The following is a 121896-nucleotide window of genomic DNA, read 5'->3' on the forward strand; positions in this document are numbered from 1 at the left end:
AATAGCATTGGCTCCTTTTTACATACCTGAGCCACCGATCAAAACACACACAGAATATGAAACATTATGATCATGACAATGATATCAACAACTTCAATGACGATGAAATATATTATAACTTAATCATTTTCCTATATTCACTAATTACCTAGCTACACTCACCCATCCATGTCATCACACAGTCGCATTAAATCATAATAAACATTTAATATCTATATTTTGGCATGCCAGCAACAAATATACATGAACCTGTGCTGAATTATTTGACTTGTTCACTTTTAGTATGTAAATTGGTTTACTGAACATATCTATTTTAATTTTGAATTCTTAGGCCGAAGGAAAGAAAAGTGTCGACGAGGAGACTTACTACATACTTGCAATGTTGAGAGGCTCTAAATACATGTTACACTTAGGTTATCATTGTGGTTCAAGCACAGATCGAAAAGATTGTATAGAAAGAGAATCTAAGTTTATCCCGATCGACGAAAATTTGACGTTTAGTAGTGATTTAAGTTTCACTCACAAATCATGTTCCAAAATTTTTCACTTGTCACGAATTGAAACTGCAATAATTAGTTTGGAAATTCAGCACTAGCTGATTAGTCACTTAGAATTTATTATCTGTTACATGCTCTGGAACAGGGCAGTCTACATTGGCAAATACACTTAAAATATTTCAGGGATTTCCACTGCAATCTTCTTATCACAACTCTTCGGATATTGTATCGAACTACGGTCGTGTGGGTAACACTACGCGATGCCCCAGTCATCCCACAATAATCCTACTTCGACTTTAGTTTTCACTGCAATAATTTCTCATTAAACCACCAAAATCATATTTAATTATTTAATTTAAGTAATTTAGAATACTATAATATCAATTTTCAGTGAAAATAGTTTTAGTCACAAATTATCTATCATTATAACATACATTTAAAACCCGTATGTTGTGTATACTCCTACGCTATTTCAAGCACGGCGCTCTGACTAACGCTATTCCAATTTTACTCACAAGATGTCAATCCGCTTCGCAATGCTGTAAACTGAAATAATTTTTATCCGGTTTCCAAAAGATAGCAAAATAATCTAGTATATATATATATATATATATATATTAAAACTTATTTCAAACATTTTCGCACTTTTCTTCATAATTCAAATTTGTTTAATAAAATCTTCAACGAATTTAGTTTTGACCTTGGTACTAGATTCCTTCCGTACTGATGTAAAGAAACATCATCCATCTTTATGAACTATTGAAAATGAATCGATTTTCTCCCTTTGCTAGCTAAAGAAATAAGTGCTTCCCCAGCTCGCAAAGGTTTCAAATAATTACCACATAATGCCTGAAGCTTGTACTTCAAACTGATATAGTGTCGTTGCTAATTTCTCTGTGGCTTATTTAAAATTCGTACTAAATATTACTGCTATAAGTACTCGCGCCGAGTCGTGAAGCTTGGGCTGTAAACCAATCATAGAACTATTTTGCTTGAGCTCCAACACATCGGAAAACTTCGGTACAATTCGTGGAGCCGCTTCCCGAGCGCACACTTGGGGAAACGTCGAACAGCGGAAATTCACCAACTATATTGCCAAACTTTGAAGACATAGTAAACGAGTATATAAAAAAGCATTTAAAAATTACCAATACTAACACTGCACAACAATAAGAACAGTAACAATTATCCTAAAACGGTAACAAAAACACGAATAGTAACATGAGAATATAATGCAACAAAAACAATTAACAAAATGGAACTTGGCGCCAATCCGACAACATTGTACTCTCGGGAGATGTTTTCCATGTAGCGCGAGAGAAGACACTGACAAAATTTAATGGGTGGGGGGTTGACGACTGGAACACACCCTCGTGTTCTATTGGGTGGTGAAATCGGTAAATCTAGTTCAAGCTTCACGACTCGGCGCGAATACTATACTGTTCATTGTTTACGTGTTTTTAGTTATAGCTACTCCATATAAGATAGTAATCTAATGCTTGAAACGGAAATTTTTAATTAATATAATTGCTATTGTTATGCCTCTCGTAACTCATAATTTGCATAGCCTCTCTCCTGTCGCGTAAATATATTGTTCTTTGGTAAAATACATAGATTTAGAAAGCAGACACACACACCAATATTCTGGTTTGGAAACGAGGCTTGAAGTCACGGTTACAAAGTCAACAAGCATGGTGCAAAGACAATGAGGAGAAGGATTGTGATGTTCAAATAGTAAAGAGGATAAACATTTCTTCTTAAAAGATCTTGCAAATTTTCAGAAATAAGCGACCTAGGCTCCCCTAACAAAATGTCCTAATTACGCAAATGATCAAAACTCATTGCAATCATTATATCTGTATCTGCGTAAAAATCCGACACAAATGTTCTGAATGACGTTAAATTGCACTTAAATTGCATAGAAAGAAATAAGCATTAAGTAAAATAACTGCCATAGACCCTTGAGAAGATTTCATTCTGAATTGACTATAACTTATGTATGATGTAGACTTTATTTATCCATAGTAAAGATAGGGCTTGACTAGAAGCGGAAAAAAAAGCACATTCCAAAAATATCGCTACTTCCATTTTGCTGGAACACTTCTTGTTGAAGGCTACTCTAGACATCGTCTTCTCAACGATATATCTTAGGTATCTGTACCTGACAAATTACCCTATAACTTAACTTTGAATCATTTTTCCAACTTCCAATAATAATAAATGGCATTGATATATATATATATAAATGTGTTCTTTACTTTCAGGTAATTTTGAAAAAATTGTGAATGTTCAAAGGCTTGATCTTTCAAAGAACAACTTCAAGCAACTTCCTGAAGGCCTCGAGAAACTGAAAAATCTACGAGAACTTAGTTTTTCTGGCAATATGGATCCCACTTTTACTTTCAAGGGAAGTCAGTTTTCAGAGTTTACTAAGATGGAAGTACTTGATTTGAGTCATTTACCAATAGATTCTATTTCCCTTCCTAATATGCTTTCGTTGCGACACTTGAATCTCGGGTTTTGTCGAATATCAAACATAGACAAACACGCTTTTATGAAGTTTCCTAATCTCAAGGTGTTGGTCCTATCAGGAAATCTCTTATCAACGCTTCATCCAGAAATTTTTGCGTCCTTGCAGACTGGAGCGAAATTGTTTGTTGCTCAAAATCGTTTTAAGAATGGTCAGAAACTGGTAATTAATTCTATGGAAGTGTTAGACTTGTCTTCCAACTATTTGTCTTCCCCAAGCGATATTTTATCATCAGGAGAAATTCAATTTCTGAATCTTTCTTTCAACAACATCATAAATTGGACTACTAGGAACTTTTTTCTGAAGGATCCTAACAGGATCTTGGTAGTGAATTTATCACATAACTTGATTGAAAACATATGTTCTGAAATGGTTGAAGATTTCAACAAATTCCAGGCTGTGGACCTGGGAGGAAATCCTTTGGATTGCAAGAACTGCCGGATACCTGAATTTCAGTCGTGGTTGTCGAAAACAAGCAGTACTGTTTTGAATCTTGGAAGAAATACATCATTAGCATGTGCTGTTCCATCTGAATTGAAAGACGTTCCCATTGAGCAAGTGGAGTTTGATAATGAAATTTGTCTTCCAAAACCAATCAACTATTTCGTAGTTGCTGGTATTCCTGGTGCAGTTATTTTGTCTATCTTGCTCATTTCCATTATTTCCTTGTATGTATATAGATTTGAGGCTGCATACGTTCTCCATTTAATCAAAGCTAAACGAAGACAAAACCAGTGCAACGATGAGAATGAGCACCATGTGTATGACGCATTCATCTCTTACAGGTACATATACCACTTCATTTATCACTTTGTAATCAATTCCAAATAATTTTTAAACTGTAGGCATATATGATCTTATTTACTGTATGTTTAAAATGTATCTAACACCAAATATTTAGACTAATTTTGCATACGAGGTTTATTCCAAAAGTATTCGACTTAAATTAATTAAAATGTATATTAAAATACCACAATATCTCTGTCAATTTTTTAAATAGTCCCCTGGGGCTGCCACATACTGCTCCCAACGGTTATCCCAATGTTGGAAGTAGTGCCGGAACGCCTCTTTTGGAATTCCTTGCAACTGACCTATCACATTCTGCATGCTATCTTCTCTGAACTGATAACTGGTTCCTTTCCGAGGCATTTTCCAGTTTAAGGAAAAGCTAGAAATCACATAAAGCCATATTGAGAGTAAGGAGCTTGACAAATCACGGGAATGTTGTGTTTGAATCTTTTGTTCACAATTAATCCGTGAGATGCTAATCGTATCATCCCCGAACGCCGCCTGCTTCATCCTGCGGATCGTTTCTTCCAAAATTATTGAAGCTTGACACAAAATTTAACGTAGTAACGTTAAACAAGTGTTTCAATCATTTTGTGAAAAACGAAATTCCGTCGCCGCTTTCTTAAGTACTCACTCATCGGCAACTGACTGCTTCTGCATGCTGAATTAAATGTAGGAATGCGTAGTATGATCACACAACACCTCCATAACTACATTTGTTTACGCCAGAAAGTAACCCTATTCCGCATGCCGTGCCATATATGGCACACCTCCTTTTTTCACTTTAGCTTGCGTGTGATTTATCAAACGCGCCAAATGACTGTTTCGTCTGCTATTGAGATATTGACGTGTATGAATGAGATTTTGGTGTCATCTGGCATGTTCATAGGCGGTTAAACGTTGATCTGTGACTTTTGTGAAGCAATGGATTTTTGTGAATGAAAATATTTTTTTGGCGAAGCATTGTAGGCACTTTTCCCAAACAACTGAGAGTATAGTATAAATATAGTTGCCCTATAGTACAGTATAGATATTACTGCATGAAGTGATTTATATATGGCAAGATCCATGATCTATTCCCTCCGCACTTCTAGGTAAGTTTACCTTACTACTGTACCATATATGACACGTATTTATTTCAAATCGGAATTAAGTGAAAAATCAAAAATTCAAGTTTTAATTCATTTTTCAAGTTCCCGCATTAGGCCAGTCAATAAGGGATGATTTAGAGTCGAATAAGGAAAAAAAATGGTGGAAAACTGGAACAAGTTTTATTTTCTTTATATAAGTGTCCGTAACAACATACTAATTTTGCACCACTCTACCACCCCTGATTTGACAGCCACCTTGGAAAAATGGTGCCAAAAATGATTTTTTTTCGTAAACATTTCGCATGGAAAGCATTTTAGAGCAAAACACGGTATTATAGAAAATAATCTACATTAAATTCTCTACAAGAAATGTTCTCTTCATTTTTTCTCTAGGATGCACCGTTTAGATCTTTTAGACGTGGCAAATTACGCACTTTTCTCTCAGCATCGCTTTGTAGCAGAACATTAACGAAATTTTTTTGATACTATTTTGTTTTAATAATTTTTTATATAAAATATAAATGAATATATTTTTTATTCATTGCAGGTGTGACTAAGGATAAGTAATCAGGTCTGTTAGATCATCTACGTTCAAGATATCAGCTGAAAAATGTTTTATCGGTGAGAAACTTTTCGGTGATTGTGTTACATGTATCATAAAAGAAAAGGGACTGAAAACATTAGCAGACTGCAGTATTAAAGTGAAAGATGGAAACGAATGTGAACTTAAGAAACTGAGAAATGTTACTCTGCATGAAAAATGTAGAAAAGTTTTCACAAAAACAAGAAGTAGCAAAGCGTTGCTATCACAACGTACTTCATCACCTACGCCGATAACCCTTAGGTCAGAAGGACTAAGATTTAATTTTCAAGAAGCCTGCCTGTTTTGTAGATAATGTACATTAGATGAATTTTTAGAGACAGAGTAAAAAACTTGTGAGTGCGGATGAGAGTGTACATCGCGTCGAAACCATTCAAGTTAAAGATACTATTATGGAAGCAACCGACAGAAGAAATGACGTCTGGAGCAAAGAAGTTAGTATTAGGGTGGCAATGTTCATGATTTAGTTGCTGCTGAAGCCAGATACATGCATGAAAATGTTCTACAAGATTTCTTCTGAAATGAAACGTGGTCATCCGAAAGGTAATGTTGTTTCAGATGTTATGGCTTATGCTTTCAACTACCTTGAAGCTAACAAAAAAGAGCGCCAATTTTCATTCAGTAAAATTTTTCAAGATTATAATGATCCACTTGTAACTGAAAAAAAAAACAATAGGAACTAAACTGAAAGAACATTTCTCAGAAGGTATTATTATACCAACAAACAAAAACATAAAGCACATAGCTTGCGTCCGTGATACAGGGCATCAAATTCTCACGGATGCATGGTATGATCGTCTACAGCGTAAGTATACGGACAAAGAGGTGTTGAGAATCATAATGACAGCCGTGCAAATAATAGCTGAAGATATCAAATCCTAGGTTTACGAAACTGATGAATAGCCATCAGCAGATAATCTTTGAATGACGTTAATTCATTCATTCCTGGGACTTCTCGATACTACTATTTTGGAATACAAGACAGGGAATAGCAAAAAATGGGAAAGAAAAGGTATAACAATTTCTTACGTTATAACTGCAGCAGCTACACCAAAATATCTTTTATTCTCATCGCAAGTAGGACTTGCAGTGCATCTTAATCAAAAGTATGGTAGTGAGCATCTTCTTAATGTTCTCTCTTCGTTAGGACTGTGGGCATCATATGCTGGGGAAGCTTTCTTTCAAGTTTCTGTTCTTCTTGACCCTGCATTCTTTGTTTGTTGATATAATAATATCTTCTAAGTAATTTTCTTTCAGTTTAGGTCTTCTTGCTTTTCCAGTTGGCAGTGTATCTTTAAAATCTTGAAAAATTTTACTGAATGAAAATTAGCACTCTTCCTTATTGGCTTCAAGGTAGTTGAAAGCAGAAGCCACAACATCTGAAACAACATTACCCTTCGGACGACCACGTTTCATTTCAGAAGAAATATTGTAGAACATTTTCATGCATGTATCTGGCTTCAGCAGCAACTAAATCATGAACATTGCCACCCTAATACTAACTTCTTTGCTCCAGACGTCATTTCTTCTGTCGGTTGCTTCCATAATAGTATCTTTAACTTGAATGGTTTCGACGCGATGTACACTCTCATCCGCACTCACAAGTTTTTTACTCTGTCTCTAAAAATTCATCTAATGTACATTATCTACAAAACAGGCAGGCTTCTTGAAAATTAATCCTTCTGACCTAAGGGTTATCGGCGTAGGTGATGAAGTACGTTGTGACAGCAACACTTTGCTACTTCTTGTTTTTGTGAAAACTTTTCTACATTTTTCATGCAGTGTAACATTTCTCAGTTTCTTAAGTTGACATTCGTTTCCATCTTTCACTTTAATACTGCAGTCTGCTAATGTTTTCAGTCCCTTTTCTTTTATGATACATGTAACACAATCACCGAAAAGTTTCTCACAGATAAAACATTTTTCAGCTGACATCTTGAACGTAGATGATCTAATAGACCTGATTACTTATCCTTAGTCACACCTGCAATGAATAAAAAATATATTAATTTATATTTTATATAAAAAATTATTAAAACAAAATAGTATCAAAAAAATTTCGTTAATGTTCTGCTACAAAGCGATGCTGAGAGAAAAGTGCGTAATTTGCCACGTCTAAAAGATCTAAACGGTGCATCCTAGAGAAAAAATGAAGAGAAAATTTCTTGTAGAGAATTTAATGTAGATTATTTTCTGTAATACCGTGTTTTGCTCTAAAATGCTTTCCATGCGAGATGTTTACAAAAAAAAATCATTTTTGGCACCATTTTTCCAAGGTGGCTGTCAAATCCAGGGTGGTAGAGTGGTGCAAAATTAGTATGTTTCATGGACACATTTAAAGAAAAAAATTGTACCACTACTTTTTTTCCTTATTCGAACCTTCATTGACTAGCCTATATGAGGATTTCCAATACTGATTATTATTATTATTATTATTATTATTATTATTATTATTATTATTATTATTATTATTATTATTATTATTTGCTAAAAGAAAAAATCATGCAGAAAGTTGTTAAGGTCGATTACTTTTTAACATGGAGGTGAGTAGTAACGGAGTCACCCTATCGCGTTTATGATTATCCTCAATGAGGGGCCCAAGGCCCGGGGTTAATGATCTTGGGGTACTCACGACCACCTCCTATAGATTTTGGCAGGGATACATTAGCCCACCCCCTAAATTTTGGCAGGGGTACCTAGGATCACTTCCTTAAATTTTGGAAATTGCCAAATCCAAAAATTTGGTATGGTAGCTTAGGACCGTAGTATGTACCTCTAGTAGTATTGGGGGTCTATGTCGTTCCATTTATGGGTAAAAAATTGCCAAAAATTCAAATTTCGGAGGTTTTTGACCTAATTTATCCCCTTTGATGAGGTCTTATTACCCTATATGGTTATATAGGCGTATATAGGGGTCCATTACCTTTCATAAGATATGGGTATATTCATGCACCCCTTTAAAAATTTGGGAGGGGTACCTTGGCCAACCCTTTCAATTTTGGAAATTGTCAAAACTAAACATTTGGTGTTATAGTGTAAGACCCTAATATGTATTATGATAAATTTGGAGGTCCACGTCGTTCCATTTTAGGGGTACAAAATTGTCAAAATATAAATGTAAGCAATACGTTGTACCACGTGTTTGGTTTTTGACCTAATTTATCCCCTCGGATGAGGTCCTATTACCTTATATTATTATATGGTCATGTATAGGGGTCCATTCCCTATCATAAGACATAGGTACATTTGTGCACCCGTTTAAATTTTTGGGAGGGGTACCTTGGCCCACCTCTTTAATTTTGGAAATTGCCCAATTTAAACATTTGGTATTATAGTATAGGACCCTACTATAGATTATTATAAATTTGGGTGGTCCACCTTGTTCCCTTTAGGGGTATAAAATTGCAAAAATATAAACGTAAGCAATATGTTGTACCACGTGTTTGGTTTTTGGCCCAATTTATCCCTTTTGATGCGGCCTTATTACATTATATGGTTATATGGTCATGTATATGGGTTCATTTCCTATCATAAGACATGCATACATTGGTGCACCCCGGGAGGGGTATCTTGGCTTATCCACTCAGTTTTGGAAATAGTTTAATATAAGCATTTAGTATCATAGTACAGGACTTCAATATGTACCACTATAAATTTAGATGGTCCACCTCGTTTCCTTTCATGGGTAAAGAACTACCAAAAATCAAATTTCGGAGGTTATTGAACCCCTTTGATAAGGATTTAGCACCTTATATGGGTATGTACAGAGGTTTGTTACCTTTATATGTTTATGTTCCCTTTTAAATTTGGAAATTATCAAATAACAAAATTCGGTAAACGTTCTGTAGGACCCATTGTAAATGTGGGTGTCCCTTCTATGGCAACTATTCAAATTTTAAAGGTTATTCACCCATTTTATCTTTTTTGATACGGCTTTATTATTGAATGAGTACAGGATTTATTACTTTTTTATAAGACACAGGTGCATTTGTGTACCAATCTTAAATTTTGGGAGGGGTACATTTTTATTGTTAAACTAATAATTGGTAGTTGTTCTTAGAATTGGGTAGTATCTCTTTCTTTGGGTAAATCATTCTCAGATATGAGTATGGTCACGTGATCTGTTATTGATCTATGATGGGATTAGGTGTCCAGGACATTGGTATTTTACATTTAAACTTTGTAGGATAATTCGAGAATTGTGAAAATGAAATTACGTCATTGGTTTTGATTGTTCCCGCCTATGGACCAAATATAAACGTAAGCAACACGATGTACCATGTGATTGACCTTGAGGTAGTGTACAGGGATTAATTTCCTTTTCAAAATTCGTGAAAGTTATCAAATAACACGTTTCTAAACAACAGTTGGTTCTGCTAAGATAAACAATTGACCTAATTGAGACCAACTACAACATGTAATTATATGATTAATTCTAAGAGTTAGGTATATCGAGAGAGGTACGTAGGACCATTCTTTAAATTTGGGAATTGTGATAATCAAAATTTTAGTATGAGGCGCGAAATTTGAAACAATACTTTGAACTTTAGTTAAGCTCATAGTCTAAGATCATTTGTGGTGGTTGAATTAACCTTGAGTTTTCAGAAATCTGATAGGTACCTTATTGAATCTCATGACTTATAGACGAAAGGCAATACATGCTATTGTTGATGCAATTTGATTGGCTGATCACTATCTTTCATGCAATCTGATTGGTTGATCACTATCTTTCGTGCAATCTGATTGGCTGATGATTTTCAAATCTTTGCTGCATTCAGTTTTACGTTTCGTTTAACATTTAAAAATCACGGTTAACATTTTGTACTCACAGATAAATATGAGCAAGACCGTTTATTTGTTAATCGAATAGTTAAAAACCGGATAATGTTTGACGGTTAACCGTGAAACGTGAAATTATTTTAATTGAAATTTTTGGTTTGAAAATATTTTTTCGCTTGAACCTTTTTGTTTCAATTTATTTTATTTCAGAATTTTGTTTGAAAATTATTTGACAATTTTTTCAAAATTTTGTTTGAAAATGGTTTCAAAATTTGCTTGAAAATTTTGTTTCAAAATTTTTGGTTGGAAATGTTTCGTTTGAAATTTTTTAATTTTTAAAATTTTTTCTCAAATTTTTTTGAAAATTTTTGTTTGAAATTTTTGTTGGTAAAATGTTTTGTTTCAAAATTTTTGATTGAATTTTTTTCACAATTTTATAGTTTTTAATTTGTGAAATATTTGTTTGAAAATTTTCGTTTGAAAAATGAAAATTTTCTGTTTGAAATTTTAGTTTTAAAAATTTTGTTCGAATTTTTTTGTTTAAAAGTTTCCTTTCGAAATTTTTGTTAGGAAAATTTTGGTTTCAAATTTTTAAATTTGTGCACTTATTTGGTAAAGAACCGGAACAGTTTACAACAAAAACATCTGGCAACATTGTTTATTATGATGCAATAGTACACGTCAGGACATGGTAATGCAACGTCATCAGTTTTGCATCATCGTTCGAGATAGTATTCATGATAACGTCATCATGGCTACCTGTCTGCAGTTTCTAAACTCACGTGGTGTGATGAACTCATTTACCGTTTTACAACAGAATATACCTTATAGAATCTTAACCAGCCAAATGATCCCATCAAAATTGGGATTAAGAATCGTACTGAAGCTTGGAAGTGATAAGGATATTATTTTACCAGCAAGATATTTACCCATGGAAGCTTCAAAACAAGAAGGACTATTATGTTTTTTAAACACTGGATCTGTATCTTTATGCTATAAAAGACTCGTTGGACGGAGTCATCAATTTGAATTTCGTACACAGCCGGATCTGTGAATTTGGTTTCATCAGCGATGGTGATGGAATCATGAATACAAACATCAGCACATTCGACGTCAGCCGTAGTTGTATGCTGAAATCTTTAATCACAGAATGCGGTGTATGAATTTGGTTTGGTTAGCACATTTCTCTCCAATGACGTCAGCAATAACTATGAAATCAGCAAATATCGTGTCAGTCCATGAAATCATTTGAGGAAGTGCGTTTCTGCAGGAAAGATGTGTACTTCTAACGATAAAGAATTCCTTTTTGCAAGCTATTATTCAATAAATATATTTAAAACAAAACATGTCATGGTTGGTATCTGTGCTACAACGTTTGAACCTGTGATTCGATTGGCCAAAGGAGAACAATTTGGTGTACAACTGAACTTTGAAGAATGGCACGAATCGACCAAATGAATGATGAGGTAAATGTGACCATAGTCAAATCATTAGACTCGAATCATGAAGTGGTGCTGCGTACAGTCCTCGAGAAGAAGATGATGCTGTTACGTAAAAAGAGTACATTGCATGTCCCTCGCAACATGGTGTATCTAACGCAATCGAAATGGAAGAAATTCATCAATGTACTTCAGTGTGTAAAACATGTAGTGGAAGTGTGCAACAAAACAAGTATATTCCTGAAAAACTACTATTTTCAGAATTGTGTCATGCATATTGTACAACATTGTTGTGATGCATATAGATGTTGTGATGGTTGTCAACATCGTTTGTGAATGCATACCTGTATTGATAAACAGTTTATTTGTGATCAAATGGACCTTGAGTTTCCACCAATTGACATTGCAATAAACCTTAAAAGTCTTCAGTTGGAATTAAAATTATACACTAAAGACAAACTAGTGCATGAAGCTCAAATTACATTGTATCGACAATATCCAGATCCTTTATCTGGTATGGATGTATGTGCAGTGTAATAAAATGATCCATTTCAATGATTTGTGTTTTTCATTTTAAGTACAACCCCAGCTTTTGACGTGTACTATTGCATTATGATAACCAATGTTCCCAGATGTTTTTGTTGTAAATAGTTCCGGTTGATTATCAATGAGTGCACAAACTTAAAAACTTGAAATCAAAATTTTCCAAACAAAAATTTCGAAACAAAAAATTTTAAACAAAAAATTCGAACAAAATTTTTTAAACTAGAATTTCAAACAAAAAATTTCGGTTTTCAAACGAAAAATTTAAAACAAAAAATTTCACAAATTACAAATAAAATTTTGAAAAAAATTGAATCAAAAATTTTGAAACAAAATATTTTAGAAACAAAAATTTTAAATAAAAAATTTTCAAAAAAAATTGAAAAAATTTAAAAATTATAAAACTTTCAAACGAAAAATTTTCAAACAAAATTTTCAAACAAATTTTGAAACCCAATTTTCAATCACAATTTTGAAAAAATTGTCAGTTCCTAACAAAATTTTGAAAAATAGAAAAATGAAAGTTTCAAACGAAAAATATTTTCAAACCAAAAATTTCAATTAAAATAATTACACGTTTCACGGTTAACCGTCAAGCATTATCCGGTTTTTAACTATTCGATTACCAAATAAACGGTCTTGCTCATATTTATCTGTGAGTACAAAATATTGAACAGAATGTAACATGCCCGTTACAAGTCACGGAAAAAAGAAGAAATTATAATAAAATAAAAATTGTAAATCTACGATAAAAGAATGGTAAAAATAATATTAATGTATTTAATATTATGTGTGATAGAAGGAGTCATAAGCTTTATATAAAAAATCATCGAATTTTTTTAAAAAATAGGAGAGAAAGATTTGAATGTAAAAATAACGCTTGTGAGAAGATTTCCTTTGCCTTTCGTAACCAAGAACTTCAAGGTCTTGGCTTATGCGCTGGTCTGCGTTTGCGCATGGTCACAAAATTGCGGCCGCAAGCAGCTTGCCTCGGCTAGCTGACTTGGGCTGTGATTTCCGAACGTGCAACATCTGGATGGTTTTGGTTGTTCGAATGGATTACGAATCTAAATGGACGTTTCGTGTTTGGTTCATTTTTCTTGTCTAGAAGTCTTCGTTGTAGAAGAGTGTGTTATTGAAGTGAAATAAGAAGATCCATAGTAAGTGAGGATTATGATTATCGTAATATTACATTTAGTGAAATATTACGTGTATTTGCTTTTCTTGCAAAAATAGTGAAATTAGTGTTGTTTGAAAATTTGATAAAAGTGTTGGAAGGGAGGCTTGGTGTAGCTCTCTCTGTTTCTGTTGGCAAGCAAATTACAGAAAGGTGCGTTAGGAATACTCAGAATCACATAATTATAATTATTTCTGAATTTATTCTAAAATTTGTGAATGTGGGAAATTGTGGATCTACGTCCCATTTTCTCATTCGAATTTCTGATTGAATTGGGATTGTTTAAATTGAATCCTGAGCATAACCTCGCTTTACAGTGGATTATTCTTGTTTTGATAATTGAGTCCAAGGCAGTTGAGGGCAGAAAAACTACAAAGATTGAGGTAAAAAACGTGGATTTTCAAAGGTGAGTGATTTTTCAATTTTCCTATTACATTGTCTGTCTGCGTCCATTCTGTGTTTTCAGTGGGTTGTCTTGTTGGCTTCCATTGGGCTAGATTTTCAGCGGAATATATAAAATTATCGCGAGTAAGCTCGGCAAATCCAGGGGAACAAAGGTGGAGAGATTGTACCCGAAACCTTTGAGGTATACTATTTACCCTACGTTCTTTACAGGTTTGAATTTAATGTTTTTGATTCCAGGAGTAAAATTCGAACATCTTATTAATACTGATTTGAATACTGAAAAACCAAAGAAAATATTTCTCCTTTTCTAAAAAGTAAAAATCGTTTGAATTGTTCGTTCTGTTTGGAGTAATGTTTGATCGGTTTATGTTTGAAATGTTTCGATGTTGCAACGCATTCGATTGGATGTAGTAAAGCCGTTCGCAGTTGCTTGTCGTTGTAAAATTTTTCTTTCTAAGCTAATTTGCGTTAAATTAGTAAAAATTGTATTTTTTTTAATAAGCATCTACGGAAACTTTTTCTTCGGTTTGAAAGAAAAGGAAATCTTCACTCAATATTGATTAAAGGTACGAATTAATTTCTTGCTTTAAAGAAAGGAACATATTATTATTAAACAAGAGAGGTCCTAGATTGGCCTGGAGTATAATACTAGCGTTAAATGAGAGAGGTCCTTGACTGGCCCAGAATATATTTGAGTCAAACTTGAGAGGTTTCTGATTGGACTGGAGAATATAGTTTATTTTTCAAATTAAAAGATTTACGATTCAGCGGATGATTCTTTTTGGAATTATATTATTTTTGTCTTTTCTCAAACTGAGAAATAAAATAATTGGCGAATCCAGATTTTGACTTGGCAGCAAAAATAAAGATTATTGTAATTTATTTATAATAAACCTTTATTCCTGAATTTGTTGTGTTGTTATTTGTTTATATAATTAATGTTAATTTATGAATTGTTACCCCTCTGGATTTCCGAATTGAAATAACAGCCTGAGCTTTCCGGGTTTGTGCGTGTGAAGCCCCTTCTGCGGCCAGGCTGGATTGGTTTTTCCCACCTTGTCCGCTAGGCTACGGATGGGGGCGTTACAAATTGGTCACAGCCCTAGTCCGATATTTTTTGTTGTAAGTATTTCAAGTCCGATATTTTTTGTTGTAAGTATTTCATGTCCGTTATTTGAATTTTGTTGTAATAAGTATTTCAAGTTCGTTTGTTATTACTTTTGATCTAAGTATTACACTCGTTGTTATTTTTGGAATTTCGCATCTTGATTTTGCATTTCAAAATTAAATTCGTGATTGCTAATTGAGACTTATTGTATGTTTGATAAATTGAATTAAGGTAAAGCAAGGAATTATTAGGATTATTTCCATTTGGTCAAAAAATTCTGGGTCGCAGTAGTGTTCGTAGTTAGTATTGTATTTTGTATGTATTATAATTATATTATTTATGTTGTATTTATACTTGTATTGTTCTTTAATATTACTTATGTGTAATCCGATGGAGTGTGTGAGTATTGATATTCCGCAGCAATATTCCGAATTGATAACGGTAGATAGAACTGGTAATCTTGAAACAGATACTAGATCTGATTTTGGACAGTTGAATATGTCACTGACTCCTCCAACTCAAGGGAGTTTTCATATTAGACAACCAGCTATGAGAGCTAATAATTTTGATTGTGGAGGTAGTTCGCAGTCACCTGCGGATGAATACAATTTTAGTAGATTTGTTAATACTGGGAGTTTGAATGAATCGTTACGAGATCAGAGGTAAGTTACTTTTAATAAGCTTTTAATGAGTTCTGGTTCTAATAATGATAGGAATTCGATAAATTTTGGTAATTCAGGTCCTGATAAGAATGAGGTTCCTTCTAGGTATTTGAATCTTAGAGATTATTACCGAAGGGTTTCTCAAATTAGAAATTCAACTCCCATGACTTCATTACATCCGCAGTATGGTGCTCCACCTAAGAGAACTCAAATGGGTGACAATGTGTTAACAGGGCTGCCAACTTTGCCTAGTACTAATGAATCTTCAAATGTTGAGCAAAATCTCCTGATGAAGTATACATTTAAAAGAACTAATGATTTTCTAGAGTCAAAATTTAAGGAATTTAAAACAACAGATGGCAGTAATAGTTTGCTAGTTTTTGAGATATTAGCTAAAATTGAGGAAACTTTAATGGATACTAGCTACTCTTTGAGTATGATTCTTTCTGTTCTTGTCGGGAAATGTGAAGGTTCGTTATTAAAGGAAATTTTGTTAGCATTAAATCATCAAATAGCTTGGAATGAGTTAAAATCTAGGCTTGTTAACAATTTTATTACGCCTGTTGCATTGCATTCACTTATTTCTGATAGAATTTATAGACGTCAACGCCTGTCTGAATCAGTTAATCAGTATGTAAGATCTACAGTAATTGCTATGAATGTATTAAATTTTATGGATAGTGAGTCAGACATGGTAAATATCATAGTAGGTTGCATGAATCCAAAACATAGATATAAAATGTTGAATTGTTACATCCCAGCTACCCGATCCGAGTTAATGGATATTGCTGATAAACATGAATTAAATTTTAGAAATCAATTGGAATATAATAGGGAGATGGGTTCTTCTCGGAAAAAGACTAATCTAGTAATGTTAAACCCTGATCAAGGTTTTAAAAATCGAGAATTTCCAGTGGGTGATAGAAATATTTCTTTGAATAAAGGATTAAATAATTCTTACCCTACTAATGTAAAGAATCGTTTGAAAATAGAACCTCAGGTTCATGGAAAAAACCAGATTCCGAATGAATGGTCTGATCAATTTAGTGCACCTAATGCTTCAGTTAACACTATTCCTAGTGAAATGGATAATACCGTCGCTTCCTTTGTGGTTGGTAAAATACATAATTATTTAACAGATATTTGTGTGGATGGAGGTTCAAGTTTTAACATTGTTCGACTGGACTTAGTACGGATTTGTGGATTAGAAAAACTTATTAAATTGACTCCTGAAAAGGTGGTAAATGCTCCGTCTGGGTTAAATTTTTCAACGAACCGGGAGATAATATTGACTTTGAATCTCTCAGGTTATTTTGAGAGAATATCATTTAAGATTGTGGAACAGTTGCCTTGCATGTGTCTTCTGGGAACGCCTTTCTTACGATCAACAAACTCAGTTATAGATTATGCTAGAAACTGTTTGGTTCTACGCGGTGGAAAGGAACGGGTTAGATTAAATTATAAGAAGATGATTCAACATAACAGTCATCTGAGGGGATTTAAATCTGGTGATGAGTCTGGCCAAAGGGATGAAATGTTAACTGATCATCACTCTAATAAACGTGATAGTTCTTCTGTTTCGAACTTTATGGCATCAATTTTTATTTGTGAAGATGGATTTAATTTTCGGAAAAATGATGCGAGTATTCAGTGTGATTTGGATTATTTAGATCTTGAATCCAAATTATTAGAAATTCCAGCGCCTAGTGCTATCCATCTGAATCATCTGAGATCTATGATTGATTCAGAAGTTGGAGACGTTCGTAAAATCGAAGATTCCATTGAATCCATGTGGAAAGATGAAAGTCGAACGAATTTTGGTAAAACACTGGGTGGTGCGATTGAAGGGTCCGAAGTTACAAATCCAGTTGGGACTCAGTATAATGATTCATCTTCAAAGGGCAGTTGTGTCTCAGTGATTGATCGTTTTCATAGAAATCAGAGTGGTGCAAATGAAATATCCGATATTAACTTGGAGAATTCGGGACAGTGCATTGCGAATTCTCGGTTAATGAATAAATTAGGAAATAAAAATAGTTCAAAAGAAAAGTAGAATCAACCCTTGGTTGTTGATTTAACATCTGCGGTTCTGAATGTTGAACTTGGTCAAAGTGAACATTCGGCGAACAATGCTAGGTTGCCAGAAAAGGATCAAGATAGTGTTGTGAAACCCGAGGCTAAAACTAGTAAAAAGAAAATCAAGCGTAGGAATCGTAGGAGGAAAGGATCAAAGAATAAAACTTTAGTGATAACTCAGGATAATAACTTAGCTGAAGACAAAGTGGAGCTTAGACATAGCAGTGGTCCAGTGAATAACGTGGATAAGCTGAATTCATTAGATGGTAGTAGTGACTCTCAGGTATCGGATATTGATATCGATCAAGCTGAAAACTTTCATAAGTTGATTCAGAGAAATAAAAAGTTTATTTCGGACGAGCCTCGTACATCAGATAGTTTACATGATCAGACTACCATGCAGGTGAAAAACCTGGAATGCACACAGTTGAAAAACCAAAATGATAATCGGGATTCTTGGAGATTCAATGAACCAGAGGTGATCTCTTTCATTGATTCTATAAAGGCTAAATATAAAGACGTGATATCAGATAGAGTAGGGTGTATTAAAAATTTTATTGGTAGATTATATCTTAAGGATAATAAACCATTTAAGGATATACACCATTTCCTATTCCAAAAAATAAAGAAAAAAATTTTATGATCAAATTCAAGAGTTATTGGATCAAGGTATTCTAGAGGAAGTTGATCATTCTAACTTTGCCAGTAGCTGTTTTCTGGTTCGGAATAAGAACAATACTCATCGCATTGTTGGGAACTACATTAAGGCTAACTCTCTTATAGTAAATGACTTATATCCGTCTCGTAATTTGGAAGAATGCCTTACGGGTTTGGCTGATAAGCGCGTGTACACGAAAATAGATTTCCGCCGTGCGTATTTTCAAATCCAGTTAGATAAAGGTTCCCGAGACATTACAACTATTGTACCTCAAAAAGGGTGCTATCAGTATACTCGTCTTCCAGTAGGAATTAAGACTGGAAGTAATATTTTATCTCGAGCAATGGAAAAGGTCTTAGGAGATATGAGAGAAGAGGGTGTTAAATTATTTTTCGATGATGTCCTGATAGCTTCCAATTCCATCGAAGAACATATGAAAACGGTTGAAAGGGTATTCGAAAGATTTAAAGATTATGGTATTACTGTGTCCCCAGACAAATGTATGTTCTTTTACAGACGCATTAACTATTTAGGATATGTGATAGAAGGGTATCAAATGGAAATCGATCCTAGTAGGGTGTCAGCCATTAAAAATATTCCTCCTCCTAGAAATCGACGTGGCCTTATGAAAATACTAGGTTTATTTAACTACTATTCAAGGTTTGCTTCTGAATTTCAAGAATTAATGGGACCTTTGAGTGCTTTGAAGTCACCTAAGGTAAAATTTGAATGGACGAAGAAGCATCAAATGTTGCTAGACAGGTTAAAGAACATTTTAATTGAAAATGTCGTATTAAAAACGCCGGATTTAAACAAGAGGTTCGTTGTAAACGTGGACGGCTCTGGGAAGAGCGTGGCTGGATGCGTCTCACAGGAGAATGAAAATGGCAATCTTCAACCTGTTGCCTACTTTAGTAAAGGCTTTCGGAGGCTGATAAGCACCGCAGCATATATGAAATAGAGTTTATTAGCCTGGTTAAAACTATTTCACGTTATAAACATTATCTGATAAATGAATTTGACGTATTCACCGAAACAAGGCGTTAACTTGGATTTTGAATAATAGCAAGAGACTCCTGAAATATGGTCCATTAGTAGAAATACTTTGTCAGTTTAATTTTAAGATAAAACATGCCAGATCAGCAGACAATACCGTTGCGGACTTTCTGACAAGGATTTATGATCCTTTTGAGTTCGACATTATGGAAGGACCTGTAGGTTTAGCTGCTTTCAAGAAGAACATGGAAATAGCCAATAAGTGGAAACTTCCTTTGGTAGAAGATTCAATCGATAAATTATAGCGAGAAGACATCGAGCTGAAGGAAATAATAGAGAAATTAGAGCGTGGGAAAAGTATTTCAGGATACCTTCTTAATAATAAAATACTCATGAAGAAGACTAAATCTGTTATGAATCCATTTAAGGTAGTAATTCCTAAAAAACTACGGAAGGTTTTGATAGAATATCATCATGACGACAGAATAGTTGGTGGTCATTCTGGTACTTATAAGACATTAAAAAAGCTGATGAGGAAATTTACTTGGGAAAAAATGAAAGAGGATATTAGAGACTATGTTTCTACATGTGATATTTGTCAGAAATCAAAAGAAGTTAATCAGAAGAAGATGGGTCATCTGGTTTCCGAATTCAGCAAAAGAATTAATGCTCATTGGATGTTTGATATAGTGGGTGTTCTCCCTAATTCTCAGGGATATAAGTTTATTTTGATTGGAGTTGATAACGCCAGTCGCTTCGTTGTATTGGAAAAGTTGAGGACAAAATTCAACTGTGGTGGCAAATAGAATGATAGAGATTTTTAGTCGAATAGGTTTTCCGGAGGCCATATCGACTGACAATGCTTCCATATTTGTATCGGAGAAATTTAGAACCTTCTTGTTTGGACTAGGGATCCGTCATATCCGACTCAGTCCCTATCACCCGGGAGGAAATGCAGCGGAGAGATTCATAAAAACCTTAAAGGTGGCGTTACGTGCCTATATATCGAAGAAGCAACATCTATTTAGCAATCTTATTCCTCAATTACAGTTTACAATGAATATTAGCGAGCATGAGGGACTGAAGATGTGTCCTATCGAATTGTTTTACGGACGTCCATATTCTACACCATTAGAGAATCGATGGAACATCGTCAGTTCAGACTATGGTGGTAAGTCATCGGCTGGATTGTGGAATAACGCTATTGAAAACATGGAAAAGAGCTGGAGTAAACGGCGGAAGCTGATGATGAGAAGAAGAAACCCTGTAAATTTCAGTATTAGTGATAGTGTGTTATTAAAAGCTCACGTTAAATCTTCGTTGAAGGATAAAATAGGTAAATCCTTAGCAGATAAGTGGTATGGTCCATTTGTAGTGAGAAGTTTCTTAACTCCAAATACGATACTTGTTTCTGACGAAAATGATAATTCAGATTCTTATCGCCGATCCCATGTTTCAGAGGTAAAGGTATATAGAGATAGAAGAAACCTAGATAGAGTGGGGGACGAAAATTAAAATTCCTTGAAAGACCTTGCTTTATCCTTAAAATTTACCACTAGTTTATGGTTCAATGAATTGGCAATTTCATTAAATATGTTAGTAAATATAAAAATTTATCAGTATATTGTTGCTATTTTTATTAAATTTTAAATTATTTATTATTGTAAATATAGATTTTACTATGGCCATAGTGAAATAAAAAAATTGTAAATATAGTAAAATAACTTTATATATATATTTAAGTAAAATTTTTTGAACCATAGTGAAAAAAAATATTAAATACAGTAAAATAACTTTATATATATATTAAATTAAAAATTATCTTTGAAAAATTGAAAATAGTTTAGAATATTTAACGTTGTTTGTTATTTATATATAATATGGTTATTCAGTTGAGAGATGTTTTAAAGTATATTGTTTATATATATATCTTCGCAACATATATCGACATCTTCGCAAGTTACGAAACACAAAAAGATCATAAGACACAAATTTTAACTATATATATATATATATATATATATATATATATATATATATATATATAGTTAAAATTTGTGTCTTATGATCTTTTTGTGTTTCGTAACTTGCGAAGATGTCGAAAAATTCTTGGTTTGAGAATTTTTCTTTCCAGGGCGGCGAGTTTGTAACGTGCCCGTTACAAGTCACGGAAAAAAAGAAGAAATTATAATAAAATAAAAATTGTAAATCTACGATAAAAGAATGGTAAAAATAATATTAATGTATTTAATATTATGTGTGATAGAAGGAGTCATAAGCTTTATATAAAAAAAACATCATCGAATTTTTTTAAAAATAGGAGAGAAAGATTTGAATGTAAAAATAACGCTTGTGAGAAGATTTCCTTTGCCTTTCGTAACCAAGAACTTCAAGGTCTTGGCTTATGCGCTGGTCTGCGTTTGCGAATGGTCACAAAATTTGCGGCCGCAAGCAGCTTGCCTCGGCTAGCTGACTTGGGCTGTGATTTCCGAACGTGCAACATCTGGATGGTTTTGGTTGTTCGAATGGATTACGAATCTAAATGGACGTTTCGTGTTTGGTTCATTTTTCTTGTCTAGAAGTCTTCGTTGTAGAAGAGTGTGTTATTGAAGTGAAATAAGAAGATCCATAGTAAGTGAGGATTATGATTATCGTAATATTACATTTAGTGAAATATTACGTGTATTTGCTTTTCTTGCAAAAATAGTGAAATTAGTGTTGTTTGAAAATTTGATAAAAGTGTTGGAAGGGAGGCTTGGTGTAGCTCTCTCTGTTTCTGTTGGCAAGCAAATTACAGAAAGGTGCGTTAGGAATACTCAGAATCACATAATTATAATTATTTCTGAATTTATTCTAAAATTTGTGAATGTGGGAAATTGTGGATCTACGTCCCATTTTCTCATTCGAATTTCTGATTGAATTGGGATTGTTTAAATTGAATCCTGAGCATAACCTCGCTTTACAGTGGATTATTCTTGTTTTGATAATTGAGTCCAAGGCAGTTGAGGGCAGAAAAACTACAAAGATTGAGGTAAAAAACGTGGATTTTCAAAGGTGAGTGATTTTTCAATTTTCCTATTACATTGTCTGTCTGCGTCCATTCTGTGTTTTCAGTGGGTTGTCTTGTTGGCTTCCATTGGGCTAGATTTTCAGCGGAATATATAAAATTATCGCGAGTAAGCTCGGCAAATCCAGGGGAACAAAGGTGGAGAGATTGTACCCGAAACCTTTGAGGTATACTATTTACCCTACGTTCTTTACAGGTTTGAATTTAATGTTTTTGATTCCAGGAGTAAAATTCGAACGTCTTATTAATACTGATTTGAATACTGAAAAACCAAAGAAAATATTTCTCCTTTTCTAAAAAGTAAAAATCGTTTGAATTGTTCGTTCTGTTTGGAGTAATGTTTGATCGGTTTATGTTTGAAATGTTTCGATGTTGCAACGCATTCGATTGGATGTAGTAAAGCCGTTCGCAGTTGCTTGTCGTTGTAAAATTTTTCTTTCTAAGCTAATTTGCGTTAAATTAGTAAAAATTGTATTTTTTAAATAAGCATCTACGGAAACTTTTTCTTCGGTTTGAAAGAAAAGGAAATCTTCACTCAATATTGATTAAAGGTACGAATTAATTTCTTGCTTTAAAGAAAGGAACATATTTTTATTAAACAAGAGAGGTCCTAGATTGGCCTGGAGTATAATACTAGCGTTAAATGAGAGAGGTCCTTGACTGGCCCAGAATATATTTGAGTCAAACTTGAGAGGTTTCTGATTGGACTGGAGAATATAGTTTATTTTTCAAATTAAAAGATTTACGATTCAGCGGATGATTCTGTTTGGAATTATATTATTTTTGTCTTTTCTCAAACTGAGAAATAAAATAATTGGCGAATCCAGATTTTGACTTGGCAGCAAAAATAAAGATTATTGTAATTTATTTATAATAAACCTTTATTCCTGAATTTGTTGTGTTGTTATTTGTTTATATAATTAATGTTAATTTATGAATTGTTACCCCTCTGGATTTCCGAATTGAAATAACAGCCTGAGCTTTCCGGGTTTGTGCGTGTGAAGCCCCTTCTGCGGCCAGGCTGGATTGGTTTTTCCCACCTTGTCCGCTAGGCTACGGATGGGGGCGTTACAAGAACCATGATTTTTAAATATTAAACAAAACTTAAAACTGAATGCTGCAAAGATTTGAATATCATCAGCCAATCAGATTGCACGAAAGATAGTGATCAACCAATCAGATTGCATGGAAGATAGTGATCAGCCAATCAAATTGCATCAACAATAACTTTGCCAGTGTCAGATTACATCGCCTTGTGATTAAATTTCAAAGTGTTGTAGCATGTATTGCCTTTCGTCTATAAGTCATGAGATTCAACAAGGTACCTATCAGATTTCTGAAAACTCAAGGTTAATTCAACCACCACAAATGATCTTAGACTATGAGCTTAACTAAAGTTCAAAGTATTGTTTCAAATTTCGCACCTCATACTAAAATTTTGATTATCACAATTCCCAAATTTAAAGAATGGTCCTACGTACCTCTCTCGATATACCTAACTCTTAGAATTAATCATATAATTACATGTTGTAGTTAGGTCTCAATTAGGTCAATTGTTTATCTTAGCAGAACCAACTGTTGTCTAGAAACGTGTTATTTGATAACTTTCACGAATTTTGAAAAGGAAATGAATCCCTGTACACTACCTCATCAAGGTCAATCACATGGTACATCGTGTTGCTTACGGTTATATTTGGCCCATGGGCGGGAATAATCAAAACCAATGACGTAATTTCATTTTCACAATTCTCGAATTATCCTACAAAGTTTAAATGTACCAATGTCCTGGACACCTAATCCCATCATAGATCAATAACAGATCACGTGACCATACTCATATCTGAGAATGATTTACCCAAAGAAAGAGATACTACCCAATTCTAAGAACAACTACCAATTATTAGTTTAACAATAAAAATGTACCCCTCCCAAAATTTAAGATTGGTACACAAATGCACCTGTGTCTTATAAAAAAGTAATAAATCCTGTACTCATTCAATAATAAAGCCGTATCAAAAAAGATAAAATGGGTGAATAACCTTTAAAATTTGAATAGTTGCCATAGAAGGGACACCCACATTTACAATGGGTCCTACAGAACGTTTACCGAATTTTGTTATTTGATAATTTCCAAATAACAATATAAAAGGGAACATAAACATATAAAGGTAACAAACCTCTGTACATACTCATATAAGGTGCTAAATCCTTATCAAAGGGGTTCAATAACTTCCGAAATTTGATTTTTGGTAGTTCCTTACCCATGAAAGGGAACGAGGTGGACCATTCAAATTTATAGTGGTACATATTGAAGCCCTGTACTATGATACCAAATACTTATATTAAACAATTTCTAAAACTGAGTGGATGAGCGAAGATACCTCTCCCAAATTTTTAGAGTGCATCAATGTACCCATGTCTTATGATAGGAAATGAACCCATAAACATGACCATATAACTGTCATGTAACCTTCTTAATAATCTTCTTAATTCGTTAAGTTTCTGCTTCGTACAGCATTACGGGTCTCACTGCAGTTCTTGTATACTCTTTGTTTCACTTTTACAGTTATATTATCAGAAAGAATACTTGAGATCTTTTTTCAGGTCATCCATCCCACATTAATTCCATGCTCTATTTCCGCATCTAAACTCCCATTCTTCTTCCCAGAGGACCCTAGTATTTAATGTATTTACATTTTTATATCTTGTCCTTCTATCTGTATGCTTCTTTTATTAAAAGTGGTGACTAAATATTTGTATATACAGTACAGAGCGTATTCCGTGACCAAATTGTAGTTACGAAATAGTTACAAAAACTCATGGATAAGGTTCTCTGAAATTGTTAACATTACTATTGAAAGACCAAATATTAATACTACATCAGGTGCAGAAATATTATCTCGAGATTCCGAACAATGGTCTGATAACTAGTTTGTGTTGCAAAAGTCTCCACTGGAGAACTACAGGAGTATTCAATGTCCATTCCTCTACATCTTTACAGATTCTACTGTTGTCACCGCCACTTCCCCAAAGCTCTTTCACGTAGTCCAAATCCACGAAAGTCCATTCGACTTGAGTCTGTAGACTTCACAGGTATCTCATTGAAAGGTATGGCTTGTATTTCAGTAGTCTCCTTCATATCCTGGTTGATTATGATGGATGATTTTTTAAGGTGTGTGATAAAGCCCTGTCTTCATGGATGCGGACCTAGTTGATCTTATTTCCAGTAGCTCCTGCTCATGGACCGGCCTCAGGATATCCTGGTTTCAGGCAGTGCAGTTGATTTTGCAGTTCTTCGTGTAACGAATTTTCAGTTGCCTCGGTGACATTTCGGTGGCAACCACTACGAACGTTTTCGTGAAAGTGCATCGTGTCTTTATATCTCTGCGCTTTTGGTTTACCGCAGTTGAAAATTCCTCATCGAATGTAGGGACGTACCGTCATGTTTGCCAAATGCCACCCGCACAGTTCCCAAGTATTTCACTTGCGTTCTCATTTGAGGCATCGGTTACATGATGACCGCTTGCTCTTGGCGTACTTGCAAAATTTAGTTATTGGCTCAAAGTTAGGTTGATACTCCCTAAAGACACATTCGGGGTGATCTCTTGCATGGCCATTCTGCGAAATTTCACCTGCAGATTTGCTTGTGTGTATGGCTATGTTTTTGTCCCTTTTGTTTGAGAACCGAACACTGGGGCCACATAATCCTTATATTTCGTGATCGCATTCTTGTTTAAAGTGAATCGAGTATCAAAACGCTGTCTCTTACACGTCTTCGTCTTATTAAAACACTAAACTTTATCGTAAAAGGCTACGATATAACTCTCCAAAAATCGACTTAGATTTAGGGGCATTTTCGGCCCAGCAAGAAAAACAGAAACATTCGGAAAACATACAACACATTCCCCTGAAAGCAATTCAGTTTGGACGGAATTTTTGGTCCAGCGGAATAAAAAAAAAAAATAAACATTCTCTTATAGCTCACACGTTTCACTGACAGATGCATCTGAAATATGTCAAGCAATTTCATTCTGCGCAAGGAGGAACGAATTGCTTTGGTCCAACATACGCTCAACAGTCTTCTGTATTTTGCACAAAAACTCTGTGAGCTTTCTGCCAAGATTTACTTCACTGCCTTTGTCTATAGCTAATATAACATCATTGAATGCCAGTCTTGAAGTTCGTGCGACTGATTTTTTATTTTATTATTTTAAGAGAAAATTATATTATTTTAGCGTTCTGTATACGAAACGTAAATTGCAGAATACATATATCAAAGAATTAAATAAGATATGTGAAGTTAAATATGTCATGTTAAGGATGTTGGATTTTTTACGGCCTTAATTTTCATGAAACACAAAGAACAACACATGTACGTTGCAGAATAGCTTTTTCCGTGTGTAGAAAAAATGTAGCAATGATGCGACTCACTTCTGTTTTGTACCTAAGGTAAAAGAAAAAAGTATTACAAAGTGGTGTATTTACCAACACGTGTAGGTAATTACGCCAAGTCTAGAATACTACTGCAAACCCGTAATAAATCTTGCAACTGTTTCGTCGTCTGTATTATGCAAACTCAGATATTACTACACAGCATGGCTGAAGCAAAATAAATATAGAATAACCAAAGTGCAAGATGAAGATACAAAGATAAAATGTAAAAACTATAATCTTCAAAGTTGAAATGAAGTACCAAAATGAAAAGTTTTAGTCCGTATTTCGCTCCACCATGCTTGGTATTGATTTAGTAGCCATGGAATAACAAATACTGAAGTTACAGTTACAAAATAAAGTGTTCCTAGACGAACACGAAATAAGGCGTAAATTGCTGTAAACATTCGGCAATATTCTGAGTTAGTATGGTACTAATAACAAATTCTTATCTCCACTGAAATAATAACGTCCCCACAGAACATTACCGAAGCAAACAACACTGCACGACGTGGCAGTCTCAGCGCTGTCTCCCGGAGTATCCGTCAAATCGGACTTGTCCATGCCCGTGGCACATATTCGAGGCACATTCTAGCAGATTTCGTTGGAAATGTCCCAGTACTGAACACTTGGCGTCTTTCGCTGCACTGGCGTATATACCTGCAGTTGCCTTAATCAATTTCAAGCTTACAATTGCAAGCAAGCCAGTTTGACCTACTAAATGCAAGGTTAAAGTGATCATTTATTTCTCTTGCCGATAATGCTGGCTTTCTAGACCACAACTCGCTACTTTATTCTTTTCAGTAATCGATTGCGGTGATTTAATGAGAAACGTTTTGCTGAATTACCTATATAGGCTTATATATACATATCTTATTTATTTATTTTATTTGCCTGTGAAAATAATTAATTAACAAATGCTTAGTATGTAATAAGTTACACTTACAAATATTCCAGTATATTAAATGTATATCTCGCAAAAAAAAAAAAAAAAAATGATTTCAATGTTCATTTTAGTTCCTAAGAATTACATAGTCGATAAAAATGCTAAATGAAATTTATACGTAATTATTACTCATAATATTGATTTTAGATGTAAGAAAAAGATAATTCTGTAAATATTTTCATGTATGTATACTAAATTACAATTAGTACATCGACATGTGATTTTCAACTACCTAGGAATTGCAGGGGAGATAGGGAATTTTTGTTACCAACATATTTTCAATAAACCCCGCAATTTCATTTTTTATGATTTCTAATATTTTGTTCGTACTGTTACTTTGGAACGCATTTGAACATTATTTTCAGTGGCAAAGATCGAGAGTGGGTGATGGGACAACTTACACCAAATCTGGAAAATGCCACTGACAAGTACCAGCTTTGTCTTCATGATAGGAATTTTGCTCTGGGCACTCTTATAATGGAAAATATTATTAATTGTATTGAGAAGAGCAAACGAGTGATTCTGGTGCTCAGCAATAACTTTATTGCAAGTGAGGTAAGTTTAGTTACTCTGTTTTTCTTTGTTTTTCTTTAAAATCAAGATCATACCTGCGTGTGTTCCTGTTTCACAGAAAGGGGTTCAAACTGGTTTTTCATGCTCAGCTTTGCCATGTTTCGAAAAACAGAAAAATAATCCAATACGTATGTTCCTGTTTCGCAGAATGATTTTATTTTTTTAACATAAGTTTGTGTAAAGCCTGTACTGCACCAATATTTGTATTACATGTTGAGAAATTAAATCCGTCTTAATATTGTAATCACATATACAAATTGTAAGTTAAAAACAAATTATTTTATAAATTATTGAGAAAGTCAAGATGGCTGGTATATCAGCACAGCATAAAGTGAAAGGGAATTTCTGTAAAGTGAAATTAAAGAAAAGATAGTGATAGATGGAATATTTAATAATTTGGTATATGGTAAATTGTTACCGGTATATACATTTGCATGGAAAGTATTTTGGATATTTTCTCCATTCCTCTTGTGCTTATTGCAAAGCAAAAGTCAGTCATTGTATACGCGCATGCTTTAGCAAATCAAAAAAAAAAAAAAAAAAAAAAAAAAAAGCTGAAGATTGTTGCTTTCAGTTTCGTGTGCAAGAATTTACGATTGACTTTGAACAAGCGGCAATAAATGCTACAAGAGAAACATTCCAGCAAGCGACATTACGTATTGGTTTAATTTTACCCAATCTATTTGGAGAAAAGTTCAAGATATTGGTTTGGTTCCACTTTACAAGGCTGATAATGATATGAGGAAATAGGTTAGGAGATCAGATGCACTTCCACTCGTTCCTCTTGAAGACGTTCCTGGTACCCGACATCCCAGAGGTACAGGTTTTCGTAGACTACTTGGCAAACACCTTTGTTATAAACTGAATGCAAATTCCACCCGTAAATACATTAATATTTGAAAGTTTACTTCTTTATTATTGTATTGTTATTTGAATTCTTACGTTGTACTAATTATACTTTTATTATTGTTTTAGAGCAATAAGAATCAAATTTGATAACAATAGGGTAAAAAGCAAGAATAATGCATTTCAAATTTAATAGGAAGTAGACATAAAATCATCCTTGTATATACAGATTCATTCTACTTTTGAAGCAAGAACAGTCTGAGAATACGGCTGCTGGAAGCAAGCAATTTAAGTTCGCGGAGAAGATTGTGGAGACGTATAGATAGTCGTAAGCGGATTTTTAAGAGTAGGTTTAGGTTCTGCGTGGTTACCTTTATTCCGTACTTTAATGCAGTATCTCACTGCATTCATTTGGGTAGTTGAAATTACAATCCAATGAAGAGAAGGTGATATTAAGAGTTGAACCGTATACTAAATTTAAGGTTCATTCCATTATTGTTCAATGCAAATGATATTTTTATTATTTATGTGTCTGTGTGTTTGTAATTTGTTCTTGTTAAAGTAAATCACGATTGCACTTGTGCGACAAGACTCTATTGCACAGGATTTAGATTTATGTTGGTGTTATGTGTATTTCCAAATATTTCTAATATTAAGGTGCTACCAAAACTTTTCATACAATTCTGCTAAACTGGAATTGGTAAACTTGGCAACGTTGCGCACTGATAAGACACTCTGCGAAACAGAAGGTAACTCACACTTCAACCCTAATCTTATCATTGTGGCTACACCTGCTGCGAGCTTCATCTAATAAGGGTGCTCATAGGCTGGGTACAGGGTGGAGGTTGCACCCATGAGCTTATTGTGATAACATTTTTTTAAATTGAAAATGGTATAATTGGTCTTGAGTTATATCATAATGATGCAATTTATAACGGCAATAACTTACGAAATTGAATAAAATTTTGTCTAAAAAGCAAGTTGTCATACAACCAACACTGGTCTCCTCCACTCATTTTTCCTTGAGGGAGATAGGGATGCGTCCAAGTACTAGGGGGAATGGGCACCTCTGTATCTAAGCTTTATTTTTAACCAAAATTAAAATTTAGTTCACTCTTGAAGTAACAGAACATAACGTAGTGCATTAAAAAATCGTTTACTTACCTACACTTCGTTAAATTTGTTATTATCGAATCATCGAGAAAGAAATCTTCATTTGTTTGAAAATACTTTATAATACGCGAAGAGTATTTTAATATTTCACCGCAGCTTTGAACTATATATGTCGTTAGTGTGACACTTGCGACACAGTGACGACATAAAATGGGGTGAGCGTCTCCCTGTGGCTACATGTGCCCTCCAACTGTAACTCCCAAATATATTCTATTTTAGTGGAAATTCGGTCAAATAATGTAAAACTGTTGTTTTCCGTATTCGAAAACATAGCTGCCACTGCATCAGCCCCTACATTCAAGAAATTAAAAGCTGGTGTCCTTTTGGTCACAAATAGCCACTTTTCTGCACTTCGCATCTTAACATTAAAAAAAAAAAAAAAAAAAAAAAAACTTTTATACACCCTAACCTTTATTTAATAATCACTCAACTTCAGCCGAAGACGCAACGAATATGTTGTAAATGTAAAAATTCATGAACTACAGTATACGCCCATTATTTTTATTTTATTTACTTATTTATTTATATTTTTTGCATAGGTGTGTACATGTTTCTTTGGTCCGACATTTAAAATTAAATAACTCCGGATGTATCTGTTAAATTGCGTCTTGATACTAGAAATTAGTTTGTGCCAATTTCTAGTAAATAAAGCAATCGATATGATATTAGTAAGAGAAGGGTTATTAGAATTGTTGGTGTTAAAATGTATTTACATTTACTGCATTTTGTTATTATCCATGTGATTCAGCTACAGGGCGACTCAGACAGACCCAGTGACTCGGAAGCAGCTGAAATGTCAGCTCTACGTAATCACTGTACAATTTTATAGTGCGTTAATCACTTCTACTACTCGAGATGCCTTTCTGCCACTGCCTCTAGTTAAAAAAAAATAGTTATTTCTTAAATCAAAACATTTCTATAACATTAATTTTGAAGTCATTGTTAAGTTGACTATTAAATGTCAGGAGACTTGTTTTGCCTTCATGCTTGTTTTCCTTTCATCTAAATTGAGTTCATTCGGTTTGGTTAAAAACCTTGTTCTAATTCCTTCATATATTTCTAATGCCCTTTTTTAAAGCTATCATTAACTAAAAGATAGAAAATAACAAAGAAGATAGACTAATAACTTTAAGGCTCTCCACTAAGTTCCATTAGGCACCATTTTGTTGTGACATTCACTTGTTTTTCACCCTTCTGTACGAAATGAAACTTATTTTCATGAAACTCCATATGTTTGAATCGGCATAGTGCAGTGGTTTATTAACGTAGAAGGATAATTTAAGTGGCACATTACTGGGAACGAATAAAACTTTTATCAAGTGCAAGATTTTTGTCATCAATGTCATGGGGGTGTGAGGTAATTGAATTTAGGTAAATATTGTGGAAATTGTATTTTTTTTTTTTAATTGCGCAATTCCTCCCTCACTTCTTGACGTACCTCAACGACGGCTGATAAAGTTATAAACCTACATAGCTTAAGAGACCACTTGGTATATAGATATTCCAGTTTCCGAAAGTTTCTTTGTTGTGCAATAAAAAAAAGTGGAAAATAATGGAGCAAAAGTATTTGTTTCTGTGGGCTTGGCATCACTGTAAATATCCATCAAGATCAGACCTGTTTTAGCAGAAAGACATTCGTGATCGTGTAGTGAGCCTCGCAGGTTTTCTTTCTGTGTAAGTGGAGTGCACTTTGTTTAATTTCTTGTGTTGCTAAAAAGAACTTGCATAATGACAAGAAAGTGTGTGAATCATCCGGACAATTTCTGCTACGTTTGTGGTGAACTAACGTTTAAATATCAAAGTCGAAATTTTATGCCACTTGTAAAAAAGTGTTAAGAGCTTTACTTTGCCTACAAAGCGGGTGATTTTGATAAATCATGGGCTCCGAATATATGTTGTGTGACATGTGTGCGGCTTCTCACAGGATGGAAAAAGGGCACACATCATATGCCTTTTGCAATTTCCATGATCTGGAGGGAACAAAAACACCATTTCAGTAACTGCTACTTTTGTTTAACAAACAAAAAGAAATTACAAAAAATAAAACTAAACATACCGTTACATATCCAAATTTGCCATCTGCCATGAGGCCTGTATTAGATAGTGACGAGTATATGGTCCCCAAGTGTCCAGATTTTGTGACCGTAAGTGACGACTCTGACTCCGAGGCAGTGCATACTGAGGAAGAAACTCATAGAAGTGATCCTACATCCGATGTTTCTACATCAGAACCCCACCTACTAATTCAAGCAGACCTCAATGATCTCATTCAGGATTTACAGTTGTCGAAACAAGCCGAACTTCTAGCTTCGAGACTCAAAGGTTGGAATCTATTACACAAAGAAACAAGGATATGCGTGTATCGTAGTCGCGATAGTGATTTCAAAGAATATTTTTCGACAGAGGATGGTATCGTGTTCTGTAATAATGTTAGTGCAGTTATGGAGGTTCTTGGACATGAACATCAGCCACATGAATGGCGATTGTTCATAGACTCCTCGAAAATTAGTTTGAAGGCGGTGTTTCTGCATAATGGAAATGAATTGCCATCAATACCTATGGCCCATGCAGTTGACATAAAAGAGACATTTCAGAATATGATATTGTTGTTAGATAAACTCCAGTACACAAAATATAACCGAAATATCTGTGGTGATTTAAACGTCATAACTTTACTTCTTGGTTTGCAACTGGGATAAACAAAATTTGCTGTTTCTTATGTGAAGGGGACAGTAGAGATACGAAGTCGCACTACATTAAGAAGCAATGGCCTAAACGTCACACTCTTACTCCTGGGAGCAAAAATGTGTCTCACGCCCCATTGGTGAATTCCGAACGAGTGTACTTACCACCGCTGCATATCAGATTGGGCCTTACGAAGAATTTTATAAAAGCACTAGACAAAAATTCTCCTGCATTCATGTATTTGCAATCTAAATTTGCCAAAGTCAGCGACGCCAAACTGAAAACAAATATTTGTTGGGTCGCAAATCACATCATTACTGGATGACGGCAAGTTTGCAGAGCTGTTGAATCCCCTAGAAGACAAAACGTGGAAAGCCTTCGTAGGTATTTGTTGTGGTTTCCTTGGAAAACTCTTATACTCTCATTAGATTTTTTCCCGCAAAATCGTGCTTCAGTAAGTGATGAACATGGCGAGTATTCCACGAGCAAATTTCTACAATGGAGAAGAGGTATCAGGGGAAATGAAGTCCCAGAATGCTAGCCTATTACTGCTGGACATTGAAGAGAGACATCCCGGAAACTAAATACAGCCGAAAATCATCATTCAGGCATACAATTTCTTAGGTAAGTAGAAGTGATATTTATACTGTAGTCATATTTGTGTTTTCTTTAATGTACAAGAAGGACGAAAACGGCAAAATAAGACGTTCCCTTTACTTTGCCAATCTATTGTTAAAATGAGCAATGGAAATGTACAATTTCCACTTTACACAATTTAATGACACCTTCCCCTCTTCGTATGGAATCGATACAACAAACTCCATATATGATATGACCTTTGTCCTTCCACTGACATCAACATTATAAGCTTATGTTAATAAACAGCTGATCTATGCCGCTACAAACACAAGGATGTTTTAAGAAAATATGGTTCATTTTGCGCGCAAACGTGAAAAAACAAATGACTGTCACAAGGAAACCTGATGGAGAAATTCTGATTTCATTTTTAAATTTAACAGGACAATTACATTTAGACTTAGTAACACTTGTTCTTGTAAAAAAAAAAAAAAAAAAAAAAAACTTTTTTGTAGATCGGTGTAACTTTAAGGCTCTCTACTAAGCTCACCACAGTTTTTCTAGAAATAGAAATTAACAAAGAGGATAGGCTAATAACTTTAAGGCTCTCCACTAAGCTCAGCACCGTTCTTCCTAAAGATAGAAATTAAGAAAGAAGATAGGCTAATAACTTTAAGGCTATCCACTAAGCTCATCACCGTTATTTTTAAAGATAGAAATTAACAAAGAAGATAGTCTAATAACTTTAAGGTTCTCCACCAAGTTCGCCAGTTTTTTTAAAGATAGAAATTAAGAAAGGAGATAGGCTAATAACTTTAAGGCTCTCCACTAAGTTCACAACCTTTCTTTTTAAGGATAGAAATTGACAAAGCAGATATTCTTATAACTTCAAGGCTTTCCTCTAAGCTCACCACCGTTTTTTAAAAAGTAGAAAGTAATAAAGAAGACATGTTAATATCTTTAAGGCTCTCCACTAAGCTCACCACAGTTTTTTCTAAGGATAGAAATTAACATAGAACATAGTCTAATAACTTTAACGTTATCCACTAAGCTCGCCACCGTTTTTCTAAAGATAGAAATTAACAAAGAAGATAGGCTAATAACTTTGAGGCTCTCTACTAAGTTCACCACCGTTTTTCTAAGTTTCAGTGAATAACTGAAAGCCAATGTAGAATTTGAAAAATAGATTAAGTGAACCAAACAGTGTGTACAAAATGCTTTTATTTAAACTAATAACAGGTTCCTAATACTTTCTAATATACCAGAAATTTGAGTACACAGATTATGATGTCATTAGTGTTCGGCAACCAAATTTTAGCATACGAAATATCTTTAAAAAAATAATTAATAGGTTATGTAATAGCATTTTGCATATATCACTTTCTAAGTTTCTTTCTATGTTCATTGTCTTAATAAACAAACACATCTACGTTAAGTCTAAGTTCAACCTTAATTTCTTTTGATATACTTAATCTTAAAGATTTTTTCTGTATATAGCTTTGGCAAGTGTAAATTTCAAGTCATGTTTCAAGTCCAGATATCCTTGATGTGTAAACCTGCATACGCTTAGACCAGGTGTAAAAGTGAAGGCTGCATAAAGACATGTGCACGTTAGACTTAACCTTAGAGATAGTCTCTTTGTAAGCCTTTGCTAAGGGTAAATTTTTAAGTCATTCTGGGCAGGTGTGTCAGTTTAAAGGAATTTTAAAGTTAGTCTATATTACGATTAATAGCAAGTCTGCAGCAAGCTTGCAATCGAGGAACTAGTAAGTTTGCTATAGTCTTGGTTAGGTCTGTAGCCATGTAAATGCAAGCTTGTGCATAGGCTTCAAAGCTTGAGTAAGGCTATTAGAAGTTTGGATTGCTATCAGGGGTCTTTTAAGTTATTTACTAAAATGAATAATAAAAAAAGGACTGAGCAATGCGAACAGTAGCACAGGCAATATTTGGTTGGAAACTGTGTAACGTCCTAGCAATACGTAGTCCGAACCACAATGATTAATATTAAAAATATAACAATATAGAAATATAAATTCTTTTGCATGATACATACTATTATTATTTTGCAGTGGTGCCAATGGGAACTAAGGATGGCAAATCATCGACTTTTCCAAAATCGAGGCAATTTTCTGATATTGATAGAGTTGGAGAGGTTAGATAGAGCAACGTTGCCATTCCATCTAAGATGCCTAATGGACACAATTACTTACCTTGAATGGTCTAATGACCAACAGACTAATCCAAAATTCTGGGGAAGACTGAAAGATGCTCTTGGAATGAGCATCAAGCGAAGAACAGACGAAAGGATGAGACTCGTAACTTAAAGACTATACCCATGATTCCTGAAAACATGTTGAATGTAAGGAAGAGTAAATATCTTTATCCTGAATAGAAATTCTTGCCAGTGTAAACTAAAAGAGGAAAAGTTTTATTTATTTATTTATTATAATTATTATTACTTTTTAATGTGCCGTAAATACTCCAAGCTTCGCTTTTCAGATCTGCAAGACCGTCTTAGGGTGAATTTTTCACGTGCATATCCGTATCTGTTTCACGCACTTGGAACTTCAAGAAGGATATAATGTATCACAATTCAGTCAGTTAAACGAGCAATATTCTATTGAACGGTGTGCATTTTGTCCTCTCGTTTAATACTATATGTTTGCATAAGTTAGTAAATACTGTATTTGTTTTCGCTTGCTTATATTATGTGGTGCATAATATCGATTGATATTCAAACAAAGTTGAATGATAAGGCTGTTATTTAAATAATGCATTCTTGCGATTAATTATTCATGATAAACAATTCTCACTTTTGGAGTCGAAATGTGAATAATAACCTAGGGATTAATTTAATTTAGACTGAAAGTGCTTACTTTTTCAAATGATAATGGTTATACATTAAATTTTTAATAACATTTTTCAACCAACGCTTAAAATTTTCTATTTTCCGTATCTGTAGAAATAGGTGTCCTTTAACTGGAAGTTGTGTGGTTCATGTTCAGGGTTATTATAGTTGTAAATTTAAAAAAAAAAAAAAGGCTCGTTATAGAATGTATATCACTTACTTCCTGTATATTCCCCACTATGGAGATAGATTTTAACTGGCGATTTTTCAACCGTAATATAATTTTCGTACCTGTTTAGATTGTAAATACAAAGAGATTAGCGGAAGACCGCGGAGCATGGAAGCTTTTCAGCTGCGGCAAGAGACCTGCCAATAATGTCAGAATACCTATGATGATGGTGATGATTAGATTAAATCAAAATAATTTCGCTTTCTAATCTTGAAACTTATCTGTTCTATTGTGAATCGAACCTACTACCGACTATATACACTAAAGTCTCGATAATCTCGACTATCCAACAGTACCATAATATATTTGGTCCTGCGATATTACTCCTTTGCTATTTTCTTGACAACCTAAGCATATGGAACAAGCAAGATTGAGTTTCAACCAGGCGACTGAACATGCATGTGACTGTCGGTTAGCCTTTACTACAATAATTTATGAGGGCAGACTACTAAATATTTTTCAAAAACTAACAATTTTTCTTTTGCCCGTTTTTTGTAAATGGAAAGATATAATGAAATGTAACTTACCACAATAATAGATAATGTTATTCTACACCCGAAAAAATAATTGCGAAGAATTTTCAGTGTTGCCATCCATAGAAATTACAGTGTGACCACAATTTGAATTACCCAAAAATCTTGGTTCAGACAGCGACTAGAAAAATGAACTTAATGGTAATTGAGACCTATCATGTTGTCCTGGCTCCTTGTTAACTACTTTAAATATAAATATAAATAAAATTTGTATTTATTTTGTACTGTTTATTACAAAATAAACACAAATATCATAGGAAGCATTGGAATAGTACGTAATATTGAGGTTTCAAACATTCAGTAATAATAATAATAATAATAATAATAATAATAATAATAATAATAATAATAATAATAATATAGAAAACAAATTCCATATGAGGACGCATTGTATTAAAATCTCTAAAATCGCCCTTAGCCTTATTCAAAAGTTACAAAGTTGTCGGGATTGGAAAAAAGTGTCAGGACCATCAGAACATACCCTCAGCATACGTCCCTACAACTAGCTAAATGTTAAACGGAAAGTTTCCAGGCAAATAAGAATGAAAGAAATATTGGGATAAAGAAAGTGGGAGGAAGCGGAACCCGGAGAAAACCTACACACAGGGTGTTTGTTCAGCATAATGCCCACTAGGCGGGACTGGGTGGAACAGGCTGAACCATTAAGTTAACAACACTTCAGTTATAATAATAATAATAATAATAATAATAATAATAATAATAATAATAATAATAATAATAATAATAATAATAATAATAATAATGGTATTAAAAGTTTTAAAGTTGCCTTAAAATTTGGCAAAACTTACTTAAACGTAGGGATTTCGGGCAAGGGGTTCCATATTTTCAAGAGAGACCTCTGCAACTACCCAAATTTAAACGAAAGCTTTCCACGAAAGTTTCATGTAGAAAATATTCTACTGTACGTTTTAAGGTAAATAACTGTAATAACAATAACTGAATATCATTGAACAGTAAGGCATATGATTAAATAAATTGTAGAATATGTTGATGTAATTATAAAAGCTTTGCTATAAAAATATATACACAGACCATAATTCAGTGAGCTCTGAAATACAAAGTAACAAAATAACGTATAAGATTCAGTCTACAGAGCAATTGTTACTTAAAGAGGGCATACACTATTTCGAGAATCGAGTTAAGACAAGAAATGTTTATGATACTTTTCGTCTTGTGTCGATTCTCATCTCTAAAGCGAGACGATAATTTGAGTTAGCCTTGTTCCGTTTCAAATGTAAAATGTTAAGTCTCATCAAAATTTTGTTTGGTTTGTTTTAGAATCGAGATGAGAAATTCCTCATGGGCAACATTAAACAAAACCGAAATATTTTTTGGATAATATCACGTTTCTGCTTGTAATGGTATGACCTGAGCGATAATAAGTTTCTAATTTTTAATCTTCTGGGAGATAATAATAATAATTATTACTATTATTATTCCTGAAGATTTGGTAGTTCAAGTATTGAAACGTCCGAGTATTCAAATATTTTAATTTAATAAAACGTGTCATCGCCGATCAATCGCCATGAAAATTCCTAAAGCAAAAAAAGGAATTGCCCGACATGGATTCGATCCAAGAACCTCCAGATTAATGGCCACGCGCCTTGACCACTGAACTACGATCACTACACTGTAAATGTTTCGTCTTTAGTCTGGTTACGTAAGGTTTCTTTGCCTCCGCTTGCAAAGGTATGTTATTTTTCTTCGTTTCAAAAAGTCTTTCGTATTTCTTTTATGATGATATAAGTTAATAATCTTCGGCAAAGTTTATATTAATAACATGAGTTGTTCTTAAACGTTTGGTTCATAAGTTTGTTTCTTCTCCACACGTAACTACAGATATGACAGATTTAATTCTCATACTCTGCATTTGTTTCAAAGCAGTCACCATTACCTGGTCAAAGACTTATGTCCGCCACGATACATTGTGAGTGTGGCTACCTAGAACGGTCTATGCATATTATATTAGTACTGTTATGATTTTTTTATTTCCTGTTCTGTTATGTTTATCCTTGTGTATTTTTTCCCTTTCCTCCTTTATAAGCGCGGAGTAGAATGCTTTCGTTTACTGTCATGATACAGTATATCATATTTTTTTTCCCCACGAGAAGTGATTACTGAAGAGATGAATTCAGTGTGCCTGTTTTGCTACCCTTTAGAAATATCGTACCTTAAAATGAAGTTTGAAATTGGCTCCATATATAGTGCGTTCTTTATTTATTGTTATTGCTGTGCAGATATTTTCGTACCCATTTATATGTTTATTCACTTATGGTGTGTTTCATCTCCATTCTGTACATATCCAATCTTATTATTATTAGGTTAGATTATGTAGGTTTAGGATCTATTTTCTAATTGTGTTTAGTGGCCTTTCCCGTTTCTTTTTCCTGTGTCATGTGTGAAGTATAAATATTAGTGGAAAAATGAAAATATAGGAAAGGCTTACAGAAAAATGTATTTATCATAAGTTCAGATATGTTTAAGCCATGCAAATTAACAAAATAATGACTACCAGCTTAACTGAACAAGAGTTTGTTATTTATGGGCATATAAAATAATAAATTTTGAGTGCACAGAGGTAGTACGAAGCCTACTCTAGAGATGTTAAAGAATTCAGTATATGGTTCTCAGTATATGATCTATATATATAATTCAATGAGTAGTAAAAGAGATTATTCAAAGATGTAAAGAAAATATAATCTGAGCTACATAAATGAAAAGTAACTATGTAAAACTCTATTTGGTAAACTTTATTGAATGATTTTTTTTAAAAAACTAAAACCAGTGCTCTTCATAGGCCTAGTTGATGATTAGTTTCGTTAGGATAAACATGTGAATTTATTTTCATTACTGAGAGACTTGTTAAAAATAGTTGTAAGATGATTTCTTTGTTTTTGTCTCTGCATGATATTGTAGATTTCCAAACTATTATTTATTTTGTTTGAAATTGATGAAATAAATAAAGAATGCCTCGATATTAAATACATTTTTCATTTAATGCGAAGGTAAAGCAATAATATAACTTAAGATAGGTTGAAGGAATGGTTCTCAACCTAATTTCTATCACGACCCTAATTTTATCACATCATCTTGGGAGCAACCCCCTTCTAATTTCTCTTCTGTAGTAAGCTTGTATGGGATTTTTAATATACCTATTGCGGAGATCTCACGATATCTATCTATTTCTATAATAGTAGAATCCATTTCTTGTAAATAGTGGATACAGTAACTTCCCTAAAAGCGACTGGATTGAAACCAAATTTAGTCATTTCATTCATATTACAAATATCGAATCTGACCCGTCATACTGTTTCAAAATAAAGGCCGTTTGAAAATGTTAAAACTTCATTATTCCCTTAATTTTTGGTCATATGTAAAAAAAAAATAAAAAAAATAAATAAATAATAAAGTAATTTCTAATTATGGTTAAAAAATCTTGGACAGTTGCTAAGGAAGTTACGGAGTATTTTAAATGACGTGATAATGTGCGTCACCAAGATTGAATCGGATATTGCTGTAAAAGTGAAATCACACCATGCTCAGGTATCTCATTAACTTTCAATTTTAATTCTATTTCAATATGCAGGTTTTGTTGCATTTGTATTTTTCTGGTATTTCAATATACAGTTTTCGTTAGTGTTTCATATAGTGCCTCTTTCATTTAAATTGATTTTTAAATAACTGCACCTGTTCAAAATGTTTAGTAGACCTATTTTTGGTTGTTCTTAACAGTATGTATAAAAATGAAAATATGCCTATTAGAACAAAATTCAAAATATTTTTAAAAAATAGGGATCGCGACCCTCAGGTTAAGAAACCCTAGGTTAAGGTAATTAAAAGGGAAAAATAATGTACTACACACGGGATTTGGTAATAGATTATTAATCAAGAGTACATAGGAAAGCATCGAAGCTGGAATGTCACTTCAGCAAGTTCCCGGAGATCTGATAAAACAGATTCTATCAGTAATCTTAAAGATACAGTCTATCACGGTTCTGAATTCAGTACGGTAAGTTCATTTTTTTTTCAGAGAACAAAAATGAGCAATTCTAAATAGTTATCTTCTCTCCCTCCTTTCTTGCTTCTTCCCTCTCTTTGTGGATGGCTGATTCTAGCGGGTATTAGTCCCGGGTAAAATCTGAGTTGATCCTTTCAGTCCACTAAGGTGACCGTATACTGGGTTGTGTTCCTGCGTGGATGGAAATGATGGCCACACTGCTTTTCAGGCACCCCAATGGAGTATTGGAAAAACACAAAAGGGGGTTTCAGAAGTATTGCCAATATCTCTCTCTCTCTCTCTCTCTCTCTCTCTCTCTCTATATATATATATATATATATATATATATATATATATATATATATATATATATATATATATACAGGGTTTTCACAAAGTCTGGACGGATTTAATTTGCTTATAATTTTCATAAAAATGCTCATAATGAAATCAAATAAAGTGCAAACGGTAGCGGAAGGATTAAATTTTTAGTTGGCAACACTGTTAGATAAGCGGCAACTCTCAACACGTTGAGAGAGGGAGAGGGAAGGCAAGGGTCAGTTTCTTACCAAATTCCATCCATTGTTGTTTTCATTGTTGTTTCAATGTTGACTGTTAAAAGTAAGTTGTAAGCTGTATTGATGTGGGTGTCTTTTAAAGAAATAAATAAATGAAAAACTCCTTTGAGAAGACTATTTTCTTTACCGTATCAAAGATGGCGTCGGTGAAAGAGAAAGCGCAATGTGTTCTGTGGTACGCAGAGCTAAAATCACCAATTCTGGTGTGTCGAAAGTTCACCAAAGAGTTCAAAAAGCCGGCACCGACTCAGAGTGCAATCCGAAAGTGGCATGCTAAGTTCTTGGAGACAGGAAGCGTCCTGGACCGTCCTCGAAGTGGGAGGCCGCCAACATCGCCTGCAACAGTGAACAGGGTAAGGGAAAGCATCATCAACAGCCCACAGAAGTCGATTCCTAGACGGTCCATGGAACTCGGAATTCCACAGACAACCGTGTTTAAGATAGCCAAGAAGACGATCAAGGCCAAAGGTTACAAAATCAAGATAGTCCAGGATCTGCATGATGAAGATTTGGACATCCACACAGTGCGTCGACCAATGGACAAAAATGAGAAAAGAAACAACTTTCTTCCGACTTGCAAATAGCACGGAATGAAGCACAAATGATTCACAAGACAGAAATCCCTAGCCACAAACTGATGACAACCCGTCAGCCCACAGAGGGCGCGCGTAAAGTTACCATATTAGACCGACCCGAGTCGAAATGACACTTACAGATAACAATTCGCATGCATAACTACTATACTAGACCGACCACTATACTAGAGTCATTATCTCCACAGCGATCGCAATGGTGTTTCAGACCAAAGCGAAAGTTGAGACCTTTTGTCACTAGTGGGCAGTTATAGCACATGTACGTTCTTTCCTTTACGACGAACGATTGGTTATCATTTTTTACTGGTATATTTGGAATATCTCAAAAAAGCCTAAACATGTCTTGAGATCTCTACAGGAATATCTTCCTTTAATGATTTCCTTTGGATTCAGCAATAGTGTGTGAGCAAGTGTCCGCAATATTGACTGTAATTAGTGAAATTGCGACAGAAAACGCCATGAAAAATAAGGACATTTTTGAAAGATGGATAACAACCACCAATGCTAGTCGGAAGAAAGCGGAAACTATGCAGGCTATTTCTAGTCGTTATAAAGTTGAAGACGCCACGGAAGATGTGTACAACAGTTTAGAGAAATTTAGTAAGTTATTAATATGACCTTAAGCAAAAAATGGAGGATGTCGCACAGAGTTTCGTCGGTTTTCCTAGCTAAAAATAAAGAGTGGTTTGATCGTGCATATACACTTCCGAACTATCTCTCAACAGTGATAACTGCTCGGTATCACAGCAACGTGAAGACCGATGTAGCTTGCTCTACTTGCGGTAGAACCAGTAAACAGTTCGCAGAGTGTTCAGTAAAAACAAAGAAAAGGCGCTTAGATCCTCTTGTAGCGACTAAATCGGCAGAGGAGCTTGCCTTGCTTGATTTGCTGCCAAAGAATCTTCAGTGAAAGTAAATAGACCAAGAAATGACGAATAGTCCAAAGGATTGTCGGTTATGCGGAAGAAGTTTTAGAAGCCCTCCACAAAGTCTTTCGTCACTCTAGGCTACATCTTATAACTTCTCTCTTCAATACTTATTTAGACCTAATGAAGCATATGCTTTTTCTATCTGACCCTATTGTCTCCTTCAAGATACAGATTCACGCAAAGAAAAGGAGGACAGATACGGATCTGGAAAGTTATTTCAAAACTGATGCTGCTAATGTTGTAGCTTCATAATTCTGTCGCTATGGAATTTGATAACTTAGACAGTGATGGTACTGGCTGATCTTTAAAAAAAAAAGAAAAGTCTAGAACTATCTCAGTCATTTCATGCAATGCTTTTCATTATATTTTAGTATTATGTAGTTTTGAGTCGTATGGGTTCGTGTTTACGAGTGCCGTAAACAGGAAGGGCCTTATGCAGAGTCGTTTTGACGTATGTTTAGCGTCATACTAAAGGCCTGACTACTGCAGGATACATATGTTAGTCGAACTCTTTAGTATGACACTAATTACGCGTCAGAACGACTCTGCACAAGGCCTTAAATGTCTAACTTAGTTTTTTTACGTCCCTGAACGGGATATTATTTTCTTATATCAGTACAGTTGTCAAGTTCGATAACTTCAAGAACAACTTTGCTTCAGTCTAAGTGAGCAAAGAACGCCTTGCGACACAATAAACATGTAATAAAAGCTTCAGTATGATTTCTTTTATTTTTGTCCATTAGTCCCATATGCTTGACGCGCTGTAATCCGGTTCAACTTCTGTGACGCCATGCTCAAGCAGTTGGAACATGGCGACGTTCTCCTTTCAGCCATCATGTTCTCAGATGAGGCAACCTTCCATGTCTCCGGGAAGGTTAACCGACACAACTGTCGCGTTTGGGGCACGGAAAACCCAAAGGAATTTGAGATACATGAGAGAGGTAGCCCTAAAGTGAAAGTTTGGTGCGCTGTGTCCTATGATCATCTGATTGGACCGTTCTTTTTTGAAGAGAAGACCGTGAATGGAGATTCATACCTGGAAATGTTGCAGAAATACCTCATTCCGGAACTGGAGGCACGTGGAATCCAGAACGACATTGTGTTCCAACAGGACGGGGCACACCCTCACTATGCAATCAAGGTGAGACAGTTCCTTGACGAGAAATTCCCTAACCGATGGTTTGGCCGCGGTGGCCCGACCGCTTGGCCGCCAAGATCACCCGACCTTACCCCCTGCGACTTCTGGCTTTGGGGTCATGTGAAAACGGAAGTTTATGCAAAGAAACCAAGTGGTTTGGAGAACTTAAAGGACAAAATCAGGGCGTCTGTGGCTGGCATTTCAAATCAAACACGGCGGAATGCTGTGAGTGGATTCCAGCGCCGCCTACGCGAATGTGTGGACGTAAATGGCGCCCAGTTGGAGGTGTGGCGGTGAATGAACTGAGCTGGTGCAGATTACAAGTAAAAATTTAATCCTTTCGCTACCGTTTGCACTTTATTTGATTTCAATATGAGCATTTTTATGTAAATTATAAGCGAATTAAATCCGTCCATACTTTATGAAAACCCTGTATAGATATAGATAGATAGATAGATAGATAGATAGATAGATAGATAGATAGATAGGTAGGTAGATTGCCTCTTTAATTCAGTGATTTATTAATTTACTTATGATTATTTTGTTTTAAATTATTGTTTTATTTATTACTACTACTATATATGATTCTTTAAATATAACAGTTGTTCTTTTTCACTATTCTAACGAAATGGTGCTGATAAGTGCTGTCAAAAAATATTTTCGGACTACTCGTATGTGTAAACGTGCACGAATGTTATACCATTTGTCGCAGTCTGTGAGGAAGAACGTTCCGGAATTAGAATCAGAATATTTGTACAAGAAAGACAAATTAGTGCGTACATGTAGTGGAATGATTTCGTGTTCACCTTTTCTATTAGTAAACCGAATTGAAATTGGCCTGATATATACGTATTTGAATCGGCTTAGTGTCTCAGTAGGTTCCGTCTCCTCCATTAACCCTCTTTTTTAATCGGAAGTTATAGAAATCAACCATTTCCAATTTCAACGTTGATTGCCATAGAATAGAAATGGTAATATATGTTACCCCCCCCCCAAAAAAAAAAGTTGTTGCTGTTCTAGAGCAGTGCTAAACAAAGAGGAATACAGTGGACGGTACGTACTTTTAGGTTTCGAAGTAGTCTCCATCAACATCTAACACTTTTTCAACTTTCCTGGCAGCGGCATACTAGCCTGCTGAGAAACCTCAGCGGTCGTGGATACAAACAAGTTCATGAGTGCGTTTCGCAGATCTCCCTCATTTGCAAAGGATGTCTCACGGAGGTAGTTGTCGAGAAAATGAAACAGGTGGAATCTGTTGGCGCAAGGTCTGGTGAATATGGTGCACGGCACAGTGTCACCGAGCCAAGTTGCTTAAGGGTTTTTCAGGTCCTCTTTGTCATATGTTACTTGGCATTGTGGTGTAGGAACAGCACACTCTTGCGATTCACCAACGCCAGCTCCTTCTGCCGCAATGCACGGAGCATCCATTGCAACTACTGAGAGTAGAGGTCAGAAGTAATGTCTGACCAGATGGAAGGAGCTAATAATGCACCACTAGTCGGCAGTTTCATCATAGAAAGAGCATAAAAGGTGCAGAGGTGGTCTTGAGATATGAGGAACAGGACATGGTCAGCCGATAACCAATGTCTGGTACGCTTGAGAGTGTTATAGAGCACCCACTTTTCCTCACCAGCGAGCAAGAGATAAAGGATGAGTGTGTTCAGGTGCCAAGTAAACAAGGACACGTAGACTGTCATTTGTTTTTCCTTATTGGCTGCCAACAATGTGTGGAGTATCCACTTGCTTAACTTGTATGACCTCGTATGAACCAATTCTAATTTCAACGTTGGTCATCATAGAACAGAAATGGAAATAGATACCAACAAACGGCATTTTGCAATCGATTCAGCGTCTCAAGAGAACCTATCATAACTGTCCACAACACTCCACGAAAACTGAAAGTGGCTGAACTTTAATAATATTATCATTTCGGGTTTGAACATTGATTTGCAGACAGAAAGAACAATAAGAGGCATCGAGAAGTTTTTTTTTTTTTTTTTTTTTTTTTTTTGCGATCGATTCACCGTTCTAACAATAGATCCGATCCACTATGCAAACCGAAACTGGTTTCAATTCACCATTTAAGGTTTCAACTTTTATCCCCATAGAACAAAATGGTAATAGATCTCGGTAAGCTGTTTTAATAGGTTGAACGTCTCAAGGGAACATATTGTCAGAACTCAGAATGTCCTATAGAAACCGTAAGTGGTTTAAATTTGCTAGTAATTCCGATCTCAATACTGATTTCAATAGAGAAAAACTTAAAAATCATTGAAAAACTGTTTTTTGCAGTCGCAAGAATTCAGATCAGAAGTGGTAAACGTCTTCCGTTTCCGGTTTCATTATTTAACGTTAAACGAATAGAACAAACACGGTAATAGATAGAAGTGTTTTTTTAGCAATCTATACAAAGTCACAAGAAAACATACCATCATCACCTGCAACACATCACACTACCAAAACCGGAAAGAGTTGAAATTTACTACTACTTCCGGTTTCAGTGCTCATTTCCAAACAGCGAGAACGGTAAGGGATACCGAAAAGTGGTTTTTCAGCATCCAGGTTTTTATTGGCTTATATCATTATGTTCAAATCAAAAATGATGAAAATCTGTGATTTTTCGTTTAGAGCACTGTTTGCATATCAGATAATATGGAAAAAGGCAGGAACAAACTGTTTTTTGATATGAATTCAGTCCGAAGAATATGTTTATCTCTACATTTATTTCTAGAAGTCTGGGAGTGATAGACATTAATTAGCATTTCCGGTTCAAAATATTAATCTGCATTCACGTCCGAAGAACAGGCTCTATTTTTGATCGTATTCCTTTATTTTAAGTAGTACGTGATGTGCTACTTCAACTATGAGTATTGAATTCGCATAGTTTGGAAGGAAACGAAATTAACTTGTTTAAGAATTAGGGCTACGTTTGACGTTAACGTTTTGTTTATATTAAAATTGTATTTGTGTGTCGTTGTCGAGTGTTTGTTAGATACATCATTTTGTGCTTCCTGTAATTAAGTTAGACCTTACAAAATTTATCTTACTTGTAAAATTACTCACTGCAGTATTTTTATTCTTGAACTCCCTTTTTTTCTGTAATATTTTGTTTTGGAACGTACAGTATCGTACACACCAAAATATTTATAAAGTACTAACATTTATAAAGAGGTCAGAAAATCGAATAAAAAATGAGTTCAGTATAAAGTACGTTTTTACCCTCTTAATATACAGATTTTGAACAGAAACCTGTTTTGATTTTAATGTATTTTTTTAATTGCCCAATTGAAATGACTTATAAAACGTTATAAATGCTGATAATATTGATTGTTAACACTTCAAAAATGAGATACATGTATCTGAATAAAACCCTCAATATACTATCGTGCTCTCAATAGGACCAATGTTACCTATGGAATTTTTGAAACTAAGGAACAAAATGCATTTGTGTAGTCAAAATAAACACAAAACAATACGAAGTAGCAATTAGTTTACGTGCACAATTGTTTCCATTTTATGGACTTTGTGATGAGTCATAGCTGCAGGCGAAAACAAACGAATGCTGAATGGAGGAGATTACAGTGACACCTACGGGAAACATACGTAAACGAAAACCTCAACAGCACCATCTGACGGAAACATACAAAAATATAGGAAAACGACCATAATCGTTCTTTTACAACACGTACTAGTAAACAGTATACTCGAGATTTTAACAGTAAGGGTCATTCCATGTCAAATCAACTAATTTTAAAACTTGGCCGTGCTTCAATATCTCAGATTCTCTTCAATTTTCTTCCATCCATAAGTACCAATGAAATTATGCTAAATTAATTTTTTCTCATGGTTTAGATGATAAATTGGCCGGGGAGAAATTTTTAAGAAACGTGTATTTGGCGCGAATTTCACTTTCCGCCACTCAGCTTTATGGAACTTAAATTACCATAACTTCCTTATTTTCCAAGTTATTAGGCTCATCCATGAAAACTTAATTCTTGCTCTTTCTGTAGAATCTAAGAAACCTTGAAAACGATTGCATTGTCAAACATTAATGGGCATACAAAGCAAATTTTAGTGTTTTTCGCAAATTGTGAAATTGCTCAAAAGTTATAGTTATAATATGAAACTTTTGAAACTTTTTTGTACATTCACCTTAACATGTATACATATTGTATGGTTAAAAATAAAAAGAGTGCTTTTAGAATTATTATTTTTATTATTATTATTTTTCCATTTTACATGTACGAAAATATACAGTTTTAAGTTTTGTTACAAATTGTGTAATTGCTCACAAGTTACAAATATGAAGCTTTTGAGGCTGTTTCTGTAGAATCATTTTAGCACATACATGATATGGTTAAAAATAAAAAGGATGTTTTTGTTATTTTGCAATTATTATTATTATTTGTATTTTAAAATAAAAAAGTTTAAAATAAGAAGAATAAGAAATATATAAAATAAGAAAGTTTCCTCTTCTGGGGGGGGCGATCGCCCCCCTGGGTCCGCCCCTGAGCCAAGCATACAACTGAAAATCCAATATACACACACAGGAGGAAACATAAAGTAAGTCAATAAAGAAGAATTTCCTGAGCCAACAGAAGAAAAGGAAGCTACAGGTTATGAAGTTAAGGATCCGTATTTATAGAAAAATGTGTCTAAATATAAAGGTAACCAAGGAAATTCTGTCGGTTTTTCACTCAGCACATTCGAACATCGATATGTCACCTAAGACGTACCTGGAAGATCAAAAATTGTCCTAATCAGCATTGAACACTTTCTGCCAAGGTTCTGCAAGGCTATGGAATCCATCGCGGTAGAACGTGGTGAGCCGTGAAGCCAAGGAGGTATCAAATGCATTTTGCACCTCTACTAGGTATTTGAACTGTCGTCCTCTAAGGTGATTGTCCAAGGAATGGAACAGGTGATAATCGGATAGTGCGATGTCCGGGGAGTATGGCGGATGCAATGGTGTTTCTCATTGCAGGAATAGAATGGTGTCCCGGGTCATCTTAGCCACGTGGGGCTTAGCGTTGTTCTGTAACAGGAGGACCCTTTTGCGATTCAGAAGTGCTAGTTTCAGAGTGTTGAGTTTTTCTTGGACACGGCTCTATTACTGACAGTACACAGTTGCATTGATGCTCTGACCAGGTGATTGCAGTTCCCGATGCACGATGCTGCAAGCAGTCAACCAAACATATGGGAGGGCCCTCTTCTGGTGCAGTGCTGGTTTCGGCTGTTTTGGAACCGGTTCATGGGATGCTAATCAACGATGATGGCGCCGTGGAGCTTTGTACAGGTCCCATTTCTCATCACATGTCAACACCCTGTCCAGAAATGGTTCCTTCCTCAGACGAGACAGCAAAGAAACACAGGTCCGGCTCTTCCGGCTCGTCCGTCCTGTGTCCAGAGGCTGCCGTCTGTCCCGGAGTCAAATCATGTGGAACTCATCGACCCAACTTGTAGTGCTTCCCAAGTTGATGGAGGTGCTGCCTAAAGGTTTCTCCACTCACACTGAATTGTAGTCCCATTCCTCACATTTCTGGCCGCTGTTCGCCTCAATTGCTGTCTGAAGATCTTCATTTTGTACATGTGTTGGTTTTCCGGCACGTGGTACCTCTTCGAGTGTTTCGTCACCGTCCTTAAACTTGTTAAACCACCAATGCACTGTTCGGGTAATCATGACACTCTCACCAAAGGCCTGGCATATCTTCCGCCCCGCTGCAGTGGCGTTTAACCCCAGTTTGAACTCGTACAGCATACACGATCTGTGGAGGTCCCATGTTTACTCTGTCCTTACGCAAGTTCACGGTGTAACTTAACTGCCACAATAAGGTACTATGTTGGATATATCCACACCAACAACTGACCTTCGCCTTATCTCCATTCGCATTCAACTCACGGTATGAGGGCCAATTGAACACAGACCTCTACAAAAAGCGATAGAACTTTCTTGGTTACCTTTATAGCTTGTTTGAATTGTTATATATTTGTTTTGTTTTTTCTATTACAACACTAATATTACTTTGCGTTAAAATCTGAAAGACATTAGGTCCCAATACAATAGGTCCCAACAACAGGTCCCAACACATGTATATAACAAAGTTGCATCTTCTACAACTATGTGTTGCTTACAAGAAAAATTTTGAGAATTTTGTTTTCAGTATAAGAGAGTATTTTATTTTCGAAAGAAATGAACTTCAACAAAAAGCCGGTTTTAGAATTTAAATTTTAAAAGATATCATACACACTTAATATAAATAAAATGTAAACATTGCATAATGTATCGGTTTGTGTTGACTTTACGATAAAATGACTTTTAGTACTTCTCACTTTGCAACTTTTGAATACGCTTCGTGATTTGGTTTCAAGCTCGTATGTGCACACAAATTTCAGTAAAAGTTATAAAAGGGAGAAAGATGATAAATAGTTTAAACTTTTTAAAATATATACTTTACCCTATTTTTTTCCCAATTCGTAACATAAAATATTTAGACTTGAGAGGAAGGAGGCGCCAAAAAATTTCTTTGCCCCGGGCGCAATATTTCGTAGATCCGGCACTGACTATAGTACTATACTTACTGGTAGAGCAGGGATGATTGGTTCTTCGTTGCAGGCGAGTATTTAATATCATACCGAAGGTAAGTAAATGATTTCTATTGTAGAATGTGGGTTAGTAGCTTTATTCTTGGGCGAGTAAAATTTTGTTGCTTATTTGCACCCCTGCTTCCATTGTACGTATGGTTAATTTATTACGTGATAGTAAATTTCGTTTCCTTGTGGCATTGTTCGGCTCAAGTAATACGATCCCTGAAAGGTAAAGTCTATTTCATAATAATATATTTGTAGACAGTAGTTTCGTCTGCATGATTTTGTATTTAACAATGCATATCTTTGGATCATTCGAATTTTGGATAATTGAAATCCTGTCCTTTTGGACTTCAAATTAAAACAGATTTTTCTGTAATAACACAAAAACAATCCAAAGGAAAATAAAAATTATAATAGCACTAGTTCCATTCAATATTTAGGTAGTAATAACGTAAAATAAAGAATAAGCATTTTGTTGCAAAGCACTGGAAACATAACATTGGTGATAGGGTAGTTGTTGTTTATAGTTGGGAAAGCACAATAAGGCTGGACAACAAAGATTTTTAGTTTTAGCCTGTCATACTGTCTCTAAAAAATATTTTCAAGCTACAAAACGAACGAAAGAGAATTAACATAAATAATTAACCTAAGACGTGTTCAAGATGTTTCGTCTTAGCAATGTTACCTGCGAGATAACAATTGAAACTGTCTCGTCTCGCAAAGAAATCCTGAAAACAATGTATCGAAAAAGTATCGTGTGTAAGTAATGTCTTGTCTTGGAAAGTGTATCTGTTCTGTCTTACATTGTACCTCGTCACTAAAATTCTGTTTCGACTCGTGGACGACTATCTTTTAGTACTGTGATGGACAAACTATGGCCCGTGGACCAGGTGCGGTCCTCTGAAAGATTCTATTCGGTCAGTGACACAGGAGTTACTTCGAAGGAATTGTATTAGAAATAGCTTAACATATGAACAATTAGCGCATCACTTCTGAGAATCAGTGCAACCAGGTTATGTGACAATCACGTATAGGGCTTAGCATTAGAAGAATTTTGCAAAATGTACCGTTATGATTCTTAATAAATTGTATTAGCTTGCGTAAAGTTTTCTTTCGTTCTCCTGTTCCTCTCCTAAAAAAAAAGTTTGTTCATCACTTCTCTAATGCATGGAAAACAGTATTTTGCATGCGCTGCAACTGCATATTAATGACTGTTGGCAATATTAGTCTGATGGTGCTCAATTATGTTTCCCCAGAAGTTTATCACCTTTTGAAGATTAATCACTTAAGATGTCTCCATATGAAATAAGTCCAAATTGCGAGATTTGATTGTCTTGTTAGCTAGAAGATGAACGGATCGAACTAGTTCAATTCATCTACCTCCAAACTGCCGTATATCCAGGCCCGTATTTAGGTAAGTGCTATTCTGTGCTCGAGCACGGGGCGGCAAAATTTTGGAATTTTGTTTTAAGATTCATAATAAAGTAATATTTAAAACTAGCAACCTGCAGTCCCGCACAAGAGCGAGAAAATGTGTTTATGTGTTTAATTCGCTCTAATTACATTAGTTACTAATTAGCTAGCTTATCTGATTAAAAAGTCATCCTCTCTCACTCCCACCCTAAAGGATGAGGATGAACTTGAACATCATGAAAACTCATACCGTTAAACTCAGCGACCTCGAAAACTATGAATTCAACACTAATATCTTTCGTTTTCAATTACTTTTAAAATCTCGCTTCCTCCCTGGGGAGTAGAGTATGACCTTGAAGTTGAATTGGATTAAAACTGGCACTTTTCATCTCAGGGACCTCAAAAACTATGAATTCAACTCTAATATTGGTCGTTTTCAATTATTTTAAAAGTTTTTATGGGAAGTTTTTTTTTTTTTAACTATTCAAATAACCTAAAACATATGAGAAAAGAAACGCATACACAGGAGAAAACAGTTTCTTTGCAAATATTTTGGGAAGAGTTATTATTATTATTATTATTATTATTATTATTATTATTATTATTATTATTAGTAATAGTAGTAGTAGTAATTGTTGTTGTTGTTGTAGTAGTAGTAGTAGTATTGTTGTTCGATTCATCTAGCAACATGAGAAAACGCATACAAGAGGATAAACTTTTTTGTTGCATATACTTCGGGAAGTTTTTTTTTTTTTTTTTTTTTTTTAATTATTCAAGTAACCTAGAACATGAGAAAAGAAAATGCATACAGGAAAAAAGTTTATTCGCAAATATTTTGGAAAGAGTTTCTTACTCGTTCGAGAAACTTAAAAACATATGAAAGAATCCATACTCATTACGTAAACTAATATAATTTTTTACATATAAAGTTTTATAAAGTGCTTTTTATTAAAGTCACTATGATCTTTAATTATGTGATAAGTTCAAAATAAACTATGTCAAAAGCACTGCTTAGTTTTCTTTTAATTTCATATTTTACCATTACAGTGGTAAGAGTAAATATTTCAGAAATTCAATCATAATTCAAGTTAAATTTGAAATATAAAAATAACATAACCATAGGGACCTTCGGGTCAAACACCTACCTTCGGGCAGAACACCACGTCATAATCATCACTGAGCGAATTAGGCAATTTTTAAATTACGTTGTAAGTTTTGTAACTTGTAATACCTAAACTACTACTCAACAAGAGCTGATATGTTTGCAAAATCACGGCTTGTTCCTTTGTTTGAGACATAAGTTTGTAAGGGGGGCGGCAACATATTTAGAGCACAGAGGCGCACAATCATATAAACACGGGCCTGCGTATATCTTCTAGTTAATTTATAACAAGAGATGCCCTCGTTACGTTGAAACTATATCACCTGTCGTATAATAAGAGGAATATTCTCCAGAAACGCAAGAGGTAAATATTGAATGACCACGGAACATTCCACCTGCCAGGTCTGAATTCAACGTACGTGGTACCTTCGTTCCTATCACATATAGATTTTCACAGGCCTCGAAATAGACATTATAATTAGTGAGCACAATTCACCAGAAACAACGCTTAGTTTGTACATAAGATGTGTTGAACAAAATTATGCTAACGTCCTTTGTCCTGTTTATTTCGGTATTTCGCCTCTTGACAGAAATATATTTAAAAGATGGGCGATCAACAGTCAACAGATTTTTAAATTACACAGCCACACATACAATAAATAAATAAATAAATAAATAAAAGTTCTGTGTACCAGCTCCACGGTATGTACTCGATGTATTTTGGTACACAGAATCCAAATTTCGAAACCTCAGGACGATTGAGAGTGTCAATTTTATTTTATGGGTGAAAAACGTATGTGCTGTCTTACGTAACAAAATTCGCTGAAGATTTTCGCCCATAAAAAAATTGACACGATCGATCCTCTTGGGGTTTCGAAATTTGGATTCTGAGTTACAAAATACATCGAATCCATACCCTGAGGCTCCACTGCACAGAACTTGTACTTTTTGTGTGTGGGGCTGTGTTATTTTTAATTCCCATGATTGAGCCTTTTAAACTAAAGTTGACGACTAGAAATGAATGGTAATAATGAAGTGAATGGTGAAAGGACAATTCATACCACCCATGTCCTAAACAGGATTCAAATCCATGCAAGACGAGTCTTTCGAATGCTATCTAAAGCCCTAAACATCTCGATAACGTCCTAAACTACTCGCCTATCGTCCTACATCAGACGCTGAACTTCTAGGTTATATAGACTTACTGAAAGGTCAAGTTCTCTGCTATATTGTCGATATCAACTCATCTGGCGTCTTAGACCTATCAAGTTGCAGATAATCTCCGAATAACTGGAATATTCTCTCTTCCACTCATAAGTTGTACCTAAATCTTGGTCAATCTTTGCTCATCAACGGTGCTTGTTCAATATGGCTTACCTCCGTTAAATGAAGTCGTCGAATGGTATTGCTGTCATTCAAATGACTGCACGACTTGCTCCAATCAGTAAGTAGTCTTCATACTTACATAACTATCTAAAGTAAAAGCCATTTTAGCTTGTACGTGCCATTTTCGAATCACTTTTACTGTATTACATCATGCAGAAAAACAATTTGCCTTCCGGGGCCGCGGTGGCTCAGTGGTAGAGCGTTCACCTCTGGTGTTAGGGGTCCCGGGTTCGATCCCAGCCCACACCAAGTGAGCTTTGTGGTGGACAAACTCCGTGTGCGTGGGTTTTCTCGGGGTTGTCCCGTTTCCTCCCACTTTCTTCATTCCACCATTTCATTCATTACTCATCATCACCGTCTCCTTTAGTCTAACCGGCATAAGCGTGGGACGTAAAACTCAAAGATTTCATTTCATTTCATTTCAACAATTTGCCTTCCAACTCCGGTCAGTTCGCTAGAGATCGTTATCACATTAATCAATGCAGTGGTGCCCATCCCCCTCATGTCCATGATGCACCCGTCTCAATTGTCTATCTGTACGTGTTCTTCCACGAAAAAAAAAAAAAACTTTTCGATTAATTTTTACACCCCCTTAAACATATTTATATAGATTTTTAACCCCTCAAATATTTCAATGACGCAGGTTGCGTCATAGCCCCCCTTTGTGAGCACCCCTGATCTATGTGTATAGCGTAGTACTTTCGACTCGTGCCACATTTCCCGTTCAACTTCCTAGGTTAATCAGATGGTTTTTATTTTACTTGTATGCAACGAAAAGTGCATTTGAAAGTTGTTAGCGCCTGATTAAAGCTAGTAATAATTTGCTCATTCTATAAATAATTTTAGCTTCATTCTGGGGATATACTAATGCATGTACTTAGCCTCATCGTATGGAGGAAAAACTCTTCTATGAATGTAAAAAAACAAAGTATAGAAACTATCATCTGTTACATACAATTATAAAAATATCAAGAAAAATTTTAAAATACACGTAAAGCTCTCAATTACTATTTCGGAAGTCCCAATCTGACAATGTATCACAACTGTTTATGGTTCTTCGTAAAAGAGTGATTAGTGGACTTTGTCGAGATTTGGAATGAAGAGATATTCATGTATTTAGTTGAAGCAGATAAGCTGACACACATTGCGGCTAACAAACCAGCTGTATGTTAAAAATTGTGATAAATATATGATGCATTCGGTGTTTAAGGGACTCAAGTCCACTTTTTTTGGTCATTTTGGAACATGTTTCATCTTTAAAATCTCCATATAAAGTTCCTGTTAGAGCTTTAAAAAATATGTCTAGACATTGTAAATAACACTTATAGTGCAAAAAAGTGTTAATTTATCCATGTACTAAAGTACCGCACAAATTTTGTCTCGTTTCCTCAACTGTGGTAATTCGACTTGATTCCCTTGTGTTCTGAATGCGCCATATGGAGAAATTCCATCACATTAACGTTAATATTACAGACATCTCTTGTACATTTTAATGAACTTTATTCAGTTCAAAATTAAATTTCTGCTGCAATGATCAGCACATTTTCTTTCACACTGTGTTTATAAAACTGATAAAAGTTATCAGTTTTATATATATAAACTGATAACTTTTAGACCCTTGTGGGGTATTGTACACAAAATTAATTTCACATTTAAATATATATATAGTACAATAATTTACTTTGTGTGATATAACACAAATAATTATTATTCTCAGAGATTTTCTTCCTTCGAAGGAGAAGAATGAAATAAAAGCTCATACGGTCGAGGTTGTCCTATGAAGTGTATATGATTATTCTATTGCTTTAGTTTGCAACAAGAAATACGGGATATTAAGGGCGTAAGAGAAGCGCAAGTAAAAGTAGGGAATGAAAATGAGTACAACATAGAGTTTATGAAAATGAGTATAAAATACAGTTTTATTAACATCTCTGTTAGATACGGCCCTATTTTTGGTTTTACAAGTAAATCAGCTATCGTACATAACTAATAAGAGACTAATATAATATTGTTACGGAAAATACAATACGATTGTCCATGAAAGCTATTGGAAGTTACGAAACTGGAATATACAAATTGTCTGATAAGCTACCACTCATTTTTGAATAACTACAGCTTTTTAATTTGTTTACCGATCTTAATATAAAGCAAATCCATTCTACACAATGACTTAAGGGCTTGTTGGACATATTTGTGTCTGTGGAAACGACAGCCAAATAGCGGACCTGTATGAGATGTGAGGATTTGTGGTATCTGTTCGAAGGTAATGAAGGGGATTAGGTTAGGATTTAGATTTCTGGGTTTTCAGCATCTAAGGCGTTTGAGGGATGACGTCCCTCGGCGAGCATACAATCCGGGGAAAGGGGAGGAAGGAAGCGGCCTGGAACCTATAAATTAGGTACCATCCCGGCATTTGCCTGGTGTGAATGAGGAAAACCCAGAAAAACCTCATTTCGAACCGAAGTCGAGAGCGTTAGCGACTACACTACGCGGGACCACAGATAAGGAGGAGGAAGATAGAATCTATGCATCACCAGGTACTTAAATAATTAAAAATAATCAAATAAGCTACTAACAACGGATAGTGTCACGGTTCAAGGAGATTAGGAAAGTCATCAATCTCAAGGGCACTCCGAAATTCTATCATAATCAAATAGATGTTTACAAAGAGTGTATATAGAAACATTCGTCTAATGTCTTCTGAAAATGATCTTACATCTATTCATCTGAAGTCCTTCTAGAGAAATGTTCCGTTTGGACCATGTAAACCGTATAACGTCTAACAATTGTATCCTGGTGTGTCTGAATGGAGAATGTTGTTTGCTTAAATATTTTAAAAAAAAAAAAATAATTTATTCATGTAATGAAATGAAATCTTTCAGTTTTATATCCCATGATTATGCCGGCTAGGCTAAAGGAGACGGTGATGATGAGAAATGAATGCTATGGTGGAATGAAGAAAGTGGGAGGAAACAGGATAACTTCGAGAAAACCCACGAACACGGCGTTTTGTTCACTACAAAACCCACATGGCGTGAGCTTGGATCAAACCAGGGACCCCACGCACCAGGGGCAAACGTTCTACCACTGAGTTACAATGTCCCCTTAATTTATTCATTTAAATTATGACGTGATGACTGATCGGATGTATTTGATATCATTTGTGGTCGAATAAGACGCGTTGGATGATGGTAACATAATTGTCATTATTGCTCGGATGAGAGTTTGCACATTTGTGTTGAAAGGACATACACAGATAACATTGTGGTGCAGTATACGTTATTCTTCCTTGTGTTGACTCTTTCTTCTTCTGTACAACAATTAATGAATGTCGAAAGAAGTCTGAAAATATTGGAAGATTATGTATGGCCAGCAATTTCTCAGTAAGTCAATGCTGCACAACTTTTGCTAACGCAAGATATGCATTTTACAAATGAGGTTTTCAATTAGATGCATGGATTCTAAGTCATGGTCAACACACATAGAATACCCGTTGACTACATTTGACTTCCTGAGGTATTTCATTTGAAGGAGGAATGAGCATCAGAGAAATCAACAAAACGAGAGCGAATTGAAGCCAAGAGTCTCCAAAGTGTTCAATAATACTCTAAAAATGTTTCAATTGGCAGTACCACTTTGTTTAAGAAAATGTCTCGTTAGTGCTGAGGGCTACGAGTATATCGAAGTTTAAATAATAAGTTATCATACAAAATCTCAATGAATATAACACTTTAATTTAAAAAAAAAAAAACTTTATCAAATAAAATTATTATAATGATATATAAAAAGGAAAATGCATATCAGACATCTTGTAGTGAATGCATTTTAGATCTAACACCCATGGTTCATCAAACAAAGACCATTAACGTAAGTAATTACGACAAAGACAAATTGTAGACTGAAAATGAAATCCGTTCTAAGTGCCAAAAACGGAACTTCAAAATGTGGGCTATGTGCCTAACACTGCTCAGTTAAAATCGGACTATCTAGTATTCATTGTGGAAGTAGTTCAAATAATCGTCAGAAGAATGCACGTGGGCCTGTGTGCCACCAGTTTTGAAGTAAAATCTGGATTTTTTTTACTCAACATTATCATTTTGGCACTTAGCACTGATTTTATAGTCTGTCTACAATTATTTAAAACTTAGGTCTTATACACTCATGTCCAAAATGATTGTCGCATATCTATAACTGTCTTCTTGCAAGTATATAATTTGATAATGATTTTGCAGGGTACTTTTAATATTGATACTATGTTACAATCGGGAAATGTATATTTGTGGTAGATTTTATAGGAAAAGAATTATAAATACGGAAACAAAATGTTGCTAAATGGACAAGAAAGTTTTAGTTTCGTTTTATTGTTCTTATTTACTGCACTTTTGACATGAAATTTGCCACATACATGTCTTTGCCGATTATACACATACTAACATTATAAGAAATACCGGGCGAATTCGTTATCAAATTATATTCCTACAACAACATATTTATAGACATGCGACAATAATTTTGGACATGCGTGTACATAACATTCTTGCGCTTTTACTCCTAAAACTGTCTTACAAAACTGAACTTCGAATACCAACGTTACATAGGACATCCGTAAATGGAAATAATCCTTCCAGTTTGCACTAGCAATAATCACAATTCATGGTAAAGACCAGAGTAATTGTTGTTTGCTCTTGTTCACATCCAGCTTATTTCGAAATGGTCATGAATATTCTTCTTCAAGTTACGAGTGTCATCCTTTCGTCTGCTCTTCGCTTGATACTCGTTCCAAGAGCATCTTTCAGTCTTCCCCAGAATTTTGGATTAGTCTGTTGGTCATTAGACCATTCAAGGTAAGTAATTGTGTCCATTAGGCATCTTAAATGTAATGGCAACGTTGCTCTATCTAACCTCTCCAACTCGATCAATATCAGAAAATTGCCTCGATTTTGGAAAAGACGGTGGTTTGCCATCCTTAGTTCCCATTGGCACCACTGTAAAACAATAATAATAATATACTTCAAAATATTGCTCCTAAAAGAATTTTACACTTCAATACTTTTAAACTTAAAATCTACGTTTGGATATTGTAAAGACTTTAAGCCTTTCATTTCAAACCAAAAGCCGCCTATGCTACTCTTTACGCTATTATTCTATCTCCTTTGTTGATTTCTACCTTCTGGTTAATGAGAATCAGGCAGCTTGAACCAAAAGCCGCCTATGCTACTTTTTACGCTATTATTCTATCTCCTTTGTTGATTTCTACCTTCTAGTTAATGAGAATCAGGCAGCTTGAACCAAAAGCCGCCTATGCTACTCTTTACGCTATTATTCTATCTCCTTTGTTGATTTCTACCTTCTGGTTAATGAGAATCAGGCAGCTTGAACCAAAAGCCGCCTATGCTACTTTTTACGCTATTATTCTATCTCCTTTGTTGATTTCTACCTTCTAGTTAATGACAATCAGGCAGCTTGAACCAAAAGCCGCCTATGCTACTCTTTACGCTACTATTCTATCTCCTTTGTTGATTTCTACCTTCTAGTTAATGAGAATCAGGCAGCTTGAACAACATTCGAAACGAGTACAAGCGAATTAGTTTAATTTAGATCAGAGTTAAAAGAGAAATAAGACTAACATTTAGAATATATATTACCATAGTAATGAAAACTTACTATTTTTTAAAATAAAAACCACTATTTGAACAATGTTTTCAGAGTCAATGTCATATACAGGGCGTCTATAAAGTCTGACTCCGGGTCATTTTTTCGGAAATGGTTAGATGGATGGAAATAGAAGCGAACACGTATCCCATTGTTTTTAGGGGCACACGATTTGAGTGAAAAAGTGTTGCTCCAAGGTCCCCTGGGGGTCTCAGATGCGGTCCAACTCAAAATTTTCAAATGGCAAGGAGGATCAAGTAGTATATCATTGGAAAGGTATTGTTAAAAGAAAAAAGATGGTACCAGTCCGGAGACCCTACACGAACCCTGTGCAAAATGGCGGTCGGGCAAAATGTCAACACAGTGTGCATTGAAGATTCTGTGGCCACCCCTAGCAATCTGAAACAATAAATCAGATGTCAAAAGCGAACAACACGTGTCGCATCATTTCAAAGTACAACATATCGAGGTAAAAAAAATCCCCGTGGTTTCCCTTAAGTTATGAAACGGGTTTCATCTCAAACTTTTCAAATAGACAATTACGTCATATTGTATGTTGTGCGAAAGATCTAAATATAAAGTATTGTTGTAGCATGACTATCCAGAAATAATAAAAATATCGATCAATCATGCTTCGTACTACTACATTTTACTAGTAATGAGTGCGAAATCACTACATAACAGACATGGAGTTTCAAGTTGTACAAAATTGATGTTGGAGGTATTGAGCTCAACTATGTTAACCATCGGAGTACGGCGGCTCCATCATGTAAAACTTTGTCCCATATAGGTATAGGTAGGGCGTTAATAAAAAGAGTGTGCGGAATCGATCTACCACTACCAGTTTTATTACAAAACTTCTCCACTATAAAAGTATTTTTACAAAATACTACACTAATAATTTCTCTAATATACAGGGTTAGTTATAGGTTGTCTTTTGATCGTAAGATCGCAGACAGGATGTCTACAGAGCCCCGTAGCAGGCTAAGCAGAGGGGAATTAAGGAACCAATGCTCCGTAGCAAGCGAAGGCGGGTAAAGTGGCCAACAGAGCCCCGTAGCAGGCTAACCGGCTGATGTTAGGATTCCCAAACAGAGCCCCGAAGCAGGCTAAGTTAGGAGGAAGGATAGGCATAGTCTCGAAGCAGACTAGAGGCCCAGAGGTTGGGTTACTCCTAAAGTCTCGTAGCAGACTAGGGGAGGGTCATCAGAAAACTGGTACTGAATTGTCTTTGCCTATCCAATTTATAGGGTTCCTTGGGTGGCGGTGGCGCTGCTGCTCCGATGTCGTCTTCTGCTCCGTGGGAGGGGCTAGAAGCCGTCGTCTGCAAGTGATTGTAGGTTCCTCTGGTGTGAAGTCTTCTTGCCGAACCACGTGGTGGTGTTTGTAAACACAGACATGTAGAATTTTTTGTTTACAATATATATATATATTTTTCCAACTGGAGGTGGCCAAAGGGTGGATAGCCACATAAATGCGTTATTAGATTTTGGTGAGGGGTTGAGATAAATCTGGATTGGAGCATCAATTGATGTATATATTAGCAAACACAACTTATATGTAACATATATATCTGTATATATATTTCATAGAAAGACATTTAATTAAAACAAGAAGAGGAGAAATATATCTTGAAATCATACTACTAATGACGTTTGTTATTTTATCTTTGAAGTTACAAAAGAAGATGCAAAGCCAAAGGGATAGAGCAACGCATTTGTCAAAGGAAAAAGTTCCGCGTAAAATTATTGGAAGTATGATATTTCCCGTACTGAATACGAGTCAACTGATTATAATTCCTGTTCATTATGAAGAGGTTGATAAAACGTTTTGGAAAGGAAAGAAGACTTTCCCTGATCCTACCTCAGAGTGTCCGAGAGAAGAACTATCCGTCGAGTTAGGTTTCACTATAGTCAGTTTGATACGTGTTTACAATAAATTGATAACAAAGAACTTTTCAAGTTCATTATTTCCTTCCTTAAGGGTTCGTGAACAAAACTGCAAGGACGGTAACAAAAAAAAAAAAAAAAAAGTTTTACCGACGATAAGTGGTGCTTCAAGAACAGAAAACATAATCTTCAGACATTCAACAATACTAATGGTTGTTAATACTTCTGAATTCATATTGTGTTAATGTAGAAAGTCACGCAAAGGATAATAATGATTTTATTGCAAGTATCACAGTAACAGAGTATGCAGTTCAAAATAGGGGTGAAATATTTAACCCTTGTGTACTACCTTGGGATCCATTTTGGGGGCCCCAGAGATATTTAATGTAGTATATCTGTTAAATGGACGTATTTCAAAGCCTGTTCATGTATTTTCTCTCCAGAGTATGCTTAATATATTGAGCACAAGATATCGTTTGCTATTGTTTTGATGTTATGTAAAAAGTGATTGTTTACCACTGGGGTCGTAAAAGGACCCCAAGGTAAAACACATGCAAATAATCAATTATTTCTCTCTTTTATTGTTTCTTCTTATCAAACGAGCAAAATTAGTAGCATACATAATCCTCAATAGACCGCAGAAATTACTAATATAATGTTCTCAGAAAATTACTTCATTATTGACACAATAAAATAAGTTGGGTGAGTAGTAAGAAAAAGTTATCTTGCATTAGACTACATTTTTTGTGGCCTTGTCTCTTTCTTCCTCAAGTGACAGTTTGAAGCAATAGATATCTTGAAACCTGCTTATATTTTGAATAGCTTGTGAACAACAAACTGGCAAATTTCAAAGAGCTAAAGCCTCTTACTTTCGGCAAAAACTCCAAGAATATGACATGACCTCACTATTCTGGATTGTAGTTGTGCTGTTATCTCATGACGAGCTCGCCATGTATTTCTTTTCTATTTTGGATAACGATGATGTCAGTGACCTCGGAGGTGACAGTCTGAGTTCGGGTGCAATGCAATAAAGTATTGTTTTCAAACAGGGGCGGACTGGCAACCATAGTGCCCACCCTGCTAAACTGAAATGAGGGCCCACTGTATAAAAATGTAAAAAATGTACTTGTCATTCTTCATATGTATTACATATAAAATCCATCTTCGAACCCATAAATAGTATCCCATATATTCATACAAAAGCAAAACATTAATTACAAAAAATCTGAAGTAAGAACATTTTAATATTAACTCATACAGTGTGTAATTGGCATTATCATTTTTTATTGTAAACACACACAATATCGGAATTGGTGCTTTCAGTTATTTATAACGTGCTATTGTTTGTTATGTAATGAATTTAAACCATTTATTTAAACAAATGAGTGTCATGTTTTAGAAAACCTGACCGAGACATTATTCGGGTCATGAGTCGGGTCGGGTCGACGTTCAACTAGACTCGAGAAGGATTTAGCCGAAACGGCGCATAAGAAAGTTGACCCGAGCCGACCCGAGGGCAAAGCAGCCCTGACCCTAGCGTAGGTGACCTGACCCGCCCCGTGTCTCAAACAGGCTTGACTCGACCCCTGACCCATGAAAGCCTGATCTGACCCGTTTGAAAGCACTATGCGGCAGCAAACAGTTCAGTTAATTTCGTGTTCGCCTGTTAAAGTTGTATGATTTTAATTAAAAATAGTCATAAAAGATAAGCTACAATTGACTGAAATCATCCAAAGACGTGGTGTATACATTATAATTTATAAACACCTTAGACAGAAAAAAAATGGCAACTGTCCTGCAGTACTCGAATGAGTCACATCACGCTCATTTGTTTCTTGGGGCTTCACAGATTCAAATAGCTTACGTTGTTTTGGGTCAGATGCAGCTTTTTGTAAATCACATCTTCGTTTGTGTTCTCGCTTTTTAGCACCACTTTTATATTTTTTCTTTACAGTAATCTTACAATCACTCCTACCATCCATACTGACACAACCACATCTGTCTTCCACGACAAACGACACGTAACTATTCTAATGCCACATTGACTTGATCCCTAGTCTTCCATTGCAAGCGCTGCTATCGGCTGAAGGAATTCCACTCGCTTTCTCTCGCTTAGCAACAGCTTAACCCTTATTGGCTCAACGCGTGGGTGTGTGAGGGTGTGAGCTTTAGTTCACATTTTTGCCACGGCTCAAGACATTTTGGCAGCACAATAGTGCTCCAATAATTGAATTGCTGCTATCGGATTTGCTCTTCGATGCAATATACAAATAAAACACGAGCCGAGGGCAGCAACTTTATAGTAATTATTTGAGGTTTGTATAAAACAATCGTTGATAGTGGCGACTAATTTCTTTTCGCTTTACCGCACTGAAAAAAACGAAGCCTGATCCGATTTCTTTCTTCGAAGCTTGGTCTGAGGACAATGCAGTTCAAAAGCGTTCCGGCTCCACTTCCACTTTCCACAATAACAATATCTACGAAACTATTCTTTCGTTAAAACATCGCCACTCGCCGGCTTGTAAAAGGACCGGAGTAGGTAATGTTATCCAAATCCAATAACAGCCTGAAATCTACTGTGTTTCTTATATTTAAAAAAGTAGTAGTTAACGTGCTCGTTTTTAACAGCTGCTGTATCACAAACCCCGCAATGTTTTAGGGCCTGATTGTCTCATAGACGGAACCTTTTCAAGTCGATAAACGTGAAGAAGAATAAGTCTGTTCATGAAAGTTTAACTTTACGTCTTTTTTATGCAAAACACAAGTTTGCGGGAGTTACCCTGCTATATTTTTGAAGCGGGTAGGTTTAATTGAGCACATCTTTTTAAAATTGGTGGAGGGGGCCACCTGTTTGGGGGCCCACCCTGCATTTGCAGGGTAGCAGGGTGGGCCAGTCCGCCCCTGTTTTCAAATATACATAAAATTTTTGCACGGAATACCAATAATTCCTTCTTTCTAATTGCAATCTCAAGGGGACCTCACGGTATCTCCTACGCTATATTTTTCACGGTAATGTACAAGGGTTTCTGCTTCTTATACCTAGGTATATAAGAAAATTAAAAAATGATGATTTGCCTTTGTCTTTGTTCGGATAAAAATGAATTTAACGCAATGTAATGTGGTTCAAGGTTGAACAAAAATCTAATTTGTTCCAAAACTAAAGCTTAGATGAAATTGTAAGACCATGTGTCAAATATTATTTTACATTTTATTACTTTCTTGACTTACCTTAAACATGCAAAAGGAAAACAAAAGCTACTAAACTTACCTCACTTGCAATAAAATTATTGCTGAGCACGAGAATCACTCGTCTGCTCTTCTCAATACAATTAATAATATTTTCCATTATAAATGTGCCCAAAGAAAAATTCCTGTCATGAAGACAAAGCTCATACTTGTCAATCGTATTTTCCAGATTCGGTGTGAGTTGTCCCATCACCCAATCACGATCTCTGCCACTGAAAATGATTTTACAAAATACATGTAATACTACAAATGGGATTACCAGAAATTATGAACATTCAAATTGTATAGAAGATATGGTGCAAAATAAAACTATCTTCCTCATAATGGTAGAAAATAATATGCCAACGTAATATTTTTGTGATCTTTAGTTGCAGAAGTGGAAGTGACTGTCTTTGGCTTGCATTTACATGGTAAGCCTTGGCTTGATTGCAACTGTAAGATTGAAATTAATCGTAAACTACTTATACTGTGATATAATTCTTTGAAGTAAGTGTTCTGCAACTTATGTCTTTTGCAAACTATTCGCCAAAACAATCTGATTTGCTTAACAAATAAAATGAAAGATCAGTTATACGAAGTTCTTCATTAATACCACAAGCAACCATAATTAGCATATGAAGTAAATTTCGATAGAAACCGTAGCTTTTTTCTTCGCAAACTACTGCATATGATACATATATTTAGTTACCAACTTCCTTATCATAACATTCATATTCATATTTAGGCTCTTGACTTTCATGTACATTACCAACTAATTTATTTGTTGGCTTGTAAACTTGACTAACTTCGTTGAGTCATGTTTCACATGCGTCCTATTAATCAATGGTGAATCTGTTCTGGTCTCAAGCATTCAAGAATTACAACTGTGAACTTTGTACTAAGAGACAACTTACGAAATGAGATACTGAAGTAAATACAGGATAATAAGGCAGGGATACTAATTTACGGAAACCTATAAATTCAATACTATCTACGACAATTGTTCTCCCAAGCCTCCGCTCACTGTCATTTGTTGGTACAGTAAAACCTGTCAACTTGGCTACCTTTCTAAGTTGGCCACCTCTCTAAGTTGGCTAAGTTGGCCTTGTTCGTCTTGAACCTGCATTTTCTCATAGGACATTCGTTACCTATTACTCTGTAAGTTGGCCACCTTTCTATCTTGGAAGTTGGCCATTTTGAAGCAATGTTACCCTATGATGATAATGATAAATTTACCTGCGTATCATGGACACGCAAACTACCGTTTTGTTATTTTTTTAACTCTTTCATATTCCCATATGAGAGGTAGATGTACTATATTTGTGACTCGATATAAAGAAGTATGGATTTCCACCATTTGTTCTTGGAGGTCAATGGCCAGAACACTATCCTGACAATGGGGTGTTGAAGGAAGATGTGAATAAGAAAAAGCACGTACAGGTATTCAGGAAATGGTTGTACATATTTGTTTACCCTATTTTGGTAAAACCATTAGCTATATCGGCTTCTTTCAACAGTGGGGAGCTTTAGTAATTCCGGAAAACTCTTAAGGTTAAAGCTAACCATTTCAATTGTTAACTATTGGCACCTGACTGCTTGTCGAAATGTGGCGGAGGTTTTGAGACATGAATTCCCCTAAGATTTTCTAAAAACATCTTTTGCTCTGAGGAAAACACTTGTAGCTCATTAACAAGAGGTAGTTAACTACAAAATTAGCATGTGCATATTGGCAAAAAAGAATAAAAGAAACACCTCTAGAATGAACCATTATAAATAAATTTGATTTTCGTAACTGATTTCCTATTTTTCGAAAGGTATCTACAGAAAATATTTGTCACTGTTTAATCAGTTCAGATGAAAGTTTCTTACCCTATAGACAACAAAAGAACGAATTCTATTTCGGTGTGTGTGTGTTCAGTGGAAGCTGATGTATTGAATTCATGAATTCATAATGGATTCAAAGTTGAATGAATTGTGTGTATTAAACATACTGTAGTATTTTTCCTAGTAATGTATATTGTTATGATTATTCTATATACTGTACATTATTTAAAATAGTAAGATTATTCATGGCTTTGGATTAATTGTTTTAACAAAAGAGACACTGACCAAAGCTTAAAACTTTATTTTAAATTATAATTTGTAACTGTTTCGGATACAATACGGACAATACGGAGACGGAAGTAATGGAGATGGAGAAAAGAATGATAATAAGGAAGTGGAAAGAAGCGGATTGGATAAAGAAGGTAGGAAGAGATAAACTGATGAACTGGACAGGGGGCTTACCAATTAATGAATCATGGCAAGGAAGTTTGAATAACATAAAGAAAAAAAATAAATAAAATAATAAAATAAAATAAAAAATAAATAAATAAATAAATAAAAATAAAAAAAATAAAAATAAAAATAAAAGGCCCTTATAAGAACCAAAAATGAAGGAAGTGATGAATTGGAAAGTGAACACGAAGACTTATAGGATTGGCTGAAGGATTCGGTAAATAAGAAAAATAAATAAATAAATAAATAAATAAAAATAAAAAAGTACAACAATGACTCTATATATGACTGTTAAAAGAATTTAATTTTTTTATAACAATGGCTATATATACGACGGTTAAAGAATTTAAACTCTGTTATAACAACATTTATATATATGTCTGTATTTTCATTAATTTCGATCGTGTCTGAAGAAGGATATGCTAGATATCCGAAACAGTTACAAATTATAATTTAAAATAAAGTTTTAAGCTTTGGTCAGTGTCTCTTTTGTTAAAAAAAAATTATTTAAAAGTAGCTAACGTGTCATTACTTATTAAAATTTTATAATCAAGTAATACTAGAAATCCTATTCTAAAAATACAAAAAATCACACTTATTTTCTGTAAGTTGGGATAGTTTACACACAAACCAAACCAACTTTGTTTTCGTGAATGGTAGCAATAACAGCAGATCTGTCTTCTTTTATTTTCTAGTGGCAATGGCAAGTGGCTAATTCTTCATAATTGTGGCATCAGTTGACTAACTGACAGCTCACACGTGATCCTACTGGCATTTGGACAGTTTTACTGCTGATATGAAAGTTAGTTTACAGTCTATGATAGAACTGAATACTACTGCCGATTCTTTCGGAATTATACCCAAAAAAAGTTTGTAAAAAAAAAAGTATTAGATTTTAAACATGCATACATTCTATTGCTCCATGAGAAGTATATCAATACTAAAAGAAATACTTAAAATGTTCGCCACCACTGTCTAGGAAGATTGAACGCGACGATTGAGGTTTGCGAAAGTGGCCTGTAATACGTCCTGTCACGCGAAGTATACAGCAGTCCTCACTAATTGTTGCTGGTTTGATACCGCGATATTTCCTTTAAAAAAATGTGGCCCAACACTGTTTACAGGAACTAGTCACCAAGAATTTTTATAAATGCGAGCTCATCTGTTCTTTACACCTTTCTTCTGTACTACTGCACAACACATTACATGCTTTCATTTCAAATATTCCACGTTTCTTGAAGCAAATGTCATAATTATAGTTCATAATTTGCTTATTTACATTTTCTCAGGTCTTGTATCGAAAGATCATCCTGTACATACATACATGCAGAATTGAATATTTGTACATATATGTATGTAAAATTAGTTTAGAGCAAAGAATTGAAACATACAGTAAATAAGAGTATATATATATATATATATATATATATATATATATATATATATACAGTGGCGGATCCAGGATATAATCAAGGGAGGGGCTAAACCATAATTTGCCGTTTTATCCAGTGTAAAGCAGAATTGAAGCCCATTTTATCCAGTGTAAACCTGAGCGTCAAGGGGGGGGGGCTATAGCCCCTTAGCCCCCTCCTTGGATCCGCCCTTATATATATATATATATATATATATATATATATATATATATATATATATATATATAGAGGGTTGATTAATTCGTGTGTCAATTTCATTTGTTCACTGTGCAAAAGCGGTATGAGGTAAAGCCGTGCAATTTGGTGTAACTTTAGACGAAGGACATAAGTTTTGTTTCGTCATAGAAGCATGTCACTTGTACCAAAGATTGAAGAGATATAGGGTCAAAGATCAAATTTCGATTTTTTCCTTATGGGACTGCAATGGTAAATTCTGAAAGAACCTGAGAAAACGTAAATCGAAGTGATAACAAAGAAAAAGCTGTATGGTATGATTCTATGTCGCAAGGCGACCACATATGCGTCAATCAAGTGTCATGGTCAGAGGTTACTGTCAAATCAAGGTCACTTTGAGAACCCATTTGACATGATGAGGTACGGACATTGCGTTGTTTTCAGTGTATTCAAATGGGTTCTCAAGATGACCTGTAACCTTGATCTGACCGTGATCTCTGACCTTGACACTTAATTGACGAATATTTGGTCGCCTTGCGACATAGAATCATACCATACAGCTTTTTCTTTGTTATCACTTCGATTTACGTTTTCTCAGGTTCTTTCAGAATTTACCATTGCAGTCCCATAAGGAAAAAATCGAAATTTGATCTTTGACCCTATATCTCTTCAATCTTTAGTACAAGTGACATGCTTCTATGACGAAACAAAACTTATGTCATTCGTCTAAAGTTACGCCAAATTGCAAGGCTTTACCTCATACCACTTTTGCACAGTGAACAAATGAAATTGACACACGAATTAATCAATCCTCTGTATATATATATATATATATATATATATATATATATATATATATATATATATATATATATATATATATATCCACGTTTTAAAAATTAATTAACATTGATTGCAAAGTGGTATATGTACCTGTGAGAGATGAATGCGTCATACACATGGTGCTCATTGTCATCGTTGCACTGGTTTTGTCTTCGTTTAGCTTTGAGTAAATGGAGAACGTATGCAGCCTCAAATCTATATACATATAAGGAAATAATGGAAATGAGCAGGATAGACAAAATAACTGCACCAGGAATACCAGCAACTACGAAATAGTTGGTTGGTTTTGGAACACAAATTTCATTATCAAACTCCACTCGTTCGACGGGAACGTCTTTCAGTTCAGACGGAACAGCACATGTTAATGATGTATTTCTTCCCAGATTCAAAACAGTTCTGTTTGTTTTCGACAACCACGACTGAAATTCAGGTATCCGGCAGTTCTTGCAATCCAAAGGATTTCCTCCTAGATCTATAGCATGGAGTTTGTTCAAATCTTCACCCATTTTAGAACCTACGTTTTCAATCAAATTATGTGACAGATTCACTTCTAAGATCCTGCTAAGATCTTTCACAAAGGAGCTTTTGGTAGTCCAATTTATGATGTTGTTGTAAGAAAGATTCAGGAATTTTACTTCACCTGATGATAAAATATCGCTTGGAGAAGATAAACCGTTGGAAGACATATCTAACACTTGCGCATAATTAATTACCAATTTTTGTCCCTTGTTAAGGTGATTTTGAGCAACGAACAGTTTCACTCCAGTCTGCAAAGACGCAAATGTTTCTGGATGAAGCCACGATAAGTGATTTCCAGATATGTCCAATATTTTGAGATTAGGAAACTTCATAAAAGTGTCTTTGTCTATGTTTGATAGCTGACAATAACTGAGATTCAAATGTCGCAGCGAAGGCATATTAGGAAGGGAAATAGAATCTATTGGTAAATGACTTAAATCAAGTACTTCCAACTTAGTAAATTGTGAAAATTGGCTTTCGTTAAAAGAAAAAGTAGGATGCATATTGCCGGAAACACTAAGTTCTCGTAGGTTTTTCAGTTTCTCGAGGCCTTCAGGAAGGTGCTCAAAGTTGTTCTTTGAAAGATCAAGCCTTTCAACACTCACAATTCTTTCAAAATTACCTGAAAGTAAAGAACACATTTGTATTATATATATCAATGCCATTATTTATTATTAATCATTCTAAAATTCTTTCTTTATAATCATTCTAGGTATACAGATGAGTGGAAGTTGAAAAAAATAGTTCAAAGTTAAATTATGAAGCTAATTTGTTAAGTACAGATAGACAAGATATCTCATTGAGGAAAAACTAGAAAAGAACTTGAACTTTATATGATGTTAAGATTAGCCTTAAATAAAAAAAAAATAGATTAGAGTAAAATTGAAGAAGGTAAATGCTTAGAATACTGTATTTTCCTTCTTCTACTCAAGAATTATTAATACCGAAAAATAAAGTCTCTATCTTACATAAGCAAGAGTCAATTCAGTGAAAAGTTTACTTAGACGCCTATGACAGTTGTTCTAACTCGTACTTCTCTCAATTCTATACAAGCTCAATGGTAACAAAATTAGCCCATTCCATATATTAGTGAAAGATTTTGACAATAGTAAAATGTAGTAATTGTAATGGTTCTAGATGTTTCATTTGTCTTTGTTTTTACTTGTCGCGCCTCCTGACATAACAACCGGTAAATGACAATTATTAGAAAATATAGTTTCCCTGCTTAGTTAATACTTCTAATATTCTAAGCAAAGAAACGGAGTAAACAATCAATGAAAATAACCACATAGGATGTATGTATATTCATTCACAACAAAAAGTGCTCATTCATAACAATGCGTTACTTTGTTAGTATATGAAAGCCATTCTCATGCTATTCTGGGCAGCAAACTTTTTGCTTAAAGTTACGGTAGTCCCTTATATCTTTACCAGTTTTTCCGTACAAATCACTGGAGGAACCTGATTGAGAGATAGAGCTATATACTATTAATATTCTGCTATTTTTAGCTCCAAATAAGTTTCTTGTTTCATTTTAAAGAATTTTATTAAGAAAAATCAGTAAACAGCTATTATCAACTCTGCAAGTTCACATCCTCTTGTGAACACTGAGAGACCGCACTGAGGGTGAATATAAAATAATACATACTCATTTACATTATTTGAGAATACAGAACAATCAACTTAAGATGTAAATACAAAAATAGTGTATCCTGGGCAAGAAAAATGAATTTCAATTTCCGAAATTACGGAGATTATCAATTCAATAATCATAATATATATGTGTTTCAAAAATATAAATAATAATAATTATTATTATCATTTACTGAGATTTTGTGACATTATTTAGTAAAAAAATTAATATAACACCATGACTTTATTTGAAATAACAGCAATATAAAATTGGGCGTTTGAAACCTCCATACTTTGATTAAATTGTTTACGCCACATATTTCACATATTTGGAGTTTATCGCACCTTTTTTTTTCGTAAATTTTGTACCGTAAAGAACCTAGAGTTACCATGTTCATTTTTTAAAATTGGAAATATTGAACAAATTATTTTTAGGACAGAGTCTTTACATACTCATATCGCTACCTCTAAGTTCCTTCAGGAAATCTGTCTTAGATGCGATACTAACATAGTAATTTATACATGTAATGCGTTTCAAGTTATACTAACATATTGACATCGATTTTACACTATTAACATTCAAGTTACTTCTCTTATCTACCTACTGAACATGTAACTCAATTCTGTAAGTTTCATAGGACTTGTATTTATAATTTTTTTAAGGCATAGTTATAATTTTAAATGAAATTAAATCTTTAAGTTTTACGTCCCCCTAACAAAGTCGATAAATGTATTATCTTTTATTTTTTTCAATTTACACAAGAGCTTATGCTAATATTATATGATTAATAAAAATAGGAAAATTAGAGAAGAGATGTTAGGTTCTTCCAAACAACTTCAACCAAAATATATGGCTCATTTTTATAGGTTACATAAGAGATGTTAGACGTTCTTCTTTCGATCATGTAACAACAATAATACTACCCTAAATAGAATTTAGATTTCAGCATTAATAATTTATGTAACTGCGAGTTAGTTGGTGAGCAAATTAAACGTAGTTAAATATAAACAATTAAGATTTTTAGTTAAGCATGATTTTAACTTATAGTGTACAGTGCAAAAAATTGCAATGTTCAACAGTGCACGTGCCTTATCGTTATACTTGACAACATTTGGAAGCAAAAATTGCAGATGTTCAACAGTGCACGTGCCTTATCAGTATACTTGGCAACGTCTGAAAGAAAAAATGCTGATGTTCAACAGTGTACGTGCCTTATCATTATATTTGACAACGTCTGGAAGCAAAAGATGCAGATGTCTAACAGTGCACGTGCCTTATCATTATACTTGACAACGTCTGGAAGCAAAAAATTGGAAATGTTCAACAATGTACGTGCCTTATCATTATACTTGACACTGCCTGGAAGCTAGGAGAAATAGAAATTCAAAGGGGTTAAAATGAACTTTCACAACAATCAAAGAGTGTAATAGTTGCCTATTTTTCCTTTTGTCTTGAAGCTGAAGAAAAATAAATATTTTGCCACAGTTATAAAAACGTGATTTTTAACGTTTTATCGATAATTATTTAAGCGCAGATAAAGTGCCTTAAAAGGGAATGGTACGCGGAGAAGTCAGTAATCTGGTAACACTATAAGAAGCTATATGTAAACGCTTTATTTCTACTTACCAAAAAACTCAAATAATGAAAGAGAACGAATAGCTGATATTTCTTACCTGGATCAATATAACGAAGCTGACAGTTAGACAAGACAAGAGACTGCAATTCTGGTAAGTCAGGGAAGTCTAGCGCAAGTTCGTACCATGGATTATTTGGGAATTCCATATGTCTGATTTTCATGCCTTTAGTGATAGGAAGAATGAATGATGCAGTGTTGGTTCCAATATACATCACTGATAATCGAAACAGTTTTGTGTATCCATTTAACTTTTCGAAATACACTCTCTTCCTCGAGTCAAACTCAAATACATAATCAGGATGAACAAAAAAGTCGGCCACTTGCATTTTCAGTATGCAGGAACTGTCAGGTCTGAAAAATTCAAATAAATTTGTTAATTAAATGTGTTTTAGTTATAAGGATCGAAGCGCTAGATGCAATACACACGTTCTTCCTAATCATCAGATGCGAATACAAGCTTATACAGGGTGTTTCAAAACAACACAGACAACGATTGGGAGGTGATTCCTGACACCAAGGCAAGGCAAAAGGTATTAGACCAACCTTGGTGCACAAATGCTTCCTTTCGGAGTTATAGGCTGTCAAAATCATGAAAAATTGAACTTTAAAGGTCCATAGCTTCAAAACTATGGTACCTACCGAAGTGGTATTAGTATAACGATTCCCATCAAACTTCATACTAGGAATATTATTGACATTTGCCGTATGTAATCATGGTAAAAAAAAAAAAAAGCATTGACGAAGCTAAAGGGGGCTGACCCTCCCTGCTGGCGACACCTGTCTTTCAGAAAAGTTGTATTGTAATATAGGTCAAGTAATATAAAATTATCAGTTTCGGTGTATACAAAAACAATGTCTTCCAAAAATATCTCTTGTCCTCTGCTTGCTCCCTCCCCAAAGAAACTAAAGCTGACGTCATCATTAAAACAAACTTATGCTGAAAACGTTAGTTTGTATCTACACATTTAAATTATTTGTCTTACTCACTGATTGACGTAAAACAATTCAAATTGATCCTTTTGATACTTTACTTATGACTAGCACCAACAGAGCAGCTACTAAGCAGTGGGAATTGGAGGGGCAGGTTTTCGATTAGGTGGACTGGCCTGCCTTTAGGTCCGGCACTGAAATCGAATTAAAAATTTCATCTAGATCGGCTGAGTACTTTTTGCTGCAGCGAAGAGCAATTGCTATATTCTTTATTTCCTGGAAAGATTCTCCGTGCACTTGAATCAATAACGGGTAGCAACATCTTTGTCATTGCTTCTGTCAATTCCCTGGACTTGATACATACGTGTTTTCGCTTACACTTGGGCTTAAATGTCATCGGGTCTGTCACCAATCACCTAAGCAACCCTGAAAATTATGGATTCGATACTAATGTCGGTCATTTTAGAAATTCATTTTTCACCCATCCTCACTCTCATGTAGATGGGAGCTGAGCTTGGGCTTAAGCGGCATCGAAAGCGTCACTATTCATCTCAGCGACCCCGAAAACTATGGATTTAATACTAATATCGGTTGAATTAAACTATTTTTATGTCACCCCCTCCCATCACACTATGATTGCCTTTCTTCTACAGTAGGCACCGGAGTCACTATTCACCTCAGAGATCACAAAATTGTAGATTCGGTATTAATATAATTTTTCTTATTATTTTTTATACATCATCCCCTTTCCACCCCTAAGAGTGCTAAGCCTACCTTACCCTTAATGTATTTGTTTCCAGATTGTAAATCCTATATGTACCAAGTTTGTAAAATTCCTTCAGGCGTTCAACAATTGTGTTAGAATATACATACATACATAAAATGTAGTTTTTCGCGATTTTTTTTATCATCCCCTCAAACTGTATTGAGTAGCGTCATTTCAGACCTAGCACTTCGTCACCTCCATCTGTGCACTAAATTTCAGTTCGATTGACTGAGGACGTTTTGCTTAAGCGAAGTGCAATTGTTAAGTTCGTTGTTCCCTCGGAAGATTCTTCCTGTAGTCGAACCCATGAACAAGGCATGTAAAGCAGCAAATTATATTCTCAAATCATTGATTTTGACCATTGTAACGTCCTATACCTGGTAGCTAAACTCGGCCTTTTTCCAGTAATTTTCCCTGTAGTTAGTCCAAAAGCTTTGCTGCATAATATTCAGCGGTAAAGTTTTATAAGATGAAATATAATGAGAAGGTGTCTTCCGAGTCACAAAAAGAGCAATCATTATCTTTCTTGCAAATTTCAGACACAATGCATTTCTTGGTGATGAAGAGCAAGGATGTTTTCACTGTTTGACTACTCTTTTGTTTCTGGAATGCACACAGTGGCATGGACGCCCGAAGGGGGGCCGCCCCATCTGGCTCACAAAAATGTATACATAATATAGCAAACCACATATATTAAATGCCAGACGTAATATAGCAACCATGGAAATGCCCCCCATAGAAAATCTTCCTCGGGCGCCACTGCACATTGGTTTCCTCGGTTATAAATCGGTCATCTTTCGGGATTTAAGAACAGCATTTAAATCCAGATATCCATTTGGCATCAATTCAAAATCACAGGCCCAATTCCACCACAGTGTTTTTAATATCATTATGTATTTCCGTTGCATTTATACAACCCCGCTATGGCCCAAGACCGTGCTGAGAAAGAGGAATGGGCCCCAAAGGAATCTGTTCCAATGTCTGTGCTATCATGCAATTCCATTGTATGTTTTCATATTTTTAATCCATGGAGAGAAGCAAAACATTGATAAGACATTGCCCTTCTACGTATAGTGTAGCCGGTAATACACATAGGTGGAGGAGGTGATGAGAGATTCCTTACCAGCGGAGGGGCGTGTGGCCACTATGCTTCCAAACGAATCGTTAGCACGGACAACTGGGCCTAGCAGTGTACGTGGTATCGCAGCAAGGAATTTGAACGATGTAAGGTGGCAATTATTGCCACACCTACCGAGCAAGACCAAAGGCTTCCAAATGGTAATGTCTGTCTGGTACAGACGGTCTACATCAGCCATAGGGAACGGTAATGTACTGTACTTTTGCCGTATTTAGAGATAGGCAGAGATTGGAACTGTCGCCGCAATCGGCGGAGCAGAAGCCTTTGGATTTTTTTTTAATGGGGGAGTAATGAAAGCGCTTAGTTCAAGGAGATGGAGGTTATCTGTGTGCGTGCTATCTTAGCACAGAGTTTTGAACGAACTGGGGTAGGTAGTGCTGCGAAGTAGCAAGCCCTTTCCCTCCAGGAATTCCTAGTGTTCCCGGATTAGGGTTGGTCTCTGCCAGACTGTGGCCATAACCTGGGGATTCAATAACTTGGAGACCCTGTACTTCAATGGGGAGGTGTGCTTGCTCTATAACGCTCGGGCGTCAACACCGCTTATGCTGGTAGATATTTTGCTGGCTGGAACAGTTTCCTCAATAAGTAACTATAACTAAGGATCCGGTCAAGCTTTATGATCTTAACCCATCATGTTCGGTGGGTAGTTCTGAGTAGTTCAAGCTGTGGAAAGGAGGAAGATTCCAGTGCAAACACTGTAAACTCCTTGCAACTAATGGACCATCCATACGGAAAGCATAACCAGTCATAAGTCGTAAGGCAAGTCTGTAAAGGCAGAATCGTTACCTATCCCTCAGAATAATGGGTAGATGCTCAGCTACACTCGTGTTGCATTTATACTCTTCTTCACAAATATTGAACGATTGCTCGGTGCTCAATAGTTGTCTCAAAAAAAGTGCACTACATTTGCACAACAATAACTCCAATTGTTCTGTGTTGTTCCAGACAATAATACAAAATTTGAAAACTGTAGATGGTGCGTAAGAATAACGTACTCTGGAAGTAGTGCTAGGCCGTCATATGGGTCATTTCCCAAAAAGCTTATCAAATCGCCCTCGTAATAATAATAATAATAATAATAATAATAATAATAATAATTCCATCTATAACCATCTCCAAATAAGCACTGAAAACTTAAACACTGATAAAAGATTCACGGAAGAATTGAAGTTATATTTGTTTGTGTATTTCTTCTATACATATAGCATTTTTGTTGTAATATATATTACATTAACTTCCTCAAGTATATAGTATGGACCTTCGATTGGTAATGCATGGACATCTAATTTGTACAAATCTAAAATAAAGGTCTTCTGTACACCGTTTCCTCACTTTGATGTTATAATTTAATGATTTCTTTGAATGAATTTCAGAACTTTTGAATCGAATTTGTAATTAAATTTTACAATATCCACTTTATGTTTTCAAAATGGGCCATATAGTTAGGGTTGCGATACATCAGCATTTGTACGGACATGTCCGCATTTTGAGAGTAAAAATTTAATTCAGCTTATGTTCTCTGAACACATTGTGATATTGTTTCGTGAACATACCGTCATATTCAAATGGTAAATCAGACACACAGCTATTCTATACCTTATTATTGTAAAGGATGTCCCATAAAAAATGCAACTTTCCCGCCATTTCTCTTCTAGTAAGTTGGCAGCACTGAACGTTACATGATTTTCATGTTACCTTTGTGGTTATTGGTCACAAGGCGCCGAATAGCGCATGATCAACATCTGCTTTCTACGGATGGGAATGAAGCGCTTCCTGTAAAGAAAACAGATGACGATCGGGCGCTACTCGGTGCTCCGTGACTACTAACTACAAAGACAACAGATGAAATGTGTAACGTTCAGTGCTGCCAACTTACTAGAACAGAAATTACAGGCATTTCCAAAGCTACAATGTTCATGGGACACTACATATTATAACGTTTTCAGCATATCAGCCGGGCAAGGAGAACGGTATGTTGTAAATAGAGTTAGCAGGTGGTAAAATGTGTCCATATTTTGGCATTTCAGAGTATGGTACTAAGGTATCTACATATTAGTGTGTACTACTGTACAAACAGGTACACTCTTTTTAAAAAATACCACATATGATTCTTTGAGTTCTGGAAATTGTACATAGGGAAGTTTAGTATATTGGGTTCTAAAAAGATCTCAATTGTCCAAATAAAATAATATTTCTTTGATTTCATCCCATCTGCAGATAGTAATAGAGTTCTTCTGTGGGTAACCAGTTTATACCATGATCAAGATTCTACAATATTGTTATGAGTTAAAAGCAAAATAAACAAACAACGAGTAATACCCCTTTGTACTTATTTATATAACATACTTGTTACTTGCAAATGATGTTAATTCTAATAAAACTTACTTGTTTTTCCAACATGCCCTACTTAAGGTCAGAATTGCTACCGTAATATCCCCAGGAAACCTGAAATCGAAAATCGAATCAGGGGTGACTACAGCAATCAGTAATGCCAAATTAGCTGTAAGTCCATCGTTCCAATATCGTTTTGCAGGAACACCTTCAAGTTTAGTAATAATAGCTCTTTCTATTCCCATGCACCACTCGATGGTATCACTAGAGTTGTCAACGCCATATTGTTCAATGAGATTGAAGGTAAGATTAAACTGAATCCCTTGCGATACATTAACATTCAACGCGGATTTCTCTGCAAATGAGTAGACTAAACATTGTACCTCAGTTTCGTTGACGAGATTGCAACTTGGGAGTTCGATTGTTTGAGAAATATTTGTTTTCAAGTCTTCACATGAACGTGAATTCGTCAACGTTGCTGTAGCACATCGTGCAGTTGCACAAAACAGTAGAACAAAAAGTAGGTACCATATTTTGACGGAACACATTCCATTGGGTACTCGCTCTGATGGTCTGGGAGTAGTCATGTTTCGTTGCTTTCCACAAATAGTCCTTTAGTTCAGGTTACCTGCAGATAAGAAACGAATATTAGTAATAAGAAACGAAGAAATTAATGATAATCAAGAAAGTAGAGGGAGGGAGCACGTAAATCACAGAAAAATGAAAAAGTCATTGAAACGAAGTATAATTATTAATTGAGTCTAAGGGTGTAATTTCAGCGACTCATCTAGAATTTGCTTACTAGACGAGACAAGATAGGATTTTCGTGACAAGACAGAGCTCTTCCAGTGTCAAAACCAGTTGAGAATTCTCGAAGAGCACTGCCAGAACAAACTTAAAAAGACTTATTCTTCCGAAATTTATATGAAATTGTGTATTTATAAAAAATTGATTAAATTCAGTAGATAATACACTTACATATTTGGAAACTGCGTATTAAGGGATCTATTGAATTAACAATATTGAGCTGTCACTTTTTATCATCGTATATATACTGTAAATGCAGAATAACCAATGACCACAGGTTACTATTTGGTACCAAAATGTTCACCATCCTCTTAGGTATTGATCAACACCAATATCATGTCCGTATGACTTACGGTTCCCGAGATATGGTTCCTTAAATCTCCCGAAATAGGATTCTTTTGCCAATATCAAGGGGAACGGTAAGAGTGAAGCGAAAAATTCCATCACTTCTTTCAGATAGTTTTTGATGCTCTGTCGAATGGAGGGCTCAAAATTGAAAAAATGCAAATAAAAACATACACATACACACAGACAGACATAGAGAATTCAGTAACGAACTTTTTAAGTTTGTTGATCAGATAACTTTTATCAAAGTTATACTTAAGAAGTTTTAACAAACTTTTTAAGTTCGTTGATCAGATAACTTTTACCAAAGTTATACTTAAAAAGTTTTAACGAACTTTTTAAATTCGTTGATCAGATAACTTTTATTAAAGTTATACTTAAGAAGTTTTAACAAACTTTTTAAGTTCGTTGATCAGATAACTTTTACCAAAGTTATACTTAAAAAGTTTTAACGAACTTTTTAAGTTCGTTGATCAGATAACTTTTACCAAAGTTATACTTAAAAAGTTTTAACGAACTTTTTAAATTCGTTGATCAGATAACTTTTATTAAAGTTATACTTAAGAAGTTTTAACAAACTTTTTTAAGTTCGTTGATCAGATAACTTTTATCAAAGTTATACTTTAAAAGTTTTATCACTTTATGTAAATTTATGTAAACTTCCATCATGGGGTGGATTTTACCACATTTTACCCCTTATTCTAGGCTGAATTTAATCCTAGACAATAGGCTTATTTCTCGAGATTGAAGCGAGAGACATCAAATGTAAACTACGTTAATTTGTATCAAATTGTGATCAAAATTGACGAGAGGAATTATTTCTTTATCGTATTATTTAAAGAAGAAAGGCTCATATTTCGGGGGAATTACATTTCTTTTTACCCCCCCCCCTTCCGTTATTTTTGGCCAAGTTCAACTACAAGAAACGGGAATGATTAAGAAACCCTAGAGAAAATATATACTACATGTTAGCAAAATCGAATGACATTTACGTAGCTTATACTGGATATTTTTCATTACATTACGTATTTATGCATACTTGCAGCTTGGGGTGAATTTTACCCCCGCTTACCCCTTTATTCTTGGTGGATTTCAACCCTAAACAATATACTTATTTCCAAAGATTGGGGGTTGAAATATACCTAGTTTCATTCATAACCAATAAATTTTACGAGAGTTATCTTGCTTGGAACAAAGAGCAACTAATGGATTTCCTTCTTCTAACACATACATACCAACACAGTTTCAGATTGAGTCGAATGGTAGAACTTAGTTCATGTCGCCTTGAATATTGTCAGTAGATGTGTGACACAAACAATACTGAACTGAATATAAATTGAAGAATTTCTTAAAACTAAATTGAAGCATATCTTGACATGTTATGTAATTACTGAAAGGTTGTACGTTTTATGTAGCAAGGATGCCTAATGTTCCAATCACCATACTTGTATTACCAAGAGGCTCAGTTGTCTCCAATCATGTTACATTGTATTATTTTGTGGAATATAAAAATACAGTAGAACGTCGATAATCTAAACGTCAAAAATCCGAACGCGGTCCCTAGAAGCTTTTTACATTTTGTCTTAGCGATAGCGATAAATTAACAATAAGGTTATCCGTCGGCAGACCGAGGCAATTACCTTGGTGTGTTCTTCAGTCAGTGTCAGTGATTATTCATATTTAATTGTTTGTCATACATATTTTTTTATTTTCTCCTAGGCCTATACAAGTAAAGTTTCTTATATGAGTTACAAGAACAGTGTAAATTAGTGTACGATCAGATTCTTCAGGAACATTAAATGTAAGTAGCCTTACGTACCGTATTGTAATTACTGTATGTACTGTATAACCACTGTATCGATAAAAGAGCATACCGTACAGTACATTTAACCCTAAATGGAATTTTCTTGGTCATTTTCGAAAATTCGAACAATTTGAAAATCCGAACTACCTGTAGTCCCAATTAGTTCGGATTTTCGAGTTCCTACTCTATTTGTTTTGTATATTAGATGTACATATATTTGCTCTAATAATATTATGATCATTTTTTTTATAGTAATAAGTATTCAGAAAAACCGATGCTAGATGACTTGAAGAGTCGCCACTGGGCGCGGTGGCTCAGTGGTAGAGCGCTCACCTCCGGTGCATGGGGTCCCTGGTTCGATCCCAGCTCGCGCCGTGTAGACATTGTGGTGGACAAACGCCGTTCTCGTGGGTTTACTCGGGGTTCTCCCCCTTTCTTCATTCCAGCATGTTCCCTTCATTTCTCATAATCACCGTCTCCTTTAGCCTGACCGGCATAATCGTGGAACGTAAAACTGAAAGATTTCATTTTGGGTGGGAAGAGTTACCTGCTGAAATGGTTTTACACATAACATTCAAGTGTAAGGCATACTTTCTCTATGCCATTTGCTTTATTATGGTCTATACGTTTTTATATTTAGCCTACAGAGTTGCCAACTGCACCATAATTATAACACACACACCAATTTCCAATCGTGTCCAGATGTACCAGTAGAGTACGCAAGGGTGTTTCCGGGTTTTAATCAGTGGTTACTAATGTTCGTGTTTTCAACGTTGCGCGACCAATTTTGTATAAGTTAGCAACAATAGTCACGAACACAAGAACGTTGCTTTCTACTAATCTCATATATACTTTATTTCTATTCTTTTGCTACGAGTTTACAACGACCAGACTCTGGTCGTGGTAGCTCCCGTTTAATACCGGATAGTTAGATCTGCCACATATTAGATATCTGATATTAGATTTTATAATACTCGTCTTGAACTTTGTTTTATATATCACAAACAAAGAAGTTGGGCAAAAAATCAATGCTAAAGGCTATTGAAGTTGTTAAAAATCACGACATCAGTGACTTCAAAGTTTCCAAAGTGTTTAATGTTCCACGATCAGCACTCAAAAATTACTTAAGCACCCCATGAAAACTGCATTGGGCCTTGTTTCAGTTCCTTTAGAAAGGAAGCCGACTCTGTGAGCATCCGGGAAAAGAAATTAGTGACTACTAGGAATGATACTAGGAATAAGCAGTGGATTGGGAGCACCTATTGCCTACGATAGTCACATGAATTATGTGTTGATAGTGATAAGACAAACGTGTGTGATATTTGTAATGCTGCTTGTAGACGGTCAAAGAAAGCTTGAACAAGACCATTCGATACCTCAAATTTACACGTTCAAAGGAGTATTGTTCAAGACACTTGAACAAGAGTCTCGAATGAATTTGAAACAACTTTTACACCATCATAGAAGTATTGAATCATGTTTTATATAGTTGTTGATAGATGGCAATCCCAAACAAGTGACTGAAACTATGGAAACAAATGAAAGCGAAACTACGTACTGATTTAGTTCAGACTTGAGCATGAATAGCTATAATATTAGCATTTCTTTCCTAAATTTCTGCAGGCATTTGGAATTTAATAGATTATATTGTAAAACTATGTCCCATATAGGATGTAGGTAGAGCAAGCTACTAAAAAGAGTGTCCGGAATCGACTCCCACTACCGGCTTTTATTATAAAATTTCACTAATTAACAGTATTTTACAAAAATATTACAAAGATATTTTCTCTATACTTGTCAGATTTGTAACAGGTAGTCTTTGACCGAGAGGTTCCAGACAGGATCTCCACAAAGCCCCGTAGCAGTCTAGGCAGAGTGGCGAAGGTTTCCCCAAAGCTCCGTGGCAAGCAGTGAGCGGGTTAGTGATTACAGAGCCTGCAAGCAGGCTAAGACAGGTAGAAGGAAAAGCCAAAAGTCCCGAAGCAGACTAGAGGCTTGGGGTTAGGTTATTCCTAATGTTCCGAAGCAAACAATAGAAGGGGCACCAGTGAACTGGTACAGATCCGCTGTCGGCTGCCGAATTTATAGATCCCCAGACGGCGGTGGCGCTGCTGCTCTGATGTCGTCTGCTGGTTGTAGTGGATCCATGTGGTGCATAGTATCTTCACGTAAAACCATGTGGTGGTGTTTATAAACATAAACGTAAAGTGTTGTTTTTATACAATACCACAGGGTATGTTACAGTATTAAATCATTTAGAAAATAGGTCAATTGATTTTGTAGCAAGCCCATCGAATTTTCACTAAGTATTTTGTCCCTTTAAGATTAAATGTGGGTTAGATTAGCTTACGTTAAAAGAATAAAGTGCTGCTTAGATATAAAATCATTCCGTCTACTAACAAGGGAACATCTTATATTGATAGTAGCGTTGCCCAATGAAACAATGTGCAATCGATAGAGGAGTGAAGAAAAGTGAGAAATCCAAAGTTTTACGGGCCGATACCCAAAAACACAGAAGATACACAGGAAAGAAGGATCTAGAATCATGTGAACATAGCAATGCAAAAGATATAGTGACACAGAAAGAACTTCAAAATGATTAAAGTAATCAAAATAACATTTATACAACAGTATAGTAAGCAAACATTGCACCCACAGACATGCTCAAAAACATTATATGTAGAAGAGAACATACAGTACACAATTCAAACTAGTTAAAACAAAATATGAGACCACAAACAATAATATAATTACTGAAGCACGAAAATAAGGGATGAAGCACAGCGTCGAAGCAGGTTTGTCCAACTGGAAAATCAGAATAGTATCAAACACAACACACAAAACTGAAATGATGCATCCTCTTAGATTGACAATTGATTAGCAGGCTCACGTTTCTGATGCACGTAATATTGTTTCACTTCACATATTATTGATAGTCAATTTTTCAGTGTTGCGGTTGATAAAGCGCTCCGCAGGGCGTTGGTAATGTATGTACTGTTCTAAGTCCGAGATTCATGTAGGAATTCATATAGGCCTATCTTCAAATGCTAGCAACACTGTACATCATGACTTCACAGGTATGGTTCTAATCATAATTAGATTTCCTACATGTTATAATTTGTGTTCCGTGCCATTTAACAAAACTTCATTATGTACTCAATTGGCAACACTGCATTACATATGATGTCTGTGGGTACAATGTTTACTTACTATACTGTTGTGTAAATGTAATTTTGATTACTTTAATCATTTTGAAGTTCTTTCTGTGTCAGTGTATCTTCTGCATTGCTACCTTCACATGATTCTAGATTCTTCTTTTCTCTGTATCTCCTGTGTTTTTGGATGTCGGCCCTTAAAATTTTGGATTTCTCACTTTTCTTCACTCCTCTATCGATTGCGCATTGTTTGATTGGCCAATACTACTATCAATATAAGATGTTTCCTCGTAAGCATTTTAAAAATCTTATTCTTCATATGGCGTACTGATGACAGAATCACACACAAAAAAGAAAAAAATCGAACTGTTTCCTAAAATTGTATGTATCACGAGGAAATGACTTTCTTTTGATGTTGTTTATGCTATGACATCGAAGATTGTTTTTTAAAAAAGGATGAAACTCAGGAAACGAAACGAAACCAAATATTTTTTTTTAACCCACTGGACTTACCGCCCATCTGCGTCAGACTTTCTTCATAAACCTACCCCATATTTGGTACTGGTTAAGAATAGCCCATCAAATAGTAATTTTACTGTTAAAATGTGTAAGTACGTGTGAAAGAGGATTGTCTGAGATAATAATTTCCAGTGTCGGAACATGCCTGTATAATGTAGGAAACCAGTATTTTATGTTTAGAAATTTAATGTTACCACTATCAAATCATTACACGGGTTGTAGCTGAGTTCAAATGAGTGAATACAATGTCAAGAGTTTGTTGCACTCTTCTTATTTGTGCATTATTCTTATGTTTCTTGCACTATAACCTCCGTCAATGACGTTCGTGCTGCTTACGGACGTATTTTCGCGTCGGACCCCCTTCTATGCTCCTGGCCTGACATTTGAATAGCATTCTTGATTTTAGTACTTTTTCCTGCACTTTCTTATATGTGGTATATGTCAGGATGCTTATTTGTACGCACCATACTGAAAAGCCCAAGTAAAACTAATCTGCATGCATGAAAGCAACCTCTACCTTAAGAAATAACTTCTGAAATACTACGTGTGGATTTCGTGATAAAATAATTACATTGCAATGAAATAACATGTAATCATTTCCAAGGTACTTCAGTTTGCGATCATATTATCAATCTGCACGCAATAATTTGTTATTATCCCAGATTAATAGTAGTACAAAACGTCTTATTAAATCAAGAAAAGCCAGTTATATATTTTTTATTTGATGGACTTTATTTTCTTAATCTACACCCGATATTCTTGTACATTAAATTCTCAAATTAATACTTATATTTCTCATTGCCTCAAAATTTAACAATAGTTATGGGCATGCAAGAACTCTAACTAAATAAATCGTGTATATTATCAACAACAAATACTAACAATATCTTCCAGCGAGATGGTAGCTTTTGTTCAATATGAATACACACTCGGAAACTCAGATAATTATGGAAAAGAGTAATGAAAATATCTTTATTCAACAACTGCCGCTGTCTCACCACGCTATCATACTTGTTTTGTATTTTCTTGCACTCAACTCGAGCGCTGATTGGCTATTAAATGCTCTTTAATTGGATTGTTTAGAACAGGACCGAAACGAAATTTCTTGAATAAAATTATTGAATTCAAGACAAAAATGACGTCAGTGCTGACGTCCTTTTCATCAAATAGTCTTAAACGGTCTTGAACAAGAGTCTTGTTCAAGCTTTCTTGGATCGTCTACAAGAAGCATAACTTTATTGAAATTCAATGCTAAATTGCTCGAATATTTTGAACTTCTCAAATTTGTCATCCTTAGTACTTTTTTTCTAATTAACTAACTCAATGGCCTATGATACCCTGAGGTTCAATGCTGCTTTCCCAAAAGCTCTCCACTGAATTTTATCCTTAGCCAACTGGATCCAGTTTTTACTTTGTATTCCTATTTCTGCGAGATCTATCTTAATATTATCCACCCATGTGTGCCTAGATCTTCCTAATGGTCGTTGTTCGGTTGGATTTCCAGTTAAAACTTTGAAAGCATTTTTACTTTCTTCCATTCTGGCTACATGACCTGCTTACCTGAGCCTCCTAGATTTGATGACCCTTACAATGTTTGGTAAACCGTATAAATGATGTAGTTCCTCGTTATGAAGTTTCCGCCATTCCCCATTCCCGTTCCTCTTGGGTCCGAATATTCGTCTCAGGATCTTGTTCTCAAATACTTTCAGTCTATGTTCTTCCCTCAGAGTAAGCGACCACGTTTCGCAACCATACAGAACAACAGGCATGATTATCGTTTTATATATTTTAAGCTTCAAATTCCTCGACAGAATTCGCGACGACAAGAGATTTTGAACCGAATAGTGACACGAATTCCCTACTTTTAGTCGACATTCAATTTCTTCATGAATATGATTTTCGTCTGTGTTTAATTCATTGCAGATAAACGCTTCTCGCTACATAATTACCACTTTTACTCCACACAGATAACTTTAAAACTGGATTTAGTTGATTTTCACCACTCTCAGTTTGAAAGCTCCTTCGTGACTAAGCGGTTAGCGTACGCACATTTGGCGTGGAAGACCCGGGTTCGATTCCCGGCGGAGCTCATATCGTTCGAATCCCAATCAGTATTGGTTAATCAGTACGTTCCGTCTCATATAGCCTCGCCGTTGAAAGGGGCGTTAAACTCAAAATCAACTCAATTCAACACTTTCAGTTTGAAAAAATGAAAATTCTTTGAGTTTAATGTCCCATGTTATGTCCTTTAGGCTAAGGGAGACGATGATTAAAGCAAGTGAATGATGATGGAAGAATTGGTGGAATGAGGAAGTGGGAGGAAACGGGAATACCCCGAGAAAAACCACGAACACGATGTTGTCCACCTCAAACTTATTTGAGCGTGGATCGAACCAGGGATCTCACTCACCAGAGGTAAGCGCTCTGCCACTCAGCCACCGTGTCCCCCCCCACTTTCAATTTGAGTAAAGGATTAAGAGAGAAGCAGGCCGGTAGCCAGCACAAAAATGTAGGGGGGGGCGATCAAACCATATTATAGTTCATTTGCAAGCCTACCGTGAAAATTTTAGGGGGACCAGAGAAAATTTAGGGGGCCCGACCCCCTCTAGACCCTCCTTGGATACGGGCCTGGAGGGAAGATTGCCCTTGTTCTTAGAACACTTTTTCAATTTCAAGAAAATAACGCTTCTTGCTATCTCTTATTGTTTTTGGTCTGTGTAGATCAATATTGAAACCGGAAGTTGCATTGGATTTCGGTCACTTCCGGTTTTAGTAGTTAGCTAAGGATGGAGATGAAATGTGTTCTTGGAACGCTTATCGATTGCAGGAAACCAGTTCGTAGTATCAACTACTGGTTTTGCTCTATAGTAATCAACGTTAAAACCGGAAATGGTTGATTTCTACCACTTCCAGTAGATGGATCACTTCCGTTAACGAAGTCAATTTCTAACTTATCCCTTTACATCGTGGCTAAGTGTGTGATCCATCAAGTAGTTCTTAGGACTTTTTTCTGGACGGGGGGGGGGGGAGGAATCTCACACGGACAGAGAAGGTAAACTCGTCCTATTAGCTCTAGAGAGTTCTGGTTGGTCAAAAAAAAAAAAAAAAATGTGAATGAAACGATATTTCCTATATTGTCAAAGGAAGTAAGAAGGAAGAAAGTAGACGAAGTAACTGATTAACGGTTTTTTGGTACCATATACTACTTCGGTACCTAGATAGAAAGCATGAAGCAGTAATGAATGATGTAGGGACGACAAGAAAAACCTTTAGGAAGAAAATAAAGCATATTTTATGAGTTTATAAATAAATAAACATGGATAGTACGCAATATGTAAATATGGACACTGAACGGAAAATACGAGCTTTCTTGTAGCTATATGATTAACGTACAGCAAAGAAAGTATTCGTCCGGCCAGAACTAAAGTGTTTGTACGCAAATAATTTGCATTCAACTCAGTAATAAAAGCAAGAACGAAACACAAATATTTCATTACACTATCTATACAGTTACCAAACATAGAAATTAAGTTATTTCACATTCGAAGCATACGAAAACGTACAAATAAAATAAACTAAACATATTTCACGCCAAAAAAGTATTCGTCTACAAAGAAACATTATTCATCTGCAATGGCTTAGATTGTAGTCCCCCAAATTTTAATACTTTGTCGGTCCTCCTTTTAGCCGTATGATCTCTTGCAACCTCTTTGGCATTGATCTGACTAAATTTTCTGTTGTTGCCCTGGTAATTTTTCTCCATTCCGTCAACAATGCGTTTTTAAGATTAGTTTTATTTGAAATGTGGTGTTTTCGTATATTTGTTTCCAGTGTGTGCCATAGATCCTCAATTGGATTTATGTCCGGTGATTGTGGAGGGGTTTCCATCCACTTCGGAGTATTGTATAAGAGCCACAGCTTCGTATTCAGGGCAGTGTGTTTCGGGTCGTTACCTTGCGTGAATATGTAATCCCCTACTAGGCCCATTTGCTCAACACTCGTGGGAAGATGTTTCTTCAAGATGTTGATATATGCTACGTATGTGATCCATTATTCCCTCAATGAAACACAATTCCCCAACCCCGTTCGTACTCATACACCCCCATACAAGTACCGATCCGCCCCCATGTTTCACTGTAGCTGTAAGATTCTTTTCCTCCAGCTCACAATTCTTTTTTCTCCATACCAGAACTCGTCCATCTGATTGAAACAAATTAAATTTGCTTTCATCAGTGAAAACCACCTTTTTCCAGAAGTCAAATGTCTCGTTTCTGAGTGATTTTGCATACTTCTGGCGCTTCTTTCTGTTGGTTTTGCTGATATATGGTTTTCTGCGGGCTGTTCGGGCTTGATATCCAGCTTCATGGAGGACGTTTCTCACAGTTTGACCTGACACTTTCTTTCCAGACTCTTGTTCAAGCTCCGCAGCTATGACGGGTGCACTCATTTTCGGTGTTTTCTTAACTTTACGTAACTTGCTGCGTTAGTTGTGATGGACGCCCCGATCTCGGTAGACTTTTGTATGTTTTTGTCTTTTTAAACTTGTATATGAAGCTTTTAATGATGGTAATAGGCCGACCAATCATATCACTGATCTCACTAAAGGATTTACCCTTACCAAACAATCGTATCATTATTCGTCTTTCCTCTTCACTTGTTTCTTTTGATTTTCGGCCCATTTTGTCTCCCCTGGTTGATTTCTGTTAGTTGTTCACTCCAACAGCAGCAGCACACACACACACACTTCGACTAGAGTTCACTAACTGACACAAACGTCTGCAAATAGTACCAAAAGATACGCGTTACGAAGGGTATGTTGCTTCAGGTAGATACAAGACGAATACTTTTTGGCAGTAAATGTGACTTCTCTCTGCTTTATTGTAACCTAAAGAAAACGAAAGACAAAGTTTCATTTCTTTCTTTCTTTATTTTATGCTGGAAAGTGTAGACGAACCTACGGGCATAGTATTGTGCGATAAAGTCTTCGTTCCTTTAATATATGATTCGATTTATATTGTATGCGCTTTGAGACGAATACTTTTTTTGCTAACTGTATGTATCTTCAGTACGCGAGATCTGAGTTTGATTTCCAGCGGGAGTATATCGGAAATCTTTGAGTTTAACGTCTCGCGTTATGTCCTTTACGCTAAGGGAGACAATAATTAAAGCAAATGAATGACGATGGAAGAATGGGTGAAATGATAAAGTGGGAGGAAATGGGAACCTACGAGAACGATGCTATCCACCACAAACTTACTTGGCCGGGAGTCGAACCGAGACTCCACGTACCAGAGGTAAGCGTTCTAATATGTGGTTCGAATACCACGCGTAAACCTGTAGGTCTACGTCTAATATTGCCTGACTGTTGAAAGAAACGTTAAAATCCCAAATGAACCATCAATTTTATATCTTAAGTTTTGACTTTAGGCTGTTATAATCTTGCAATTCAAGTAGTTCTGTATAGGTCTCTTAATATGTATACATAAACTTCAAAATGATCTATAACTGAGCACTTCAAACACTTCTTAAATTGGGTAAATGTGACGTGTTATTACATAGCTAATTGCCGTTACTATAACAATGTTTCTATTTCGAAACCTCCGTGCAATAGCCTATGGCAAGTAGGTCATTATATTAGGGTTTTTCCTTGTAGCAAAAGACAAAGATAATTGAGAAAGTGCGTCAGATCTACAAGGAAAACGAGGCAGTATACACGTATATATATATTTTTTTCTACATAAGCACAGGTAGTTCTCATTCTGAAAGATGTGTTCTAAATTGACAATGGCTTATCTACGTCGAGTTTATAGTATTTCTAGCCTTAACGACCATATCAGTGGCGTATTTAGGGGGGGGGGGCTTCCGGGCTTAAGTTGCCCCCGAAATCTTATTTACTATAGTAAAGTATATGGAATATCTTGCAGAATTTTCACATTTTCAGGCAAAGCCCCCTCCCCCCGAAAGTTAGCAAAGCCCCTCCCGAAACAAAATCGTAAATACGCCACTGGACCACATCCATTACATTATTCATTATTAAGGTTAATGCTTTTAGCATAAATTTTACAGATGAACAAGTATGATCCAATAGATGCCGATTACATTGTGTTGTATGTTTAATTTATCTATCAAACGCAGTATTAAATCATTTATTGTTCCAAATATAGCAGTAGTTATGAATACTAATTTACTCCATAATAAACTGAAATTAGCGTTACCTACGAGCTTTTCCGTCTCGAAGAATGGTCGTGAAAGTGGCGTAGTCTCGGAAAGTGCATCTGTTTCTATTACAAGAGCTATGCTTCGTCTCGTCCCATGGACAACCCTAATTGAAATAGTCAATGCTCGTTCGAAACATTCTTATTCGCACACATTGTTTTTTTTTTTTTTTTTTTCAAACAAAATATTTAATTTCTCCATCAAACCACAATATTGTGCTAGCTAATTGTCACCTTTGGATACATTAGGGCTTTACAAACTCAAAAAACACGGAAAAATTAATTCGTATCAAATTAAATATTAATTAATAAAAACAAACAATGAGAGGACCCCTGTTTTCGTGCAACTTTCTATTCGTACACGGACTATTATACCATAAAGAAATCATAAGAAAACACAAACTTGGTGAGTCTAATACTTTGTGGCATATCTCTTTGCCTCAATTACTGCTAGACACCGTCTCTTCATGGAGCTTACAAGATTTTTGCACTTTTCGGGGATTATTTTATTTCACTCTGCTTCCACAACACGTTTCAGTTCCTCTTTTGATTTTACACTATGTTTACGAACGTGCTTTTTTAAATCTGCCCACAAATGTTCAATACGGTTTTAATCGGGCTCTGAGGTGGAGCTTGCAGCAATATCGGCACGTTCCAAATCAACCAAGACATGCTAAGTCCAGTCTTGTGTTTACTGTCATTGTCCTGTTGAAATCTGTAGACAGGGAACATGCCCATTTTTTGCGCACTCTGCTTGACGTTGTTCCTTAATATGTCACAACATACAGTGGCATCCATAATGCCATCAATAAATTGGATGCTGCCAACTCCCTTCGATGACATACAGGCCCAAACCATTAGTGACCCACCACCATGTTTAACTGTGGGGAGTGTGTTCATATTATTATTCTCTGTATTTGGTTTTCTCCATACCCTACGTATGCAATCTGACCCAAAAAGGCTTATTTTCGTCTCATCGGACCATATAACACTATCCTAACATTATTGATCCTTATCATGATGTTCTCTTGTAAACGCAAGGCGTTGCTTGCGATTCTCCTTACATATATACGGCCTCTTTCGCGCTATTCGACCATGATACCCATTTTTCCACAACATACACCAGACAGTTTTGTCACACATCTGCTTTCCGGACACATTTTCCACTAGTGGATGTAGTTCGGGGACAGTTAATTTGGGATTTTCTCGAACTCTTTGAAGAATGAAACGTTCGTCGCGTGATTTTAATTTACGTTCCTTTGGTTTCCTCGGTAAATTCCTTGTTGAACCGTGCTTTCTGATTTTTTGTACTACGTAGGCCTATGTACTGCACAGTGAAGTGCGAGATATTAACGGTACGTGCTATTTAACGTAAAGAATTTCCTCTCAGTGCTAACTTTATAATTACCTCTTTTTAGGTCGTAACTCAGCTCCTTCTGCTTGCCCATTTTGATCCGTGGTGTTCGAAGGAAAACAAGCGCTGCATCTACCACTAACAAGAGTCACCTACACACCCACACTGCTTCAGTACAAAACGAAGAATACTCGTGAATGATAATATTATTTACGAATAACAAGACACGTCATATTAATGTACGAATAGAAATGTTGCATTAAAACGTGGTTTTTCTTTAATTATTACTATTGGATAGTTTTTAAAACTATTTTGGATTGGTGTTTAAATTGAAATCTGTGAGCAAAACCTCCTTTACTCATATACACATAGTAGATATAAAGATAACAAAGGAAAAGTACACATATGTTACATTTTTTTTTTCGAAAATTCAGGTGTACGAATTAAGAATGTCATACGTCTTGCAATATTTTCACAATTCAAACAGCAGATGCCTCTATATGCCGTGGTCGACTCTAAGTAAGGTCAAACTGGCCCAAGACATAATGTGGCAAACAGACTATTTGGCACTCTGTCAGTTTTTTTTTTTTTTTTTTTTTTTTTTTTTTTTTTTTTTTTTTGTCAATTTTTAGTGGCAGCGGCGACGAGTGTTCAACAACGACTGATACGAGAATTGTTACTGTGTGAGTTCGGACTCGGGCATAACACTGCGGCAGCAACCCAAAATATTTATCATGGGAAAGGGAAAGGTGCAATGAACCTCTGGTTGTAAAAACGTCGAAGATCAGGCAAATTGCAGCCACCCCAAGATAATAGATTTTGAAGTCATACAACACGCCTATAAGAAAACTCCATCGACTAACACACCACGATTGTAAAACCAAATCGGCATGTTCCACCCCACGATATTGCGTCACCTTCACGAAGTCAGGGAAACCATCTGGAGCTGTCCCATTATACCATATGAGTTGACCCCAGCTCGAGCCAAGAAAATTAGAAGTGTGCCGACAACTGCCGCAAAATCCGCGTGAGGTTCGTTTCCTGAAACGGAATGTCACGTGCGACGAATATTGGGTGCTTTTCCGGAATTCAAATGTGGAAAAACAATGGTTGAGCAATGGCAAACTTCGAGAACGGGTCGTCAGACAGGGCCATTTCGAGCATAAAATCATGCTTTGTATGTGGTGGAACTAAGAGGGGGTAATTCAATTCAAGTTCGTTCTTAACAGTCATTCCATGAATCCCGACCTTTATTCCGAATAGTTGGAGCGAATGCATGTTGCACTACGCCAAAAACATACTGCACTGATAAACTGAAAGCTCGCCCTGCTGCAACAGAATATCGCTAAACCACACTCCGAACGAAAAACACAAAACAAAATACAGAAACTTGATGGCATAGAGCTTACACCACATCTGATAGTTCTGACCTTGTCCCTTAGGATTACTACCTGTGTTGGTCCATGACGCAATTCCTGAAATCACGATGGTTCACCAACTAAGGAGGCGGCAATAGCAAAAGTATTATCATTATTTCAAAATGACAAATCATCATATTTCAACAACATACGATATGAAGAAATGTCGTTTTTTTTTTTTTTTTTTTTTTTTTTTTTTTTTTTTTTTTTTTTGTAAGGTTATGAATATAAGTCGCATGTCGCATCCTAATTTTTCAGAATTGAAATTTGGATAAAACGTGTGGCTTATACGTATATGGATTAATGCGGTAATTCTCCATTGACTCATTGACAATTCGTGCTTCTCCTCAGACCTGCCAATCATGCGATAATTTATCGTGATATGATAATTTAAGCCTTAATGTTATAAACGAAAATGCAGTTGCGATAATATGTGAATATAGGATAATTTTAGAACGCACACTGTTTTGCAGTTTTTGAATGTTCAAATAAATTGTAGATTTGCAATAAATAATTATAAAACAAATATACTGAGGTTTAAACAGTCATTGAATTGAATTGAAAATGCCTTTATTCATGAGGCGAGGTTCAGCCGTAGGCTCTCTACCACCTAACAAAAGTACAATTAGGAATGTTACATGGAATATATATAAAGATATTATACACATACATATATAACTAGAATAAACATATAGCCTTTAGTTAACTACAAACTAATATATATATATATATATATATATATATATATATATATATATATATATATATATATATATATATATATATATATATATATATATATATATATATATAAAGAAAACCAATATGAAGTAAGAATATAATAGTTAGTTGTTCACATACAGTAGGCCCAATACTTGTCCTCTATACTACAATATGCATACAAAATTGTTTTATTTGCTGCAGTCTAAGACGTAGGTACTCAAGCTAAGTTTCTGTTGATGTAAAAGATGATCCTTTACCCTACGTTTGAAGGTCAAGAATCCTTTGCACTCGATTATATCGGAAGGTAATGAATTCCAGACTCTCACAGCTGAAATAGAGAATGATTTCGCTGCTTTTGTTAATGTATGCCGCGGATGTCAAATGTACGGGAACGTTTTGTTTCGTACGGATGGATTTCATTTCGGAACGTCAGCTTACTTTTAAGATAAAGGAAGCCATTATTGTGTATGCCCTTATGTATCTGGCAGTACAGATACAACAAACGCCTCCTTGACATTGTTAGAATATTGTTTTGATTTAGTAAGGGCAGTATATGTTCACATTTTCGCGTGTTATAGATAAATATCATGCAGGCATTTTGAGCTTTTTAAATTGATATTGCTAAGGATTTAGTAATGGCTGGTCCATATACAGAATCGCAATAGTCGAACAGTGGAAAAATAAGCGTGTTCATTAACTACAGTTTTGTGTTCTGATTTAGAAAATCATTATATAATAATCGTAGAATTGATATTGAGTTATTAGATACAGTAGATATATGTCGCTTCCAGTTTAACTCACCATCTAGTATTAATCCGAGATTGTTTACTGAAGGTGAGTAATCTAACGGCGTGTCTCGAATGGAAATATAATTTGTCCAGTTTCCAATTTCCTAAGATTTTCTCTTGTTCCCATGACTATAAATATGCATTTATTTGCGTTTATTTTCAAGGAATTGGACAAGCACCAGTCACTAAATATTTCTAAGTTCTCATTGATGAAGGCTGCACTTTGTAAGGCGTGCTATTCCCGCTAAAACAAACCAATAACGATTTGAGAGCAAATGGCAACCATTGATTCATTCTTTAAATTCAGTTATGTTTATGAGCAGGTGGAAATATTTTTGTTCAGAGTAATGTTAATAAAGGTAAAATAATGATGAGGACAGAGATGCCGATATGGAGTTTGAAACTGATATAATTATATATTATTGCTATTATTAATAGTATTATACTTGTTTTTACATTATCACGTGCCATCATTATCATTATCACGTACATTATCACGTGTATCTAGCCATGCGTTTGTCCTTCCTGTCCTGCTCTTGTACACTTTATCACTTTGGTTTTCTTCTAATTTATCTTCACTTTGAATGTTTTCTTCCAGTTGGTCGTTCAAGTTTGAAAGTGCTTCCTGCAAGTCCTTTTCATTCCCCGCTATCAGTGCTATGTCATCTGCAAACCTTATTGTGCTGAAAACCTGACCATTTACTCGTTTTTCTCAAAGAATTCTTTCATAGCCTCTTTTGTATAGACGTTGAACAGAAGAGGTGAAAGTCTACATCCTTGCCTTACTCCTTTACTTATTCTTGCTTCCTTCTGATCTCTTCCTATAACAGCTGTCTGGTTTCTGTAAAGTTGGTATGTTATTATATTTCTGTAATCCACCTAGTAGCACACCAAATAAGTATCTTCACCTCTTACGATTTCTTACTATAAAATATCACTATAATACAAACAACACATTTTACTAAAACTACCAGCAATTCCGACATCATTTTATTAACACCATGTAAAGGTAATAACTATTGGACAAAAGTTGATGAAATATCATCTTCTATCCGGAATCGAGGCCGCAATGCCCAACAAACACACATAATATTACATTTCGTTCCGAAACAAACGAAGGATATTTTAAAGTGCTTTTTTTTTTTTTTTTTTTTTTTGCATATTTTGCCAATTTCAGCATTTAGGTCATTTTTATTCGATTTTATGCCATTTTTGGGTCATTTTCTCTAAGTCTCGGTTATTTTCTCGTCATTTTTGGTAATCTTAGGTATTTTGCGTTATTTTGTTATTTTTTAAAGTTTGGTAATATGATCCAGACTTTGAACCAAGGTAAACATTTTCTCATGGGATGACAATTCACAAGAAAAATAAAAAGGATATAGTCTTTGTTCCTATGTTGTAAGGCAATGGTGATGTACTGCAATTTTATGTAAAGTAAGTGGAAAAAATTGGAATTTTATTTTCATTAAATATTTTCAAAATTAATTTGTGTGTATGTGTGTAATATTCTAAAAATAATTTCTGATGTTTAAATTTTTTCTTGAAAAAATCAGCAAACTAATTTTATACTGTATTCTTAATATTTTTGAGTTTTCTTGTTAGGATATAAATCCATATTTAGCATCTGAGGGTGCAAATTTAGACTATTAAAAACAAAGAGGAGGTACAAGTATTTCCATTTCCATTAAGAGTGCTAAAACTTCCGGGGTTGACCTAGAGTCATGAGGTAATTCGAGAGATATCTAAATTAAAAGGTAACAAACTCTGCTCCAAAAAGAAACAGAAATCACGTGCCGGTACGCTGACCACGCACTGGCCAATTTAACGTGCACCTTTTGTATAGGCGACCAAAGGCGTTCATCGCCTGCAGCGCCAGAGTGTTACTGTGGTATGTTTTTTTTTAATAGCTAACTTAACCAGTAAATAGCAATACAGTGTAGCTAAAGAAAACTTAAAATAACGTATCTTCGTAACTATTTGTTTTCCCATTAATTCAATCGCCTCTCAGTGCTGAAACAAAACACTCACGTCAGTAGTAGATCTAGAAGGTAAAAACTGGAGGGGACACCCAGAATCCACACTATGGTAGGGATGTTTTGCATTGGTCCTATAGAAATTCTGCCTAGGTTGGACGTTGACATTGTGGACCTCAAGTATTGTTTTACATATTGCATAACAGAAAAACTGCAACTGAAACTATCAAATATTTTAGAATAAAAGATAAAGGGTAATGTTTAGTATAAACTTTCAATAATATATATAATAGCTTCAATTATCTTTGTCATAGACAGTGGCGTATTTAGGGGGGCTTCCGGGCTTAAGCACCCCCCCCCCCCGAAATCTTACTTACTATAGTAAAGTATATGAAGTATATGGAAACTGCAACTGAAACTATATCTAATGTTTCAAAAAATTTCCAATAAACATAAAAGGGGGCACTTATCTTAAACTTCGAAAAATATATAAATAATAACTAATTATTTTCGTCACTCAAAATGCTGGAGTGAATCCTCTACCCTCCCTCCGTCCCCGTGCTAGAAGTGTGTTGCTCGAAGGACTTAAGCCAATTATTTGGATAACATTTCACCTCCTGACGCGTAGTTAGTGCATCGATTTTCAACACCACATTTCTGACCAAGCAAATAGTGTTTGGTACAGTCAGCGACAAAAGTTCTTTTCGTTTGGTAAAATGTATTTTGGAAATAACGGTGGTATGGCGGAACGTACAGGAAATTACATTCTTTTTACTTTACTGAAAACTGTACTCAAATTGAGGATTAGCTCGGGAGAGTAATGCTCCCGGAAGTAGAAACGAGAAACACATTTTTGATTGGTTGGCGTTATCCACTTCTTGCCACGTTGCATTAAAATAGCAGAAATCAAACTCCTGCTGCTGTTGGCCTTGCTGGCCGAGTGGGCTAGCGCTATATGCTAGTAATAAAAGTCTCTTTTGACGTGAGTTCAAACCCGGCCCAAAGAAAGTTTTTTTAAACATATTTTTTACATTTTTATAACACTTATTAAATTAAAATAATATGAAAATAATACTTAAAAAAGTGATTTATTTACTTTTGTGCAGATAAGTAGTTGTAGTACTTATGCCCTTGTACTCCATGATATAGGGCTCGTTTTGTTCCCCTTGTACTTCATGATATAAATTTTGTGACCAACTTAAAACAACTGGCTAGGATAGCGCGTAAAACAGCTGGCTAGAGTAGCGCGCGGAAAAACGTACTTCCGGGAGTATTACTCTCCCGAACAGGTCGTCTCAAATTGTCCTTCCATTCCGAAGTTATTTACAAAACTAATTTGATCAAACAGAAATAACTTTTGTCGCCGATTGTACAAAATTGCTCTAGTAATTCTAATACAAAGTGTAGTGTAACAATCTTTATTGAAGTCGAAGAGTACTTTCAATTAGTTGAACAAAGTGACAAAATGTCTCTTTTTGAAATCATCCTAAAAGGAAAAGAAATGTAACCCTTTTATTTCGAAAACACATTTTACCATATCAGACTTCCGTTAGAGTCTGGTGGCATGAATACACTATACCTACCATTTGAGTCATAGCCCATTTAGTGCACTTTTTCGTAGTAGGGTCTATCCGCGGGAAATAAAACAATTTTCTTCTTCTGTCTCCATTTTTTGCAGAATATTTTCAAAGTAATGCTCATTCTCTGGGTAGTATTCTTAGTAATAACATGAAGTGCGAACGTGAAATAAAAGCAGGGATAGGAATGGCGAAAGAAACCTTTAGGAGGAAGAAAAGTCTGTTTTGTGGGACCTTGAATAAAGAGTTGAGAAAGACTCATAAAATGCTTCGTGTGGAGTGTTGTACTGTATGGGGCGGAAACGTGGACATTACGTAAAGGTGATGAAAATCGACTGGAAGCCTTCGAAATGTGGGTGTGGAGAAGAATGGAAAGAATTAGTTGGGTCGAGCAGAAAACGAATGAGAGAGTGTTAGAAGTGGTGGGTGAGAAAAGAACACTTTTAGATAGTATTAGGAAGAGGAAGAGAAACTGGTTGGGACATTGCCTAAGAAGAGATTGTATCATGAGGGACGTCCTAGAAGGTATGGTGGCGGGAAAGAGAGGGAGGGGGCGAAGGAGGCTACGATTAATGGATGATATAAAAACAAAGATCATACGCGAAGACGAAGAAGTTAGCGGAGGACCGTGGAGCATGGAAGCTTCTCAGCTGCGGCAAGTGACCTGCCGAAAAGGCAGAATACCTATGATGATGATGATGATGATGCTCATCCTCTATTTGGATGTTAATATGCAACTTCCTTCTGAAATTTTAACGAGGAATAGTTACAAGTAGGCCTATTCCTTCATTATTGGTCGTTTCCTACACCGTGAATCGAAATTTCCGGATGATAACTATCAATTATGTGTAAAGAAAGCAATGAACTTTATTGCACAAATTTCCTATAATGCTACATATAGTTTTATTATTATTATTATTATTATTATTATTCAAGATGGCGCCGACTGAAGAAACATGTGGTCTATGCCTCAGACCATTTTTCGGTAAACAACTAATATTAGCATGTTGTTTGTGTAAAATTAGATTTCATGTAAAGAACTGTCTAAAATTTGGACGTATTGAATATGACATGTATTTCTTCAATGGTAAATCTACGTATAAATGTCAGAATTGCATTAGAAATAGAGATGAGAATGTGACCATTACTCCGACCACAACGAAGCAGTTTGGACCTCGAAAAGAAGATCAAAATCTGAATTTCGATGCTGAGATAAGTGAAGCTGAAGATATAGAAGAGAAATCAGATTCGATTATAAGCCATAAAGAACAGAACTGCTCTACTTGTTGTGTCGAAGTGAAAAATAAGCTATATGAGGTTTTAGTTATGTTAAGTGATATTAGTGAAAAATATGATTCCTTGAAGGCTGAACTGATATCGATGAAACAAGAAAATATAAAATTAAATGAGTTGCTATCAGCTAATAATAAAGCTCGTACATTTGCTGAAGTGATAAATAGTTCAATACCCTCTGATCAAAAAAAGGTGCAAGGTGATTCTATGAATGTCATGGTCAAGGACAATGAAGCACCCTCTAACAGTTTACAACAGGAAACAAGTGTTGGTGAATGGAAGCTGGTAACCAAACGCCTAAGGCGAAACAACCAAGAACTTCCGAGTGGGACAAAAACTACAACCTTATCTGACTCTGACAACAGGAATCGTAATACTTTAATGCAAGGAAAGAATGCCACGGGCAAACTGAAAGTAAACAAAAAAGGTCCTCGTACGTCTGCACTGTTTGTGACGAGACTCGATCCTAGTGTTTCGTGTAAAGATCTCTCTGCATTTGTGAAGGAAAGTGCTAATGTTAATGTTACTAAATGTGTACAGTTAAAAACAAAACACAGTAGTTACTCTTCGTTTTATGTAGCTGTAGAAGAAAATGATTTTGATTGTGTCTATAATCCAAATGTCTGGCCAGATGGTGTCTTATTTACTAAATTTATGGGTCGACTAAAGGAAGAAATTGTGTGCCATGAAGTAAGAGCTGAGAAGGTGGATAGTAAAGGTAAATAAATAGTAAACTAATATAAAATAAGTATGACGCACTTGCGATTATATTATCAAAATGCTAATGGAATTAATACGAAAGAGAAGGTATTTATAGATGAAGTAAATTGTAATGACTTTGATATTTATTGTATCACTGAAACTTGGTTAAAAGAAAGGAATCAACACTTTGTACAATTATCAAATAATTACAATACTATACGTAAAGATAGAAACTTGGCACTAGTAAACAAGACTAAGGGTGGGGGCTGTATAGTTATCATAAAAAAGGAATATGCATATGAAATTATAACTCCCCCAGATGATATTCTTGATATTATTATAGTTAAAGTTTTAATCCCTGACAACAAGCCATTATTATTGTGCTTGCATTATATTCCCCCTGACTTACCATTAAAGAATTTTATTAACTATTGTGAATGGTTAACCACTTTTCTAATAACAAGAAATTGTAACCTCATAGTTTTAGGTGATTTTAACGTAGGTGGAATAGATTGGGCTACTGGAACTATAACCACATATAACTACTACACTATGAAAAAAGCTGACAAAGTAATTGAACTAAGTAATATACTTAATCTAAAACAATTGAATAGGTCGTATGATCCTAATAGGAAAGATAAAGTTCTAGACCTGTTGCTAACCAATATGGATAATAGTTCCATTGTGTATGATGTCCCACCTTTAATAAAAATTGACCGCTTCCATCCACCTTTTGTTTTTGAATGGGAAATAATTAAAAGTAATAATAACAATCAAGACAATATCTCTAACCAAACAAAAGTTTTTGATTTTAAGAATGCTGACTTCTTAGGTGTATATCAGGGTATCAAGGCAGTTAATGAATTGAATATAGATACAATTGATATTAATACTATGACCAACATTTTTTATGATAGGATATATAATGTTCTAGATACTTGTGTACCTAAGAAAGTAGTCATTAATAAACCTAAGTTTAAAGACCCCTGGATGAATAGGGAACTGAAAACTTTAATAAATAAGAAAACTAAATGTTTCGTCAAAGCAAGACAAACCAATGACAGTATGTGGTACCAAAGGTATTCTGCATTACGTAAAATTGTAAAAAAGAAATATCTAGAAGCGAGAAAGGCCTATTATCTTAGTTTAGAAAACAGCATTATTAGTGACAATAAGGTATTCTGGAAAGTATTTAAAAACTCAGATGACAAAAAGTTACCTAATGAAATGAAATATAATGATACATTGTTTAGCTAGTGGTCTACTTTGCCACGCTTAGTTGCATGCATGGGGAGCATGCCCGCGACCGTTCGGTCTATTTAATGGACGGGTTCCGCCTACAATGCACCCCGCCCGTAGTTGCTCAATATACGCTATATTGCACGTGCACGAAGTGCACCGTCAAGATTTGCCCCCTAACCTTGACACCTTAGTGTGTCACCCCCATTCTCTGAGGGAGTGGGATACGCCCACTGCGCGGCCAGACCGAAGTCCTGAGTGCCTACTAGTAGACCTACTGGTTGAGGCAGACTGCTAGCGAGTCAGTCCTACCATGCTCTGCAGGCATGGCGCCCGAGCGTTATAAGGCAAGCTCACCTCCCGCCCGTGTTCACCGTTACCCAGATTCCTGGGATTGGCTCCCACAAGCTACCGAATCCCACGGTATGACCACAGCCCGGCAGAGTCCAACCCAATCCGGGGCCCCAGGCAACGCCCGAGGGGGCTTGATTCAATCCCGGCCCTGCCTACCTCTATCGTTCAACTGGCAACCGCCTTGTCATGTAGAGGTACCATGCACACGTCGAGATACTCCCGTATCTCATCCCGGACCCAGTGGTACGTGTTAAGTCACCATTTGAGTTTGGTGCCGGCCCATATCCCACGGACCTTCCTCCCTTTAGCAGGTTCAGAACCGTTACCCAGATTCCTGGGATTGAAATATAATGATACAGTAGCTACTGCACAGACTGATGTTGTGGAGCTGTTTAAAGACATGTTCAGTGAAAATTTTAATTTGGGACTAAGTCATGTAAATGGCCATAACATGTATTCTACATTACCTATTTGTAGCGGAGATATAATTAATATACCTAATATTTCTGAATCGGATGTCCTTAGTGCAATTAAACAGATTAATGGAAGTACCTCTCCTGGTCCAGATAACATACCGTACTATATAATAAAAGCATGTGGTACTGAGTTGTCATCCATTCTAGCAAATATATTCAATGAATCACTCAGATGTGGAGAGTTTCCATCGACATGGAAACAAGTATATATTGTACCTGTACATAAAACAGAAGATAAAAATAATATGAAAAATTATAGGCCAATCACATTAGTTAATGCATTTAGTAAGATATTTGAAATAATAATACACAACCATATATACTTTAATGTAAAAAATAAACTGACTGAATTTCAGCATGGGTTTTATAAAGGCAGATCAATTGTTACGAATCTTGTACACTTTACAGATTTTACGTACTTAGCTCTTAAAAATAGACTACAGGTTGACACTATATATATTGATATGTCAAAGGCTTTTGACTCTATAGAACATGGACTTCTAGTTCGTAAATTATCCAATGTTGGTCTATCTTCTCAGTATATTCGATGGTTCCAAAGTTATTTATCAAACAGAACATATAGAGTGAAAATTGGTCATGTAACTTCCAGTATTGGCTGTATAAAGAATGGTATACCTCAGGGATCTCCTTTAGGACCACTTCTTTTTTCATTATTTATTAATGACCTGACGGAAAAGGTTAAATTCTCAAATATATTATTATATGCTGATGATTTGAAGTTATTTAGAATAGTGAATAGCGAATACGATAACTACTTACTCCAAAAAGACTTGGATAGTGTTAGTATATGGTGTAAAAATAATCTACTGAAAATAAACTGTAATAAAACTAAGTTTATTTCATATACCAATAAGACGCAATACTATGTTAGCAAATATGTCATAGATGGAATATCCCTGCAGAAAGTTGAAAAGATTAAAGATCTAGGCATAATATTTGACATGAATATGAAATTCAATTATCATATTAATGACATAGTAAATAAAACACGAAAGACTATAGGGTTTGTTTTTAGACAGTGGCCTGAGTTTAAAAATGCAAATACATATGTCTACCTATTTAAGGTACTTGTAAGACCCAGATTAGAATTTGGTGCAATTATATGGAATAATATATCCACAACATTATGTAGCAAAATTGAATCGGTTCAAAAATGTTTCATTAGGCTATTGTGTAGAAATAAGAAAAAAGATTACTACTCTCATAGTTATGATTACTGGAACAAATACTGGGGGTTGCAAGAATTACATGTAAGAAGAAAAATGATAGAGAAAAACTTTATTCAGAAAATTTTAGATAATAGATATAGTAGTGAATACTGCCTACATAATATAGGTATAAGGGTACCAACATATAATCTTAGAAGAGCATCAGAAGTGGTTCCCATGAATAAAAATTCTATAATCTTAAGAAAACTGACAAGTTCTTTTAATATATTATCGGGATAATTGTATTTATTGAACAGACGTATAGATTTTAATAGGTATGTATATTTTTTATAGTATATTTGTATGTTTGACGGTATCCTTGTTTTAAGGACAATTTTAAGATAATTGACTAACTATTTTAATGAAGAATGAAATAATTATGTTTGTCCAGACAGATAAAAATTCTATAATCTTAAGAAAAGTGACAAGTTCTTTTAATATATTATCGGGATAATTGTATTTATTGAACAGACGTATAGATTTTAATAGGTATGCATATTTTTTATAGTATATTTGTATGTTTGACGGTATCCTTGTTTTAAGGACAATTTTAAAATAATTGACTAGCTATTTTAATGAAGAATGAAGTAATTATGTTTGTCCAGACAAGACACAAGTCATAAAATTATGTGTACATTATAGGATAAACAATGACCTCCTATCGTCGAAACAAATGTATTATTAATATTAAAAGGAATATAAGATGTGTGTTATAACCCTTAGTTCTATGACTAAGTGCTGTATTTTTGCTATCTGGCTGTTCATGGCACTAAAAATAAATATATTATTATTATATTATTATTATTATTATTATTTTATTAATTATTATATCGGTTTGAACCGGTTTCAGCTTAATAATCTGACAGCCGTCTCTGCCAAGTGCAGATTACTTGAAAAATTCTTCTCAAAGAACATTCTGATCATATGACAGGTGTCTTATAATTTAATTGATACAACTTGTCCCTTGTGACAGTTGCTTTCCTCTATTTTTTCCTTCTTGCACGTGGTCATAACAATCAGCCAAGAAGTACTGTTTCTATGGCAACAGCACGTTCAACCAATTATAGTGGCTCATTTCTCTCGCTCTACAGTGGTAAATGTTCCACCCTCTCCGCACGTTGCCAATTTGAATATAAACAAATGCACATTGTTTAAGTCGAATGTCAACTTGAGTAGTGGACCTGGTGGTTATTCAAAGCATTCCTTTTAGTTCATTTTTGTGTCATTTAGCATTCTACATTTAGTAAATGTTAATATGGAACAAGAAACAATTCACTTGTTCCACTCGTGTAGTTTCAATATTCGACGCAAAAGCTGACAACGCAGCATTGAGCACCACGTGCGCGCAGCGAACTGTCACAAGGGACAAGTAGTATCAATTGCAGTGTAGTATTACTGATTTCTGTACGCGTAAGTTTGCTAGATGTTTTGCGTTTATCTGCTCAAGTTGCGTAACAGTACTTTTTAGGGACCCAATTGCAGTAGCTGAGATAATGATTGGTCTTACTATAACCTTCTGACATTTCCATAGCTTCCTGATTTGTCTGTCAGGTCTCTATATTTGCTTATTTTTGTACTGAATGTTGTATGTTACAAGTCAATGGTACATCTATAAGGCTTACTTCGTGGTCAATTTTATTGATAGCAGTGATGTCGGGTTTGTTTGCACGTACCGTGACATCTGTTCTTATTTCTCGATCCCAGTAGAGTTTATATTTGTCGTTTTCAAGTACTCAACTTGGCTGGTATTTGCAGTATTGCTTAGCCTCGGCAATTAATTTCATGTTATGTGTCAAAAACTGGTTAATGCTTTCTGCGTGTCTTTTCAGATAGTCTGTGAGAGCCATTGTACGGTATCAGCCTGTGATGTGTTCAATAGTTTCAGATGTATCTCCGCCTTTTCTGCTTTTTTCATCCAGCACTTCTTGCTTTACGTAGTTTCGGGTTAGTATCACTCGGTCCTGGATGGTCATCGTGAATCCTACTGTTTCAGAAAAGAGCCCAGTTGTCTTGAGCCAGGCAATTGACTGTTGTTTATCTGTATTATTATTATTATTATTATTATTATTATTATTATTATTTTACACATACATGCAATCTATTTGGTATGGAGACTTACTAGATTTCCAAAATATGTTATGCGTAAGTATGGAAAGTCTTGTAGAATGGTTTTGTCTGTCCATCCATCTGTCGACGTAGGGATGGCCAATTCCGGAATTTTTACTTTTCCGGAATCCGGAAAGTAGAATCGGAAAAATTCCGAAATTTAGAAAATTCTGGAAGTCAGAAAACATCCGGATTTCTGAAAAATTAGGAAATTCCAAAAAAATTCAGACTTCGGAAAAGTTTCGGAATTTTTCCGAAATCCAGAAAGTGAAATTTACGATTCTAGAAAATAAATTTTCCGTAATCCGGATTCCTGAAAAATTTGGCCATCCCTAGTCGACAGGTAGAGCTAAAACGATAAGAGAGAGAGAGAGAGAGAGAGATTAAGTTTCTCCGGAAACAGTTACATTTCCTCCCTTTAAACCTCCGTTGAAAAAGAAAGACAAGAAATAAAGAGTTTCTGATTTCAACATTGATCATAGTAGAGAGAAAACTACAAAAGAAACAGATTCTTGGAATCGATTCAACATTCATGTGCACCCATAACTCTGTACTAAAGCCGGCTGTGATAGAAATTTACTATCACTTTCAGTTTCAAAATCGATCCCAATAGATGTAAGGCGTATACTTGTTTTCCTTTTCCTTTCAATGTGCAATTACGAGTATTAACTAAGTTACAAGCGAAAGAAAAATGGCATTCCATAATATCCGAACTTCCTCTATATATTCCATGCTAATATGAGTCATTCCCATCTGTAGGCGGTGCTAGGAGTATCTTACCTAATGGTATTGTCTTTTTAGATTTTAAGTCCTATGGGTGCTAAGTTTGGTTGAAATTGCTGCCAAGTATAAAAAGAGCTCAATTAGAAACATTTCCAAGAGTGGGCACTTTTGCCATGAGCATAAGCGGTAATTCAAAGATTCCAATTTTAAGATCACTTTTCTCATGACGTCATGGACCGATATGTTTAAGATTAGCTTCGCCGGATTCAGCAAACGTCAAGCACAATTAGAATTTTTTCAAACTGTTGGCACGTTTTCTTAGTGATATGATCCTTAGCTCTTTTGAATAAGTATCTCTTACCCACTTAGAATATGCCCTTGTATCAAAGTAAAACGATAAAAACTTATCTTGGAGTAGATACGTTCGAAAATTTGTTCCCTGCTGCTCAGCCGTGGTGTTATCACAAGCAACAGACAACGTTGCTTTGAATGTGGCGGGGAAAAAAATGGACAAAAAACTTCCACTTTAAAAACAGTAATTTTTTAAAGAACACAGATCTGTTTAATTTTAATGAAGATTTTATGCCAAGTTTTATCGTACTTACTTAACATGCTCGTGAGATACTCAATTTTTCGCACAAAAAATATCCTATCATGGCACTAGTAAAAAAAGTGCCCACACTTGGATGAATTTCTAATTGCAGTTTTTCTTATAATTTGAGAACACTTGAATGTAAAGGAACTATTTTAAAAATCATCTGTCCATGGTGTCACGGTGGCTTAGTGGTTTTCCTCTGGTGAGTGTGGTCCTCGTTCAATCCCCGGCCAAGTAAGTTTGTGGTGGATAACATAGTGTCCGTGAGTTTTCTTTGGGTATTCCCATTTCCTCCTGCGTTTTCATTCCACAAAATTCTTCCATCAATATTCACTTGCCTTCGTTTTCCTTAGCCTAAAGAGCATAATCATGGAACTTAAGGTTGGTATAAATGGACAAGTTTTGCCGATAGATGGCACTACAGTCTTCGTATCTCTCCCATGTATTTTTTTAACTTCCACGAAAGTTCACGATTTCTCTTACAAATCAACTTACAGACTTCAAATTTTTAGAAAAAGAACTTCATAATCCATCGAAGGCAATAATCTGTGCCGATTTTTTATTTAGAATTTTCCTCATTGTTGAAATGGCTTGATTGTTCAAATGGTTATGAAGTTCCTTCTCTAAAAATTTGAAGTTTCTAGGTTGAAATTTATAAAAGAAATTGTAAATTTTCGTGAAAGGTAAAAAATACATGGGAAAGATAGGAAGACTGTAGTGACATCTATCGGCAAAAGTTGTACCTTTACACTAACCTTAAAGATTTCATTTCATTTGCATTATTGATCATAAAGAAGAAATTAATTGAATATATCGTACTGCAAATCATATACATATTTAATATACATATCGTATTATTAGTTAATTATACAGGGTGCTTCAAAAAGAATGACCTGATTTTAAAAGTCCATATGCACTGATAAAAACATACTTCGAAAATGAGATAAATTGCAAAATACTCACAAAATCTTCAAGTTTTAGCTATGCTTCAAATTATCTATGTGTCCACCACCAGCAGCAAGAACAACATCTAGACGATAGCTAAATTTATGCGTGCGAGGCGAACCTGCGAGGCCGACCTAGACTCTTACCTTTGCACAAGCATCCTGTCTCTTCAAATTGGCGATACCAATGACGAAAGATTTTGGGTGCAGGCGGATCAATGTCAAAACGCCGATGAAAAGAGCACTGGACCGAAATCACTGACAGTCTTTTGCAAACTGCAGCACATAAAACGCCTTCTGTTGAACGGATGCAATTTTACTTCTGACTTCAAACTGAGAAGACGCATTGACTGACACCTAACGGCGATTTTCTAAAATTCTAGGCCACGCCCATTCAAACAACACTCGTTTCATTGCCGGTACATCCTATGTACACTCTTTTTGAAACATAGTGTATATAGACACTGTACCTTAATGAAAAGTATAAAAAAAATATTATAAAAAATACAATTAGAAATGTATCGAAGCGTAGGAATTGTCACCATTGGCCGAAGATTCCACATTTGACATCATTTTCCTCGTGAACTCATGGACGGATGAACTTGAAAATGGTTTTGTTGGATTCACCACCCTCAAATTAGTATTTAAAAAAAAAACGCAATAAGAAGTGTATTCAAGCATGAGTACTTTAAGTATTGACATAAGCGGTACTACAATGACTCTAAATTTGAGATAATTTTGTCCGTAAATTAGAGGTATCCCTAAAAGGAAGGATTCTCTCTCATAACACCACATCACACATATTTATGGCATGGAAAAATAAGAAAGTTTGTCCTCTTACGAAAATATCCACTATTGAGAGATGCCCGTTAAGAGAGGTTTCACTGTATTAGGAATTAACCTCCACTATTTTACCTAGTAATTACATGTGAATTGATTACATACGAATTATTGTAGTCTAATTATTTCGCAAAATTCTGCTATTATTTCAATTTATTCACCCCAGCAAGTTTTAGTGGGTGATTTTTTTTTCAAAATATTAATTTTGAAAAAATTCCCTCGTCCCACGCTGAAATCACATTCGTTTAGTAATTAATACTATACATAGTTCCAATTTCATTTCATTTAATATTCTAACCCTGTTGTTAACGTTAATTGTTGTAATATTATTTGATCTCTTAATCTCCGTTCCTGCCCCTTCCTGGCTACGTTATTGGCTCTGAATATCTTTCATAAGAAAATTATTCATTGATTTAGTTGTTTTCCAGAAATCCAGTTTTTCAGTTTACAAATATATTGTATCTTTCTGTTTTGTCTTCTTTAATATATCCTAATTTTAATAATCCCAGGGCTCATAGTATTCTGATCTCTTGTAAATAGTGGAAAAGTGCCAAAATATGGCCAAAAGCACACAAAAAAGTTACCAAAATCTCATCATGCCCCCTTTTCCCTTTGTCAATTTCTCTATCAACTCTCTCTTTGTTTGTTCTTTTGTTTCTTCTTTACTTCTTTTTGAGCTTCCTCCTTTTTTAGGTTTTCAAAGTATGTTTTGTAGTTACGGTAAGCAGACTTAGCAGATGTAAACAGCTTCTGAGTAAGTGGACCAGTTCTGGCCTATTTTCGAATTTCTTCATCCCAGACATTATATTAACTTCGCATTAAGAGTACTCAAAAACGTGAAATATTCAAATTCATCACCTACTCTTAAGAAGAACATACAAGAAGCATAACACAAGACGAACATGATGAACCACACAAATACACATACACACAACGTTGAACGGAGCGTTAACTATTACGAGAGAAAACTAAAAGATTATTATAATAGAAGAAAAAATAGACACAGAAGGGTTCTCAACCCCAACTTGAGAGCTTAAGCATCCACCAACCGTCCACTGTGCTTTAGAAAGAATAAAAGCTAAAGTGAGAATAAAGCTGACTGTTTCACATGTGGCAGCAAGTACTGAAGCTTTCAGAAGAGTAATGGGTAACAAATTTCTGCCCTTTTAAATTTGTTTTTATATTTTTCTTAGAAAACTGTCAATGCAAAACATAAATCACACGAAAAAGTCACTTTACCTCTCAAAAAAGTAACTTTTAGTGACAAATTTGAAAAAAAAAATGTAACTTTTCGTGACCAACTTGAAAAAAAAGTAAATTTTAGTTTAAAAAGTGACTCGCTATGAGCCCTGTTCCGCTCAATGAATTTATGTGAATAAAAATATACTTTACAAAAATTAAGCTAGCGCCAAATGCGTTCCTGCATAACACTAGACTCAGTCTAAAAATATATATAATTCTTACTTCGATCGATCTCTTCATTTCTAAAAAACGTCTTGACTACACCCTTGTAACGTCCGTCCGTTGATATACCACTTGCAGAGCAGGCTCGAAACCAGCCACAGAGCTTTGGGGTCCATGAATATGTTAGGAGGTGTCAAGTCATTAAAAATTATCTTATAAATATATAAATTGTGCATTTTGTATTGAGCTCTGGACTGAACATGAAAAATTTAGGGAGGGCCAGGCCCTCCTTAGCTCCCTTCTAGTTGCGAGACTGTTCCAGAGTAACACTTACCAACTGAATCTGGTGTAGGCTTATTACTATATTGTCACATTTTTCCTTATTGAGGAGGAGTTCGTGGTGAGGAGGAGGAGGTGAATGATCGCTCAAGATGTTGCCAATTTCAGTAATCTGCATCTGTCCATCAATCTCTTTTCTCGGAAACGACCGCAGAGCTCAAGAGGGTAGGTATCAGCGGTCTGTTTTGTCAATTGTTTCGATCGAAACACTGCCCGAAACAATGAGATCATGTGGTTCTCGAAGCCGTACATGAGAACGAGGTCGCTTCGTATTTTGAAGTGAAATTAATAAATAAAAATATTGCCTTCTTTCCTAAACGCTAAACCTTTTTAACTTGATGTAATAAATAATCTATATGATACTGATTGATACAATTGGATTTGGGGGAGTTTTCCTTTTCCATCCAGGGGAGTGCGTAAAGAAATTTGGAGGGGTGTTAGGGGGGTGTTGGGGGGTGTAGATTACTCCCTGTTGCCGTGGACAGATAAGTTTAAAAATTATTCCATTGGATTCAGCATCCTCAAATTATTATAAAAACTCAATTAGAAATTTATCCAAGCGTGGGCACTATTTGTACGTTTTTTTTATCTATATCGATGGCCCTTATGATACACATTTTTGTCAAACTGATACGATAAAAACTCAAATTGAAGTAAGTAATAACACTGTATTTAAAAATTCATTTCAAATACGGTTCAGCTGCTTTCCCGTAAAATTATCACACAGAAGATGGCTTTCTTTTTTATATACAGTGAATCCACGAGTTACGAACTTAATCCGTTCCGTAACACTCTTCGTCAACTGGAATGTCCGTAAAGCGAAATTATTTTTCCCATTGAAATGGAATTAATCTATTTATACAGATACCACAAAAATATGGTCTAGTATTTTGTGGGCCGCGGTGGCTGTTTGGTAGAGCGTTCACCATGGGGGTCCTTGGTTTGATCCCAGTTCTCGCCAAGTGAACTTTGTGGTGGACAAACACCGTGTGCGTGGGTTTTCTCGGAGTTTCTGCCATTTCCTCTCACTTTCTTCATTCCACCATTTCATTCATTTCTCATCATCATAGTCTCCTTTAGCCTAGCTGGCATAAGCGAGGGACATAAAACTTAAAGATTTCATTTCATAGTCCTGTATTTTTCTAACATTTTCAACTGTTTTCTGTGTTAAAAGATACAGAAAGCTAAAACATTATAGCTATTTTTTTTAAAGATAAATGAATAACACTAAATTAAACAAAACAATGTAAAGGCTAACAAACAAAGAAAAAGTAGTAGTTTTCGATTACAGCAGTCTGGCAGATAATTACGGCGCATGCGCGAAAGCACTACTAAATGCATGCAGGACTGGCTCTAACATATGTGTAACATATGCGTTTGCACGGGGCAACAAGTTTCCAGAGACAGCAACATCTGTCATAATTATATTATTTGAAATAGATATTTCTTAAAAACATACTTCATGAGGATGCTAGTTAAATTTATTAATCTGATCTTCTATTTGAATACTACATTCATAAATCATGTTTAGGTCGCAGTTTAAGGTCATACGGACAGTGCTAAAGCAAATGGTCAAGTAAATTCCAGCATGAATTGCTTGATTGTTGTCAAATACAAGAGCTCAATTCTCGAACAGTAACGAACACCTGTTTCATTCAGTTAGTTATCACAGCTTTGATATGAAAACTAGAATTGTCTTTTGTCACAAATATGTTTCTTATCACTGAAGGTAGAAACAAGTTTTAAAAAAAGAATTAGCAGATGTAGAAGGAAAATCAAGGAATAAAAATAGAAGAGGTAGTTGCACTCGAAATACAAACTGAAGTATTGAGATTAAAGCTCGATATTGAATTCTACACAAAGGATTACCATCTTTCTTTAACATAATAGATTACTATTTAAATAAAAAAAAAACAAACACAAAGAGATTGTATTTATAGTGTTTAGGACTTTCTGAGTGCGAGTGCATCTTTCTCTTCCCTTCGTTGTTCATGATGGGGTAGCATATTTAAAATTCTGACTTTTAAGATTTGGTCTTTCTGTAGAAAAGGGGAGGCAAATGATACTATTGCAGGGGCGGCAAATTAGCTAGGACCGGCCCTGAGCGCATGAGATTGTGAGTGCATGCGTGTATGTGTGTTTTTACCGCGATATACTCTTCGTAAACCGAGCGAAAAATTCTTCACAAGACTAGTCCCTAAACCGAATTGTTCGCAAACTGAGGGGATTCGCAAACCGTAGTCCACTGTATGTGTAGCTAGTTATGTGTGTTAAAAACAAACAAAAACAATAATACTAAAATAAATTATAAATATTACAAATTATAAATATTAAATTATTAATTATAAATATTACTTACCTTTATGATGCGTAAATAAAATGAAGAGAATAGTTCCTTAGAACGCTTGCACATTCTTGCCAATACAATAAACAAGTTTTGCAGCTCTGTCACTGAGCAACGTCCTTCACCGTACCGAGAGAGCAATCATTATCATATTGCCTCGTGTTGTTTTCTTGCCTGAAGAAAAAAACAACAAGGAAGGAAGTTGCTGTTCTAGAGAGTGCCTCGTGATCTTTCGTTCTTTTGCGTGTGTGAAAATGAGTCACCAAATCACAGGTCTTACCGTCTACTAAGATATGCGACGAACTTAGAACGACGCTTAATAATAACTATTCATATTTTGGAAACGAATGTAGGTATAGTACAAAGTGAAGGCAAAAGCAGACAGATGATTAAAGAAAGCAAACGTGACCAATGAAAAGCATTTCTGAATTGAGTTACTAGAAAGCAAGGTCACAGCCAGAGAAACACATGCCGGGTATATGCCCGGGCGCGTCGTGATAATAATTTGCGTCGTGAAGACTGAAGAGTATAGTATAAATATGAACAAATGTTGGCCTTTTTTCTTTTTCTTTTTTGTGGAAGTTTAGCAGGGGCTCGGGCAGGGACTGGCTCCGCTCGCCTTGTATGTGGTACTTTATTTCTGATTAACTACTGACCGGGTCTGAACGAAATTCTGTGGGCAAGTAACTAAGGAATCGAGGTACTAGGAACTAAAAATACCGTAGGTATATTTGGTGACCGGGCTTGGCCAGGGACAGATTTGGCCCGATAACAGAGACTTATGTTCCACAGCTTTGCACCCCTTGAGCTTCTGAGTTTGCTTCACCTTGGCTTGTCTTTCTTTCTTCTTTCTTTATATTTTTCTATCTTTGTTTTTCTTTACTTTTTCTTTTTTTTATTAATATGCGCTTTTGATAGTTTGGTCTCAGGTTCTTTTGACGAGGAGTCTTTTTAACCCGGCCCCATTTAATGCGGGGCCGTTTGGATGTAGTGTTGTTTTGACCTCGGCCCATCTAACGCAGGACCGTTTTGACCTGGGCCCTTATGCTGCTCTGCCGTTTTGACTAGGGCCGTTTGGATTTAGGTCTGTTTTGGTCCGGGCCTTTCTAACGCAGGACCGTTTAGATCCGGGTCCTTATGGTCCAATGCCGTTTTGACTAGAGACCGTTTGGATTTAGGTCTGTTTTAGACCGGACCCTTCTAACGCAGGACCGTTTGAATCCGGGTCCTTATGGTCCTATGCCGTTTTGACTAGAGGCCGTTTCGATTTAGGTCTGTTTTGGTCCGGGCCCTTCTAACGTAGGATCGTTTTGATCCGGGTCCTTATGCTGCTGGGCCGTTCTGATTACGACTCTTTTGACTTATGTTTTTCTTTTTCACCCTTTCGTGCGAGCCCTCCTCATATAGAAGCAAGATAGCACACTATGACATGAATTTATTTAATAATATCGCATTTTGACTTTCAAATAACTAAAAACCGACAGAGATAAAAAAAAAAAAATCTAGGGCCAGAAACTTATGACCGGGAAAGAGTTTGTACAGTGAAACCTGTCTATGTTAGCCACCATTGGTTCCGTTGAAAAGTGACCAACTTAGACAGGTGGCCAACTTACAGAAAATAAGTGTGATTGGTGTATTTTTATAATAGGATTTCTAGTATTACTTTATTGTAAAATTTTAATAAGCAATAGCACGGCAGCTACAGAAAAAATACAGTATGTTTAATTAGCTATAAGTGTACCCCTCGGAGCAAAGATGTTTTGAAAAAGTCTTAAGGGAATTAATATCTCAAAACCTACGCTACTTTTCGACAAGCCGTCAGGTGCCAATAGTTGACAATTGAGATTGTTAGCTTTAACCTTGAAAATTTTCCAGAATTACTAAATTTCTCCACTGGTGAAAGGAGCTAATGATTTTGCCAAAACATACAGGGTAAACAAATACATACAACCATTTCCTGAATTCCTGTATATGCTTTTTCATATTCACATCTTCCTTCACTATCCTTTTATCAGGGTAGTATTCTGGCCATTGGTCTCCAAGAACAAATCGAGAGAATCCATGCTTCTTTGTCTCCAGTCATAAATGCAGAATATCTGTCTCTCATATGGGAATACGAAAGAGTTAAGAAAAATAACAAAACGGTATTTTGCGTGACCAAGATACGCATGTAAATTTATCAGTATCATCATAGGGTAAACATTGCTTCAATAGCCAACTTCCAAGATAGACAGGTGGCCAACTTACAGAGTAACAAGTAACGAATATCTTATGTTTGTCATCATCTTCATTGGTCTAGGTTTCACCTGTATGATAGGCTTTCCACCTAGTTTTTATGATCATCTTCCTCATTGAGTCAGGTTTCTCCTGTATGATTAGCTTTCCACCTATATAATATCCTTTCTACCTATTTTTGTATTATCATCATCTTCATTAGCTTTAGATTTCACCTGTGATAGGTCTTCTACCTGTATGATAGGCTTTCCACCTATTTTATTTTGTTCTTTTTATTTTTTGACATTTTTTAAAATTAGGTTTCCTCCTGTGTGTTTTTTTAAATAAATTTTTACTACATTCTTCTAATAGAGGATGATAATATTTGCACCACTGAACTCAGCATCATTATTGCACACTTACATTTAAATATTGCACGCTTAAATAGGCACTACACACTCCTGTGTGTGAAAACAACATTTCCGTAATAAAAAGAAGAACATATCATTATCACCACACTGCACACTACAACACCCATTCACTTTTCTGCGATCGCGCAAACTTTGATTTCCTTATTGATCCTAAGCAGAGTTAGTTATTTCAGTTTTCCACAATTGACTTCTATGGTTCTGATCCTCAGTGCAACGGTTTGAGGCCCAGGACCCACTCGGAGCACTTAGTGCAGGCCCTGGTCAGTTGTGTCCTGCCGCCGTGAGCGCTGGGACCGGTGTTGACACCTACATGAACAAGATTCGAGGTGGACACTGTATAACATTTACCGAGTAATTGGCTTTAGTTGTGCATAGGATCTTTAGTGTATGTTATGTATATATGCTATTTTTGCTTGTTTTGAAGTTTACGCTATTTCCCACCACATATTTCCGTGCACACCCGCTCAACCCATCCGGAGTTCCAATCCGGCTGGAAGCCGGGGATGCGTCGAGCGCACATTCACACTATTCTTCCGGGGCACGCGGAAATTCAGCGTTCCTGGAGCAAAAACTCCGGTCCTGGAAGATACTCATTTGCTCTCTGACACATTCATTTTCATTTCTTATTATTGTTTTCTTTTACATTTTGTTTATTCCTGTATCACATTTCCAAAAAGTATTTCTCTTATTCTTGTTGCCTATTATATAATTGTTTTCTTAGATCAGAACATTCCTTTCCTATTCTACTTAATATTTTGTAGTCCTCTTCCTTAGCTAAGACTTCCCCTGTTTCTTTTGTTCTGATGACATCTCTTCCCTGTAATTGATCTTCCAAGAGGGGACACCATAGAATATGGTGTTCCGGCGTGCCTAGTTCTTGACATTGCCATCTGGGATGTTCTTTCAAACCCATTCTGTACAAGTATTGTTCATATGGCCCGTGTCCTGAGAGATAATGTATTAGTCCTGGATTGGGGTCAAAGTGCTGCCATTTGAGACGAATATCAATTTTTGGTATTATATTATACAATCTACGTGAGACATTGGTTTCTTGCCAATTTTTGTTCCAAATTTTAATTAGTTCGTTTTCTATATCTTCGACCGTTTTACTTTGAATACTTAGTAATTCTTGTACTTTCCTCACGTTTAATTTTTTTAACCAATAAATTGCAGCTCTTTTCCTGTAAATTAAACTTATTGGTTTGACTCCTAACAAGACATTTAACGTAATAAGCGGTGTCGTACTGAATGCTCCACTTAATCTTATTAATAAATTCCTTTGAGGTGTATCGACATTTTGTTTAAGGTATTATTTTCCAACAATCTGTGGGCCCACACGCTTGAAGCATATGCCATTGTTGCACTTAATAAAGTTTCTTGATATAATTTAATTATTTTCCTTGGTAGTTTGTACGTGGTATTCGCTATCGATAATAACTTGTTTGCAACTTTATGACTCCTGTCTGCTATATATTTTATATGTGGCCCAAAATTTAGTTTTTCGTCAATTTGTATATCCAAGTATTTGAATTCTGCTTCCCTTTTTATCGTATTAGTTCCTAATTTGATTGTTGGATTGCTACGCAGTTGTGTACCGAACAACATATACTTTGTTTTCTTCGCAGATAGCCTTAGCTTACTTTTGTTGCTCCAATTTTGTAAGATATTAATGACTAATTCTGCTTTAATTTCTAATTATCTTCGTGATTAGCTGAGATGATAATTGCAATGTCGTCAGCAAAAGCCACTACTCGGTCTATTTCTTCTTTACAATTTAGAGTCCTATTTAGAATTTCCACACAGGGCTGCAATTCTATGTTCCACAACAACGGTCCCAAGATCGATCCTTGGGGGCATCCTTTCTCTGTCTTAACTACAATATTCCCTTTTTCACCTTTAATTAATATTTTTATCTGTAAAGAAATTCTTAATTATGTTTAATAAGTATTCCAGTACATTTATTTTGATGAGATTTTGAATTAATGAAGGAATCCAAAGATTGTCGAACGCGCCTTCGATATCCACAAACAATGCCAACGCGTATTTATTTACTGAACAGCTTCTTCTAATTTGTTCTACAAAGGTGTTGAGAGCATCTTCTGTCGATTTGCCGGGCCTAAAGCCAAATTGTAGTTTATCACTTTCAATGTTCCTAACATTATTAATTCTACTAGCTATGACTTATTCAAAAATTTTCGCGATATTTCTGAGTAGACAGATAGGATGGTACGAACTTACATCGGTTGGGTCATTATCTTGTCCTTTTAACAATATTACTAATTTAGCTTCTTTCCAAATTCCTGTTTTCTGAGTAAAAAATTAAACAGTCTTGTAAAATAGGGAATCCAAATACTTTTCTTATTTTTATAAATTTCATTTTTATGCCATCCAAGCCTGGGGCTTTCCCTGTTTTTAGTTTTCTTATAATTTTTTCTACTTCGGTATTTGTTATCTCCTGAATATTGTGTAAGACTTCTACGGGTTGAATGTTCTCAAATTCTCTTCTTATTTTGCGTTGATTTTCATTTTCATTATCTTGTATGTCCCTTGGAAAAAATTTGCTAGATAGTTTCTGTATGGTTTCTTCCCAAGTTTGGGTGTAAGAACTGTCATTATTTTTTATAGTTGATAATGTTGTTGGGTTTATTTTTTGCATTATTAGTTTATATGGTAGGCCCCATGGATCCAGTTCTATGTTTTTTCTTAGAAATCTCTCCCAGCTTCTTTTCTTAGATTCAAGCAATTCTTCAGTATTTTCTTGTTTCGCAGTTCTATACTATATATGATTAATCTTCTCTGTTTGATTATTGGTGATAAAGTTGATTGATAACTTTTTCTTTTAGCTTTTAGGATTTTCTTTAGGCGCTCTAATTTAGGAGTCCAGAATTCGCTGTGTTCAGGTTTTGGATTACATTTTGGTATCGATTCCTGTAAAGCTAGTAGCTTAGTGGCCTTTTCAATTTGTAACGCAAGTCCATTCACATTTTCTGAATCTTCTATCTGAGGTAAGATGAGCTTTTTCTCGAATAATTCCCAGTCTCTTTTCTGAATGTTTGTTGTCTCATTATGGGCTTCTATTTCGCCTATTTTCAAATCAAAAGATATTACTTCATGGTCACTTATAGTTATTCTGTCGTGGACTGTCCAATTACTTATCTTATTTTCAGATAAGTCCAGAGTACATAACGTAACATCTATGAATGATTCCCCTCTGGGGCCCACAAATGTTGGTTTATTTCCCCTGTTTAGTAGTAATAATCCATTTTGCTGTATAAAATCTTCAACGGCCTCCCTTTTTATATCTGTGGTAGATGAACCCCAGGCAGTGGATTTAGCGTTTACATCTGCCGATAAAATAAACTTTTTGTTAGGATGTTTCCAGATTAAGTCTTGTAGTTTTTGTAAAAATACTTGAGTTTCTATGCTATATTGAAAATAAGAATTTATGAGCCAGAAGCTAACATGTCCATATGATATTTCTATACAAACGTTCCAATCGTCACAGTGTTGTGATATTTTTAGGATTTCGAGTTCTCTATTCATGATAGCAATGACAGCCTTTGGCTCATCTCCTCCATAAATAATTCTTGCAGTCGCTGGGAAAGTTGCCAATTTGTTCTTTATTAAGTAAGGTTCTTGAATTACTAGTATGTCTATATTATTTAATTCTGCATATCTTCTTAGTTCCATCGTTGCAAATTTTTATCTATGGGCGTTATTTTGCAAAAATCTTAAGGTTTTGAACGTTTTATGCATATTTGGTGTGTACCATTGCTTCCTTTCCCGTTTTACTAAAATCAAGGTATAATCTACCGTGGGCGTTTACCATTTGTTTGTATACGTTATCAATGTCCCAGTATATTCCTCTTCTTTCAAATGCTTCATCAATCAAATCAATTAATTCCCAACCATTTGCAGGTAGATTATATATTCTAAGCTCCATTCTGTCCACTTCTTCCAGTACAGGATATGTAATGGTTCTTCCTTTTTCGTGTAAATCTCTGATAATCTGTCTAAATGCTACTGTTAGACTTTGTTTATCCTCTAGTTTGGCCAATTTATATTTATGTTCCATTCTTTCGTACAGAGGTCGGGGCTCAGTTATTATTGGTGAGTTTATCTTTGCCTTTGATTCTGATGATGATATTGCGTTATCTTGAATAGGTTTTGTTTTTTCCGGAAATAAGTATTTTTCTTCTCCTTGTGTAAAGGAATCTTTTAATTTTGGAATTTTTTGTTGTTTAAATTCTTGTTGGATAGTATTTTGTTTTTTGTATTTGTAGTTAATATCCAAAACTATCCTGTGGCATTTGGTCGCCTACAAACGATAAACATTCCCCGCATATTCCCTTGATATTACTTTTCGACATTTGCCGAATATTCTCTGAATATTCTTTAAAAGTCCAAACTGATCAACTGCGAATACATTCCTAATATTTAATAGTTTGAATAGTTTCGTTACCATAAGCAATTCAAATTTTGATAGCGAGATCAAAATAAAGAAAAAAGAGGATATAAATTTTGTATATACATTGT

At 35.3% G+C, this 121896-nt stretch overlaps 2 protein-coding genes across 2 annotated transcripts; one reads left to right on the top strand and one right to left on the bottom strand.

The window, feature by feature from the left end:
* Positions 1-2767: 2767 nt before the first annotated feature.
* On the top strand, positions 2768-36359 carry LOC145681815 (toll-like receptor 6). The gene is made up of 3 exons (XM_081753423.1): positions 2768-3812; positions 28161-28350; positions 35718-36359. The coding sequence occupies exons 1-3, from the start codon at positions 2881-2883 to the stop codon at positions 35970-35972; spliced, it is 1377 nt and encodes a 458-aa protein (XP_081609549.1). The 5' UTR covers positions 2768-2880; the 3' UTR covers positions 35973-36359.
* Positions 36360-56140: 19781 nt separating this feature from the next.
* Positions 56141-115179, bottom strand: LOC145681143 (toll-like receptor 2 type-2). The gene is made up of 6 exons (XM_081752577.1): positions 114731-115179; positions 79504-80077; positions 74322-74635; positions 70587-71637; positions 65813-66002; positions 56141-59988 (listed from the first exon to the last, which is right to left on the bottom strand). Exons 2-6 carry the CDS (start codon positions 80034-80036, stop codon positions 59734-59736), a joined length of 2343 nt encoding a protein of 780 aa, XP_081608703.1. The 5' UTR covers positions 80037-80077; positions 114731-115179; the 3' UTR covers positions 56141-59733.
* Between the last annotated feature and the right edge of the window lie 6717 nt (positions 115180-121896).

Source organism: Thermobia domestica, chromosome 3, assembly GCF_964235325.1.
Source record: "Thermobia domestica chromosome 3, izTheDome1.hap1.1, whole genome shotgun sequence".
Taxonomy (NCBI): domain Eukaryota; kingdom Metazoa; phylum Arthropoda; class Insecta; order Zygentoma; family Lepismatidae; genus Thermobia; species Thermobia domestica.

What these genes read in the sequence shown, in the direction of transcription:
- LOC145681815 (XM_081753423.1), top strand. Translation starts at nt 2,881, where the DNA reads ATGGATCCCACTTTTACTTTCAAGGGAAGTCAGTTTTCAGAGTTTACT. An exon ending in GACGCATTCATCTCTTACAG is followed by an intron (nt 3,813 to 28,160) that starts GTACATATACCA and finishes CATTATTTTCAG; the next exon opens with TGGCAAAGATCGAGAGTGGG. An exon ending in ATAACTTTATTGCAAGTGAG is followed by an intron (nt 28,351 to 35,717) that starts GTAAGTTTAGTT and finishes ATTATTTTGCAG; the next exon opens with TGGTGCCAATGGGAACTAAG.
- LOC145681143 (XM_081752577.1), bottom strand. Translation starts at nt 80,036, where the DNA reads ATGACTACTCCCAGACCATCAGAGCGAGTACCCAATGGAATGTGTTCC. An exon ending in GCTTCGTTATATTGATCCAG is followed by an intron (nt 71,638 to 74,321) that starts GTAAGAAATATC and finishes CTTTACTTTCAG; the next exon opens with GTAATTTTGAAAGAATTGTG. An exon ending in GACGCATTCATCTCTCACAG is followed by an intron (nt 66,003 to 70,586) that starts GTACATATACCA and finishes AATCATTTTCAG; the next exon opens with TGGCAGAGATCGTGATTGGG.